This window comes from Rhinolophus hipposideros, assembly GCF_964194185.1.
Source record: "Rhinolophus hipposideros genome assembly, chromosome: 15".
Classification (NCBI taxonomy): Eukaryota; Metazoa; Chordata; class Mammalia; order Chiroptera; family Rhinolophidae; genus Rhinolophus; species Rhinolophus hipposideros.
Window position 1 is genome coordinate 35,255,166 of NC_138061.1, and position 144,179 is coordinate 35,399,344.

The window sequence follows — 144,179 nt, forward strand, 5'->3', positions numbered from 1 at the left end:
ATACCCAGAAGAGGGAATGCTGGGTCATATGGTAATTCCATTCTTAATATTTTGAAGAACTTCCATACTGTTATCCATAATGGCTGTGCCAATTTACATTCCCACCAGCAGTGTATGATGGTTCCTATGTAATTTATTATTTCAGGTCTTATGTTTAGGGCTTTGATCAATTTTGAGTTAATTTTTGGTATATTATGATGTAACAGTCTAGTTTCATTCTCTTGCATGTGGCTTTCCAATTTTTTCAGCACCGTTTATTGAAGAGGCTTTCTTTTCTCCATTGTATGTTTTTGGCTCCTTTGTCAAAAATTATCTGTCCATGTATATGTGGGTTTATTTCTCGGTTCTCAGTTCTATTCCATTGGTCTGTGTGTCTGTTTTTCTGCCAGTATCATGCTGTTTTGATTATTGTCATTTCACAGTATAAATTGAAGTCAGGGAGTGTGATACCTCCAGTCCTATTCTTTTTTTCTCAGGATTGCTTTGGGTATGTGGGGTCTTTTTGATTACATACAAATATGATGATTTTTTTCTATTTCTTTAAAAAATGTCATTGCAATTTTGATGGGAATTGCATTAAATCTATATATTGCTTTGGATAATATCACCATTTTAATTATGTTGATTCTTCCAATCCATGAACACAGGATATCTTTCCATTGCCTTCTTCAATTTCTTTTAATAATGTTTCATAGTTTTCAGTGTATAGGTCCTTCACATCCTTTGCTAAGTTTATGACTAGGTATTTTATTCTTTTGCGTAGTTCCAATTGCCAAATAAATTTTTTTTCTACATTTCTTTTTCTGAAATTTTATTGTTAGTATATAGGAATGCAATGGATTTTTGTACATTGATTTTGTATTCTACTACTTTACTGTATTTGTTTATTGTTTCTATTAGTTTTTTGGTGGACTCTTTAGGGTTTTCTATATAAAGAATAACGTCATATGCAAGATATGACAGTTTGACTTGTTCTTCCCAATTTGGATGCCTTTTATTTTTATTTTTTTCTTGACTGATTGTTCTGGCTAAGATTTCCGACACTGTGTTGAATAACAGTGGTAAGAGGGGAGCATTCCTGACTTGTTTCTGATCATAGAGGAAAGATTTCAGTTTTTCACCAATAAGTATGATATTAACTGAAGGTATGTCATGTATGGCCTTTACTATGTTGAGCTACTTTCATTCTATACCCATTTTATGAGGTGTTTTAATCATAAATGGGTATTGTATCTTGTCAAATGCCTTTTCTGCATCTACTGATGTGATCATATGATTTTTATCCTTTATTTTATTTATGTGGTGTATCACATTATACAAGAATACTATGAAGGACTATATGTCACCGAATTCAATAATCTAGAAATAATGGACAGGATCTTAGAATATATAAACCTTTCTAAACAGAATCACAAAGAATTGGAAAATAGACCAATCAACAGTAAGGAAATTGAAAAAATCATACAAAACCTCCCCAAAATCAAAAGTCCAGGAACAGATGTCTTCACTAGTGAATTTTACCAAACATTCAAAGATGATTTAATGCCTGTCCTCCTCAAACTCTTCTGAAAAATTGAAAAAGAGGCAATACTTCTTACCTCATTTTATGAGGCCAACATTCCTCTGATGCCAAAATCTGATAAGGATAACACAAAAAAATAAAACTACACACCAATATCTCTGATGTATACAGATGCAAAAATCCTAAATAAAACACTACCAAATTGAATACAACAATGCATTAAAAAGATTATACATCATGATCAAGTCAGGTTCATTCCAGGGGCACAAGAATGGTTCAACATACGCAAACTATTATTTTCAAAATGTCTTTGTACCTATATGCTTTTATTCTAACAAACATAAGTTAGTAAAGAGGTATTGCAACCCAAACTCTATATTTTTTCCCTATAGAGTAGTCAAAACACAATGTGACAAATACTCATAGTTTCACTGTAAGAAGGGCAGTGGGGAGGTTCCTTGAAAAATTAAGAATAGAGTTACTATATGACCCAGTAATCCTGCTCCTGGTTATATACCCCAAATATTTGAAAACATGTATCCATAAAGATATATGTGTTCAATGACTTGGAAACAACCAAACTGTCCTTTGGTAGATAAGTAGGTAAAGAAGATGTGGTATATATAACAATGGAATACTACTTGGCCATAAGAAAAGATGAAATAGTGCCATTTGAAACAACATGGATGGATTTTGAGATTATTATGCTAGGCAAAATAAGTCAGACAGAGAAGCTCAGAACAATATGACTTCACTGATATGTGGGATGTAAAAAAAGCAACCAAGGAACAAGACAAACAGATAAAGAAACAAAAGCTCATAGACACAGACAATAGTTTAGTGGTGATCATAGGGTATGAGATGAGGGAGTGGTAGAAGAGGGTAAGCAGGGTCAAATATATGGTGATTGAAGGAAAACTGACTCTGGGTGGTAGACACACAATGTGATAACACAGGTGATATGTTATAGAATTGTATACTTGAAACCTATGTAATTTTACTAGCTATTGTCACTCCAATAAATTTTAGTTAACAAATGAAGAAATAGTAATATGCAGAATGCACTAGTTACATTCATTATTAAAGATATTTTAAAGGCCATGGTTATTATCGTGTACAAAATGTACCTTGCAAAATGACCCTGGGATAAGTTGCTTATCTCTTATCACATAATTGATCGTGATAGTTTCTTATATCAGATATTATACTTATTTCACCCTGATAACTAGATATTCAGAGTTAAACGTTATGCTTACAGTACTTATATTAGCCTAGATATGTGTGTCTGGTTTATTTAAGAACATTTTAAATTATAATTTTTATGTTAACAGTCTTACTTTATATGTCTTTGTTAAAAAAAAAAAATTCCCCCAATTCTTCCTGAAAGCAGAAGTATATAATAATATAGGAGAATTAATTCTTAGAGTGGTCAAAGTGGTGCTGTATAGAAAATTGCAAACATCTTGCAAAGGTTTACATGGTGCATACTGACACGTGCGATAACTTCTTGCCAAAGGACTGGATTGTATTAGAAAACCATGTGTTTTCAACCATCTTTCTTACTCCAACCAAGAAAATGAATTAATTTGTGACCAATCAAAGGAGCTGAAATAAATAGTGATACTCAGTTCTTACTTTTACATTGGTCTCAAGACTGATGCTTATAGTATGAGACTTTACTTATCTGACCTTCCAAATGAGTCTTGTGTAATGAGCATAAGAATCAGTTGTTCTATGAAGAAATACACTAAAAACCGGTAAAATCCTTAGCATACTGAATAGATTCTCACCCTTATTAACTCTACTGCATTAAACTCTAAAAGAGAAAAGTAGATAATCATTAAGTATAGAAGTATTTGAATATATCTACCTAGTTATTATGAATTTTGGATTCATAGATTCATGAAATATTTTAGCAATAGCCTTGTCTGATAGATGCTTAGAAGAATGAGGTGGATTTCTTCAAGTTCATGAACTTGAGGGCACTCCTGAGGCTAGGAATTTGAATTTATAGTACAATGACCTGGTATACCATAATAGGTAAGAGTGCTGGCTCCAGGGCAAATTATGTAATACATCTTAGCTTCAGTTTCCTCATCTGTAAAATGGAAACATACCTGCATAATGGAGCAATACAGAGATAATGTATGAGAAGTGCTTCACATAACTGGCACATAGTAAACACAAAATGATTTCTGATAAATTTTTAATATTTTCTCCTAAAATCAGAAATTTGGAGTACTCTTCATTAGCTACAGTCAGATATGTGTCAGTCCTTTGGGTGTAGGTTCTTTCTACTGGGTCAGTATCTTGAAGACAGTGAGGATAAGTGCGTCTATATTATTTACAAACTATTTTGACAATAAGGGAAGATAAAATACCTTGATTTCTCAGGAACATTCAATGTGGATCAACCAAAATAAGAATAAAATCCACCCAAATATTTTGACACAAAAATTATTACTCCTGTTCTAGATATCATTTTACCAGGCAGATATGATGTTGCTGGGTTTCAGTTTCTTTAACTATAAAACAGAGAATTTGACTGTTCAGGCCACGGTCCCTTGTAGTTCTCAGATTAAGATGTTCTTATTGGATGATTGATTGGATAAGAATAATTTTTCCCAGGAATCTCATTGCACATCTTTCAGTATTTTCCCCATCTCCTCTTTCAAATCAATAGCAATAATACATTTTACAACTGAATATTGGATTGAGACAGATTTTTCAATTCATTCATTTGTGGTAGAATTTGAACCTTAGCAATAATTTGGGGTAAGACAGTCACCTCACTGCATGTACAAGAAGTATCAGTGGACCCATGAAGCTGAGAGAACTGTGATATTCAGAATTCTTAATAATTGCCTGACTGCTAGTGTGACAGAGACCTTCCTTTGGCTAATGATTTCTTGTCCTTCCCACTTCTTTTCCTGTTTCTCCTTTGCCCATCCTCTCACTCTAGTCAGATGGTCCACACTTCCAGGGCCCTGTTCCTCCCATGCTATAATTACATATAATTATAATGAGTTGCTTTTTACTGAGGATGGATTACATCAGAGGTACTGCTAACCATTCTACATACCTTACAATGCAGTGTCATGTTTTATGGGTTAAATGGTCATGTGTCCCAGTTTGTCACAAACAGTACTATTTATCCCTATTGTCCTAGTATCATTGATGATTATGTCCGCTTTTATTCTTTTATTCTCAAAAGGGACTTCGTTAGAACAACAAATTATATGGTCATTGTATGTATCTATCATGTGAGTTTCCTAGGGCTGTTGTAACAAATTATCACAGACTTGGTAATTTAAAACAACAGAAATTTAGTCTCTCACAGTTCTAGAAGCTAGAAGTATGAAATCAAGGTGGCAGCTGGATTATGCACTCTCTGAAGATTATAGGCCATAAGGCTTTCCTGCCTTTTTTAGCTTTTAGGGTGTCTGGCATTCCTGATTGGAGCATAACTCCAATCTTCACATTGACCTTCTTCTCTGTGTCTCTGTAGTTCTGTGTCTCTCCTCTTCTGTCTCTTATAAGCACACTTGTCATTGGATTTAAGGCTTACCCTAATCCAAAATGATCTTATTAGAGATCTTACTGTACTTACACTGCAAAGACCTTTATTACAAGTTAGGTCACATTCTGACATTTTGGGTGGACATATCTTTTGGGGACTACAGTTCAACCCACGATATATATCATATATATGTATTTGTACATGTATATGTATACACATATATACATATATACATATATACATATATGTACATGTACATATACATATACATATACATGGTGCCAAATTTTTTTATATATATTTTAAGAAAGAAAAAAACTATTGAAATTGTAATATTCAATATATACTGATAACAAAAGATGAATACAGGTCACGTTTGATTTCTGCAGTTACAAGAGGTGCTCAAAGTGATTACCATTCAGCGTCCAGACACTTCTGATTACGGCTTGAGCAACATTGACCAAAGTATCCACTTGTATACCTTTTTTTCACAACCCTGGTATATATAACATAGGTGTAATATGAATAATGTAGATAATAGTAATTGGACACAATTAATAGATAATAAAATACACTTTTAATAACCAATGCAGTAACTTTAAAAGTGTTATATTTTTTATTTATACCTTGAGTCTTTATTCTTTTTTTTATTTTATTGGGGTGACAATTTTTAGTGAAATTACATAGATTTCAGGTGTACAATTCTGTGTTACATCATCTATAAATCCCATTGTGTGTTCATCACCCAGAGTCAGTTCTCCTTCCATCACCATATATTTGATCCCCCTCACCCTCATCTCTCATCCCCCACCCCCCTTACCCTCTGTAAAATTATTTTATATATTTAAAAAATAATATACATTCATGATTTTAGAAAAATAGAAATGATACTAAAGATGTAAAGAGAAAAGTAATTCCTCTAGGTTCCTCAGTTTGTCTTGAGAATCACTATGATTCATAGGCATGCTAGAAATATTTCTATACATATATAAGTATATACATATGATGATAAATACGTATGTCCTTTTAGTTTTACATAGGTGAGGTCAAACTTCACATCGTATTCTATAATCTTTTTCATTTAATAGTAAAATGGCCTGTTGTATAGATTTCCCTGATTCTTCATAACTGTTGCCTAACATGGCTTTATGTGGATGTTAAAAACTAATCTGGATGATTTTTATAAACAATGCTTCAAACAATATATTTATACATGTACCTATGAAAATGATGTTTTAGCTTGAGGATGAATTTCTTGAAGTAGAAATTCGTTGTCAAAAGTCATGCTCATTTTGAATGTTGAAAGACATTGTCAAGTAAGGGATATGATACTTTTTGAAGCAGGGAAATCAATTTTTGAATGTTTGTAATTGTCATAATTTCATTCTTACATAGAACCGAAATCAGTCTTACTATAAATTCCGACTACTGGTCCTTTTTTCTGACTTTTGGAAGAACATAAAATAGATTTGTGTTCTTTTCTCTCCTATCAATATAACATACATTCAAACATTTTTTTTAAAAGCCCCCATCTAAATACTTTCTTCGGCATGTAAAACCTTTTCAGTTATTTCAACTATTCATCTTTGAAATAGTTTCCAGGACCTTTATCTTCTTGTTTAACATCCTCTTACTCATCTTAGTTTATCGGTATCTTTATTTTAAGTGTTGTGTTCTCCAAGTATAGTCTTGTGGAAAACACAAAGAGATCCCACTTAGGACATGTGTGGTTCAAGGAACAGCCATCATATATCTCTAGTTCATCTATCAGTGGGTAACAAGACATTATTTAATTTGTTAAAATTGTTGTTTTTTGAATTGGAATGAATTGAAGCTAAATCCCACCATGGCCCATGATTTACTATGATATGAAACTGAGATTATTTTAGACCAGGGGTGTCCAAACTTTTTTCAACGTTTTTTACCAAGGGCCATATGCAGTGAAATACACAAACAGCCGGGCCGCTCACTCGAGGTGAAGTACGTATTGCCTCAGCTGGTTTATTTAAGTAAACTAAATATATTTTTGGAATTTGCTGCGGGCCAATAAAAAATGGATTGTGGGCCACAGTGGGCCCGTGGGCCGCAGTTTGGACACCCCTGTTTTAGACAGAAATTTGTAATGAGCATACGCTACATTTTAATATTTCTTTTTTTAAAAGACATCACAGACCATTTAGCCATTGATTCTCATACTTTTTCCATGAATTAATATCGTTCTCACTCCTCCATAGTTTCTATAATTCATCTGTTCCTCTGTTTAGAAAATTAGAACTCTCTCCTCCAATTTTCCCTATTGTATCTCAAGGATTTCTCCAAGATGACCAAGTCTGGCTCCAAGATCATAACATCCAGTCTTTCAGTACCCTGAGATGTACTAATCCGGATCTCAACTCTGAATATTTTGGAGTGACTTAGCAACTTCCTACTAATTTCTATACTAATTTGGCCTTCAATTCCCTCTGAATTGTATTTTCTAGATCCTTTTGGATATGAAGATGCTTTTCTTGAGGAGTGGAATAGTGTTTTCAATTTTATTTTCCTTCTCTCTCTTTTGTTTACTGTTATATACCATCTTCTAGAGAGGTGTTCACTGATATGATTACAGGTTTTATCTCAATTAAAAAAAAATTTGCTTTTATAAAATCAAAGGCTTTATAGAATCACAGTGTTGTTTTCATCAAGAGAGTTAACACATTTTTCACATGAAACATCTGAATAAAATTGGAAATATCTGTGATAAAATCCTACATTTCTGATTATTCAGATGCATCAATAGGACATTGTGGTTCCCACAGTGTCAGCATTGTTGGGTGTTTCAAGATTTGCCTTCCATTTAATCTGTTATTTTTTTTAGGAAAAAAATAGTGGAGACAAAGTTTGGGTATTTATGCAACAGGGCTCATTCTCCGCATGTCCCAAAATAGTAAAATTATAGTAGCACAAGGAATATTCCTCTATTTTTATTTCTTTGATTGTAAATAATTAGTGCTCCTAGAAATATAAAGGGACAAGAAATTCATGATTTAAGAAGATACAACGACTGAACTAAAACCACAGGAAACTCAGAGTCAGTGGTATGTTATAGGTGTTGCGGGACTTTTTACATCTGTTGTGTGACCTTGTAAATCCCTTGGCAGAACTTCAAACTTTACCACCAAAGTCTGCTCACTTCAGAGAAGAGTGAAAATAACCAGATTCTGTGGTATCTGAAAGAGTTAGCTAGACCTACCCCACTATAAGCATTAACATCTGATATCTAGAATTCAACATCTAGTGTTTCGATTTTAATTTATATAGTATAGTACTTCTGTTGTTTTAATATTTTTTAAAAAGTCTACTTAAGTCCTTGAGTTTTCCTTTCAAAGCTCCTGGTAACACTCATACTCCAGGAAGATGTTTCATATTTTTGAAACAGATTTGTTGACATATAGCTGGCAAACGATTATCTACACATATTGAAAGTGTAGAATTTGACATTTTGACTTTTACATTTGCAAAGCCATCACGTAATGAAGATAATGAGCCTATCTATCACTCTAAAGTTTCCTTGTGTTCCTTTGTAATTCCTCCTTCCTACCCCTTTTTGTACCTCTCCCTGTGAGCAACCACTGATCTGCTTTCTGTCACTACAGATTACTTAATATTTCTAGAGTTTTACATAAGTAGAATCATCAATACGTGCTCTTTTTTGCCTGTTTTTAATTTTACATAATTATTTTGAGATTCATCCATGTTATAGCATCTATAGTTTATTCCTTTTTGTTGCTGAGTATTATTCTGTTACATGGATATACCACATAATAGAATGATAGACATACTAATGATAGAGATTTAGGTTGTAGTTTCAAGAGATTACAGATAAAGCTTCTATAAACACTCATATACAAGTCTTTGTATAAACATGTGTTCTGTATTTATACTGTGGCTCTGTAGCAACCAGGGTACACATACCCTTGATGAGTAGCATAGTCTTCAGACACTCATGATTTGCACATGGTTTATGTTCAGTCAATGTTTTTTAGAATGGATAAATAAATGAACAAGGACTTTGGAAAACAATAGGAATGTGCATCGTGTAATGAAAAGGACTCGATCAAATTAGGAAAGCTCAACTCAAACTTTTATCTCCCCTTATAGCATTAAGTAAGTTACTTAATCTCATACACCTTGACGCCCTTACCTATAGAAAGGAGACGATGTGTATATGATCCTTTTGCCACAATACTGAAGTCTCCATATCTCTGAAAATCAAAAGATTTTTTACACTCATTTGGTGATAAAACTTGACCAGACTTGTTCTGATTTATTGGCAAAATCAAACATGAACTAATGAGAAACTATTTGCATTTTATTTATCCCACTAAGTTTAAGTAATACAACGTCGCTGCAAAAATATTAATAAATTTGATTATGGGTTGCTGCTCCATATCCCACTAGTGTGTTACATAATGTACATTTTACATATTGTATTATCCTGCTAAACATCTCCAAATTTTTATTTCTGAAACATCTGTTTCCTTAATATGAATTGTAAGCTCTCTATCTACCTATATGATAATTAGATTTGGTTATAATTAACAGAAGACACACAAAAAATGGCTTACACAAAAAGTTTATTCCTCTCTCACGTGAAAGCCCAGAGAGAAGGGTCCCAAGCTTTTATGATGGCTGAATGATGACAGGAGCCCAGGTTTCTTCTACCTGGAGACTGTCTTGGTATATTTTTGATACTAAAGTCGTGTCATAGGTGAGATGGCTGTTTGAGTACAGGACATTACATTTGCTTTTAGCCAGCATGAAAAAGGAAGGGGGGAGAAAGGCTAGATCACATCTTTGAAGGACACTTCCCAGAAATTGTACATATAAACAGTCTTAGTCATAGGTATGAATGTATCTGGCTCAAGGACATGGAGGAAATGTGATCTTTATTTTAGACTGCTGTTAAGTCCAGTGAAAAATGGAATGTCTTGTTACTATAGAAAATGAGGACAGATATTGAGAAAAATGGCAGTCTTTGCCTCTGCCATCCTGTTTCATTGGATAGTTGCAGTAATGAAGCAAAATAATAGACATGAAAACCACTTGAATCCAAAGCTGTACATAACTTTTGGTTTGATAACAATAAGGATCTTTAATAGGGCATTTAATAAACATTCTTACAAAATTTTAATGTATCCTTTTGGTGGTTTCTCAGCATATCATTAGGATTATATTGTAAATGGTAGGTGAATGTCAATTTCTACTATTATGTCAAAGCTTTCTTAATTAATTTTTGTCTACCAGGCCATCTATTTTTTTTTTTAAAGACACTTGAACATTTGGCAGGTTTCCAGAAAACCATAACGCAAACTTGAAACAGCTTTAGCTTCAAACATGATTTTGTTCACTGCTCCCTACCTCCGTTTTCTGGATCTTTTCTTAGGACTGTGAACCTCATAACAACTCTGTGGCTAATAAATCTTAGTCTCACCAACCTGTGCAAATGCTAATATTATTTTCTAAATATTCTTTATATTTTAATAGGATGACTCTTTAATACTTGCTATTATGATTTAAAACAATAAACAAACAACCGAAAAGCAAGACAATTAAATCTAGAGAAGAATAAAAGAGAAAGGATTAAATTCAGTTTTATTTAGGTCTTCTTTGGGAGGAGTGCGTATTTCTACAAGTGTAATTGTTATAAATAGGTAAATGGTCCAGGCACAATTCACATTTCTCCCCATGCAACCAAGGACTAGAATTCTGCATCTCCGTCTGTAACTGGTTAAGTGAGTTCAATTTAAGGGGCGAGGATAAAGATCTCTAACTTTGTTGGGTTCAAGCCACATTTGTTTCAGCTCTATCTTGCCACCAGTAAACATAATATTATGTATTACTCTCCATTGATTGCTGTACCTGTTTATAAACCAGCTTAAAATTTGAAGAGGGAATGGGATGATTTAAGCCCCCAAGTCTGCATCAATACTCTTGGATAATTATTTAATAAAGAAAGGACAGCTGGTTGAGTGAATGAATGAGCTGGCATTCTTCCCAGTGATAGGGAAGTTAAACTGTAGATGTGTGATTAGTGTTTATATGTTCCCCAAAATAATGTTTGCGATATGTATAGGAAAAATAAGGTCATTCTATTCCAGTGAGGAAAGAGTCAGAACTTGGCTTTGAGCATATATGGGAGAATTGAAGACTGGGTGCTGATGTGTCTGTTTGAAGAGAAGGTGGGGTGATGTCTGGTGCCTTAGGAGAAGCTCTATCACTCAATGAGAAGGAGGACTCCCAGGATCTCGACGTCTCTATGTATAGCCTCAGCCACACACTTATCAACCCTCTAGGCTCCACAGTAAATCTGAATCTTGTTTTATAATAATGTTGGTAAATGCTTATTTTTGTTTTAAAGAAAAAAATAAGGAGATAAATACAAGCTGGTGTTGATTCCATACCATAAACATGCTGTTAGTACAGCCTAAACTGGGACCAATTCTGGACTGGTACTTAGGAAGTGTAGTCAACCATGAGATTTTGTCCAAAGGCTATCAATGATCATATATTTCTGTTTTCAGCACAATGTACTCCCTTTATGTCAGTCACTCTTTTCTACTTGGTGCTCTATCACTCAGGATAAAATGAGCATTTTCTTAATGGATTTGAGGAATTAAGTGTTGATGGCTCCACAATGTCCACACCGATGCTCTAGTGAAAAAAAGAAGAAAGCCTCTGGGTTGGTGCCTTTATTTTATTCTATGTATTATTAGTTTCCATCCAATGAAAGCAAAATATAACATTTCATTTTTCCTTTTGGTTTTCATCACAAACAGACACATTCAGAACTTTTACCAAGGCCAGTCCTTGAGAGTATTGTGCTACAGCTGTTTTTTATTCTTGCTCCTAGGTGGCCCTGCTGAAATACAATTTTTCTCTTTAGATGCATAGATATTTGGTTGGAAAGTGTAAGTAAATTGAGGGGCTTCTAGTTTGCTTGAGTAAATCTGTATTAATTTAAAATGTTAGAAATGTGCAACTCCATTAGAACAAAGAAAATAGACTCAATGTATTTTTAAGCTAAATTTTCTTACTTTTAGAGACTTTAGAGATAATCTAATGGAAGTTCTTATCTTTCAAGAAAACTAGGGTGCAGAGATGTTAAACAATATTCCTAATATAATAAAGCTGATTATCCAGTATCAGAAATATGATTATAACCCAGCTCTCCCTAAATCCAATTCTAGATTCTTTTTTTTTTTCATGCCAATTTGTCCCCTTCTTAAAAAAAAAAAAAAAATACTGTGATTACATCATGGAAGTCAACTGGCTGATGCACATAAGAAAGTCTATTATGATAAATGTCAGCCCACATTGTGTTGTTGGAGATAAAGGGATGTCTCTCAGATTGTAACTCTTCTGGGGCCCAGGAAGTTTCCCCTCTCCCTTTCTCCCTCTCTCATTATGAATACCCCACCTATCCAGTGGGCTCCCAGCTTCTCCAGTCAAGCCTCCTTTTCTCCACAAAGGAGATGGTCATAAAGATGTTAATAAAATGAATGTAGTCAAAGTTGCAGAATGCTTGTGAATCTTACTTTTATCAGCAACAACAATAAACTTTGTCTTGCAAAGGGACTCAAGGACCTACCTCATTTTCTCTGATCTCAGAACTGATACAAGCTTAAGTTGCTTGTGGAAACCTATGTCCTTTCTTCCAAAGATAATAAGTAACAGACCTTCTGAGTGTCTGTTGAAAAGAGGAGAAAAGCTGCTGTCTGCCTTTGTATTCCCTGGGGAGCAAGAGCTATTGTGAGGAAGCAGACAGGCCTGGTGCTGCAGCCTGGTTCACAATGGCACATGTTAGTGACAAGAGACATAACATCGGGGCTGTGGCTCCTGCATGGCTACAACTATTGATACAAGTTGTGTAGACTTGTAGTTACTACTACTTCAATCAGGACACGGCATTCCAAATGGTAATCAGTACCATACAAATGTTTCCAGTGTGTACTCCTCAGACTAATTAAAATGTAAAAGCAGTGGAAGTACACATATGAAAGCAAGTTGTCTTTCTATGGAATAAATTATCTTCTTTTTAAGGTTAGTTAGCACTTGACTGGAGTCAACAGAAGGAAAAGCAATATCTGTTTTATTACTGATGGGAGGCAAGAATTTTAACATCTGCAGATAAATTTAATGGGGACTATCTTTCCTTTGGAGGAGTATACTATACATATGCAGTGCTTTTCAATCTAGCATGTGTAAATTCTGTGTGTGTGTGTGTGTGTGTGTGTGTGTGTGTGTGTATGTGTATGTGTGTGTGGTGTGAGTTTGCCCATGTACAACACAAAAACCTAGTGAAATTAGAGTTTTAGAATTAGAGGGGAACTTAAATATATCAACTCAACTATTCTGTTTTATAGTTATAGAAATTGAGACCCATGAGAGAGTAAAGATTTGTCTGTTAGCGACAGAATAAGAATAAAAATTCAAATTCTCTTCATTTTTCATTTTGGTGTGTTGGTCTAGATAGCAAATTACCAAAAAATTTATAGAACAGGAATTTAAAATGCAAAGATAAGGGAAGAAAATATTAGTATCTGTAAAACAGCTTGAATTATTCTCTGAATTGTTAAGGTTTATTGGATTTTAATGCAATATTAATTTGAAGTGTATTTTATGGTATTTAAAATTATGATGTTTTAAAGATTTTTCTCGATTGATGACAGTTTTAATCAACTAGAACACTTCATTTACTGAATGTCTTAGTTAAGAGAACTCTGAAATTTAATCCCATTTTAACTCTATACAGTTACATTAAACTGCACAATTTATGTCATATTCTGGTTAATTTAATTATTTTTATTCTTCATCTAAGGAAGAAAAAAAGTCTTTTCTTTTTTTTTTGCTATCAAACAAGTCATTCTAGATTTCTGAATGGATAAAATTTCTTATCTCTCCCTTTTACTGGTATGGACATAGAGAGTATTTTTTTTCCATTAGCAGGGATGTTTTTACATAAAGTTTCTAGCAAATTCTATTTTATAAGACTTCATATCACCAGCAAAGAATGAAAATCAAACTGGATTAAAATCAACTGAATATAAGGAAGGAATTTCTTGCTAGATGCTAATATAAAAGTGCAGGGTCACAGGTAAAAATCAGGTTTTGGTAAAAGGGAGAGACATCGTATCACTTTTCAAGTGTATTTAAAAGTTTATTATATAGGCAATGAGAAATGGTAAGAGAAAATAGAGTTCAGTTTCCAGTTCTCATACTTTAACATGATAATTGGGTATATGCTTAAAAGTAGATTCCTGGGCTCTATCACAGAGATTCTGAGTTAAGGCACAAAAAGGTTCAGTTTTACCAAGGAGGTACAGGATACTGATACAGGTAATCTTGGGTCACATGAAGAAACTCTAAGTTTAGTTATAGTATGAGGAATTTAAGGTTAAATAGAAGAAAAAAGTACAGTCTGATGAGTACTATAATGAATTTCCATGTGAAAAAGTGAGTTTATTAGAGCAATATTTTACAATAATCATAAACTAGTTCTCATAAAAAGGCTCTCCTACAGATCCTAGAATAATTGTGTACTATAATCAAAAAAAAAAAAAAAGAATAACAACATTCATGGTGTATGTGTATGTGTGAAATATGCTGTAGTAAGAAAGTCTCTCTAAATCTGTTTAAGCCAGTTTTCTAAATTTACTTTGTCACAGAATCCATTTTTATTTAAGCAAACATTCTTGCTTATATCTCATTTAGTCTAGTCTCAGAAAAAACTCTTTAGAGACATTTTGGTTGGAAAAAATTTAAACAGTTTGGTTGATTATTCAAGCACCTCCATTATCAAATGCCCACAATGACTACTCTGAAGTTCCTTTAACTGTGAAGTGGGATGTTCAGATTTTTGGGGCTTTATCCAAGGACACTGTGGTTTTTGTTGTTCCTCTGGTCGAGTATTGCTCGAAAGAGTCTCCTCCATTACTCGGAAGCCCTATTTATATTTGCTTATTTTATCTCCTCTATGATTAGAAGTCCTCTTAAGCTACAGCGGCGGGTGTTGAGTTATTCAATTAAACTATTTTATGCCTCTTTATATATTTAATCACAATCACTTAGTCACCAATTTTGGCAGTGACAAAGTGATAGTAGATAGAACAAAGGGTTGACTGAATAATTTCAAAAGAAATTTGAAATCTGTCCTTTCCTTACGTTGTGTGCTCAAATTCCAACCCTGGAATGAGCAAATCATCTTCTGTGTCTATATCTCCTTACAAGCATCCAAGTTCTGCTGGAGAAGGTCAAAGAAGTAGAAATGAGTTCCAACATGAATTTATGATGACCAACCTCAAAGAGACCTTCACCATGTGACCAGTCAGTTCTACTTTGTGTCTCTCCACACTCACAAATGACAATTGTAGAATTCTCTCCTTTTATCTTCTCTCTTTTTCTCTCACCCAAATCTGAACCCAACCTTATGATCTACTTTATGAGAAAATAGAAGCATGAATTAGAAACTTCACAAAGGACAGAACTATTCCTAGATCTGGCCCCATACTACAAATTTTCCTTTTTTATTATAAGAGCTTCTCCTCTTCCTCCATAGGCTAATCTTTCCACCTGTGCTATGGATTGCTTCATCTCCCAGATCCTAAGGAATCTCACAGCTGTGTGTTTTTCTCTCACTAAATATTTGTTGAGTATCTACTATGAACAAGATAGTATTCTAGGTTCTAGGAATAAATCTGTGAACATATTAGATAAAGACCACTGCCTTTTGTAAAGTTATGTTCTAGTGAAATATTTCCACTCTTTTTTCTCATTAAGAAAAGCAAAAACAAACAAAAATCTCTCACCAGCTATGACCCTATCTCATTTCTCCATGTCATGGCTATACCTCTTAAAAGAGCTGCTGATACTTGCTATTTTGTTTACTCAGTCTTTATTCACTCCTTCTGCACTCAAATCTCACATCTGCCTCCATTATTTCACCCAAATAGCTTATTTAAGACAATAATGAGCCCCAATGTTGCTGTATTCCAGTAAACCTTTTTCAGTCTTCATTTTCCTTCTCAATAGCATTTTACTCTGTCAACTACTTCTTGAAAAACTCATTTTCCATTGATTTCTACGATACCATTCACTCTGTTTTTTTGTTTTTCTAGGCACTTATTTTATCTCTGTTTTTCAAGCTCATCCACTTCTACCCAGTCATTATATTAGAATTTTTCATGGTTCATTGTAAGCTTTTTCCTTTCTCATATCACTCTATAATCTTTTCTGGAGAATCTCATTCAAGTCATTAGTTTGAAATACCGTTTATATGCCAGTGACTCACAAATTTATATCTTTAATTTTCACTGAGCTCCATATATATGATATCTTGAATGCCTCAAAAGCACCTCAAACTGAACATGTCTAAATTCATGATTCATTTTACTTCTTAATTTAGTTTTTCCTCCAATGTTTTCTATTTACTACAAGTCAGGATCCTAGAATCACCCATTACACATTCCTCTTCCTCACCTCTATTATTTTACCTCTTAAATATTTGTAGAATCCATCCATTTTGCTCCATTTTCACCACCACCCTGGTAAAGATATAATTTTTCACCTAGAAGTTTATATTGATAGTAGCTTCCTAAATAATGAATGTCAAGTACAATTATATATATATATATATATATATATATATATATATATATATATATATATATATATATATATACACACACACACATATATGAAGCGGAGTACAGCATTAGGAATAGAGACAGTGGAAATGTAATGCCTGTGTGCGATGTCAGAGGGGTAGTGGATGGAGGAGGGGGCTTGTCACTGTGTGAGGGATATAAATGATAAATGTCTATTACATTGTTTTGTGCACTGGAAACTAATAAAAAATGTTTTAAAAAAAGACAGCTATTAAAATAAAAAAGAATGCTCCTTTGAAAGGAAAAGCTGATCATATCACCTTATTGAAAACCATCAAGTTCATATACACTAGAGAAGAATGTATAATCTGGTGTCCTGGGGTGAAAAGCTCTGTAAATGTTGATTATGTCCCTTTATTCCAATGTGTAATTTAAGGCTAATATTTGTTTATGAATTTTCTGTTGGAATTATCTATCCATAGCTGTCAATGGAGATTTTAGGGCCTCTACTATAGTATCTTTCTGTCAGTTTCTTCCTTTAGTTCTCTTAGTAGTTGCTTTATATATTTTGCTGCTCCCTTATTGGGTACATATATACTGATAAGTGCTATGTCTTCTTGGTATATTGTCCCCTTTATCATTTTATTTATTTATTTATTTTTATTTATTTTTTATTTTTTTATTAGTTTCAGGTGCACAAGACGAGGCAATACTTAGACGTTCATCATTTATATCCCTCACACTGTGGACCCCCTCCCCCAACCCCCAACCACTATCCCTCCGACATCGCACCGAGCCATCACATTATATATATAAAATTACAGTTGGCATTCACCACTGTTCAGTTTTAGGTGTACAGTACATTGATCAAGCATCTACATCTTCCCTGAGGTGGTCTCCCAAATGGGACACGTGTCCATCAGATATCCTACAAAATTTTTACAACATTATTGATTATATTCCCCAAATTATTTTTCAAAAACCTTGAGGACATTTTGTGGTTACCGACTGTTTTCTAATCCCCTCACCTTTCCTCTTATCCCCACCCCCCCCCGCCCATGTAATAACCCTCAGTTTTTTCTCTTTGTCCCCAAAACTGTTTCTGATTAGTTCATTCACTTATTCTTTTCTTTAGGTTCCACATATAAGTGAGATCATATGGTACTTGTCTTTCTCTTTTTGACTTATTTCGCTTAACATAATGTTCTCTAGATCCATCCATGTTGCTGCAAATGGTAAGATTTTTTTTCTTTATGGCTGTGTAATACTCCATTGTATAAATGTACCACAGTTTCTTAATCCAGTCATTTATCGATGAGCATTTTGGTTGTTTCCATGTCTTGGCTATTGTGTATAGTGCTGCAATAAACATAGGAGTGCATACAGATTTTTGAATTGGAGTTTTGGATTTCTCTGGATAGATGCCTAGGAGTGGAATTACTGGATCATAGGGTAGTTCCATTTTCAGATTTCTGAGATACCTCCATACTGTTTTCCACAGAGGCTGCACCAATCTGCAATCTCACCAAAAGTGCACAAGCGTTCCCTTTTCTCCACATCCTTGCCAACACTTGTTGTTTGTTGATTTATTGATGATAGCCATTTTGATTGGGGTGAGGTGGTATCTCATTGTGGTTTTTATTTGCATTTCTCTGATGGTTACTGAGGTTGAGCATTTCTTCATATGTATGTTTGCCATCTGTATGTCCTTTTTAGAAAAATGTCTCTTCATGTCCTCTGCCCATTTTTTAATTGGGTTTTTTTTTGATTTTTGGAGTTGAGTTGAGTGAGATTTTTATATATTTGTGATATTAATCCTTTATCAGATATATTATTGACAAATATCCTTTCCCAATCAGTAGGATCCCTTTTTGTTTTATTGATGGTTTCCTTTGCTGTGAAAAAACTTTTTAGTTTGATGTAATCCCATGTGTTTATTTTTTCTCTTACTTCCCTCACACAAGGGGATATATCAGTAAAAATCTTACTCCGGGTAATGTCTGTGAAGTTTCTTCCTATATTTTTTTCTAGATATTTTATGGTTTCAGATCTTACATTTAAGTCTTTAAGCCATTTTGAATTTATTTTTGTATATGGTGTAAGGAGGTGGTCCAGCTTCATTTTCTTGCATGTGTCTATCCAGGTTTCCCAGCACCATTTATTGAACAGACTATCTTTACCCCATTGTACATTCTTGCTTCCATTGTTGTAGATTAAATGGGCATATAGGCATGGATTTACTTCTGGACTCTCTATTCTGTTCCATTGATCTATGTGTCTATTTTTATGCCAGTACCATGCTGTTTTGATTACTGTAGCCTTGTAGTATAATTTGAAGTCAGGTATCGTTATACCTCCCACTTTGTTCTTATTTCTCAAGATTGCTGAGGCTATCCAGGGTCTTTTATGGTCCCATATAAATTTTAGGATTATATGTTCTATGTCTGTGAAAAATGCCATAGGTAGTTTGATAGGAATTGCGTTGAATATGTATATTGCTTTAGGCAGTATGGACATTTTAACTATATTAATTCTTCCTATCCATGAACATGGAATGTGTTTCCATCTATTTATGTCTTCTTTCATTTCTTTCTTCAGTGTCTTATAATTTTCTGAGTACAGATCTTTTACTTCTTTGGTTAAATTTATTCCCAGGTATTTTATAGTCTTTGGAGCAATTGTAAATTGAATTGCTCTTTATCATTTTAAAATGTCTGTCTTTATCTCTTGTCAGTTGCTTTCATTGTTTTTACAATAAGAGTAAAACTAAACTCTCTACTTGGCCTGCAAGGCTGCCTTCCCAGCAGTCGCTCATTCCATTTTCCCTTGTTCTCACTCCTCCAACTGCACTGCCTCTTTCTGCCCCTTATCAACTTTTGCTTCTCTTTGCCACTGGGCCTTTGTGCATGCTATTTTCTCAAGTAGAATTATTTATTTATTTATTTATTTATTTATTTATTTATTTATTTATTTTACTACATATTGGAGAAATTATACATTTTCCTGTACTAAATAGCTATCTTTATAATAGTAAAAATAGCTTGCTGTATTCCAATATGATATGTGAAATGTCTATAAATATAGGACATACATTTATATATTTAATAATTATGTGAATGAATTGGTGATTGATAGGGTTTTGCAAATGTGTGAGGTTAACCAGGGACAGAAACATTGAGCTGTAATTTGTAGCTGCAATTTCATTACTCTGGCTTTGGGGATAGGAACAGCATGCACAAAGCATCTTCATACGTCTTACTATCTTTAGAGTTGAACACATATTCCAAGTAATTATAAAGCAAGTCAGTAAAAATGTCACATTCATAGCATAGGCACCAGCTGCTATAGATGTTTGAATTAAAACAGAATCCCTGATACGTGACAAAGATCTAGTAAAAATAGTAGAATTGAATTTAATATTTATGATTTTCTATGAAAAAAATATGCATACATATATGGAGGGTGCCAAAAATGTATACACATTTTAAGAAAGGAAACTGTATTAAAATTATAATAATATATACTGATAACAAAAGATGAATACACATCACGTTTGACTTCTGCAATTACATGAGGTGCTCAAAGTGATTACTGTTAGCCTCCAGACACTTGTGATTGCAACGAAGTACTGCTTGAGCAACGTTAACCAAAGTGTCCACTTGCATACATTTTTTTGGCACCCCTAGTATGTGTATGTGTATATATCTATCTATCATCTATCCATCTATCTATCTATCTATCTATCTATCTATCTATCTATCTATCTATCTATCATCTATCTATCTATCTATCTATCTATCTATCTATCTATCTATCTATATCTATATCAGAGAAACATTATAAACACTCTGTGGAAAATTTTCAGGCAAAAACAAACAGATAGGTTCAATTCTATTAGATAAAAGTAACCCGTGTTAACCTTTGTGTATATTTCTTTACCAAAAAGGGTTAATGGAGAATATTTTTTTTTATTACTTGAAAGCACAGTGTGAAATATTTTTCATGTCAATAGAAGTTAGTCTGTAACATAGACTTTTTGGTTATATATATAAATAAAATGATCATATAATGATAAAATTATGGGCACTGTTCTATTATAAATTACTGTGATGAGGTAAATAGTCAAAAATTTAGTGGTACATAGCAGGGGATGAAGGTGGGGATATTCAAAATGTTTAGCTAGGTGTGAGCTGAGTTGTGAAATTAGATAACTAAATTTGGGAGACATTGCAAAGGTAAATGAAATATCCTGTGGAAGAGTAAAAGCCATGCAAGATTCTTTTGCACATTGAATTAAATATAGTGTGAATATGTTGTGCTAACAGAAGCCTAAAGTTAAAGAAGGCAATACAGAAATAGAGTAATTAAGAACAGTAGCTATAGATTCAGATTCTAAGTATATAACTCCTAACTTTGCCACTTAGTATCTGCTAATCCAGGGCAAGTCATTTCATCTCTCTGAGCCTCAGTTGGGAATAATGGGGATGATCAAACCTAGCTAATAAAGTTGCCGTAAAGATTGAAATGATGCATTTGAAGTGCTTACTATGGTGCTCAGGACACAGCCCATGTCTAGAAAATATTACCTATTGTTACCATCATTTTGAGACCCTTGGAAAAAATGTTTAAAATTTTTGAAATACAAATACTAAAATAGTAGTAAACATGGGTCTATACAAACTCCCCAAACATGATGACTTTTGTATGTTTGAACACTTAAGATGATTAATTTGCTTTCCTTATTAACCATGGTTCCTTTTCTTCAAAGGTTGTTAAAGTCATTTCTGTTATGTTGCACATCTGCACACTCAAGGGCTTGAATTTTCAGTTAGCTCCCAGTCCACCCTCCACAAATAACTAATGAAAACAAAAACACAGCCCTTGGCTAACAATCACTTCTTTCTTTCAAAGACAAACAAATTAAGAGATTTTGTCAAACAACAGTACTCTCTCTTTTTAAAAATTATCCATGTATTTTATTCAGACATTTTCTAATGAGAAAGATGTATATATGTTTTGAATATTATATATATATATATCTATATATACATATAATAAACACACACACATATACACACACGTATCATGGAGATATAATGGACATATAATATGGCATTAGTTTTAGGTGTACAATATAACAATTTGATATACGTTGGAGGTGTGATCAAAAATTACGGTGAATGTTTACATTAAAAAATATTATAGTAAAAGACACATCACCATTAATCCCCTTCAAAATACTCCCCCTCACTTTGAACACACTTATCCCATCATTCTTGCCACTTTCTGAAGCAGTTCTGGAAGTCCTTTTTTGTAAATGTCTTTAGTTGTGCTTCTGTGGTTGTCTCCATATCCTGAATTGATTCAAAATCTTTACCTTTCATGGTTATTTTGACTTTGGGGAAGAGCCAGAAGTTGCACGGTGCCAAATCCGGTGAATAAGATGGATGAGGACACACTGTAATGTTTTTATTTGACAGAAATTGCCATACCAGAAGTGATGTGTGATACGGAGCCTTTCTGTTGTGATCACAAAATACACTGAATTCTGCTGCTGAGTGCCAGCCAATGAAAAGGCAGGGATCTTCAATATGGAAGCAGGGATATTTAACCTCAGTAACAGTGTGTGACAAGTTTCAGCTTGTTCAGTGCAGTCAGTCAGGTATGAGCTATGGTTGAGAGAAGGTGTGTTTTGAAGTGTGCCCTAAATCATCCTTCATCATGACAATGCTCCGTGTCACACATCGCTTCTGGTATGGCAATTTCTGTCAAATAAAAACATTACTCTTTGTCCTCATCCACCGTAATCCCCAGATCTGGCACCTTGTGGCTTCTGGTTCTTCCCCAAAGTCAAAATGATTCAGGACATTGAGGCAGCCACAACAGTGCAACTAAAGACACTCACAAAAAAGGACTTCCAGAACTGCTTCAAAGAGTGGCAAGAATGATGGGGTAATTGTGTTTGAAGGGAAGACAATTTTGAGGGGAATTAATGGCAATGCATCTTTTACTGTAATACATTTTTTTTGTTTAAACATTCATCATATTGTTTGATCACACCTCATATATTTTGTAAAATGATTACCACCTAAGTTTTAACATCCATCACTACACATAATTACACTTTTTTTTCAATGAAGGCTTTTAAGATCTGCTCTTCTAGCAACTTTCAAAAACATAAAACATCATTGTTAATGCTAGTCACCATGCTGTACATACCTGCTCAGGGCTTTTTTATCTTATAAGTGGAAGTGAGGAGCTTTTGTGCTGAAAGGTACAAAAGGCAATGTTCTTAAACAGAAATCTACCTTTAGAAAAATATGAACTTTAATAAAAGTACACTTTTACTTTTCTAGGGTTACTACCATAAAGGATAAATCTACATGAAAAGCAGAAAAGAAATTATAAGTCCTTCCACGTTAAAAGCATAGGCAACCTAATGAAAGCTACACATTCACTCACCCATATGCTCAATTGCTTAATAAAAAATCTCTATAAGAATTTAGGCTTCAGAAGAGTCCCAAGCTATAAGTCATGATATGTGACAGAATAGGTCTACTTCCTACCTAATACACAATTCTGCTAAGGAATATTCACAATGTAATTGGAAGTAGAAGCAGGATGTTTTAGTGTAAAAAGCACTTGCTATTGCTACCCGTAATATCTTGGATGGTTCTTTGCTTCTCTGAACTTTAATTTTCTTATCTATAGAAAGAAAATAATATGTCAATTTTGAGAATATTTTTTGAGTATTAAATGAGTAATGTATATGGAACACCCTCGAGTACTTTCCTTAATATACCACATTTTCATCCATTTCAGCTTAATCCCATTATCAAAGCTAATCCTAGAAGTAATATTTATAGCAGTTATTTGACTGCCTTGCCCCTTTTGGGGCACTTGGCTTAAGCTGACCCAGTGAGACAAATGTGTAATTGGAACACAGACACTCTAAATGTTTAGTCTGGAACTCTTGAACGGGAAGATCAGAGATTATTTAGAGTGGGGTTAGACCATATTCAAGTAAAGGAAGTTGGCCTGTGGAAGGAAAATAATGAATCAGTTGTAGAGAGAGAAGCTGAGATGAGAAAAACCATGCAGCTCTTGACAGATGGCGAGAGGGAACAGGATCTTCAACTTCTAGTTCGTTTTCCAACTGCTAGTGAAACCCTTCTGAACCTTTTGTCCTTGTGGGGTATGATTCATGTTTTCATCCATGCATTACTGTATCATCAACACCCAGGAAAGAGTAATAAATAAGACACATATGGTTTTTGTAGAACTTACAAAAACAATACCTATGTTTGATTTTAATAACATTTTTTTTCTACCAAGGACAGCTTATTTGTATTTGGCTTCTTTCAGCCACAATGATTAAAAACCTGGGCAAAGTTATAAATTGGGGGTGATATCTGTCTTATTCTCATAGAGATTCATACTGAGGATTCTATTATCTAGTGTCCAAATGTGGGCTACTCAATGTTTCCCTGCAATGACACATCTCTAGGAAGTCTTTCTGGATCTTTCAAGATATTGTCATTCCCTCTGTCCTTGGTGGCCCCATACATTTTAACAGTTTCCCTCCCACTCCCCACGCCCCTTCATGATACACTTGCTGGGGTTTAAGTCAAGATAGAATATGTGTATAAATACATTACAGTAGTCTTCCCTTATCCATGGGGGGTATGTTCCAATGCCACCAGTGGATGCCCCAAATGTGTAATATTGAAAATATATATGTGTGTGTGTGTGTGTGTGTGTGTGCGCGCGCGCGTGTGTGTGTTTTCCTTTACATACATACATACATACATACATACCTTTTCATTTAAGAACATTATGGCTTCCCTTTGGCATACACAGTGTCAGGATCACAACTCTTGTGCTTTGGGGACATTATTAAGTAAAATAAGGGTGACTTGAATACAAGTACTGCAATACCACAACAGTCAAACTGATAACTGAGACAGCTACTGTAACTAATGAGTAGGGATGGTATACAGAGTGGAGAGGCTGGACACAGGGATGGTTCACGGCCTGGCTGGGAAGGAACTGGACTGCATACAATTGCATCATGCCACTCAGACAGGGTGTAATTTAAAACTTGTGAATTGTTTATTTCTGGAATTTTCCATTTAACATTTTTGGATTATTGTTGGTCATGGATAAATGAAACCATGGAAAGCAAAACTGCGGATAAGGGGTGACTACAGTACTGATTTAGTCAGTCCTATAAGCTGCTACATATATTTCCTCTGAGTCTAAGAGGGAAAGAAAAGAGTAAAATAGAGGCATTAGGATCTGAAATTTGCTGTCTAATATTGTAGTCACTTGCCACATGTGGCTGTTTGAATTTAAATTAATTAAAAATAAATACTATTAAAATGATTTAGTTCTTCCGTTGCACTAGCCACATTTCATGGGCTCAGTATCACACAGGGCTACCATATAGAACAATGTAGATTATAGAACATTTTTATCATTGCAAAATGTTCTCAGACACAGCTGATATAGAGAAAATATAATAAATATCTTTCTTTTACACTTCTGTTCTGATTCATTTGAGGAATGTTACGACATAGAAACTAGAGTGTCAAACTATCACTATTATTACAGATAAAAGCGAGATTGGACAGCACACATGGATCTGTGGCCAGGTGTGCTTATCCACCCAGACTTATCCATACAAATATGGGAGAGCTGGACTGAGGCAGCTTTCACTGTGTTGTGGAGTGAGCCTGTCCTGGAGGAATGGTGGAGATCTGGTGAAAGGTATCTCCAATGAGGAAGAAAAGTCAACTTGTTTGTTCTACCCAAATTCAGTGGGATAGTTCATTGCACCTCCCGTGGAGCAGAATGAGCCAAGTAACAGAGCCAGGACATTGCAGTCACCGATCCCCTTTTCTGTGGAAGAAACAAGTATAAGGAAATAATTTCCCTAAAATAGAAAATAACATAATATTCCCAAAGTTTCATTATCTATTATGAATTGTAAGGTCTCTGTCTCTAGAACTAGACTCCCCCAACCATGTGTCTTGAGATAATGATCCCTTAAATTTGGTGCATGAGGAAGCCAGAACTCCTAGCTGATTTTTACCTGCTTCTAAGGTGCTTCATGAAGGGCTTCAAATCCCTCACAATCTATTCAATTTTGCAAAAAAAAAAAAAAAAAAAAAGGTAGATCATGAAAATGGGTGCCACAATGAGATAAGTCACTAAAATGGCCCCCAACTTTCCAACTTCTTCCACTGAATCTGACAGCCCTTGTACTCTTTCTCTTTATGGGTCCCTTTTTTTTTTTAACTTTATAGTACCTATGTCTTGTGCATATAGGTTCTACTTCAAAGTAAAATTGGTTTCTGAGAATTGTCATCTTGTATTAGGAGACTATTTATAGTTGACATGTTTTGGTTTTATTTTCACCACTGAGCCAACAGGAGAGTTGCATTCTTTCTTTTTTGGTCCCACACAATGGCTCACAGGAGATGTTGCCACTTATGTCTTCTTCCACAAACATTTTCCTCTCCTTCTACACAATCACCTCCTTCTAAAAATCTGTGGTCTGAATGACTTACGTTGTAAATTTAATTCAGAAGCATTCACTGCTTTATCATACTATGTGGCCTTTTAAAATTTATCATTTCATCTTTCTGTTTTTATTGCAAAACTGCAAACTTCTTAATGGCAGCTGCATTCTCTTATTAGTATGTCTCTAGAGTTCTAACAAGAATAGATGCACATTAATTAAGTAAAATTAAATAGATTGGGTGGCTTTAGAACATTTAAGATACTATGGCAGTGATATATTTTGGGTTTAGTAAGGACCTTAATATGCCTCCCTTGTTAAAAATTACCACTGGACAATTAATTAAATTCTGCTTTCTTCATCTACTAGATCTATCATCCTGGATCACTTACTTAAGCTCTCATTTTCTTCACACTAAAATAGGGGAAATGCCTATTTACCTCATACAGTTGTTAAGTTTAATTGAGCATATCATGTAGAGATTGGTGCAAAGCACATTGGAAGTGCTGAAAACAAAAACGGGGCAATACCATTGTATCTCTTTGAACAATTTAAATATGTTTAATTTAAAGTGATTTTAAGATTTCCCCATTATCTCTAATTCCTCAGGTATGAATTCTTCCTCTTGTTGGGTTTATGGATTTTCTTATTTGGTGATAGACTTTTTCGTATGTTTTGTAACTTTTGCCTTTAGCTCATCTTCTATGAAAGTTATCTCAGCATACCTTGAGATATGAGTCCTAGCATACCTTGAACTGTGGAAGCTCTCCTAAAAGATGGGTTTCTTAGTTGCGTCTGTGCTAATCTTTCAGCTCAGGGTTTCTGTACCTTAATACTCACCCTTATTCAGTACAGGCTAAGGATTCTGATTTTATTCCTTCGTGGGGTTGGTGATAGAGATGAATCTGTGTCTGATTATAGATCCATGCAGGGTAAGTACTTCTTATATCCCCCTAGACTAGCAAGGTATAAAATTTCTAGTTCTTGTTCACAGATTAGGATGTGTTCTTATTTTCTTATTTCTTTTATACCCTTACCAATTTTGTAATCTTAAGTAGGTTAATTTATCTTTCTCTAATCTGATTTCTTCAAAATGAGGCATAGTTATAGTATGGACCTCATAGGGTTGTGTGAGAATTAAATAATTTGATGAATGTGAAGGTGCTTAGAACAGTATCTATAATACAGCACATATTATGTAATTGTTACCTATTATTTGTTATGTGAGCATTGAACTACAGTTCCAATCATGCTGAGAACATATATGCCGCTGGACCGCTTAAATTAACGATTATTTCTATGTTTTCTACCTCTCTTCTCATAAATTGAAATTTCCTGTTTACTTTTTGCTCTTAACTTTATGTATGTATTTTACATTTTAAAGAACATTTAATAAGTTTCAGTATATGGAGAGTGTGAGTGCATGTTGAGGTAGGTCAAGTAGGTAGGTAGAATTCCTATGTCAACATAGTCTGTCATCTTGGAAAAAAAGCTTTATATGCCTATTATTATTGCAGATACCTGTTTTCTTTATTCTTACTATTGGTTTTGTGTCATCTCTAAAGCAGCAAAGGATGTGGTGTCAATTAGGATTCTTTAGACTGTAAATCACACACGCTTTCCAAATAAAAATGCCTTAATCAAAAAGGGAATTTGTTAGTTCATGTAAATCCAAATGTAGAGTATAAATTCAGCTTGATTGGGACTCAAAGGATATACCAAGATCCAGATTTTCTCAGGCTCTAGGGTCTATCTGCTTCTGTGTATTGGTTTGGTGACAGCGCACACTTTTGTATATGATGACAAGATGGTGGAAATAGCCTTAGCCTACATAAATGCAGTGGCAGAATTCTCATCATGTTTCATTGACCTTATTGGGTGAGGTGCTCATCACTCAGGAAACTACTGTGAGCTATATGAAGGTAATCAGAATGAAATAGAGAAAAATCAATAAAATTATAAACTTTTTCTTTGAAAAGATGAATAAAATGTACAAGATGAGATAAAAAAATACAGTGAATGTTTAAATTAAAAATATGTATATATATGTATATGTATATATACATATGTATATGTATATGTACTATATACATATATACAGTACAGTGTATATATATATACATATACATATATATAGTACAGTGAAAAACACATTGTCATTAATCCCACTCAAAATACTCCCCCTTGTTTCAAAGACACTTATCCCATCCTTCTTGCCACTTTCTGAAGCAATTCTGGAAGTTCTCTTTTGTGAGTGTCTTTAGTTGCTCTGTTGTGGCTGCCTCAATGATCTGAATCCATTAAAAATGTTTACCTGTCATGGTCATTTTGACTTTGGGAAAGAGTCAGAAGTGGTATAGTGGCAGATCCTGTGAATAAGGTGGATGAGGACACACCATAATGTTTTTTGTTTTGTTTTGCTTTATTTATTTTTTTCTTTTTTTTATTAGTTTCAGGTGCACAAGACAAAGTATACTTAGACGTTTATCATTTATATCCCTCACACTGTGGACCCCCTCCCTCCATCCACTATCTCTCTGACATGGCACCAAGCCATCACATTTCCACTGTCTCCACTCCCAATGCTGTACTCCGCCTCTTATAAGTATATACATACATATATATATATAAATATAAATATATATATACATACAATTACACTTGGCATTCATTATTGTTCAGCTTCAGGTGTACATTGCAGTGATGAGGCATCTACATCTTCCCTGAGGTGGTCTCCCAAATGGGACACGTGTCCATCAGATAATCTTTACAACATTATTGATTATGTTCCCCAAATTAATTTTCAAAACCCCGTGGCCATCTTGTGGTTACCGACTATTTTCTAATCCTCTCACCTTCTCCCTTATCCCCACCCTCCCGCCCATCTAACAACCTTCAGATTTTCCTCTTTGTCTCCAAAACTGTTTTTGATTGGTTCATTCACTTATTCTCTTCTTTAGATTCCACATAAAAGTGAGATCATATGGTACTTGTCTTTCTCTGTATGACTTATTTCACTTAACATAATGTTCTCAAGGTCCATCAATGTTGTTGCAAATGGTAATATTTCTTTCTTCTTTATGGCTGCGTAATACTCCATTGTATAAATGTACCACAGTTTCTTTTTTTTTTTATTTTTTTTTAATTTATTTATTTATTTATTAGTTTCAGGTGTACAAAACAAGGTAATACTTAGACGTTCATCATTTATATCCCTCATACTGTGAACCCCCCTCCCCCCATCCACTATCCCTTCGACCTCACACTGAACCATCACATTATATATATAAAATTATCCAAAACTCCAATTCAAAAATCTGTATGCACTCCTATGTTTACCACAGTTTCTTAATCCAGTCATCTACCGATGGGCATTTAGGTTGTTTTCATGTCTTGGCTATTGTGTATAGTGCTGCAATAAACATAGGAGTGCATACAGATTTTTGAATTGGAGTTTTGGGTTTCTCCAGATAGATATCTAGGAGTGGAATTACTGGATCATAAGGTAGTTCCATTTTCAGATTTTTGAGATACCTCCATACTGTTTTCCATAGAGGCTGCACCAATCTGCAATCCCACCAGCAGTGCACAAGGGTTCCCTTTTCTCCACATCCGTGCCAGCACTTGTTGTTTATTGATTTATTCATGATAGCCATTTTGACCGGGGTGAGGTGGTATCTCATTGTGGTTTTTATTTGCATTTCTCTGATGGTTAGTGAGGTCGAGCATTTCTTCATATGTCTGTTTGCCATCTGTATGTCCTTTTAGAAAAATGTCTGTTTATGTCCTCTGCCCATTTTTTAATTGGGTTGTTTGATTTTTTGGAGTTGAGTTGAGTGAGTTTTTTATAGATTTGTGATATTAACCCCTTATCAGATATATCATTGGCAAATATCTTTTCCCATTCAGTAGGATCCCTTTTTGTTTTATTGATGGTTTCCTTTGCTGTGAAAAAACTTTTTAGTTTGATGTAATCCCGCATATTTATTTTTTCTCTTACTTCCCTTGCGCGAGGGGATATATCAGTAAAACTCTTACTCCTGGTAATGTCTGGTTGAAGAAACTTTGTAATGTTTTCATTTAACAGAAATTGCCATACCAGAAGCGATGTGTGACACGGAGCATTTTGTGACCATAAAATATGGAGAATGCTGATGTTGGGTGCCACCTAACGGAAAGGTTCAATATGGGAAGCAGAGCCTTGAATCTTAGTAACAATGTGTGACAAGTTTCAACTTGTCCAGGGCAGTCAGTTGGATGTGAGCTATGGTTAAGAGAAAGTGTGTTTTAAAGTATGCTGTAAATCATCCTCCATCATGACAATTATACACACACAGACACACACAGACACACACACACACACACACACACACAGAGGATGCCAAAAAAAAGTATACACATTTTAAGAAAGGAAAAAGAAAAACTGCATTAATTTTAATACTCAATATATACCAATAACAAAAGATGACTACAAGTCACGTTTGACTTCTGCAGTTACAAGAGGTGCTCACAGTGATGACCATCAGTATCCAGACATTTCTGATTACAGCAAACTAATGCTTCATCATAGATAACATTGCTTAAAATGTGTATACATTTTTTTGACACCCAAGTATGTATGTATATACATACATACTTGGATGTGTGTATATATACACACACACACACACATATATATATACACACATATGTGTGTGTATATATATTATACATATGACAATTTCTAAGTTTAGTTTTAGATCATTTGACAGATGTGTAATGCTTACATCTTCCCCTTCTCATTTCATGGATTATCTTTCATCAGTATATATTTCTTAAAAGAAAATTTGTATCATGTTCACTAATATCTACCCTTATTATTTATTTATTTTTCAGAGGTGTATTAATGGGCTAGTGTTATTCTCCAGAAGGTTTGTAGTAACAAAGGAAGGATACAGCGTGGAATATCATTAGGCATTATTGTTCTAAAGCTGTAAAAGATTCATTTTCCAAACCTTATTACAGGAAAATTATATGAGCTATTTTTTTTTCTGTCCCTGAATACCACCATCCTGCTTAAGCCATCTTTCCCATTTCCTTTTCTTTCAGGTTCTCCCATTCTTTCCAACAGCTGCCAACAGTTCATGGGAACATTCTTACTGTTTTCTCTTCCAAAGCAAGCCAACTATTTTTCTCTCATCTTGCTCCTTTATAACTTACCTATATCATGGGGAGGATCAAATATATACCATTATATATATATATATATATATATATATATATATATATATATATATATATATATATATATATGTTTCTTAAAAAAAAAAAAAAAACAGAACAAGAGACAAACTGCCTTCACCTAATACAATTAGCTCAAATTTTGCCTTCCTTTCAGAACAATTTCCCCTACTCTCTACACTGTCATTGTTATTAACTGAATCCTACGAATGTACTCAATATTTAATTACCCTATGAGATAGGTGCTGTAATTATCCCCATCGTACTGATGAGAAAATCAAGTAATTTTTAAAAAAATTTCCAATAATTTTTAAGTAATTTTCCTAGGATCATGTAGCTAGTTCGGTACAATGTTTACTTATGATAGAATCTGTATTCTTGACCACTAATTTCTAGGTTCAACCATGAGATTACGGATGAGGGGGAAGCAAACTGCATTTTGTTTATTTGTTTCTCTATTATTTTACAGAGTATTTGAGACATAGCTGTTCTGTAAATATTTCTTGTTCAGTTATGAAAATTTCTTAGCATTTATAAACATATTTATGATTAAAAACAAATGATAAACGTGAAGAAATAATTCTACATCAATAAAACCGTATGCTATAGTTAGATGATCAGAAGTTAAACACATGTTACACAGACCTGTGAAATCTATTTATAGTTTCTCATTTTCCAAATAATTTTACAGACAGAGTGACTTTGGGAAAAGATCTTTCAAATTGAAATGGTCCACTTAGCTTTAGTTTACATTACAGAAAATGAATCAAGTAAAATCTGCAAATGGCTGTTTTTATTGAGTAATTAGAAAAAAACTGTTTTTTTAAGTTCGAAAAATTGAAAAAAAACTCTAGCTAAAACTGTTTTTAAAAATTCCAAACTTTGCTCATTTAGCAGTGAGATATGTTTCTACACCTCGTTTTGTCACGTAGAATGCTTCAGCATTACCTCCTGACAACCAATATGTCACAATATTTTTGACCAAGATTCCAACTTCCATTATAACATTGTCCGTAGTGTCTTTGTTTTATTCTTTTCAAAACCTCAGATATATTTTTTTTCGGGGAGGAGCATTATTACATTGTGATTTTTAAAGATGAACTCCGGAGATTAACTGTCTACTTTGATAAAATGGTCCAAAATATTCTCTCTCAAATGGCAAAACCTGAGTTGAGATCTGAACTATGAGAAGGACCTTCATCTTACAAAGTGCTAGGAGAACATTCCAAATAAAGATATTAGCTAGTACAAAAGACCCTGAGGTGGGAAAGACCTTGGTAAGGAACGGGTAAGGCTCAATAGTGGTTAAGGAGATAAGAGTTCATTTTGAAGAGGTAGCTAGGAGCTAAATCATGCAAGAACTTGTAAGCCATGGTACCTTATTTCTAATTTCTATTTATTTTTAGAATTTTGATAAGCAGCTCGGGTTTTAGTAGAGGAATGACATGATATACTAGTATTCTATTCTTTAAAAATCAAACAAAGAAATATAAATATGGTAGCAGAGAATGGATTTTTCAAGGGGCAAGAATGGTGACTGAGAGACCAGTTGAGGGTCACTGTCCAGGCCACTGGTGGTGATGGTATGGATTACTGCAGAGCAGGGGGTTGGAGAAAATGAATGAATTTAAGAAAACATTTACAAGAACTGACAGTGTTAGTTACTGGATTGGATATGGTAGTGAGGAAAAAGATTTGGACTTGGGAAACTGGGTACATGACGTTTAGTACTTAGACGGGGAAAGATGCAGGAGGAGCCATGTGCTTTTTTAGGTGTTTGAGTAACCGTACAATTTAGCTTTTCAAAAAAGAACAGGCAAGAAGCTTTATTTTTGCCTCCATTCTTCTTCTAAATAGCTCTTTGACTTTGGCAAAACAAATTATTTGATTCTCAGTGTTCCTATCTGTAAATTATAATATGCTGCCAGAGTGATTTTCACAAAATCTAAATCAATTCCACTATTTTGCTTAAAAATCTTTAAAACTTTCCTTTGCTTCCACAATTAATGTGTCACTTCTTAATATGTCTTATAAAACTCTGCATGTTCTGGATCTTTCATGCATTTCTAGCTTCATCTCCTACCATGCCCCCTCTCACCCTCTCTGCCTCAGCTGTCATGGCTTCACCCTGGGGTCCCTTGTTCCCACTTATCTCCTCTCCACCAGGACATTTGCACATACCTTTTCTTTATTGGAAAGCTGAATTTCCCCTCCTTGACTAGTGAACTTTCACCCACATTCAGAAGTGGATTAAATTATCACTTCCTCAGAGAAATGTTTTTGCCTTGACTAGATCAAATGGGCTTTTATATGCTCTCATATCTCTATGCATTTTTCTATGCCAGCATTTGTCATCAAGCTTTACATTTGTTTGTGTGATTATTTTATTAACTGTTTCCTCCATGAGGACAGGAGCTCTGCCTATTCTCACTCAGTATTTTATCTCATGCACTTAGGCAGGTGTCTACTATGTTATAATGTTATTGAATGAATGAATTGTTTAATGGAAAGAATAAATGGATGGGCTAGGTCACATTATTGTTAATGTTCTTCTGAGCACTTAAAACTCAGTTCAAAGCATCAAAGTGATTCTTTTAAATGCACGTGATTTTTGTCACCTTGTTTTTTTTCATACTTGATTCCTCTGACCATGAATGCTCTCTGCTGGTAGAAGTTCCTTCTCATCTCTAGCTCAAATCTCACTTATCTTAAGAAGTCATCTCCACCACCAGCAGCTCTTACTGTCTTTTAAAGGGATTCTAAACTATATGATTCTTATGGATTAAATTGTGTCTTTCCCAAAAAACTATATGTTGAAGTGCTAACCCCAGTATCTATCACTGTGACCTTAATTGAAAATAGGTTCTTGCAGATTTAATCAAGTTGAGGCCAATAGTTGATTTGAATCCAATATGATTGTTGTCTTTATAAAATGAGGGGAATTTGGATACAGTTACAGACATGTGAAGACAGAGACAGAGAATGGAGTAATGCAATCACTCCAAGGAATGCCCAGGCCATCACCATAAGTTAGGAGAGAGGAATGGAACGGATTCTACTCAGAACCCTCAAAGGAACCAACCCTTCCAACACCTTGATTTTGGACTTCTAACCTCCAAAACTGTGTAACCATGAATTTGCACGTTGTTTTATGATAATTCGTGGTGCATTGTGATGGCATCCTAGGAAACAGATATAATCATCATGAATTGCTTTTGTTCTCTACTTACATATCTTCTCTCTCCAATTAAAGTTTCTATTCATTCAGTGTCATTCGTATGCAGTGCAGATAACTATACAATATTGGCATAAGTAGTTGCTCTACATTTGATGCTGAGTTAAATGAATGAGGTTTATATTTTCCTAAGGTTAAAAGTCTGTATTTTGGTTAATTCCTCTTCTTTAAACTGCAAGATATATTTTTTTATTTAAATAGAATCATTGAAATTCTGTTTATTTTGAAGTCCAGCATGGATTTGAGGTATTTAAAGAGTAAATTAATAAAATGACCCAAGAAGTTAGCTAAACATCAATACCTTTACTCTCGTAAGACATTTAAAGAGGTCTTATTTTAATACAAAAGAATTGGTCTGAAAAAAAAAAAGAATTGGTCTGATGTAACAATTATGTGAATTTTTAGTGACAGTTGGAATCTGTTGAATTTTGGGTCTGGTGTTCCAAAATTATCTCTTAAATGTTTTATTTAGAATGGAAAAGAGTGCATTTGTATTATTTCCTGTTCTACTTTTGCTCTTTTGTCATCTTAAGAAATATTTTGAAAAGTCAAAAAAGACAATAATTCATATTTGAAATTAATTATTGTTAATATTTTAATATACTTTCTTCAAGTTTCTTTAAACAAGTAAAAATCTTACAGATAATATTTTTCCCTCACCCTGAAACTAAGAAAATTTTCTATCATCATAGTATCTTAATACCTATCACATTTTACTTACACCATTCCCCTATTGATAACATTTAGGTTATTTCCAATATTTTGCTGTTAATAACAATGTGGTATAAATGCTCTCCCTAGGTCACAAGCTAAGAAATAGAATTTCTGGTTCATAGGGAATGTACATTTTCAGTCATACTAGATTCTAACAAATTGTTCTTCACATTGTTCCATCAACCTACACTCCCACCAACATGGGCCTTTCTTTTCATATATTCTCCTCTAAACTTGGTGTTAATCAGACATACTAACTCCAACTGGTATTATGAATGCTTAAAATGATATCTCATTGTGGATGTGTATTGTTCATGTTTTTAGTATATTTTGGGAATTAATCTTATGTATTTTTTGTTTTTTGTAAATAGGCCCCTCATCAGTAGCTTACCTTTTACCCTTATTATTTTTGTCTTTAGTTTCAGGTGTACAAAACAATGCAATAATTAGACATTTCACCCCTCATAAATTGATAACCCCTATCCCCCAATCTATTGACCCTGTGACATCATATGTATCTATTACAATTCCATTGACTCTATTCCCTATGCTGTACTCCATCTCCTATGCCTATATCTATTAAATTATAGTTGACATACAATATTATTCAACTTCAGCTTCAGGTGTACAGCGCAGTGGTCAAGCATCTACACCATTCATGAAGTGGTCTCCCTAATAAGACATGTACCCATCTGACACCCAGCAAAATTTTTACAACATTATTGATTATGTTCCCCAAACTCTCTGTCATATCCCCGTGGCAATATTGTAGTTACCAGTTTATGCTGTCTGATCCCTTCCCCTTCTTCCTCATCCCCACCCCCCTCTACCCTTTATTTTGATATGTGTCTTTTATTTTAAATTAAATCAACATGTATTTACTTTTTCTTAATGGTTTATGATTTTTTGCATCTTGTTTCAGACATTTTTATCTAGAGACCCTAAAGTTATTCTTTGTGTGTTTTTGTAATTTCGTATAGTTACATTCATTGCAGAAAGGGTTGCCGCATACATAGGATTTATTTTTTTCCCCTTACTATTAGTCCTTTTCTTTCTTTAGCTTTCTCTCAAAATTTTGCCTAACATCTAAATCTTATGAAGACACTTAGTTTGTTCCTGCCAAAAACAGATAAATATTTTTTGTTTTTTTATTTTTCTACTTGGAAACAGTAGGAGAAATTTCTTAATAATGTTGCAAGTCTGTTTGTCCGAATACATTTTGTAATTTCTTTTAAAAATCTGGGAGTTGTACTATTTTGTCATTTTATTTTATTTTATTTTATTTTATTTTATTTTATTTTATTTTATTTTATTTTATTTTATTTTATTTTATTTTATTTCAGTTTAGTTTTAGAATTTTAGTGGCTCAATAAGATGCTGTAAACAACTGGATTCCTCACCTTCTACCCTCTGCTCTGCTGTATCTTCTGTCTGGTAGCATATCCCTACCCCTTCATAGCTACGAGTACTGCTTCTGTCTTGAAATCAGAATACCTATCTCTGGTTGATTTGCCTTAAGTTTTCAAGGCTGCAGTTATAGTATGGATAGTTATTTGATGGAGTCGTGTGTCAGAATGGCCATTACCAGGAGCTTGGTGGGTTCAAGACCATTAAGAAGAAAAAGGTATTAGGTGCTGTCCACCTACTGTGACGAGGGACTCCACAGATTTCAGGAGTTGCACATTTTCCATGTCATTCTGATGCACTAAAACAGTTCATATTTATGCAATAGCCATCCTTCTTTTAAATATTTTATATACCTGTCTCCATTTTGTATATTGTGTTTTTCTCATCAAAGGCATTTGAAATACTTTTATAGTAGTTATAAATATGAGTCCTGATCTCTAGGTACACAATTTGTTTTTCTATATCACAATCTAATTTTGATATCAAAACTTCATTCTGCCGAAGAGTGAGGGGGTTGTTCCAGGGGATTTTGTGTTACTGAGGTATTGTGGCACATCTGACCCTTGAGTCATCTAAGCAGGAATCCTCCGAGACCTACCTATCCCTACTTAGTCCTTAGTCATTTAGACACACAGATGCCTCTTGAGATGACCCTTGTTTCTGTCCTCAAGGCTCCTTCATGCCTTACCATTTCTTTCCTACCTCAGAGCCAGACTTAAGGTATGGGCGTCATCCTGCAGTTTCTACTCCACGATGTTGCAATGGAAACTCTACAGGTCTGTTCTTAACTCTGTCGGCCTGGATCCATTTCACAGATGTTCTTTACTCTCACTGGTGGTTTGCTGCCTCTCCAAGCCCACTCTGAGCATTGTTCTCTGGAATCAGGGCATAGAGTCCTTCTCTTCAAACTGTGATTTATTATTATTATTTTTTTATTACTTTCTTACTATCTCTTCTACCCTCCACCCAGGGGATTATTTTTCTAGCTTTAATGGGAGTTGGCATGATACACCCCCTTTTTTTCCCTTTGCTTTTCCTGTTCATTTTATTCTAAATCCTTAAAACATCTCCACAGGTATTTAAGCTTTGGGGGCACTAATAGACTGACAGGCTCTTTCTGCTTTGTGTCCTGTCATATCCCTTTGCAGAAGTGATGAACGCAGAGTCAAATATTTGCCTGCCTGAAGCACCTTATAGGTAAAAATGCCTGGAAAATTTTTTGGAAAGGAAAATAGCAGTCAACGTCTTTAAAACATCATCCTGCCATGATTGCACTTTATAATTTTTGTCTTAACGGCTTTGATTTCTGTACTTTTAAATTAGCATTATTATTTAGTGTATTTATGATTGCCTCTGATGATTCGATTTAGTAGGAGTAATACTAAAAGTTCTCATTTCATTTCAGTCAGTCCAAGTTCTCGCTGGCTACTGGCTGCTGGCTGCCCGACCTGTACCTATTAAAATCCACATTTATTAATGCCCATGGTGCGTGGTTTGCTTTGAGCCTTTCTAATCACACTGTCCTTCCTGTCTTAGTTTTCTTTTTTTAAATCAGACTTTAAAACATGTCTCCATCTCCTACCATCAATCATTAGTTAAGCCTTGATTTGTTAAACCCTCAGTCTAAAGTATTATGTTAGTAAAATGATTAGACTTCAAGTCCATGTCTCTTATCATTAACTAGAGTATTTGCATCTGATCCCCACAGTGATTCAAGTGAAGAATTGTTTTGCATGAGCTGTCACGGAGAAGGAGGTCATTATGACAAAAGACTCTTGCCTAATTTATATAGTGAAGCATGCCCACTAATTCTGGCGTCAGAGCTCTGACCAGTTACCGATTGATTTCTATCAGTGTTGTGTGAGATGATAAATTTTAATCAGAGCTTTTTTGGTCTCTATTAGTCTGGCTTTCTTTTTTATAATGGATTTCTCTCATTCATGCTTTCCCTCGTCTGCATTTTTATGACTGTGATGTGCTTTGATTTACTTCATTCAAAGTACGATGCTCTGGCTTCAATTACTCCATTTAACTTTAAATAGACATTGCTACAAGTCGTACTGATACAAAGAACATCTGGTGTCAATAAATTGCAGCAGGAGGTGCCATGTGGGAAGGAACCCAAGAACTAAACATGTCTCTGGGCACATCTATCAGGACGAGCATACATGTCGTGGCAGTCTGCCACTTATCTTCTTAAATGCTCTCCGCGTGGAGCCAGATCTGGTAGTTCCAGTCAGCATGGCATCATGTTGATTTTCATTGCAGAATTGCTTGACTCACTGACCTAAAGCTCCAGACACAAAACATTTTGTTCGGTTGATAAACATCTTTGAGGATGACTTTTGCTAAACAGGAACATCACAGAGAGCAAGAGGACACTTTCTTCTATGCCTTGTACAGAGTGTTTAATGAAGAATGTTGTAAAGAAGTCAGAATAAAGAATTCTGTCCTTTACACCCCCTTTATGCCTCAAAACCTCACTCCCACCAACATGCTCCAGAATGCAAAGTGCTGATGTTTCCAGAGGGAAGTAGATTTACTTAGTTTGTGCTATTTCTGGGTCAGTTCCAAGTACAAATTTTAACCATTTACCGAAGACTACCAAATCCAGATCACAGAATGTACAATGATTAAATTAAGAAAAATCTTTGCCTCCTTTTAAGCCTTGAAAAATAAACTCTCTTTAATTACAAAAGTAAATATAATACAGAAATCATTTACCAAATGTGTAATTTACATTTCAGTTGTAGTCTGTATACAAGATCTCTGAATCAAAGTTATGCACTGATGATCTGATTCTTTTGAAGAAGGTGTTCCTAATCATAAGTTTTGTTTAAATGATCTTAATTGAAATAATGGATTAAAACTGGGATGCAGACTTCTGTTTTTCACAGTGCCTAAGTATTTTGAATCTCAGGTTCTCAGGCATGAGAACCATGAAACCAGCTGAAACAGACTCTCCTTGTCCACACTGCTTGTTTCTACCTGGCTTCACACGCTAGCTTCCTTTGCCAGAGAAGCAGGTAACCAGGAGCCACAGATATCACATCCTCTCAGTTTAATGAACTCTGTCCTAAGACAGTGTTGCTCTCCCCCAAGGTCCACATAGCAATCTCATAGAAGGACCCTAATTGGCCCTGTTTTGTGATGTGCTCATCCCTGGATTCATCACAGCTACCAGGGGAAAGAGGAAATGATAGCCCACAAACTGATTTTACAGTGGAGGAGAGTAGGTTTTGCTCCCAGAAAGAGGGAGATAAGAAAGCTTAAACAAAAAACAAAAACAAATAAACAATAGTTACCACCACCCATGACACTTAGCCAATCAATTCAGGATAGGGATTTGGATAATGAGTCTAAGAAAAGCATACATTTCAGACTGGAGATATTTACTTTGTCTACCCAGAGCTGAAATGTCTTCATAAGACGGGATACATGTCCTGCCATGAGGTGGGAGGAAACAGACTTTTCTGCATTTTGGAAGAATTTGATAGCAGTCAGACAGAATGTTCTCTGATATGCAAATTTCGGGAAAGGGTTACACCAGGTCAACACTTCTCCAAGTGTTTCCTCATAGGATGGCAAAAGATAAGTGAGTAAAGGGGTGAAGATTAGTTTGCACAAAGTTAGAAAGCTTTCTTTATTGAAAATGTTCACAGATCCTCTAATATTACCAGAATACTTTTGAGAATTTCAGAGGGATGATGTGGCATGCAGAATTTACAAAACATATTTAGCCAAAAAACTCTTTTCATTTTTATTTACTAGGGAAAATAAAAGATTAGATGATTTGTTAATACTTTGCTCACCCTTATATTCTCTAGATTTTAGGATTTTAAGAGCAATACCGTGTTTCCCTGAAAATAAGTCCTAGCTGGACTATCAGCTCTAATGCATCTTTTGGAGCAAAAATTAATATAAGACTTGGTTTTACATTATGTTAAATAAGACCCAGTCTTATTTTACTATATTAATTTTTGCTCCTAAAGACGCATTAGAACTGATTGTCAGGCAGGTCTTATTTTGGGGGAACCATGGTATAAAATTGGGATTCCAATTCCACAGATTCTGTTAATACACTGAATGTCTATGGGGTCACAAAGTCAAGAAGCTTTCTAAACCCTGTCTTGATCTTCTTTTCCTGTGATCACCACTTGATTCTGTAAGGAGGGTCATTGGAATCATGTCACCTGTGTCACCTCAATATGAAATACCCAGCCTGATAAAATACAAAGAAAACAATGTCATGAAAAGCATTGCATCAACTGCTATATAGCAAAACTTTACTTAATAAGTCATTAAATTTCAGGTTCTAAATATAGTGTGTAGAACATCTATGTAGCTTTTCAGGAGCAAATATTTAAATTATCCATACTACGTATTATTTGACATTGAAGCTGAAGGAAACAGGAAATAGGTATTTATCCCCACTTCATTTTGCATTCCCTGATTCTGTATCACCTCTACCTCATGCTAAAACTTTCTAGAATCCTCTGCATTGATTCAGAAAAATTTGTACACAGACAAGGTTGAAGAAAAGAATGCTCAAGAGAGATAACAAACCCACCTTTTCATACCAACATCTCTGTACAGAAACCAGCCATTTGACTGTCTTTGGCTCATGAATATCACCTTAAATCATAAAACAATGCCTGAGCTGAGTGTTTTTGCCAGCTATTTTCAACCTATTTTAGTTCACCTAGTTCTGTGATTTTTTTGAAGCAATTATGTTCATAATAGTTTTGTTGGTTTGCGATTTATTTTACCTTTTGCTCTCTTCATAGAACAAGTTTAGTAAATGAAATCGGAGAATATTTCATAGATGGCATATTTGGTGGAGAAGGTTGAGGGAGTACAATATATTCCCCTTTCAAAAACTGATGTCAAATGCAGTGGAGGTTTTAATAGCCTAGGAAAGGCACAGAGTCTCCCTATAAAAAATTTTGTCTCCTCACAGACAAGATTCATAAACATAACACTAAGTTTTATCTACGTAGGGAAAAAAATTTAACTAGCTTTTCTAGAATTAATATGTTTTCAGTTTTTAGTTGCGTCAACCTTATTAAAGTGCTAATGCCAGTAAATACATGTCACTGAATGCTAGTTAATTTCTGAGATCACTAATGCGTTTTCAGGAATCTATGCATACTTTCACATCTACCACTCATGTTTTCAAAGCTTGTGTTTGAACAGTATAGTTCATTTAGAAGTTTTACATGAAACAAGCATATGGTTTATAGTATAAAGATCTAGAACCAACCTGTTGTTGCCATTTTTCACCTGTCTCTTCTTGGGCTAGTAATTTCACTTCCCTGAATCTCATGTTCCTCATTTGTAAACTGAGGTGATAATAACATTGATTCCACCCACTCACAAAGATGTTAGGAGGATCGAATGAGAAAATGTTTGTGATAGTTTATATATTTTGAAATCTGTCACAAAGTTTTGGGGATGGATACTAGGCCTGCCGTGATGAATTAAAGATTCCTAAGCATATATATGGACTTTGCAGATAAGCTGTACAGTATATTAGGATAACTGTAGGAGGGCATCTAATACAATTTTAAAGAGCAGAGGAGACTTCTGGGAGGTGGTGACACCTCCTGTATGAGTTAAAGGATAACCAGGGAAAATAAAGAGGCAACATTTTGCAGATGAAGGATACACAAAAATCCGAGGAAGGTAGAGAATAAGGCATATTTGGGGAATAAAAATGAATTCAGTTTACTAGGAGCATTAAATTTGAGGAATTGGCCCAGAGAAGGGTGAGATGTGGAGTAGGAGAGGTAAACGGTGGTGGGATGATTTTAAAGCATAAGTAGGAATTTAGACTCTAACCTGAGAGAAATGTAGAGTACAAATAAACCTTATTTTAAAAGTTTAACTAGAGAATGATGTAAGTCATTTTAGGAATGTTGGTTATTGTTGGATTTTTGTTAACTATTTTAGCAACAGTATTGAGATAGCAACTCTACCTAGGTTAATCTGCAAACATTTTAGAGAACATTTTGAGATGGTGTCTTAAGAACACAGTTTAACAATCTACATAGCATCTGCCACATTAAATGTGTTCTTTCTTATTTCAGTGTTGAACACACCTTTTTAATAGACTTCATCTGCCATTAAACTAATGTCAAGCATAAAATAATTTGGGCATACAGAAGAAATACAGACATTTCTAGAATTCCAGTTGAACTACATTTGGTGATTTCTTTAACATTTTCCATAGATTAATTCAATTGGTATTAACGAGTTTATAAAGCATCATGTTTAGTTTGGGTTGCAATCCAACCAATGCTCTGTCAAAACACAGAAATCATTTTCTAGGAAATGATTCTGTCCAACTGATTGCTCTTAAACTTCACAACTTAACTGATTCAAAGTGAATCCTTTACTGCGTTTTCATTTTATTATGTGTCTTAGCCTGCATGGAATTATAGCATCATCCTGAGGAACTTGTTTATCTTGCTGCTGGAATCCTCATCATTTATTGATGATCTTCGTTAGATTAAAGGAGCTGTCTTTATTAACTTGAGGAAAGGGGCTGTCCCTATTAACATTGCTCCTTGGACACATATGGAAACAGTTCTCCAGCAGATTGCCCAATTGCTCTTTCTTCCTTGCTTTTGCAGTATCAGCTGTTTAAGTTACATTACAGTCATGATGTAGCGATATAAAGGTAGGGCCAGAACATGATTTTATAAAGTAGACCTCCTCATTAAGTCCTCCTTTTTAGATAGAGATCTTCATTTATTACTAACTCATGTTCCCTATTATCTTCAAACAATTCATTGAAACCTGCATAAAGTAAAATGGAGATATTTTCTTCCAAAATATGTGGGTATTTAAATTTTTGACTATAGGGAAAATTTTGTTAATGAGATTTCTGAACAAAGCACCTTATCAAAATAAAAAGATGAGGGAAATAAGAAAATGTTTGTATGTTAATGAAATGATCCAGGAAGGGGTGGAAAGGAATGAGAGACAGAGAGAGAGAAGGGGATGGGGATTAATGATGGAGGAGAGAGAGGAGAAGGGGATGTAGTGATATCTTCAAGAAAGGAGATGGTGTCTAGCGCACATGTAGAAGGACTGGCTTTAGATGAGTATGGGCAGTTATTCTATCCAGGAGTAAGAGATGAGAAGATATAGTATATGTCTACTGATGCTGAAAATAGGTAGTTGTGGATGTGGGAACATGTGGAAGTTGTCTTCTGAATGCTTCTATTTTATGAGGAAAATAAGTCAGAGCTAAGATTGAGACTGGGAGAGAAGGTGTTACAGTTTTGAGGAGAACAAGGCTTTAAGTAGTTATCAAGGAATCTGAGAGTGAATGGAGTAGGGAAATGAAGTATTGTACCAGGTGTCATTTAAAGCTCAGATATATCCAAAGGAAACAAAATCACTATTTCAAGTAGATGTCTGCTCCCCCATTTTGATTGCAGCATAGCAATATTTACAGTAGCCAAGACACGGAAACAACCTTAGTGTTCATCAACAAATAAATAAAGAGAATGTGATATATAAAATGGAGTGAACTTGAGGGCATTATGCTAAGTAAAATAAGTCAGATAGAGAAAGACAAATACTATATTATCTCCTATATGTGGAATCTAAAAAAAACAGATCTCATAGATACAGAGAACAGATTGTTGGTTGCCAGAGGCAGTGGTTGAGAGGTGGGGGAAACGAGTGAAGGTAGTCAAGAGGTACAAACGTCCAGTTATAAGATGAGTCCTGGAGCTGCAATGTAGAGCCTGGTGACTAAAATCAATATTGTATCATAAAATTGAAAGTTGTTAAGAGAGTAGATCTCATCACAAGAAAAAACTGTTGTAACTATGTGAAGTGATGTATTTTAATTAAACATATTGCGGTAGTAATTTTGCAATATGTACATATACCAAAAATTATCATGTACAACTAAAACTAATACAATATTACATGTCAATTATATCTCAATAAAACTAGGAAAAACAAGCTCACCTTGGATTTGTAGTCATTGAAATTCAAATGTTCAGCATGTTTGTGTTTTTTCCAGCCATATTCAGTTGAATGGGTACTGGGCAGAGAAGCTGGGTAATTGAAATTAACTATAGATGGGGTTTTGTCAAATGAGTACAAATCTTCAAGATATGGAGAATGAAACTGAGATGTATTCAAAGAAGAGATGATAATGATTGATCATGAAATTTATGGACAGCTATTAATATAAACAGATTGTAGGTACCAGTGTAGTAGAAGGATCTTTGGAGTTAGGAAACAAGAGAGAGTAAGATGGAAAGGTGGATATGATGGTTATAGAGTAAAACACTTAAAACTGAGATTCTGGAGAGTTTGCAGTGATTGGTAAAAAACAGGTTAGGGAATATGACCATAAAGGATTTGTGGGAAAAGTGGTTATGAAGGAATTGAGAGATGACATTTTCAGTCAAATCAACAAACTACATTATATAAAAATAAATCACCAAAAGTTAAATGGGAATAATGTCTGGAGAGACAAAGAGCAAAGAGCTAAGATCTTTATGGAATGAATATTTCCCAGAAGTCAATAAGATCATTTGAGGTGTTAATAAAAGAACAAGTTCCATACGCCACTTTCATGCATCTGTGGGTGCCTTAAGAAAAGCCAATTGTAATTTATTTAATTTTTCTTTTTTGGGGGGGGAATTATTGTGAGCTGCTGCAATGTAGGCTGAAGAAACAAAAATGTGTACAATGCTATGTTTTTGAACAGTTATTTGTTAAGATACTTTTCTGGGAAGCTGAAAGTAATTCTCAAAAACACTGAAAAATTGTTATAAATATACTCATATTTTATTCCAAAAAATTAAAATTAGGAATTATTTAGTCAAATACACTTTTCAAAATGTCTGCTGCATAGTTTTTTGTTTGTTTGTTTTTGTTTTTAAGTGTTCCTGATTGTCGTTTATGTACTTAAGTAAAATATGGCAAAATGAAACATAATGGATTTAATATTTTTACAAATATTTGAAAAACTCACGTTCTTATTTATTTCATTCACATTTGACCTATGGTAAATTCAATTCAAAATTGAAATTCAATATGCCACCCAGACATTTGAGATTTATATTAACTTCTGTTTTCTGGTTCAGATAATTCTGTGCTCTTGATTTATTAATTGAACACTTTTCTCACTGTGGTGTTTTATTAACTGATATGTACACATAAGCTCTGTATTCTATATTATGTCTTAAATTTGCCACATTTACTAAACAGACAGCTAAAAAAAACACATGTTCTCTTCAACTGGTAATCAGTTGATTATTAAATAATCCATAGCACTTTTTAAAAGTCTTCCGAAAAATCTTGGTGAATTGGATTATTAGCTTTATATATGTGTTAATTGAACATTAAAATTTTTATGAAAAAGAAAATAAATCCAGCATGTTGTTGCATGCTAACATAAAACAAATATGAAACCAGTCTTTTCAAAAACCAAGTTTACTCTAAAGATGAAAATTTACTCATTGTGAAATTCTGGAAGAAGCTGCAGAGTGGGGTGTTTAAGAACCTAGTTCTGGAATCAGGCATTGTGACATCAAGTTCTGACTTTGCTGCTTGTTAAACTTACCTTGGGTTTATGGCTTAAATTCTCCAAGCCTAAATTTCCTCCACTGTAGAATAGCAGTAATAAAATAAGGAAACATATAGGGGTTTTAGTTAAAATTAAATAGCCTATATAAAGCACTTAGCACAAATTCCAGGCACAAAGTCATGGTATTTTACTCTATACTCTACCTACTTTAAGAGTTCTCTTAAGCCATATCCCATACCTAGAACATTCCATATTCTGCTTATCACACCGCTCTTCAACTCAAAAGGATCTTCTAGAAAGATTAAATTAACCTATTAGAAATGGAGTGATTTCTCTAGAGTATGTAGAAAGTACAGTCGTCTCTCAGTATCCATGATAGATTGGTTCCAAGACCTCCTCAGACTCCAAAATCCGTGGATGCTCAAGTCCCTTATACAAAATTGAGTAAAATTTGTTTATAACCTGTACACATCCTCCCATACACTTTAAATCATGTCTAGATTACTTATAATCCCTAATACGCTGTAAGTGTTATGTAAATAGTTGTTATGCTGTATTGTTTAGGAAATAAATGTCTGTACATGTTCAGTATTGATGCAACCATCTTAAGCCTAACTTTATAGTAGCACACATCAGCAATGGTATAACTTTTCTTTTTTTTTAGATATTTTCAATGCAGCTGGTTGAATCTGACGATGCAGAACCCATGGATGTAAAGCGCCTACTGTATACATTTCTTTCCATTTAATCCTAATTGTGTTTTCCTTTTCTTTTTTATAAATTGTTAGATTACTAAATTACTGCTATTGACTGAATGTTTGTGTCTTTTCCAACTTCATATATTGTATCCCTAATCCCCAGTGTGATGATATTTGTAGGTGAGGCCTTTGGGAGGTAATTAGCTTTAAATGAGGTCATGAGGTTGAGTCTCCATAATAGGATTAGTGTCCTTATAAGAAGAGGAGACTGGATCGCTCTCTCCCCTCCCTCCCCCCGTTTCTGTCTCCCTCTCTCCCTTTCTCCCCACCTCTCTCTCCCTCTCTCTTTCTCTCTCTCTCCATGCACACACCAAGGAAAAGCCATATGAAGACTTAACCAGGAAGGGGACCTTCTCCAAGAACCTGATCATGCTGGCTTCCTGATCTCAGATTTTTAGCTTTCAGAGAAGTAAACGCTTGTTGTTTAAGCCACTCAGTTAATCTATAGAAGTTCACTACAGCAGCCCTAACTGACTAAGATAGTCCTTCAGTGGTATTTTACACACACAGTGATTTTGTCAGTAGGACAATATTTTGATGGGCATGGCAATGCTAGAAATTGACTGGGCTCTCAGTGTCCTTAGTTAAAGATGTATGAATTCCTAGAAAGGTATTCATGCTTAAGACTGAGGCCACGTGTGCTACAAATTTTGATTGCTAGGGTGTTTACAATGAACAATTATTATCAATTTGACATTAAAATAGTGGACAGTATGTTTGTAGTCATCAAAAAAATAGTAATTTATAAAGCTTTGGTAACAAACATAGCCTAGAACTCTATTACCAGTAAAAGCTGCCTTTTGCTAGAATATTATTACCTTTTTAAAAATCTCTTAAAAGAACAGAGAGTTACCAATGTTACAGCCAAATTTGACTAGTTAATAACTATTTAATGACATATGTTGCCATTTAACAACACCTGTATCCAATATGAAACAGTATGGTTGGTAGAAAGAACAGTGACCCAGGAGTGAGACCCAGAGGCCTACTTTACTCCGCGTTGTCTGTAATGGGCCATAGCCCTGCCACTCTAGTTTCCAGAGTCTGTTTATTCATCTGCCAGATGAAGGGCTTGGAGCCTCAGATTCCTTCCTGTCTCAGCGTTTTGTGATTCTCTTTTATTAATTGTAGACTTTAAAGGTTCTGTGTCATTTGTTTTTCTCCTGTTGCCTGCTCTTCAGATGACTGAGGTATAGGAACATTTCATGTGTTTTGAGGACTGAATTGTTTAACCTTGTGTAGCCTTTGAGTATCTGGATCAAATTTGCAGTCAAATAATATTCAGTTTCTCCCTCCCTCAGCCTTCTTCATTTCCCACCTCTTTCCATGATTTTTCAGTCTGTCCTAGTTTTATGAGATTGTTAAAAAAAAAAAAAAAAAAAAAGCACTTTGGAAGATTTGGAGAAAATGATGAGGTCGTTGGTTGCTGGGTAACTGTTCTTTAACAGTGATTCAATGCTTAATAAGATTGTTTTATCTGGTTCCAGGGTCTTCCCAGAATTTCACTGTTGCTGATTTTGTGTTCTTTTAAGGGGGGAGGAAAAAAGAAAAAGAAAGAAAACAGTAAACTTAGAAGCTTTTTTCCTATGATGTTTCCCAAATTTATACTTTTCATTTTAAATTGGTGATTTTTATCAAAGAATATTTCAGCCTGATCAGGTCCTGTCTTTTGTTCTCTTCATAGAAAGAGATTTTTTAAAGAAACATTTAAAATAATATGTATACCACTTCTCTCAAAGCAGTTCCAAAGACCAAATGTTAAAAATAACACTCTACATGGTCTATCTAACTAGGTTTCAAAGCTCAGAAGCAACCGTTTAACACAGCTCCCTAGTCCTAAATTCTTTATTTATGGATTACTACTTAGGTGATTACAATTTATTGTCAATCGTATTTTCAAGTGGGATCATGGGTGCTACATTTTCTGAGTGAGGTGTACTTTATAGTAAACATTATAGTAAATGTAATCCTTGGGTCACAATGTCTTCACATTGGACATTCTGTGACAATTGCTCAGTTTTATTCTCTCTTTAAATTTGCTTTAGAGAAGGTTAAAGACATACTGAATTTTCCCATCTGGTAGGAAAATATCTTTTGCTGCCATTAGGAATGCCTGAAAAATTGTCTATAGCCTTAGATCAAATAACCAGGAAATGTCTTGATATTAATTGATCTGTATAAAATGAAATATGATATTATATAACCATCTAGAGAATCAGACTTTATCTGTTTTAAATGAAATTTCCTGGATTATATCAGTGAATACTTATTTGTCCTGTCTATTGAGTTTTCTATAATTTCGGTGGTTCTAGTTATCTCTGCTTTCTTGCTCATTGAAGATTAAGACTGCTCTACTAACAGGATTGAGAGCAAGCCCAGGGCACTGAAATTTAACTATGCTCCCTAATCTTTCTATCCTCTGAAGGGATCCCCTTTGGAGGAACAATCTATTCCCCAGTCATTCTCAACTCCATTTTAAGGATCAGAGGCCACCCTGGTCTCCCATCAATTACTCTTACCTTCCAACAATCATAACTTTGAATCCACCAGGACAAATCTCATTAAGCTTTTTATCCTTGTATATGATGCCAAAAAATTTATGGACTCCAAGATCATATGTCTTTTTGATTCATATAAGGGTCTACATATATCCATTTCTACCCCACTTTTCAACGGTTTCCTTCTCTTGAGACACTTCCATTTTGCTTCTTTCAAATTCATAGTCCATCTCAGCAAAATCTCTTCAGTCCTCAAACTCTTTTCTGAACATTTGTTTCACATTAATGCTTTCACACAAACCTGACGATCACTTGATGATTCTTCCTCCCCTGCAGTTGCTCATAACCCTTGAACCACAAATTTGCTTAAATCACTCTTTTGGGATATGTGTTACAAGTGAATCTAATGCAATTCCTAACTTATTGTGGGTGGAACTCACTCCTCCCTTGGCATTAACAGACACCTTTAAAGATTTATATTTTTGTTGTTCCTTTGCTTGGCTCATATTTCCTGTTTATGGCTTTGTGGGTTTTATTCCCTCTGGGCTAATATCAGGCATTGCAAACACTCTGAAGTCATACCCCCATAAATGGGCAGGAACCCCACCCCCTAATGCCACTGGCTCCATCAAAAACAGAACCCCATATGTTTTTCCAGTCTTGGGAAAGACAATCAATGGCCAATCAATGTTCCAGTAATTTTGCTTGCTTTCTATTTCATAGTCACGTATGTCCATGTCCTCTTCAACAGGAACATGATGGACCCATTATTAGCTTAGGTCAGGGCACAACTCAAATGCATGAGTAGGTTGCCAGGTACTGTAGAAGATGGATGAAGTCTGGTCGAGAAACTATATGGCTTGTCCAAAGCAGATAGGCCCAGGTAACTCTAACTGATGCTTGGTTTGAATGTGTACTCTTTGATGTCAGAACTCTGATTTTGAAATCCCCTGTCTTTTAAATATTCACTCAAATTGTTTAAAACACATATGGAATATACAAGGTTTGTTTGTAGCAGTCTTTTACACTTGGCTTTCAAAGTAGATGTATCTTGGACTTTCTCCTAAATCTTCTCTTCTTATTCCATAGACTTGTACCCAGTATCATGCACAGCCAAGGCTTCAAACACTGTTCTCATACTCACCTCTTTGATCACACTTTATACCCTGAGGCAACTAACTTGTCATTCCTGTTTGGTTCTTTTACAAGCACTTACATGTAATATGTTTAAGCTTGAACTCAAGACCTTTTTCCCCAAAGTGGAATCTTCCAGTAGAATCTTCATGCACTCAGTTGCTCATGAGGGAAAGGAGACAAACCCTATTACCCCACCAGGAAGAGAGGAAAGGACAAAGACATTTGTGTGAAAGGAGGATTCTCTATGTGTGACCTAGAAATCAAACAAATAAATAAACAAACAACAGCAAAAACAAAACAAAACAAAAAAAGAATCAAAATCTGCCCACAAAGGAAGAATGTAAGGAGACTTAGCTGTTTTGACTCTACTTCTTGGTGAAGGACAGGGGGCGGGGAAAAGTCTCCTTTGAAAATTACCAGCTGGAAGCTGTCCCTTATATAAATTTGAGACCAGAATACATACTACCAATGTGGTCCCCAAAACACTTCATATTCCATTGGTTTTCAGGAGACCAGGGTTGGTAGTGTTTTCCAGCAGAAGGAGATGAAAATCTTCTCTAAAGGAACACATCTTCATTTCAACCTACAAAGGATTCATGCAAATAAAGTTACAGAAATTATGAGCTCACATATTTAAATGACCAAACTCCTAAAGAAGCAAGTTAACATGAATGATGACATACATAACAGCATAAACAAACCTGGAAAGACTGAATATATTGGATATAAATTTTAAAATAAGTCTATGTAATAAGTAAAAAATGAAAGTGGGAATAAAAGTGTAGACATAACAAACATATAACAATGTAACAGAAATATTTATTTAAAAAGCTAAATATAATTTCTAGAAATAAAAATATTGAAATTAGAATTTAATAAAAGAGAAAAATAGTAAACTTAAAGATTCATCTGAAAAACAACTTCCTTATGAAACACAGACAGATAAAGAATATGACAGAGCTCTTAAGAAGTATGTAGGATAGAGTGAGAAAGTCTAATTCCAGTTTAATTAAAATTTCAGAAGGAGAACATATAAACAGTAGAGATAGAAAAAAATCAGAGATATTCAAACAAAGCTGATATAAATATATATCAGAAAAGATAGATTTGAAAATTAAAAGCATTACCATGAAATAGAGTTAATACATACTGATAAAAAGTTCCATTCACCAAAAAAATGTAATAATTCTAAGCATAGATTGAGCATACTTAAAATATATGACAATAGAAGTGCAAGAAGAAATTAAGAAGCCTGTTGTTATACTGGGATATATTTATACACCATCAGTAATTAATACCTCAAAAAGATAAAATCAAGAATTCTGATGGTATGAATGACAAAATTATGTAAAAGATTAATCTAATGATACTATATAGAAAACTATAGTCAATAATTGAGTAATGCACAGGGGACTTTTTTTTCCAACACAGAGTGAATATTTTTTAAAATATCATTTGAAATGGAACCTTGGAATGACAAATAGAAAAAAACAAGTAAAAAGTGTCAGAAGGTGTTTTCCATCTATGTAAATGACAAAGGATTAACTAGTTTTTATACATTAACAAGAAAAAGATAACGCAATAGAAGGTGGGCAAAGACTATGAGTGTGTGTAAGTGACAAGAGATAAAAACCAATGGCCAATAAAGTGTGAAAAGATATTCAATATTACTGGTATTTAGGAAAATACAAATCAAAAAAAGGAGGGACTATTTCATATCCATTGTATGGAAAAACATTAGTCCATCTGGTAAATGAAAGGTGTTGGAGAGCATGTGTAGAAGAAGAAACTGTTACATACCAGTGGTGGAATGGTAAATTGGTACATACCCTATGGGGAACAATGTGACAATAACTAATAAATTTAAAATATGTATGCTCTCTGAGTCAAGAATTCTACTCCTAAGGGTTCACCCTGGAAAAATTCTTACACATGAGACATGTACAAAGATAACATAATTGAAGGATTATTTGTTTGTCATTGCAAAAAAGAGAGAACATTTAATTGTCACTCAGTAGGGAAATGGATTAATCATGGTTTACTCATATAATAAAACACTATTCAGCAGTTAAAATGAATAAGCTTGATACACATGCATAATCTTAAAAAAGTAATGTTAATAAAAAAGTAAGTTACAGAAAGTCATGCAGAATGTGATATGACTTCATGTAAAATATATATTAAACAATAGTATATATTGTTTATGAATACATATGTAGCAAATGTACAAAAACATACATGGAAATAATATGTACCTTCCTTTGGGGAGAAAGTGAGGAGAAAAAGGTTTCAGACAGGACTTCAGCTGTTTATGTTGTTTTCTTCTTTTCTTACTCTTTTAGAAAGGTAAGAGCTAAAGTAAACATGGCAAAATGTTAACGTCTGTTTTAGTGATTAATTCTTAAGATATCTGTTTTTTTTCTGTCTTTTAAAGTATGTTGCATAATGTAAAATTTTAAAAATGAAAGGAGATAAACCTTTTTTATAACTTGGAAAGTTGACATTTTTTTGGAAATAAAACAAGGGCAGAGTTGTTGAACAAGGCAATCGTTTTAAAAATGAGGATAGGAAAAACATTAGATTTAGTAATAACTTTCAAAAGAGCAGCTTCATTAAATTGTTGACTGAAAATCTAAGTAGCCAGAGGCTCTCTGGAAAGTTGAAAGAAAGCAAAAAGTAGATGGCATAACATAAAGCATCAAATACCCAAGAAAATAAGTGTTAGAATGAAAGATAATTGAGTATCAATATGATATTAATAGGAGAAAGAATAGACAACTAGATGACATAAAATGGGCTTTGGAAGAGAATGACAGTTATCTTTAAGAAATCTTTAATATTACTGATAGATGTACTCATGTATGCAGTTAGTAAACAATAGACATATTGTCTTCATGAAGCAGTTTTAAAGAACATTTAGTTTCTATTTCTTGTATTAAGGATGGCATCTAAAATATTCATCTAATCATACACAAATGCATTGAATTATTAATTGAAATGTACTTCCTCTGTAGCCTGAAGGAAAGGACTAAATTAGTATCATGTGTGAAAGACTGTGGGTACACTATGGCTAAACTCAATGCTCATGTCTTGAGAACATAAAATAAAACAAAAACAAAACAACAACAACAACAAACCACTTAGAGTCTCTGAGTACTTAAAAAATTATACAAATCTAAAATAAAAGTGTCCGTGAAACAATAACTACCTGTATTTAAACTTATGCATGCATTTAAAAAATAATACTATAGAGAGGGGTGACTTTAGGGGCAGATTTATTAATATTTAATATACAACAATAATTGAAAAATGAGATCCAAACTATTTAGTTGCTGATTATATCCACGTGACCTACACTTCCGACTTTGTGAGGTAGAGACTAGAGTTTTGACACAGCTATTTTTGTCTGTATAGGACATGTGAGTATGTTGGAGCCAGTTAGTGGCAGTTGTGGTACCTGTAATTGCCATTGCAAACGTAGAATTAGGCAGTGCACTGTAATCATCAGTTCCCAGGAAGCAGAAGTTTTGAGGGAAAGTTAAACGTTGCATTGCACAAAATTCTTAAATGCATGCCATAACAACATCTCTTTCAAATCTCAGGATCCTATTTCTTTAAGTTAATCCCAATCAAATCAAATAAAAAAAACCTCTTTCAAGAGATAGTTCAAGTAACAGTATACTTTTGATGGGTCATAAGATATTTTAACACATTTACTTGTTAATTATAATAATTCTGGTCCTCTTGCTGGAGAGATTTCTTTAATATAATTTCTTTGAAATCAGTATTCATTTCCCAATTGTAACCTTTATTAATACTCCACTCTCAGTTCCATTCTGACTTCTCTTGCCTTTCACTTCCTAACCTCAGCGTTCACCATTTCAATGTATCAGGAATATGTTCTATTTAGGATTTTCCAGCATTGAGGAGCATGGAATTACCAGGGTATTTATTAGGAATGTGGAGTCCAGGGGCCACTTCTAAAAGATTTTGATTTAGAATATACTTTAGGGTACAATGTAGGTGTTCCACAACCACATTCAGACCTCTTTTCATTCTTCTAACACACTGTATCAGTTTCCAATACTGGTAATTACTATTATCTATTTTCTCTTCTCCCTCAGTTGAGCCCCAGTATAAAAGAGCAAGGCTTTATTGAATGCTTCCATCACAAATTTGCATGGTTAATCATACGTGTTCTATAGTCAGACAGACATATGATGACTCTGTTACATTCTGCAGTCTTTAGGTTTTCTATATATAGCATCATGTCATCTGCAAAAAAGTAACAATTTAACTTCTTCATTCCCAATTGGTGCTTTTAATTAAAATCGATGCTTTTAATTTCTTTCTTTTGCCTGATTGCTCTGGCTAGGACTTCCAATATTATGTTGAAAAGCAGAGGTGATAAGAGACAGCCCTGTCGTGTTCAGAATGTAGACCAAAGGCTTCAGTTTTTCACCGTTAATTACGATATCAGCTGAGGGTTTGTCGTATGTGGCCTTTATTATATTAAGGTATTTTCCTTCTACACCCATTTAATTTAGTGTTTTAATCATAAATGGATGTTGTATCTCATCAAATGCTTTTTCTGCATCTATTGATATCATCATATGATTTTTGTCCTTTATTTTGTTTATGTGATGTATCATATTGATCGATTTGTGTATGTTGAACCATTGTTGTGCCCCTGGGATGAACCTCATTTGGTTGCGATGTATAATCTTTTTAATGCATTGTTGCATTCAATTTGCTAGAATTTTGTTTAGGATTTTTTGCATCTGTATTCATGAGAGATATCGGTTTGTAATTTTCTTTTTTGTGTTATTTTTACCAAGTTTTGGTATCAGGGTAATGGCCTCATAAAATGAGTTAGGGAGTATTGTCTCTTCTTCAATTTTTTGGAAGAGTTTGAGTAGGACAGGTATTAGATCCTCTTTGAAAGTTTGGTAGAATTCACTAGTGAAGCCATCTGGTCCTGGACTTTTGAGACTGATTCAATTTTTCTTACTGTTGATTGGTCTATTTAGATTTTCCAGTTCTTCGTGATTCAGCCTAGGAAAGCTATATGTTTCTAAGAACATGTCCATTTCTTCTAGGTTATTGAATGTGGTGGCATATAGTCCTTCATAGTATTTTTGGATGATCCTTTGTATTTCTGTGGCATCTGTAGTAACTTCCCCTATTTTATTTCTGATTTTGTTTACTTGTATCTTTTCTCTTTTTATCTTAATGAGTCTAGCCAAGGGTTTGACAATTTTATTAATCTTTTCAAAGAACCAGCTCTTTGTTGCATTAATTTTTTCTATTGTCTTTTTGTTCTCTATTTCATTTAGCTCTGCTCCTTTTTTTATTATTTCCTTTCTTCTGCTGACTTTGGGTTTCATTTGTTCTTTTTCTAGTTCCTTAAGGTGCAACATGAGGTTATTAACTGGGATTTTTCTTCTTTCTTGAGATAGGCCTGTAATGATATAAATTTCCCTCTTAAAACTGCTTTTGCTGCATCCCCAAAATTTTGGTAGGATATATTTTCATTGTCATTTGTTTCTATGTATCTTTTGATATCGTTTCTTATTTCTTTGAAACAATCGTTATTTAAAAGTATGTTGTTTAATCTCCACATATTTGTGTTTATTCCTGCTTTCTTTTTGCAGTTGATATCCAATTTCAAAGCCTTGTGATCAGAGAATATGTTTGGTATGATGTCAATCGTGTTAAATTTGCTGAGGCTAGTTTTATGTCCCAATATGTGGTCTATCCTTGAGAATGTTCCATGTACACTCGAAAAGAATGTATAGTCTGACATTTTAGGATGAAGTGCTCTATATATGTCAATTATGTCCATTTCATCTAATGTGTCATTTAAGGCAGATATTTATTTATTTTCTGTTTGGATGATCTATCCATAGCTGTCAACCATATATTTAGGTCCCCTACTATAATTGTGTTTTGGTCAATTTCTCCCTTTAGTTCTGTTACTAGTTGCTTGGTGTATTTTGGTGCTTCCTGATTGGGGGCATAAATATTGATGACTATTATATCTTCTTGTTTTATAGTCCCCTTTATCATTGTGAAATGTCTATCTTTGTTTCCTGTTACCTTTTTTATCCAGAAGTCTGTTTCATCTGATATCAGTGTAACTACCCCCGCTTTCTCTGAATACCATCTGCTTGGAGTGTCAATTTCTACCCTTTCACTTTGAGTCTATATTTGTCCTTGTAGCTGAGATGTGTCTCTTGGAGACAGCATATGGTTGCGTTTAGTTTTTTTGATCCAATCTGCTACTCTGTGCCTTTTTATTGGTGAGGTCAGTCCACTTCCATTTAGGGTGATTTTTGATATATGAGGATTTTCTATCATTCTATTTTGGTTTTTGGTAGGACAGAGTCTCCATTGTTTCTTTGCCTTTTTGTTGCTGTCTATTATTTCAGTGTGGTGATATTCTATGACTTTTTCATCTGTTTTTTTCTTTTTTTATGTTATATACTTCAGTTCTGGAATTTTTTTTTTTTGAGTGGTTACCATTTTTATGTAAAAGAAAGTTTCATATTTAGAGTATTCCATTTTCTCCAGCATGCTTCCTTTCTCCATTCACTTTTCCTAGTTCAAACCTTTACTCTCTCCTCTTTTATGTTTTTATTGTCACAAATTATCCCTATTTATGTTCTGAATTGATTTCTACACTGCAGTAGCAAGTTGTCTTCTTCTTCTCTCTTTCTCTCTCTCTCTCTTTTTTTGTTTGTATTTTTTTCTTCTTTGTCCTGTATGTTATGGCTAAGTGTATAGTGTCCTATTGGGTATAGAGATTTCCATTTCCTGCTTTTGTCTGTCTGTTCGTAATGCTGCTCCTGGTTTGTATTCTTTTGCTTTTTGTTCAGGAGAATAGCTTCCTTCAGTATTTCTTGTAGTGAATGTCATATGTTAGAAAATTCCCTCAGCTTCTGTATGTGTGGAAGGTCTTTATCCTCCTTCATATCTAAAGGATATCTTTGCTGGATATATTATTCTTGGCTCATAATTTCCCTCTTTCAATAGTTTGAATATTTGATTCCACTCCATCCTGGCTTGTGGAGTTTCTGCTAAAAAATCTGATGATATTCTAATGGGCTTTTCTTTGTAGGTTACCATCTTCTTTCCCTGGCTGCCTTGAGGATTCTTTCTTTGTTGTTAATTTTTGATAGCTTCAATACAATGTGCCTTGGAGAAGGCCTGTTGAGATTGAGGTAATTTGAGGTAATTAGATGTTTTATTTGCTTCTTGGATTCAAAGATCCAAATCTTTCCACAAGTTTGGGAAGTTCTCATCAACTACTGGAATATACTCTCTGTTCCCTTTTCCCCTTCTCTCCTTCTGGTATGTCCATTCTTATATTGTTCTTTCTGATGGAGTCAGAAAGTTCTTGTAGAGTTCTTTCATTTCTTTTAACTCTCAGGTCTTTCTCTTCTTCCATCTGTGTCATTTCCAGATTTCTATCTTCGATGTCACTCATTCCTCCATCTGGTCAATTCTACTATCTAAACTGGCTATTTCATTATTTATTTTATTGAGTTTTTACTCTCCAGAAATTCTATTTGGTTCTTCATTAAAATTTCAATCTCTTTGGTAAAATGTTCGTTTGTTCTTTGATTGTGTTTCTGAGTTCATTAAACTGCCTGTCTGTGTTTTCTTGCATCTCGTAGAGTTGTTTAAGAACTGCAGTCTTGAATCTCTGTCATTTAAGTCACATATTTGCATGTCTTTAAGTTAATTTTCTGGAGTGGGTTCTGCAACAGGTTAATAGCAAGAGGTCTTTCTTTTGCTTTCCAGTAGGTGTTGGTAGAATGCTTTATTTTCTCTCCGACTGCAGCCTTTTATTCTCTCTCACGCTGTAGAGTTATGCTTTCTCTGCGCTGTTCCAGCTTCTAACAAAATGGAGGGGGGTTTCCCTGGATGGTGGTCTTCTCTGTTAACATGTCACCTGGGTCTCAGGGCACTGCCTCCATGGAGGGATATGGAGAGCTTCTGAAGTTCCAAAATCTTCCTGCAACAATTTCAGGGCCTGTGTGTTTCAGCGTCTCTGTTTACTTTTGCAGATATATGCCCAGGTAGGTGGAGTCACTGATGGGGTGGATTCTGAGAGGTGGCTCTGAGCAATGGCGGTGACCAGTAGCATAGCCAGTCTTGCACCCAAGGCTCCTCCCCTTCATCAGAACTAGTTGGGCCACGAGTCCGTGGTTGTGGACCACAGATCTCAGAAATGCAAATAATCAGTTATTTTCATCTGACACTACTACCCTTCCCCTTCTAGCACTGGGCAGGTAGGGGTGGGGCGAGCTCTGGGAAAGTAGGGAAGGGTCAGCCAGGCTCCCTGCCTATGCTTCCCATTTTCTGCTTGGCAGTGAGGGCTTAAATTAACTTTTTCACCCTTCTTCCCCAGTCTTTACTCCAAGGTCTCTGTCATGAGCATTGGGTACAACCGTGTTATATGCTAATCCTCAGCCAGGAGTGTGGGCCATAAGGGGAGTGCTAGCAGTCTGAATTCTTCCCTCTCCTGCAGCTAGGCTGTGATAGCTCCGGGATGCAGTGAGCTTGGAGTTCTGAGTTAGGTCTGCATCCTGCACCTCTTTGGCCCCTCATCTCCGCACTTCCCCTTTCCCTCCTCCCCCTGTTCACCCAGTTTGCCCACCTTTAGATGATTTTAATTGTGCATCTCTTTATCTTGCCTGTCTGCTTTGCAGGGAGTCCTTTGTGGAATTATAGCTGTTCAATTTATGGTAAATTCCAGGGGAGATTTCAAGAAGTTCACCTCATGCCACCATTTCTATGATGTAATTCACTGGTTTATCTTAGAGTTCTCACTTGGTATCGTATGTTCTATAGGTTTGAACAAATGTATAAAGATATATATCCATTATTATAACATCATACAGATTATTTTCACTGCCCTCAAAGTCTGTTATTCTCTACCTATTCATCTTCTTATCCCCATTGTGCCCCCACCCCCGCCCCTGGTAACCATTGATCTTTTTATTGTCTCCATAGTTTTAACTTTTACAGACTATCATATAGTTGGAATCAAATAGTATGCATTGTAGCCTTTCAGATTGGTTTCTTTCACTTAGTAATACGCATTTAAGGTTCCTTTATGTCTTTTCATGGCTTGATAGCTCATTTTCTTTTAACAATGAATAATATTCCATTGGCAGGTTGTACCACAATTTATCCATTCACCTGCTGGAGGACGTCTTGGTTGATTCTAAGTTTTGGCAATTATGAATAAAGGTGTTATAACTTCCTTGTGCAGGTTTTGGGGTGGACACAAGTTTTCAACTTCTTTGGGTAAATATCAAGGAGTGGAATTCCTGAATAATGTGGTAAGAATATAGTTTTGTAAGAAACCACCAAATTGTCTTCCAAAGAAGCTGTACCATTCTGCATTTCCACCTGCAATGTATGAGAGATCCTGTTACTTCACATGCTTACCAACATTTGGTGTTCTCAGTTTTCTAGATTTTGACCATTCTTATAGGTATGTTTTACCTTATTGTTTTAATTTACTTTTACCTGAAAACGTATGGTGTGAAGGATGTTTTCCTATGGTTATCAATCATCTGTATATTTTCTTTAGTGAGGTGTCTGTTACTAACTTCAGCCAATTTTTCGATCAGGTTGATTGTTCTCTTGTGTTTTTAGAGTTCTTTGTATATTTTGGTCAACAGTCCTTTATCAGATAATCTTTTGCAAGTATTTTCTCCCTGTCCATAACTTGTCACCTCATTCTCTTCACATTGTCTTTCACACAGCAGATGTTTTTAAATTTAGTGAAATCCAACTTGTTTATTATTTCCTTCATGAAGCATGTCTTTGGTGTTGTACCTAACAAGGCACCACTATACCCAAGGTAGTCTAGATTTTGTCCTCTGTTACCTTCTAGAAGTTTTATAGCTTAGCATTTCACATTTAGAGCTATGATCCATTTTGAGTTAATTTTTTGTGAAGGGTATAAAGTCAGTGTCTAGATACACTTTTTTTTTTTTTTTATATGTGGATGTCCAGTCCCAGCACCTTTATTTGAAAAGAACTATCTTTGCTCCACTGTATTAACTGTGCTCCTTTGTCAAAGATCAGCTCACTATATTTATGGGGGTCTATTTGTGAGCTCTGTATTCTGTTCCATTGACCTATTTGTTCATTTGCCAGTTGCTCACTGTCTGGATTACTGTAGCTTTATAGTAAGTCTTGAAGTTAAGTAGTATCAGCCCTCCAACTGTGTTCTTTTCCTTCAATATTGTGTTAGCTATTCTGAATCTTTTGCCTTTCCATATAACCTTAGAATCAGCTTGTTGATATTCATAAAATAACTTTCTGGGATTTTGATTGGGATTGCATGGAATCGATAGATCAAGTTTCGAAAAAGTAACATCTTGACAATATTGTTTTCCTATCTTTGAATATAGAATACTTATCTATTTATTTAGTCCTTTGATTTTGTTCACCAGAATTTTAGTTTTTCTCATATAGATCTTGTGCACATTTTGTTAGATTTATACCTAAGTATTTTATTAACACAAAATGGTATTTTTAACCAAGCAAACTAGCTCACTTCAAGTAGTATCCTTGATCTATAAAAACAATAAGAACTTGTTATCATAGAATATTGCACAAAATCAGTCTTTCTATTGAGTAGCTGAAAGAAATATCCTTTGATGGTAAATGCTAGGCTATCAACAGGTAAATATTTCCTGAAGAATGCTTTGTTACTCTTAAAAATTGACAATGTATTTTTCAACTTGGAATGAGTCCAAAAATACATTTTTTTATTTTATTTTTTTTACTTTTCTGCTTTATTTTGTTTCTTGTTTCCTCATATTTTTATACCATCTATTTCCTCCAAGGTAATTCTGCCCCCTGCAGGAAATTAGTAGATGATGATAATTTCCCTCTATGAATTCAATTTACTAAAATATTCTAAAAGACACTTGCCCTCAGGTCAATGTGCTTCTCATAAAACAATATTTTGTTTGTTATCATAGAAATTAACATTTATCTCATATCTCATGATAAGGAATTTATGTAATTTCTCCTTTTAGGTTTATAAGCTTGTACTTTTTTTTCTCCCAGCTAATTAGTACAGTGCTCTACACGTTTTAGTGCTTAAATATATTTTTTAAAATAATAACATTTCTTGCTTTTACTTTTGTTTCCATTTCCAAACATCTCTATTTTGTAGAGAGGGTTTAAGTTAATTTATTAAATAGGTGTCCTGTATCTATATTCGTATAGAAAAATATAGCACAAATATTTTTCCCTTTTCAATCCCACATTCTTTTATTCTCTTGCAATTTGGAGCAATGGATTCATTCTACATGTATAAATTTCATTGCAAATTCACAAAAGCACTTAAAAAAATGTGGCAGAATCTATTTTACTTTGGCCCCTTCTCTGACAGCACTATTTCATTCAAAGATTTCATAGAATCTATGTATACAGTTCTTTCATTTGGACACTGGTCTCTGTCTGCTCTTCCCTTCCATAGCAGAAATGAAAAACAGCTGGTTGCCAGCTTCCTTGCATTACTTACCAGTTTGACAGAGCAGAGCTTCAGACACCGTTTGTTGTTTTTCATGGTACAGGGAAGGTGATTAAAACAAGATAAACATGCCAGAAGAAGAAAGAAAGAAAATACCTCAGAATAATTTGGGTGTGGAAAAAAATATCCCCTTTGAACTTCCTAAAAAAAGACTCAGGGGACTGTGTATAATAGGGAGAGGTATATGTGGCTAATATTAAAAAGAAGTTCATCTTCTATGGGAGGAAATATAAGGAGAATACATGTCTCTGAGGAGTTATCAAAGAATATGGAGTTTCATCTTTATGCATAATTACAGTAAGTTGTTTTTCACATTCATTATGTTCCAAATAATTTTTTTGTTTTGTTTTGTCATGGCTTACATGATGTTTTTAAAATTATTATTACTTTTTAGCTAATATATGCTTAATTAGAAAATTCTCTTCCTCTTGCTACTGTTTTTCACACTTAAATTTAAAGATGTTATTCTTTATACACAATAAGTCATAAGGTGATTTAATAATAGACAGCTCCAGAATCTTTTTAAAAGAAGCTTTTAATTTTATATTACTTTTAGATTTAAGTAAATATTCAAAGATAATACAGAATCCCTGTATACTCCTTACTCAGTTTTACCATTGTTAATATCTTATGTTACAATGGTACATTTGTCAAACTAAGAAACTGACATATTATAAACTAAATTCCAGACATTATTTAAATTTCATCAGTTATTCCACTAATATCCTCTTTCTGGATCCAATGCTCACTACTATATTGCATTTATTTATGATATCTCTCCCTAGTCCCTTCTGATCTGTGACAGCTCCTCAGTCTTTCCTTGGTTTTCATGACCATAATGATCTTGAGGAAAACTGGCCAAATATCCTGTAGAATGTCCCTCATTCAAAGTTTATCTGATGATTTGTCACAATTAGGCTGGGGTTATAGGTTTTATGGAAGGATATCACAGGTGAAGTGCCCTTCTCATCACATCATATCAAGAGTAGATGATATCCACATGTCATCACTGAGGATGTTAACCTTCATCACTTGATTAAGCCAGTAGCCAGTATTTGCCAGATTTCCCTACCATTCTTCCCTTTCCATGCTCTATTCTTTGGAAGCAAGTCAGTAAGTCTAGTCTACCCTCAAGGGGAGTGGAAGAAGATTAAACTGTAAATCCTGAAGGGGTCAAGAGTCTTTTGCTCATTGTTCTATAACTTTGTATTGGTCAAGGGTCAATAAAGTAAACTCTATCAGATCAAGCTTAATTGACAAATTGGGCAGTTCAATTCTATTCATATTCACATGTTTCAAAAATATTTGCATCGACTTTCCTAAAACTGTTGAAAATAAATTTCTTAACACGGTCTAAAGTCAGTTCCATAGTGGAATGGTAAAGGATTCCAGGGCAGACTCACATGGCAAGCCCACGTCATTGTCCAAAGAAATGAGTCATTTATCAGATGATGAAAGGTAGAAGGAATGTCCCCAACTATTCATGTTTTCCCACATTGTTCCACACAGATTTGAAGTCCAGATATGACCCATGTCACCCTCTAGCAATAAAGACCTACATATATTTCCATATGAGCTAATTCCAACAGGTAGTGCAGGACACCTCATAAACAAGGGATTACCTTCATATTCTAGTGTCATCAAACCTTTGTGGCCGTAAATCTGCTTCTGCCAAATTCACTAAATATAAAGAAGAAGAAAAAAATAAGCTATTTTGATTTTTGTTTCTGATTTTTTTTCAAAAACAGGGGTCATCCATAATTTAAGATAATGGCCCTAGATTGAATTGTCCTGTTAACCAGTAGACCTGTCTCAAGTCCCAACTCTTTATCTAACACGGTGCCAAGGATTGAGAAATTTTTTCCACTATGAGTAACCTTCAGATGATTTTGTTTCTTCTAAGTAGGTATTGTGAGCCGATGAATACCTTGATAAATAAGATATAACTAACCCATCAGATGCTTCTTTCTCATTGTCCTGTTAATAAAGTGAGACAAATGGTGTGTCTTCATTAGATCATATGATATATATCGTGTGTGTGTGTGTGTGTGTGTGTGTATATATATATATATATATAGAGAGAGAGAGAGAGAGAGAGAGAGAGAGAGCCTGATTTGTAACTTCATTTAATCTACCAATACTTAGTTTTCTTTTTTTTTAACTACTTCTCATTTAGATAAACTGAAAGTATTTGAAATATTTTAGAAGTCACTTTAAATCCTTTAGGAAATAAGTTGAAGTGAAAATATAGAAATAAAATTAAAATGTTGGGAGATACTCAGGAGAAGTTTAACTACTCATATAGAGTTTGCAGTGTACTTAGAAAACTGATATTTATAACCCAACATACTTAGGCACGTAAGCTTTTGGCTTAATGGTTCCTTTTTGCTAAAAGTGTGATAGCAGCAGAGTGTAGGAGAGTAGTTATCAACTGATAACTTAGAACAAAAGTGCCAAGCTGAGAGGATTTTTCTGTTTTCTTTTTTATTTTTTTTAATGAATGTCTTCAATATGACACTGCCCTTTCAGGCCATTTAGAGCTAGAGCACAAATAAGAAAAATGTAAATCTAAATGATTATGTAGTAGAGAGGGACCCTTAACATAATCTGATTTATCACTTGGTTATAATGATCACTTTGTTCCGCTCCCCACTCTGGAATAATGACAGACTATTACTATCAGGCCATGACAAGTTTCATTCTTTTGAACTGTCTAGCTTTGTCACTTTCCTTTGTTAATACTCACTTATTGAGTCAGAGAAGCTGCAGACACTGCAAATGGAATCATTCCTCATATGTCTCTAGGGATATGGTTTTCTGAGCTACAAATCTACCAGAGGTATGAGAAAGAGAAGAAACCAAAAAGAAAAAAAAAAAAAAAAAAGAAAGAAAGAAAAATCATTGCTGCTAATTCAATTGTGGGTTTACTTGGATCAAAGACTAACTACTATACATACCAAGTTCAAGACTTTACTCTTAGGATGCTGGAGGCCCTCTCCTCATGATTTATATTAAGGCCTATATAAGGTACACATGTGGCCTCTATGGCTATATATTTAAAATACTCTTTTTTATCACTGGCATACTGAGGAATAGCATACAAGGAGGTCCTATTCTGATGATGATGTTTTGGTACTAGAAGGTTGGAGGAAGTAAGGAAATTGAGTAGAAAAAAGAAGAAAGATTCATATATTGAACACCGCGTAGGACTAAATCTTAAAGAAGCAAATAAAAATTCTAGCAAATGAAGCTGTCCCATTTGAACATATAGTGAAATAATTAAAATGTCAGAGAACTTGGTTCCCAGGGCCATATGACAGAGGGAAAACATATTTTTAAAAACACATTAGTAGGCATGAGGATCATTTTTTAAATAATTATTTTCAATCACTGCATTAGACAATGCATTTCATTGGAGAAAAGTAAGTGAAAACATTAATAGTTAATGGATGTCATTTTCTCAACTCTGCTGTTGAATAAATAATTACTATAATTTTAGTGTAAAAACATATGTTCAAGAAAAGGAATTTTTCTGTACTTTTTATAACTTTATTTTCATTTGAAGCCTATGTTCCATTAGTGGTGGAATCTTAATCACAATGATTCTAAATAATCTTGTTATAATCCATTTCTTCCATAGATCAAAGCCATATCTTTCCTCCTCCATCTCCTTCTTGTGTTTCCTCTAGCTATTTCCCTTATGGTTGGTGTATAGCTCTTTATATTCTTTTTCCTTGTGGTTAGAAATGAAAAAAAAAAAGTGAAAATCACATCAGTTAAATTTTCTCCTTAGCAACTGGTGTACTTTGGATGAGAATAGATATAGACCAGGTGATTTTTGTGTGTGATTTTTCTGGTGTTTTCCATTCAAATAATTTCCTTTGTATTCCTCTGCAGAGTTTATCAAGATCATCTATATGAGTTATTGGAGTTAAGCATTTGGTTTTTGCCTTTTGGAATTTGCAGAAAAGGTACCACCTTTATAAACACTATTGGAAAATAGTCTGGAATCCCCTTTCAGCCAGATAAGTAGAAATCAGATACATGACTTTAAATATTAATAGCAAGGTCACGTCTGTAGGTACATACTGTTTTGACTTCCTAGAATCTTCTTCTGAAAACCACCACTCCCCATCCACATGTGTTATTCTTTCTTTGTTCCAAGAATTGGTAACTGACTCAAATTGAGCCAACTCTAGTCTTCTCTCTAGTGACAACTAATTGGACCAGGAATAAGCAACTAATCCAAGATGAACCTTTTTATTCTTTGGAAATGTGGAATCAGGACCAAGATAATAGGTGTATCTGAGAGGAAGGTATACATTTGGGTGTTGGTAGTAATTTTGCTCGACTGTGCAGACTGAGAAGGCAGAAAACACTGCTCAGCAATAAAAGAGAACCAGCAGAAACACAGAACAAATATCTTAATAGTAATTGAGCCTTTGGTTGTAGTTGTTCCTGAGGCTCAGTTTAAATCTGCATTTTGTGTCCCTAAGAAACACTAGTATCCTTTCCCTGTCAGCTTAAGTTTATGGTTTTTGCAACCAAACAAGTCCTAACAAATACTCACCGATGTCTTTTATGCAGGGATGATTTAGATAGACTCTATTAATCATACTGCAGAGAGAGCAGATGACTTAGTGTTTCCCACTAGATATGTGCAGTCATTTCTCTATCCATGTGGTTTCATTTAGAAATTGAGGCAAAAGAAGAAAACCACGTGTTTGCAACTTCAAAACAACAAATGGAAAATTCATTCTCAGAGGCTTTCTAATAATCAGAGAGATACAAAAAAGTGATATAAGTCTATACTCATTGAATTTAATTTTAGAGTTTGACCAATAAATACATTAAAACATAACATTATTTTGTCAATTTAACTATGAAAAATCTGTTGAAGGCTGGAGAAAAAAGTAACTCTATGCCTTTTTATAGATTTTCTAGTACGTAGTTAAGGCCGTAATAAAAGGAGAAAGCACGTGTTTGTCTAAACATATGGCTTATTCTATTTAATTCATTTCTATTTTTCAGAAACACAAACTCCAGCTTGCTAAAAAAGAAAAAAAAAAAGGTAACAAAACCGTAAAGCTGTGCAAACTGTTGGATAACATAACAAACAAACTAGTTAAGAAGAGTGGTTCAAATCCTAGCTTTGCTGTGTGACTTAAGTTAATGCATCAATTTCTCGGTTCTCTTCTCTGTAAAATGAGGATAACAGTATGTGAAAGTCTTTGAGGGCCATGGCACAAAAGTCCAGAGTTCCATCATAAATGAGTTAACATATATAAATCATGTAGAATAGTGCCTTTCCCTTAATATATACATAGTAAGGGCTCAGTTAATGTTAGTTGTTATTTTCTTGACAGAAATGCTAGAAAATGTTGTAGTTTTCATATAGAGCTTTGGTAATTTTTGCCATTGGATTACAGTTAGCCCTTAAACAAATGGATCTTTCGCAATATTCTATTTATCCTAGTTCTCTTAAAGTATTTAAAAACAAAACCAGAAATAAATACAATTTAAGATGAAAGATAAGAAGGTATTCTCTATGTAATGTTTAGGAAGATAAAGGGCTCCATAAAATCTCACAGTGACAGAGTGTTAAAATTCCAGCTTATTTGGGCGTCTGCCCCTATGTAAGAAGTCTTTGCCTATACTCTCTTTCTGGTAGCATGCCAATATGTGGTTGTTAGCCATTGATGACCCAGCAATATGAAGAGAGCCATTTAGTAGAGGTGAGATATCCTGATGGAATTCTTTGAGACCTTGGATCCCAGCCATATTTGAGGAAATGTATCCTTGGACTTTTGTGACATGGCCTTCAAAGACTTTAAAATATACTTTTCCCTTATTTTTTTACTTATGTTATTTTTAGTATGGTATTTATCACCTCCAACTAAAAGGGTTCCTGTGTTCCTTTTGGTGGCTAAAGGAGAGAGTCCACATTCTGCTTTCATGAGAATGGATTCATTTTCATCCACTCTCCCTATCAATAGAAAAAAGCTACGAGGCGTTTAGATGTGTTTTTACCAAGTCCAATTATTTAATTTATGGATTAGAAAATCAGATTAACCAGAAAAGACTGAAAAAAAATACATCAAGAAACAGATTTTAGTGCAAACATTTTTAATACATTGATGTCAATTCTAAATTTACTGTAGTCAAAGATAGAACCATCTTAAAAAAGATATGCTTTCCAATAATAATTTCCGAATTTATACAGCAGATCACATAGATATTAATTTTCTACCTTGAACTAAGATTATAAAGTATTATCGAGGTCAAGTGAGAAAGTATTCTGAAATTTCATTCAAAAGTACATAAGAGTTTAGCTGTGGGCCTAAAAAAATTATTGAAGATGAGATATGGGAATATGCAAATAAAAATTTTGAATTGAGCAAGAGGAATGAGAAAGGATAGAGCACGGCTCAGCTCTGCACCCCATCCCCATCTGCACATCTCCCTTTACAATAAGTAATCTTCCTTTAATTGTATGTGTTGGGCAAGGAATGGGCAGGAGGGTGGGTTTGGGGAATAAAAGCTCTTTAGAATGTCACTTAAGACTTTCCCCCATGGGATAGTTAAAAAGTTTCCCTCTGCCAGAGGTTTTAATATCCACTCCCACACTAGAAACATTTTATATCTACATTCATCCATCCTCTAAAAATTACTGGTCTTAACACAATCCTCATCATTTGAATATTGAGGCAGACTGCTTTAACCTCCTCCAAAAAAACTCACAGTGAGATTGAGACAGAGATGAAACTAAAACTCCTTTATCCCTATCATTCCACTTCCTCTACAGCTACTTGCTTCATTCTTGCTTTCCAAGCTTTGTTGTTTCTCAAGCTTTCTTGCATGCTCATATATCCAGAGAATATGGGGAAATTTGTAATTATCACTTCTAGGCAGTCCAATGTGGCAGGAGCCATACATGGTATGTGAGGTCTTTATTATCCCAAACTATATTTTAAACTCATGTTAAGTCCCACCATTTCCATTGACTTTTTCCAATTCTCCAAGTTTATGAAAATCTCTTCATTTCTCGGAATGACTACAGGGTTTGATTGTAAATAATCTCATGGTAGTCTCTATTGTGTATAAGACTTTCCAACATAAATACAGGGTCCTCAAAGAGAAGTATAGGGCTGCTTTCTACTTAAATCATTTTTACACAACACCTCAAATTGTTCTGGGTTACATATATATGTGTGGAAGGAGTTGCCAATAGTCTTGTGTATGTCAATTAATGGTGTTTTTTCCATTTAATAATCACAATTTCTGCATGTTTTTATTAAGCTTTGCATAACAGCACAAACGAATGTACTATGTAGAGTTTCAGACCAGGCTATACTCTCCTGAGCAGTTACATACCTGATATAGCTAATTAGCTATATATATATATATATATATATATATATATATATATATATATACACACACACACACACACACATACATACATATATATATGCATATATGTGTGTGTGTGTGTGTATATATATATATATATATATATATATATATATATACAGTATTTAACAAAATTTTGTGGCACAATGATTAAATTTAGATGAGTGGGTAGTTGCTAAATTACTCACGTAAATAACCTGGTTCTGAATCCTGTGGAGAGGAAAAAGGGTTAGGTGATTGAGGTGGAGAAGGGAGGTGAGAAGTTTATATAGGAATTACTTCACAAGTGAAAGTAAATTAATCTTTTTGAAAAAAGGAAAAGAAAAGCAAAAGGATAAAATAAAAGGGAAATTACTGGTGTGTGCAAAAATATGTATGTATTATTTTCCTGTGTGTCAGTGTACAAGCACATGAGAGAAATGTGAGGAAATCTGTTTCTTTTTACAGTTGACTCTTCTGTGTGTAGTGGGATTTTCTGGCTACATCTGAGCTAAATATTATGGCAAATAGCAGAACACAGTAGTTATTGCACATGATTGTCTGTGAACTGGGTGGGCAGGAATTTTTCATTTTATAAATCATTTCAGCTTGCAGCTCTAATTCCGTAGCACTAAGACACTAAAAAAAGCTCAAGAAAGAAAAACATGCTTTACATTTTTTTCTTCTTATTCTGCCCTTCCCAGTTTTGATAGATCTTTAGTGTTAATGATTAGGTTTTTTTTTTTTTAATATGTTCAAAATATTTTTATTGCTCTGCTTTTGAAGCAAATTATGTTTCCCTATTTTATTTTCTTCCTTGCCAAAGAAATTTACTACCAAAGCAATAGAGTATACTGCTTCCTTCCTTCATTTCTTCTTATTTATAGCACAGTCTATATCAATGAAATAATGCTATATTATTTCCTTGTTGATTGCTTAATGTTCTTAGTTCAAAATTCCAGCCAAGGTCCTGAAGTGGTTTTGCCCTTATTTAAGATTTCCTGCTAAAGACGTTCTATTACAGCTTTGCAAATAAGTACCTCCCTGGCCTGAGGTCACTGTAAAGGTAATTTAGTAATTTAAATAAACACCCTCTGCCAATCTGTTTCCTCTCTTCTAGGAGACTGGGGAAGTAGTTTCCTTCATATTTCAGGTTTCTCCCCATTTCCCTTCAATGATCCTTCAGCCTTCAACCAAGAGGTTACTTTAGGTAAATCATACATAATATGTCTCCAGGGCAAACATGAAATGCACTTGGAAGAGAAAATAAAACAAGTTAAAAAAAAAAAAACAAAACAGAAAAAAACCTTGCTTAACAGCTAGTGTCAGCGAGTATAGTTTTGTAATTTGCTTACTGCTGCGGTAAGAAATTTAAATTAGTTCTTGAGACCATATAGTTATCATGATTAATCAAAATCTAGAGCTATGGTCCCTTGTCTAGATCCAGGAACTCCATCCAACCACAATTCGACCTTCTATGCCTGCTCTTCACATAGTTTTTTGTTTTTTACTTTTCACCCTTCACTTCCTCCTCTATGTTTATCCTACCTTGTCACCTAGCTTTGTAATAAGTCCCTCACGTTTGTTACCCATCTCATATTTAGAATTAATTTAGAAACTGGTATTCAAATGTCAAATGAAGAGACAGCATCCTTTATACTTAAAACTTCTAATTTGCCATTGTAATAACTAAGACGAACTGGTTCCCAGATGAGTTCTGTTAACATGTACACACACAACTCCTTATGTTAAGTGAAATTTTATTGATTTTAGTCAATAGGTTTCTGACTGGATTTTCATAAAGATTTTGAGTACTGTTTGCTCTTAATTTTGTCTGAAACCGTGCAAATCACACTAGACAATTAACCACGGTGATTTGATTTCAATAAAGTTTTAAAACTTATATGAAAACAAATTCATTATTACTATATTGGCTGAGTTTAGTGCGGTTCTTTTATATGTAATGATTTTTTTTAAGGTGTGAAAATTAAAGCAATATAGACATAGTCCCTAGTCCAGAACTAAGGGATACAGAAATATTGTTTCAAGTATGGAATTAAATTTCTGACATACTTCATTTTCCTCAGTGTACATAGTTTATGTAAACATGAACTTACATAATTAAAAATAAAAATTCCTATTTATTATAACTCAAGAGAAAATTAAATAAGTCAGATAGTGCTGTGTTCATTTGCACTGCAGTTACTTCTCAGAAAGTTAATTTGATAAATTACACCAAAATAGAAGTGAATGAATGTCCCAGTTTAGGTTAGTCACAAGGAGAACCCTTTCCTAGGATTTTTGAACATAAATAATAGAAAGTATCTCTCAGCCTTTCTGGTGGCAAGGCTATGACATGTTTATTAGATCTTCCAGTTGCTTAGCAAAAGCCTAGAGTCAGAAAGATTTGGATATTCTCTGTGGATTATTTCTTGTACCAGCTAACTGCCCCCTACTACCACACTACTGGTTTTCTTGTGGTTTGCTTCTATGTAACAATGTATTCCCCCTTTCCTAATCTAGTTTGATCTGGATTTTTGTCACTTCCAAGAAAAGGGTCCTAATAAAGCAACCATAATATGTATTTTTGTTGACTTTGTAAAAAAGAAATATATATATATATATATATATGGATATATATACACATATATGTGTATTTACATATACATATATATGTATATATACATATACACACATACACACCACATGCATATAGTTATTGTTTTTACATATTTTTTCTTTTATTGAATTAGGTGCTGGGTATGCCTCGTATGTGGTCACATGAGTAGGAAACAACTAAAGAAAACTATGAGTTGTAAAAAGAATGTAAAGATTTTTTTCACATATAATAAAACTTGTGGAGAACATCTTTTTATATTCATCTTTTCTTTCCTAAGCAGTTTTCCTCTTTTGTAATTAGATGTTTCTGACCCTCTTCATACCAAGGCAAAGCACAGACACTCTATTTACTATGGCCTGAAGACAGCTCTTTCACAAAAAGAGCTAAGAAGGGTAGAATAAACCAGAATTGGAAAAATTTTAAAGAAAAAAGAAGAGGTGGAGGAGAAAGGTAGAAACGAAGTGATGAGAGGAGGCAGGTAGTAGACATATATACTGTAAACTATTTTTTCTTCTGAATTGCTGCAAGGTATAATCAGTCCTCTGCTGCTCATTTTGGGTTTCCTTTGCTACCTTCCCCAGCTCTGGCCAATTTATACGTGTATGTATTTGTGTTCAGTGTATCAGTGTATATCCAGAGGGTTAGTTAGGGAGAGAGATGAAATATGATAGGAAATTGAGCTACCAACTGTACCAATTTAAAAGCCAGAGAAAATGCTCTGCAGTTATTTTGAGTTAACAGTGTTTTATGAAGTTTCTCAATGCCTGGTAACTTGGACATTCTCTTTACTGAGGCCATCAGAGAACGGAGGCAGGGATTTCCTCCATGTTCTTAGGTGATTTTTAGCCCAGTGATTTTGATCTTCTCCAGTCTCTGGCTCAGCTTAATGGAATAACAATGAAAGAAAATAACATCTTGAAATATTTAGCTTTAATAATATTAGACTGCAAGTTTCTGAGATTTATAGCCATGCGATTCCTCCTAGTAAAGAGTGGATGTAGTAGTAGCAGTTGTAATAGTGGTCATAGCTATCACTGTGAATAATAATAGTAGCTAACATTTAATGAGTACTTATTATGTGCCAAGCAGTGTGCAAATAGCTTTGGATAATTTATTTCATTTAACTCCATGAGATTAGGTGTGTCTTTTTCTTATTTCACACATGAGAAAACAGACACGGAGGTTTCATAGTCATGGTAGATATACTTACAATGGTAGTAGAAGTTATTGTAGCTAAGATTTATTTAGTATTTTCTGTGTAGTGAGAGCAGGTTAAGTATTATTTAATCCTTACAAAAATACCAAGAGTTAGGGAACACCATTTTATCTACTTCTGCATGCTATGGATTATAAACTGCATTATTTACTTATGTATGTGTTATTTTGTAAAAGCAAGAACACTGCATTAAATTCATTCATCAATTATAAAACTCACTGAAGATTTAGAAATATTCAAATGTAAAATTAAATGTGTGTCTTTAAGGCAAGGAATAAGGTACTATTATTGCCATCTTGCAAATAGAGAAACTAAGCTTTAGTGACAATAAAAACATGCCCAAATTCATACACACTGCACTAAGTAGCAAAACTGGGATATAAACCCAGGTCTGCCTGAAATGGAATCTTCATACATCTAGATTGATCTGGAGTCATCAGAGAGAATATCTCCTATTTATGTTGGCTCTTTCCAGTGCAAATCCTCAGGCAAAAAGATTTTAGATAAAAGGTCAGAGGTTCTGACTCCTTGATTCCATGTATCAGTAACCTTGTGAATCAAATGTATATCCAAAATTAAAATGAACAGTGGATTGCAGTCTGCCTCTGTGGGCCAATCACTGCAGAATCTTTAAACACAAATTCTCTCAGTAGCAAGATTACCTGAATAATTGACCTGGTTCTCTAACTCCCCTTGCCTTGAAAAGTCAGCCATTAACTGGATGCCTTGGCTCTTTGCCTAATCGGGAAATGATGGTTCTAAGACATAATATCCATATTGTGACAGTTATCTTTGTAAATATGTAATTCCACAAACAAAAGCAGCTTGAGAAGTTAAATAATAACGTTTGTGTATAGTTTTAGTCATGCCTTACCACTTTGTTATATGATCCAATTCCCTGGCTAACATTTTCTCAAGCAGTTATTTCCTGTGCATTTCCTGAGGTTTCCACAACCAGCCATTTTTAAAGAGAATGATAGTTAAAATAATAGAGCTTTTAAGGAATCTGAAGTTTACTTATTAGGATTGTGGCCAATGGGTGTATTTCCTGCTATCTGAGAATATAAAAGGTGGAATTCCTCCCTAATTATTGCAGAAACAAACATCCTTAATTTTTTTCCTCTTTTTTTCTTTTTCTCTAGCAGATTGACAAGAGACTCAGTGGAACATAGTGCCCCAGTAACAACTAGATGCCTTTGTGCTTTAAGAGAAACAAAACAGGAAACCAACCAAGAAAACCAATCTTGATTTCCTCGTACAAACTGAAAGACAGTCAGGGGAAACATGTTTAGATAGAAGTGATGCAATCAAAGGTTTACTATATCATAACAAAGAGGTCTGCATATGATCAAACTTCTGAACATTCTCTTACAAAAGATATTTGGAACCAGCATTATTTATTTTCCTGTAGATGTTGAATGGAAAAGCGTAGAACTTTAGAAGAGAGCTGGTTCATAATGAAGAACAGTTTGGAGCACACAAAAGATAAAACAGTTCTACATTTCAAACTAACAGAGCTTAAGTTTTGTGCCTGAAAGGGCAATGAGATTTTATCAAAATGAACATGAAAACATTTACAATGTCCTTATGTCTTTGGGGATGTTTAAGACAGCAACCTCTCCTTTCTCAGCAACTCCAATCTTATGTTACTTATGAAAAAAAAATGTCATCTTTCTTAATAGAAAGTAGATTCAATTCACTCAAGTTTACTATCATTATGCTGCCCTGATCTGTTTCCTGATCTATGTCCCCCTTTAGAATCTCTTGATGATTACTTCTGTCTCCCCTGAGCCAGGTCCAGAGGACTTGGATGGTCTATCCGTAAGCTTGCAGCAGGGACTTTCTACTGCTGCTGAGACAGGGCTTGGCTATGCAGAAAGAATTCTCAAGTTTAGATGCTAGTGAAAGGGAGGTCATAAAGAATGTCAGCAACATCATCAGTCTTATGAAGTGTAAAAGCTTGTGCTTTAAGCACTTTAGGTGGAATCCTACTGATACAAAAATCACACCTGGTATAGTGGAGACTGTTTTCTAGATACCCAGCACTGTGATCGTTTCTTTTGGTGACTATAGATCCCAATTAACCCATGAGGAACTACCATAATTCCTCTCTCAGTACAGGTGGTTTGAGTAAGCCTTAAACACCGGCTGAAAATCTGGGGGTGGAATACATGATCCTGGCCTATACCAATCTGTTTTTATTTATGTGTATCTTTCCAGTGATTGGCACAGTGCCATACACTTATTAGGACATTAATGTTGTTCTTTTGAATTAAAGTAGAGAGAAAGATACATATTCTGTTCTAATAACACTCTAGTAAAGAAAAAACGAATATAAAGGAAAGGGGACATTAGCTTATTAAAAAGAGGTAGAAGAAATATAATTATAAGTTACTTTTATTTGTGTAGTCATGAGCCCTTTTCCCAAGTCCCAGAGTACAAAAGAAAGTGAACAAGAGTAGAAAAATCCAGGTCTCGTGTGTAATTATGGTTTAGAGTAGTAAGAGATTTATAAATTATAGTTATTTCTATTTGAATGTGTCTCATATAGTTATAAATCTTGCAAAAGTTATAAAGTGTCTTTTCAAAGCCAGATATTTTGCAGAAATAAATAACTCATGCTACTTAAAAATAAAGATCATAATTAATTTTATTTTTAAATTATTTACTCCCTCTACTGGTGACTTTTTGAAGTGATACAAGTTCAATAAAAGAAATATGTGACTTAAAAGAAATATGTTGAATATGTGACTTCCAAACGTACATCAAACTCTGACAATATAATTAATATTTTGTTTATTAAAATTATATTTTATGAAATAGAATACTGTTACCTCACTTCTTTGTCCCCATTGTTATAGAAATTTTTAAAAGTAAATTATTTTTAATTTGGTAAATTCTTTTTAATTCTTTTTAATTTGGAAAATATATTTATGGTTGTTATAAAGGGCATTTCTTCTAGAATATAGTTAGCTAAACATTGCTTGTTTAATTTCAAAATTAACATTTGTCTTCTTTACATGTGTGTGTATAAAAATTCTTGAAAGCTTAGATTGAGTCAGGTAAACACTTCTAATTCTGTATGATGGGTTTCAGATTCAAAAGATAGTAAAATAAGGGGTCAAGTAAATGACATAGGCTCATAAAAATGTTTAGAAATAGTGATGAGAACTTAAAAGGATATACCAAGGAAGAGAAGCTTAAACAGATAGGTATTTAAAAGGGGACATAAATAGTATCTGGCAATATGCCTGAGATTGAAATATTAGGACTTACCCAAAACAACGTTATTTCCTCAACTGAACTGACTTTTCAGTGGTGGTGGTACGGCACCCAAGAATGTTTTATTGTTTTATCCTCTGTGTGGTACGTATATGTGTAGGGGTGTGTGTGTGTGTGTGTGTGTGTGTGTGTGTGTGTGTGTATGTGTGTGTGTGTGTGTGTGTGTGTGTGTGTGTTGATGGGAGAAAGAACAAGGATAAATGTTGCATTCTTATTTGGTTTTCTTCTTCAATGGTTGTGGGTGCTGAGCACTGTGACATATATATGACTCATAAAGACTTCTGGTGGAATGAAGTAGGATGCAAATATTAATCACTTTGTGGGCAAATTGATGCCCCAGAAACTTTACAAAAGGTTTAATTCCTGTGGCTTCCTGTGTCCACAATATAGGAATGATGTGTTTCTTTGTTTTGTGCTGAATATTCCTCAGCCTTATCATGAAGTCATTCTGTGACTGTAACCATGCTTCCAGCTAACGCACAAAGACACTGGTTTTATAATTTTCCTTTTATTGTGGCACATTTCAACCTAAAACTTGGGGACAATATTATAAGTGGGTAATGTATTCTTTACTTTTATAACTTTGTTAATATTCTTAATACAGATTACAGAGATATGTTTAATTCATACTTGTAGACTTTCCTTTCAGCAGTGACAGGTTAGCCTGTATGTAACAGACTGATTCTCCTGTTGAGAACTAGAATTCTGGACAAAATATTAACAAAAATCATCAGACAATTACCAAAGCAATGTGGATTTGAGAGGACAATGATATAGATAGGAGAGCTAAAACAATACATTATTTTCTTCTTTTCCATGTTGCTAACATTAATAATAGAAAGGCACAGAAAGGGTTCTAGTTTAGCACCCATGTGCTGACTGACTGAATGATGGGAATCTTTGTGGAAATTGTGACTTTCACCTGTTTTTTTTTCTTTCTTTTTTTCTTAGAAAATCACAACTCTATTGTTATTTTCAACTGTGATATCTTTTGGCGATTTTAGATTTTAGACCTAAGCAGAGATTAGACTTCTTCGAAGTGAATCATGATAATTATTACAACCCAATAACAAAGTAGGAAATGCACATAGTAGTTACTATGCATAATACATGATTCTTAAAAGCTTAGATTTGAGTCACGTAGACATGAATTTGAATCCTGGCTGGCCATCCACTTTCTAGCCATTTTATTTTTGGCAAGTTGACTAATTATGTAGGTTTTATGATGTTTAAATGATCTGATGTATCTAAAATGCACACAGTAATGCTCAGTTACTCTTTATCAATTATTGTTATAGAACAATATGGACTTCATTAGTAAGTTAAAGTTGAAAAAAAAAAAAACCATGATCTACAATATTTCACTAGATAAATTAGTAAAGACTTGTTTATAAATGATGATGTTTGCAGTGGTGTGATAAGATAGGTAGCCATGCATATGAGACACGTGGTTCTTCTAAAATGCAATATACCAAGGAAAATACTCTGTTCTTTGGTCTAGTCTACTAATTAGACTTATAATCAATTCTTTAAAAAAACAAACAAACAAACAAAAAACCCTAAAACCAAAGTCAGCCAAAAATTTATAAAAAAGAATGTTCACAACATGATTCACATAGGAAAACTGGAAACAGACTAAATGTCTAACAAGAAAAGAATGTTCGGTAAACTATTGGTATTACAGTAAGATGAGATAGTATGCAGACATTACAACAACATTTGTGAAGATACTTTTCAAGTGGTAGTAAGAAGTTTATTAGATTGTACTCTCTACCCATGTGGCCTGGGTGGGTTTGAGCACGTACCCGCCGAATGTAAGTCTGTCAGAGCTAAATGTTCCCTTATCTTAGTAATAGGTTTGAGGTTTTATACCCGATTTAAGCAGGTGCAATTAGAGTCTACTTGAGCACTTTTGGTAGAAACGTTGCAACAAAAATTTTCTTTCATAAGAGCTTTGGGAAAGAAACTTTCTTTTTGGATACTGTTGTAAAAGGGTATAAAGTCTGGAGTCCATACTGATGAATGTGGTGCCATACATGAGGGGAGGTAGCAGGAGGATAAACCCAAACAAAGAAAACAAATCTGAGAGAAGCATAGGTAAATGGAATGAGAACCCAGATGAATCTCTGGTTTGTGCTTGAATCCACTTCTTCCTCTGGTATTTTCAGTTCTATAGCCAATAATTTCCTGGGTTTGTTTCAGCCAATTTATTTTGGGTTCGCTGACCCTTGAAACATGATAAATTCTGAATGATATACGTATGCTATAATACTAAATGGGGGAAAAGGATGAATCAAAATTGCAACAGGCAATGTGTTCTCAATTATGGAAAATGCATATTCACAGACAACACTGGAAAATATGTAAAATATCTCTAGTTGATGAGCAAGTATTTATTCTTTTATATTTCTATGCATTTTTCAAGCTTTCATTATAGGCATACATTACTTTCATTATCAGCAATGTATTTTTGTTTGTTTTTTTTCAAATCGCGTCTTGGGAGGCAAGTTGGGCAAGTCACTTTGAATAACTCCATTTTCTTATTTTTGTAGCGTTAATATGTATACATAGATAAGTAAATAATTCACCACTGGTCACAAATTTTTAAAATGATTATTCTGAGAGCTATCTCCTTTTATTCTAGTTATCTGTCATATAGATTAAGTGTTCCTTTCATCAGATGGAGCATTTTATTTGATTAAAATGTGAAGGGTATATCTATTTACATGGTACAAGTGACAGAAATGCCCCTTTTAAATTGTGCCCCCAGCCATCATTGGGCCATCAGCCCACACATTCCAGCCAGCCAAGTTCTGCAAGTCTTTATTGTAAGCCCCATTCCTGGTCCGGGATAAAAGTTAATATTTGGAGTGGCTTTTCATTATGTATATTCAAAGGTGGTATTATAACTTACTATTAAACATTAGGATATCCTTTAAGCCTTTTTCACATAGAGAAACTAAACCTAAAATTCTAAAAGCAAAAACAAAACCAAAAACCCACCCCTTTTTACATGGTTAAAATTTCAAAAAATAGCAATCATATTTTATTGTTAAATTCTTATTTACCTGTGTATGATAGGGACAGTTTTCATGTCTACATATTTCCCTTTGACTTTAAGAGATTTCATTTAAAGAATTTTCTGTTTAAAAATAGCATTAAAGAAAGATGGTTGGTTGATGAGAAAAGCATATTACCAAAGGGCAGGAAAGAAAACCTAAACTTAGCTGCATAAGTAGTATAGCCCCTGAGACTGCAGTGAGTGTGTGAAGAGTGATTTAAGTCCCCTTTCTCGGTGTGAGATAACAAGATGGAAAATGTGAATGGACTGGCAATATACTGCTCAGGCACACATCGAAGGGGGTCCTACTCCCTCTAAAGTCTAGGTCAAGCTCCCAAACACGGAAACCACAGAGAGTTAATGATAATTGAGATCATATGTTTCTTATCAAAGCTTCCTCAAGAAAAGCAGCTTAAGGCAAAATTCATAAATATGTGTCTTAACCACAGTCTACCAATCCCCTTCCGCATTGGAGCCTTCAGCTAATTTGTTGACTTAATTATCCAAGGCACAGGAAGGTTACACAGAGTGATAATCTGATTTTCTCTGATTGCTGATCACTGCAGAAAGTGGCCCATAGGATGCAAAATAAAGCTAGAACTTTAGGCTATGTAAAATGGAGAGGTGAAGCAATTATCCAGATAATTCAGGCAAAGTTGACTGTTTACAGTAATCAAATTATCTGGATAAGTACTCAACCTACACTCTGTCTACCAGAACAGTGGCTTTAATCATATCATTTAGTATGATTAAATGGGTTATTCCTTATATCTAAATTTAGTGTGAACTATTTATGTTTGATAGTTAAATTCATAAGGAAATGCCTATTATAAGATCTTATAAAAACATCACCCCAAATGTTAGGGATAGCAAATAACATTTTATCTGAATAAAGAATGAGCGCTTGTCTTCAAAAAATTAGAAAACATGAGACCACAGAAAGAAAATAATGTGGAAACATATAGATTTACTGTGTATGAATCTCATATGAAGGCTTGTATAAAAAAAGTGAGGTAAGGAAAGTTGAGACTATTATGGTAAATTGGAGGTTATGCCATATAGTGTCCATTGGAAATCTATATTCTGATAATCTGTCAAGAGGTACCCAAAACCAAACAAACAAAAAATCCACTCCCCCAAAAAAAAACCTTTAAATAGAAGAAAAAGAATGTTAACTCTTTTTTCTTGCTTATTTTAGAAATTTTAGAAAACACAGAAAATTATAAAGAAGAAAAGCCAAAATCATAATCCAGAGAGTATCACTCTTAATGTTACTGTGTATGTTTTTCCATACTTTGTAATGATACTCTGTAATGGTGTTATTTGAGGCTCTGGATCACGCTTGGCAGGTTTTTTCTCAATTATGTAAGTCAACAAAAAATGGATTATACTGTACATACTATTTTGGAGCATTCCTTTCTCATTAGATAATATTTTGGGTGTCTTCCTATGTCCATAAATATGTAGATACAGCATCATTTTTAATTCTCTTACATGAATACAACATTAATCCAAACTTTTTTTGGACACTAGGTTGTTTCCAATTTTCTTATAAACAACTTAGTGTTGGATATCCTTATAAATGTGTGCATCTTCACATACTTACTTGATTATCTCACCTAATTTAAATTTATAGAGATAAAACTGCTCGGTCAATGGAAATGCGCATTTTTATGGCCTTTGGTATATATTTGTCAACTGAATACCATATATTTTTATGGCTTTTCAAAGACAAAAGCTGGGTATAAAAGTACAAAGTACCTGGTTAAATAAAACATGTTATACCTAAACGACATTTTTACTTAAAATTCTTTTTGGTTTTGCAATTTCATGTTAAAAAGTTAAATTTTTGCTATTTTTCTTTGCATTTTTTGGAAAATGAGTACTATTTCACAACTTATTTTCCATTTCTATTTTTTTCTTCCATTAATTACCTTTTCATATATTTTATCTTTTCCTTTTGGGGTATTTTTCTTTTTTTATTTATAAAATCTCATTATAGTAAAAATGCCAAAACTCTAAAACTATTTTGCAAATATTTTTCTGAGGTTTTCATTAGCCTTATAATATTTTCATTGTATTTTTTCAATACAGAAGCTACCCAAATTCATATAATCAAATTTTTGAAGTTTTTCTTTATTGTATCTCTCTTTAATCTCTGCTTAGACAGTTTCTCATTTACAGAATCAATTATATATGTATATATATGTAACTATAAATATAGTTACATATACATACATACATATATATGTGTATATATATATATATATATATATATATATATATATAACTATATATTACTATAATTCAGCCCATTTACTATTATTTTGAAATTTAAATATTTAATTCATTTGGACGAAAGATTTATAATCAATAAAATAAAACTATTTAGGGTATTTTGATTATATCAGTTATGATTTTCTTATCCTGATTCTTCAAAAGTTGATGATTTGACACATATAAGATACACACTCCAAGGCACACAGGTCTACCTGAAGTGACATTGAAACTACTTTGAGGATATTAGAGAGTGCGTAGCTCAAAGAATGAACTTCAGATCACCCAGAATAAAATAAGACCATAAAAGAGTTCAGAGAACAGACACCAAGTTGTGTGCAAAGAAATGAAAATCAAACTAGCATTTTTTGATTTAATATATGTTAGAAGACAACGGAACAAAGTGTCCTAAATTCTGAGATAAAATAATTTTTTTCTTTTTTGAGATAAAATAATTTTAACCTATTTTTTATTTGTTTTTACCGACAAACACATTCAAGTGAGAGCACAGAATAAAGACGTTTGGCATAAAGTGGAATGCAATAATTACATTTTATGAACATTTTCTTAGGATGTTATATGAAATGTTTCAGTAAAATGAGAGAGCAAAAAATGGAATTCATTTAATTCAACTGGTAAAAGTCTCAACCCTAAAAAAACAGTGATGGTAAGATCCAGTATAAAAACTGAGCAGCACGAAGAGAGCAACCAGTTCACAGGAGCAGAAGTAGGGAGGGTTTTGGAGGAAAGATCTATTAAGGGAAACATAGATACATAAAAGTACTAATAGAATAAATGGTAGGCTAGAGAGTGGAAAGGCAATAACAATAAAGGCAAATACAGCAAGAAATTAAATAAAGGATATTAGAAACTTAAAAACAAGTAATTATTGTTTTGACCAAAAAACAAACTCAAACATAGTTTTAAGTAATTGATGAGGTATAAGAAATAAAATTTCATTTGACACTAATGCTAGGAACACCCTCCTTTGATTTGCTCAACAGTTGTGGCAATGGACCTATTAATATAAAAATGTAATTCTAGCACACTACTTGACCCAATTTATATTATTTACATGGTAATAATAATGCAAATCCTACAACTGATCTCCAACTTTTAGAGTCAACTTTTAGGAAAGACGTGTATCAAGGCTGTATGGAGTTGTGGGGCAGAATGAAATTGTTCACAATTTTGATAATGTAGTTGACAGAAAAACGGGAAATCAAGAGAGGAAAGGGGAAGAAAAGGATGGAGGCAATAATATCTTCACTTTACAAAGTAGAAATAAAAAGATACTGTGAAAAATTAAAAATATGAATCAGAGAGGGGGGAAGAAAAAAAGAGTAAAGCGGGTCACATCTATGGTGTTGGAAGGAGACTTGATTTCAGATGGTGAGCACACAGTGCAATACATAGATTATGTGTTATAGAATTTTGCACTTGAAACCTATAAAATTTTATTAATCAATGTCACCCCAATAAATTTAATATTTTTAAATCAAAGACATAAGTATTAAAGGTATAAAAGTAACCAATAAAATAAAATAGCATAAAATAAATATTAAACACAGGTATGAGTTAGTAAAAGGGGAATGGGATATAGTAGGTAAGTAAAATCTTCATCTTGCATGTCCGAGAATTAATAGGTATTGTGTAAGTTAAATAAATAGGGAGTAGAAATCCAAATATACATAACTATGGAAGTAACAACCACACGATTAAAAAAAGAAAAGAAAAACAGATTGCAGGCTATGGGCAACGAGAGTGCTGTTGTTTTTTATTATAAACTTTTCTGTAGTATTTGATTTATCAAGTACCTGTAGTACTTGATAAAAACTCAAACCTAAAATTAAAGAGGGTGTTTTTGGAGGGCCTGAGAAACTTGCATATTCTGAGAAAGTTGTTTTATTCATAAAAAATGTCATTAAAAACCATGCAAACAATTTTTCTAACTGAAAGATACAAACTGACTGTGTAGATTAAGGGCTAACGGGACTAAATTAAGGAGTTTGACAGAGGAATGGCAGTGCTATCTCATCTACAGCAGATAATTCCTCCGAATTTTAACTGAGAAAATGGATGCTTAGAATTAAGACTGTTTCTCAGCTTCCCTTGCAGTTAGAAATGGTCAAATGTTCATGTAACTAAGTCGCAGATAACCATATGTGAATGGGAATGATATGTGCAATATTCAAATTGGGTCTTTAGAGTGAAAGCATGTGCTTATCACTTCCCCTTTCCTCCCTTCCAGCTGCCAGAAACATGGACTCATAGTCATGTTTCTCATAGAGGAAATGAAAGGTAAAGTGTCTTGCTCTAGGTTATCAGCAATGAATAGCAGAGCTGAAAGACACAGGTATTCTGAAAACAAAATCTCCACTAAGTATATAAGTCTGAATACTCTATTGAATTCTCAACTCCCACAATAATTTAGCATTCTAAAACATTAATTTGTCAAACATTAATTAGCTTTTGGATGAATTAGGGCATTTAGTAAAAATATTTGTTTATTACTGGATAGTGGTTTATAGACTGAGGCATTCAGTATTTAGAAACTATTTATTTTATGATAAGATCTTTTAAAAAAATACTCTTTAAAAGCAAATTATAATTCCAGGGTTTCTGAGGTCAAAAATTTGTACTTTGATCTTAATTAGAATTATTTTAAAACTAACACACACACCAAGCCAATCTTGAAAGAAGAACAAACTTGGAGGATTTATACCTCTCAATTTCAAAACTTACTATAAAGCTACAGTAATCAAGACTTCGTGGCACTGACAAAAGTATAGACGTATAGATCAGTGGAATAGAATTGAAAGAAATAAACACATATGTGTTCAATTAATTTTTGAAAAGAATGCTATGACCATTCAGTGGGGAAAGAGAAGTCTTCAACAAGTGGTGCTAGGATAATTAGGTATCCTCATGCAAAATAATTAAGTTGGAGTCTTACCTAACACCACAGTGAAAAAATAAAAATAAATAACTGAAAATGTAATAAAGACCTAAATGTAAGAATTAAAGCTAAAATCTCTTAGAAGAAAATATAGGAATAAATCTTTGGAATCTAGGATTACACAATATTTCTAAGATGAGACACCAAAAGCACAAGCAATTAAAGAAAACATAGATAAACTGGCTAACACTCTCAAGAAAGTGAAAAGACAACCCAGAGAATGGGAGAAAATCTTTGCAAATTACATATTTGATTATGGTTTAGTATCTAGAATATATAAATAACAAAATACAAATAGCCCGATTAAAAATGAGCAAAAGACTTTAATAGACATTTTTTCAAAGAAGATAATACAAATGACCAACAAGCACATGAAAAGATACTCGATGTAATTAGTCATTAGGGAAATGTAGATCAAAACCATGAGATACCACTTTACATATACTAGGTTGACTATAATCAAAATGATAGACAATCACAAGTGTTGGTTATTGATGTGGAAAAATTGGAATCCTCATAGATTACTGGTGGCAGTGTAAAATGGTGCAGCCACTTTGAAAACAATCTAGCAGCTCCTCAGAAAGTAAAACAGAAAGTTACCACATGACCCACCAATCTCACTCCTAGGTATATGAGTAAACCCAAAAGAATAAAAAACACATCCACACAAATGTTCAGCCATAAAAAGAATTAAGTACTGCTATGTGCTATGATATGGATAAATCTTGGAAACATGATAAGTGAAAGAAGCTAATCACAAAAGGCCACATATTATATGATTCAATTTCTATGAAATACTCAGATTAGGCAAATTCATAGAGCATAATAGAATATATAGAGCATAAAGTAGAAAAGAGATTATGAGATTTTGGTGGGGGAGGGGGTGAATGAGGAGTGACTGCCAATGGGTATGGAGTTTCATGTTTGGGAGATGAAAACGTTGTGCAATTAGATAGTGGTAATGGGTATACAGTTTTGTTTATATATTAAAAACCACTGAATTGTGTACTTTTAAAAGGTGAGTTTTGTGAAATATGAATTATATATTAAAAAACACACTAAGTACACACATATTAGGAAAGAATTGGCATCTGTTACTTTGGTGATCATTTTATTCTTCCAACATTTGAAGAAATAATTATAAGAGATTCTGGTAAATTGAAGATGTACACTTAATTTTATCCAACTTAATCTCATGTTACTTTTTTTCAGTGACTTTTTCCTATTACCATACACTTTACCCTTTCTCTCCAAACTATAGCGTTTTTTTTTTTTCTTTCTAAACTTGAATGTAATTTGAGAATAAAAGTTTCACATAGATTTAACTGCCAGTGGTGTAGACCTGCTGGCACCATAAACAAAAGGGAAAGATTCTGACACTCAGGGAAGATGCTCTTATTTCCCCAGTCCGCAAAAAGCCAAAAGCAAGCCCTATTATTGGAGCCAGTCAGACCAGATTCACCTTGTGATTAATCACCCAAGTAGAGGCACAACTTCAGCCTGGATGGCCCCTAGTGTGTGGGGTCAGAGAGGTTTTCCAAAGCTTGTTAAGGCCTTCAGGCTTGTAATTTTTCTCTTCCACAATAAACTTTCTTCTAACATGCAGGAAAAAAAAAAAAAAGAAGAAGAAGAAGTAGTTCCGGTGATGCTTCTCTTTAGAAGCAAGGTGGTTGCTAAAATACCAGTCCAGGGAAATGGCAAGAGGACTTGATTTTATTCTTCAAGGACACACCATTTTTCAAATTCCTCAAATGAGATAATGAAGGATAACTTTACATTTTATTCTTTTGATCTTTACTCCTTTGCAATTCTTCCCTCTGTCTTACTCTCTCTTTCTGTACACAGAGGAGAGAGAGAGAGAGAGAGAGAGAGAGAGAGAGAGAGAGAGAGAGAGAGAGAGAGAGAGAGAATAGAGGAGGGGAGGGGAGTGGAGGGGAGGGGAGGGGAGGAGAGGAGGGGAGAGGAGAGGAGAGGAGATGAGAGGAGGGGAGAGGAGAGGAGAGCAGAGCAGAGCAGAGCAGAGCAGAGCAGAGCAGAGGAGAGGAGTAATGTGGTATTGCAAGGTCATGGTTTAAAAATATCTTGCCTTTTCCCAAGATCTTTAAAAATATCTGTGATCAACTAAGCAACCAATTACTGTACATCCCAAATGCATGTTTTCACAGCTATTTTAGGGGCAAGATTCAGTCACTACACATCCTGTCCACTCAAAACAACAGACAGCCATAGAGGGAAGCTAATGAGTAGGTAGCCAAATGACAATGTCTCCTTACTTTTGACTTTGCTTCCAAGGCCCAACTGGCTGCCTGGCCGTCTCCACTCTGGCGTCAAACAGTCCCCTGCAGTATGCAGACAATTTAAATTATTACAAGGCAATGTTACAAGTATGAACCCTGGCACAAAATAAAGTAATTACATTCAATTAGCAGTCCCCAAAGTGATGGCCCGATACTGAGGGCTTTAGATGTTGCCTTTTGTTGACTTACAGAAGCCAGGTAATGAGTGAAACTTCAAAGTGTAAGGGACTAAATTGCTGCTTAATTAGTGGAAACTAGATCAGAAAACATGGCAAAAGAGAAAAAGAAAACATACCATTTTGTTTTGTTGTAGGAATTCAGATAATATGCTCCATTTTCCAAATAACAACAACTGAATACCCAAATACAGAAATATTCTAAGGAAAAACCCACTGGAATGATGTTACTTTTAGAGATTATTTTTTGGGGGGAGGCTTCGTTTAAAGTCCTATTTCTACCCCTAGTGATTTAGCTTCTCTTTTAAACATTAAACAACTTTTCCTTGCTTAAATATGAAAACATAAATTTAAATACAATTGTATTAGATTAAATAAATACTTCCTAAATCCCACTATTATTCTTTTGTAAAGCACACCTAGTAAGTTTGCTACCCTGAAGAACAATCCTAGACTCAAACACAGCCAGAAAAAAATCTGAAAAATGAAGACACATAGGGGAAACTGGCCCTGCTCATAACTAAAACATCATGTTTTTTTAAATATATGTAGGTGTTTTTTTTTTTTTCTATTTGTAATTTACTACATGAAACAAAGTGACATTTCCTCTGTAGAGTAAAGATGGTTAATCAATAAATTGTCTGAGGAAAATGGTTAAATCTGTATTTTACTCATTATATTTCAGGTGGATCAGAGATACAAACAGGAAAACTAAAACTAGCAACTGGAAGAAAATATGGCTTTAAAGAAAAAAAAAAAAAAAGCTAAGAATGCGCCATTCTAAAACTGACACCAAATCCAGACCATAAAGTACATGAATTTTATCTATTGTAATATTAAACATTACCTATTAAAATTTATAATTATCTATAATAAGAATAGTAAAAATTTAAAAAGATAAAAGACAAACTAGGAAAACATTTACTATGTATGTATCACTATTGCATACAGAGGGCTAATTTCTTTAATACATAAAGAACAACGATAAATTAATTTTAAATGACCAAAGCCTCAACAGAAAAAAATGAGCAAAGTCTTTCAAGCTCATTTATATTCAGACAAATAAAGTAAAAATTAGATACCATTTTTATCAGATTTGCAAATACAAAAAGTTTAAAACATTTTGTAGGTGAGAGCATAGGGACACAAACAATTCACACACAGTGGAACTGGTTCAATGGCTATAGAAGGCGATTTTGCAATACTATTGGAATGTAAAATTCATATATACCTTTTGACTTTTAGAAATTTTCTTACATGTACATAAGACATGTGCAAAGATATTCATTGTAGTATTCTTTATAATAACAAAAGAAAAACCATGTAGATGTCTAACAACAGAAGAATGATTAAATAGAGTATATACAGCTGGGTAAAACAAACCAGACGCTCTATACTTGTATGTACTGAATTGGAACTATATGATATAATGTTAAGTAAGAAAAAGCATGATGCTTTTAGTGGTATAGTAGGCTATCATTTGCAAAATAGCAGTAATAGGCACAAACATACATATTCTTGTCTACCTCTGGAAAAATATCCAGTAAAAATGATGGTCTTGGGAAAGAGGGAAGGGTAGGAGAGAAATCTTCCACTATTTACATTTTTAGTATTATATCAAGTATATGTATTTCACATTTACACAAATACATTAATTATATGTATAAGGCAACATTTAGTATTTATTATACTCAAATAATCTCAGCATAAAATGCTCCTTTCCAATGCCTTGGGCCAGTTTTAATTGCATTGTATTATATGTGGAATCTAAAACAAAAACAAAGCAAAGACAAAAAAAAACATTTCTTTAATTTTTCAAAATGTATTTATTAATTAAAAATAATGCTGAATGAGTCTCAATCATCAGAATAAAATCTAGTTAAACTTAATCTTCAACCATGACTAACATCTTTTCATTAGCAGTGGATGAAGAAAATAAGAGTTAATTTTATTATTATATTGCCCCAAATAATCCTTATTCTAGGCATTTTAATATAATTTTAATAAAAACTACTATTCCTTAATTTCTTCATAGTGATGGTAACATGTATTATAGATTTAAAGTGAATTTTGTCTGAGTTTAAGTTTGCATATGCAGAAAATATTGTCTAGATTTTTTTCCATGAAGACAAAATAAAGAGTACAGTTTACTTCTAAAATTTTATAATAATTTTAGTGGAATGTTGCTTATTTAAAAATTAACAAAAATATTTTCTTTTTTTATTACATTAAATTAATTTTTCCAACTCACACTCTCCCTCTTTCTAGTCTAGTTTTTAGAATAAAGTTTGGCATATATGTCAGAAAATTTGGAAGGAAAGATAACTAAGAACTATTAAATGTTTTTTCCCCCCATTATTGAGGATGGAAATTAAATTTTGTCTAATGGCCCTCATCATCAGTTGAGATAATATTTTTTCTCCCATATTAGTACATTGCACACAATTTAGTTATTCTTGCTTTCCACATTTGAATCACACTTCATACCTTAAATACACTGCTAAACTATTTGTTAATGTTTTTAAGATGTTTATTAAAATATAGCTAACATAGAATATTAGTTTCAGGTGTACATTATGGTTATTCAACATTTATATACATAAAGAAGTGATCACCATGATAAGTCCAGAAACCATCTGACACCATATTATGCTATCACAATATTATTGATTATATTCCCTATGCTATACATTACATCCCCATGACTTATTTGTTTTATACCCAGAAATTTGAACCTCTTATACCTCTTCACCTTTTCCCTCCTCCTTTTAAAAATATTTTAATTACAGTTGAAATTCAATGTTATTTTATATTTCAGGTGTACAGCATAGTGGTCAAGCATGTATATAATTTAAGAAGTGATCCCCCTGACTACTCTGATACCCACTTGGTGTTATACATAGTTATTACTGTGTTATTGACTATATTCCTTGTGCTGTACTTTACATCCCTGTGACTGTTTTGTAACTACCAATTTGTAGTTCTTAATCCCTTCACCTTTCCGCCAGATAATCCAGGATAATCTCCCTGTTGTAAAATAATCTGATTTAGTTCCATCCACAATGTTAACTCCCCTTTGCCACATAAGGTAACATATACACTGGTACCAGGAATTAGGATGTGGACATTTTGGGGAAGGACATTATTCTGCCTACCACAGATGTCTATTTGACAACCAAATGGAGGTACAGTAAAATAATATATACCTTTCAATTTCTTCCGAAAGACAAATGTAAAGAAGCAAGATAAGAATTAAGTAGCAATATTTTTTTGCTACTCTATAAAAATGCAGAATTACCAAGTCAGTTCTCTACATAAATTTTAATTCTAAAACATTTAAAACTAAAACAATTGGTTTAATTATTATATCCTTATACATCTTTATAAGTTATGATATTTCAAATGGTACAAATTTATTGCTCATCAGATTTTGTATTAATTTTTGTTCACTCAGTTAATATTTCTAAAATGGTACTTTTGAGAAAGAAATTACTTAGATACCCCAAAATGAAGCCCTTGATTCTTTACAGTCACAACATTGAAAGCAGTATTATGCGTTTTTTTTTCTAAACTATATAATCAAGTATACAAACCAATCATGAAAAGGACACAAGAAAATGGTTTTACCCATTAAATAAAATACCAACTGTTAATATTTTGATTATATTCTTCGTCATTAGTGTACGTATGTATATAAATACATGGGTATTTATTCACAAAATACATACAGATTTATGTGCATTAACTGTATGCATAATATACTGTATGTACAGTTGCTTGCTTCATATATTGTAAGCATGATTTTATGTCTCTAATATTCTCTATGTCATCATGTTTAATGTTATTATAGTATTCCTTTGAGTCATAACTTATTTACTTTTCATTACTGGATATTTGTATTTTCAATTTTACTTTAAGTATAAATGATGTGAACAAACTTGTATTGACATCATTGCATATATGCAGTGATTGATTCTTGGGATAAATCCCTGAAAGAAAAATCACTGGGACAAAGGATACTCATATTTTTTAAGACCTCCCATATGAAATGCGACTAATTTTAGCCTTGGAAACCAGTATCTCAGTCAATTTAACTAAATGTTAGTTTAAAGCATACACTTAATTTGTGATTATCAACTTCTCATGTAGAAAATTTGAGTAAGGACATAAAAGTCTTTGAATTTCACATTGTGAAAATTATTAGTTTACCAGGACTAATAATTATTAGTATTTCATGGAAAGGTTCAGTGAGCCTCTTTGCTCTATTGTCAACAAATGTGAAACACTATTATCAAACTTACATTGAGAAGAAATATTGCCACTTTTCCTCTGCTTCCTTTATGAGTAACACAAAGATTAAAATATAGTAAACAGTAATAAAAAAATGGTAATCATTGAATAAATGCATACTGTTCTTTCAGGGAGTATGCTAAGTGATTATGTTTACTAGCTTATGTAATCTTCACAATAAAGCTACGAGTTAGGTAGTATTATTACTCCCATTTCACAGCTGTAAAAGCAAAGGCTTAGAAAGGTAACATCTCAGTCCACCCAGTTACTAATAAGTAGTGGAGAAATGGAGATAGGATTCAAAATCAAGTCCATCTGATACTCGAGTCTGATCTCTTAAATTCTATGTTTCCTTGATATTCTCCCCCAGATAGTGGTGGTGGCGGCAGTGGTAGTAATCTTCATTCATTTGTTCAAAATATTATTTAGTGCCTATTATGTGCCATGCTCTCTGCTAGTTATTTGGAGACTATAATGAACATAACAACAGCCACTTTTTTTTTTTTTGTGGAGCTTGCAGTTTTTTAGAGAAGGCAATTCAGCTGGTAGTTACACTAGAGTGTACTGAGTGTTGTTCTGGGAGAATTACAGGGTGACTGTAGCTGCGTTCTCTGCACCCCAGTAATTTATACGTATGTTTATTGGCTTTATTACATTGAAAAATACATATTTGTGTATGGGCTGATTTCCCTCTTTAGACTATGAACTCTTTGATAGATGACGTCTTATTTATTTTGTTACCCTAACATAGTTCCAAGCACATAGTAGGTGCCTAGTAAAGGTTTTTGAATGGTTGATTGATTATAACTAGACTCTAACTAGGTAAGAAATTTTTTTTAGTCCCTCTTCTGTTACTCTCAAAGATACGTTATTTTAAAGTGATGCGGGGGCAAACTGAGAGACGCCTGGATTTTTCCCAGGAAGAACCTTCAGAGGCTCAGAGCCCTGAAATGTTTAAGAAAGTCCTACCCACTTACTCCCATACGCAAATCAAAGTCAACATTAAACCATAAAATGTAAAACTTGTATGTATGTATGTATGTATGCTAAAATTAAAATATCTTCTTTCTGTATTTTCAGATAAAAACATTTTTAAAAAGTGAACTTTCCTCATCTTGTTGATGCCCTTGTTTTGTTGATGGTCTAGAACTTTGCTTCCTTTGTGTAGTGGGTAAGCGCCAGCTCTTCCCCTCTAGAGAAGGGAAGACAAAGTAATTATTTTCTGGACTTGTTTTTCTGCATGATCTAGGTTGGCAAGTAGGTGTCATCAGGAAAACAACTCTGGACTTCCCACTAATCTAGACCTGTTCTAAATTTCTTGAACGTAATTCTACTTTAATTTGAGAAATAAACAGTGTGGTCTTATTTACACCCTGAATGGTATGAAATAATCCATGTTTATTACAGCAAAAACATAAGGGAGAAAGTGCCAAGACGCATATGAGAGATTTACGTAAATTATTAATGGACGTTCAGGAACAGAGGAAATTAGGAACCTGGATGGATTTTTTTTTTTTTTGAGTTTTTGTATAGATTTTAAGAGTGATGGAAGTGCAGGAATAACAGATGTAGAGAACAGTTTTTAACTCTAGGGCTGAGAGAGAGAACTCAAGGAAAGAATTAACGTGGAAGTGTTCTCACCAACCCCAAAGGCTGGGTCCAGACTTCTCTGAAGAGAATGTGGCTGTGCCCACTGGATGGTGAAGTTTGTTGAGTGCTGCAGACAGGAGCTATAAAGAAGAAAACCACACACAGGGGATACAAGAGAGACTTGCAGAGAAGCTGCCAACTGGGATACTGGCGAGACTCACTGGGAAGATAGGCATGTCTGTACTAGCTACTGAGCCTCCTCACACCAATGGCAGGGGAGCTGCATGCACTCCCCTGAGCAAGAATGCTGCTAGTGGGCAAGGAAGCCAACCACTGGCAGCTGATCTGTTGCAGTAAGAGCTACAACACCAGACCAAGGAAGAAAACCCCTCTTGCAATGTTCCCCTACCCCCAGGGCACTGTACAAGCTGGCAAAGGAGACACATGTGACTGGGCAAAGAAAGAAGGATTTGGCGTTAATAGACAACAAATTGATGACTGGCACATGGCTATGTATGTGTATACAGGGGGTACCAAAAAATGTATACGCATTTTAAGAAAGGAAAACACTGTATTAAAATTGTAATGTGCAATATATACCAAAACCAAAAGATGAATACAAGTCATGGGCATACATAATTTTGGCCCCCTGGTATATTTCAAAATGATTGAAGAATTGCCTTATGTTCTGCTTATCCTCAGGCTATGAGTATCATAATAAAAGTTATCTGAGGTGAGCTGGAAATCTGTTTTCCAATCATCTCAATAAGGTGCAGGCTATGGATATGTAGCTCCTTTTATCCACTCTGTAGCACATTTCCAGAATTTCTTCATAGGGCTGAGAGAGTTGTATCTTACTGGTTTTAGGCAGTGGAGTGGGAACTTGACTTACTTCAGTTTTAGTAATTATACTCTGTTTCCTAGACTATAAACCTTATAAATTGAATCTACCAACCTGAATTATCTGTGGTATACTTATCCTGAGTTCCTCATGGTTTTGGCTAATGATACCTAGGAAATCTTTTTTTTAAAATTGGATTGGATCCAAATGAAGATCCAAGCAATGAAAACTACAGTCTTTGGAGTCAGACAGATCTGAGTCTGAATCCCAGATCTTTAACTGAAGTTTTGTGTGATCCCGAGTGCATTATTTTTTTAATCTATGAAATGAGGACTATAACGCCTATCTAGTCTAGTTGCTGCGAGGATTAAATAAGACTTCCTATGTAAAGTGAAGTCTGGCACATAATAAGTCCTCAACAAATGGTAGCTACCATTAATAGAGGGCATTTCGAATTTCATTGATTCTTTAAACAGAATGAAAAGATGACAGTGTTTTTGGTACAATCTCCACGCTGTGCTTCCCTAAAATAGGATTTCAGAAACTGAAAGAGCAAAACCAAGAATCTCAAAAAGAGAATTGAATTCTTGATAAATGAATAGTGAAACTAGGAAGATCGTTCTACAAAGGTAAGACAAAGGTGATACAAACAGGGAATTTTAAAAAGGAATAATCAGATCCAGTTTTCATTTCATCATACTGTTATAGGTCAAATCTGTTTTATTGTCTCATTTATGTGACAGATGGTGTGACAACTTATTGAGCTGATAAATTGTTTTCAGTTATTTAATCACAGTGCAATCATCTTACTGTATTTCTACTCTCTTAATTTGAAACAGATTCAACCCTTTTGTCCAGATGGTTTCCTGTATGTGCAGTGCCAGTCAGCAGGCTAGGCTGTGCCCTTCAGATTGTTTGTCCAAACGAGACTCTTGGAGACAACAGCATGCTTATGTCACAAGCCACATCTGTCAAGGCAGGATTTGTGTTTTTCCTCAGGTTAATAATATCTGATGGAGGCACCAGTTCTCTTTTCCTTAAAAGCAAGGATACCAGTTTAGGAAGAGGTGCCTCAAAGATCAAAACCAGGTTTGTGTCAGTGACATGCGGGTTTGTGAATTGGGAATGGCAGTGTCAAATCTCTCCTAAAGCAAGGAAATAGCCCTTGGCTAATAGAAAGGGAACATGGTATATTGCTGGCCCCAATTAGAGATGCAAGTTTTGCAAAGTTGCCATGTTCACTGGCAGTTTCTTTTATGAAGTACTGTACGGAATGTTAGAAAAATAAACTAGGAAAGAGCAGGCAAGCTGGGAATTACAAGTAGATATGCAAGTTCAAAGATGAAAAGGCAAGAGTTGCCTTCTTTCAGCTTTCACTTTGGAGACATTTTTTTTTTTTTTTTGCTATGTATAGGCTGGATATTTTTAATTTTTAATTGGGATAACAAGTAAACAGGAGCTAAGAGCTGAAATTCTAACATAGTAATTTGATATAATAATAGCTATGCTTATGTGGAGACATTAATAATTATTAGATAGAGGCTTTAATAATAACAATATTACCTAACATTTATTAGTACTTATTATATGCTAGAAAGTCATATATATTAATCCATTTAATCCTCATTAAAAACCATGCTTGAACTTTTCACTAATTAGTCATTAATATATTGAACAAACATTTATTTCACATCTACTCTATTTCTGAAGCAGCCCCATTTCTTTCTCATAACACGAAGAGGTAGATAAAATGATCACCTCGTAGACCCTCAGAGAAGTTAAGTAATTTACCAAGGCCTTGAAGTTAGTAGGTGATAGAACTCATTTTCAAATCCATGTTTGGCTCATACTCTCCTTTATTTTTGGCTACCTCTCCACCTATGTCCCTGACACTTTGTTTCAGCCACTTATTAAGAGCCCCTTGGGAAAGTCCCTAATCTCTCTTAGGCTCAGTCTCCTCATGTGTGTCGTCGTCATCATCATCATCATCATCATCATCATCATCATCATCAAATGTGCTACATGGGGTTGTTGTGAAGTTAAATGAGATATTGCATTAAATTTCTTAGACTACTGACTGACATTAAGTGCCTTTTGGTTGAATCATGCCAAAGCGTTTTTCTTTTTATGTTAGTAACCTCAATCTATTGACCTAATATAATAACTTAATTATTCTTTGTCATAGGTATTTAAATACTACATAATTCAATTGTAAATATTTTAAGGCGATGTTCCCCATTTCTCTAGTGTTGCCTTTTTCAAATATCTCAACACCTGGCAAAAACTTACAGAGAAATGTAAAGGAAATGTACACTTAAAAAAGAACAAAAACATAAAACAAACAAAAACACAAGAAAACCATACAGGCCCTTAAGAAGGGTTCTTGGTGAAAAAGGCCTTTCTTATAAGGGGTCCTTCCCTCTGAGAAGGGATCATCCCTTGTTTGATCTATTGATTGAACTTCTTTTAAATTAAAGGAAGTAATTGATGTGAAAGCACTTTGTCATCTGTAAACTTCCTGTTCATGGAAAGCATGATTTGTGGGAAATCTGCACAGCTAGGAACTTGACCAAAACTGGATAGATGTAGCTCCTGAAAAAGGCTATGCGCTGGCACCGTGTATCCAGGGTGATCCACGTTGGTGACAGGACCATCCCAAAGGCCTAGATGAGTGCAGAGTCACTAGAGGGCGGAAGTTGGTCCTGAGGACACTACAAACGAGGCCATAGGACTTACTGCTCAGTAGAAAGATGGCAGGGTAGCAAAGGGAGGACAAAATAAGTCCCCTTGCTCCACTGCAATGTTTATGTCCAACATAAAGGTTAAAATTAAGTTTTTCAGTTCAGTCAGAAACATTTATTTAAACAGGATAAAAGGCAATTGTTCCAAAATTTTCTTTCTTCCAATCCCCATTTCTTCCCTCTAATCAAAAGAATTTCTGTTTCCCCCCCAGCCTCCACCCCTAGAAACAGGCAACCACTGATGTGTCTTCTGTCACTATGGATTACGTTAGCTATTCACGAGTTTCATATAAGTGGAAAAATAAAATGATAGTCTTTCATTGTCTGGTTGCTTTCACGCCACACAATGTTTTGCAGGTAGAGCCAGGTTGTTGTTTTACATCAGTAGTGCATCCTTTTTCCTTGCTGAATAGTATTCTATTGTGTATATATATCACACTTTGTTTATAGATTTACCTATTGAAGTACATTTGGATTGTCTCCATTTTGAACTATTAAGAGTAAAGGTCCTATGACTATTTCAATACAGTGTTTGTATGGACATATTTATATTTCTCAATTCCTAAGAATGATTGATATCATTGGTTTGTTTGGTGAATATATTAATTATTAAGAAACTGAAATTGTTTTGCAGTATGGTTATATCATTTTAAATTCCCTCAGTAATATGAGAGCTCCAGATACTCCACATCTTTACCAATACCTAATATTTAATTTTAGTAACTCTGTGATTGCATAGTGGTATCTCACTGGCATTGTCATTTGCATTTCTCTAAAGATGCTGAAAATATTTTCACGGGTATACTGGGCATTCCTATGATTCCTTTTGTGAAATATTATGTCATTTTCCCCAATTTTTTTGTCATATTATTATTAAGTTGTAAGATATATAACTTAATAGTTAAGAATAGTTAAGAATCAATGCTCCATATAAGCTTTCCTTCCAACTCCAAATTGTTGGATTATGTAAAAAATGCTTGTCCAGTTTGGGTCCCTGACTGTTTCTCTTCTGTTGCCTGCCATCCAGGTAGGTTTCATAAAAGGAAAAGTTGAAATTAATGACTAAACTGAAAAATGTTCCTAATAGGAAGTTGTGCTTCCATGACAAAACGTATGGAGAATTTAATCTCTACTAAAGAACTTCTGTTGTGCTTATGAATGGAAACATTTTCAAATCAAATAGCTAAATATAGGAAAAGCCCTAAAAATTATGGCTTTTGATCTGTTTGTTAGCTTTTCTCCTAAAGAACAATCTTTCTCTACCTGTGGTATTAGCAAACATTTTCCTAAGAGCTGAGGGATGGAAGGACAGATAACCTAAAGGAATGCTCTTGGGGAGACCTAAATATTCCCTATGTTAGAGTCATTTCCTTTGTGACTGAGAAAATTCAAAATGGAGAATTTGTTGTAATTGTAGATCCTCATCATGGCTGTGCTTATGGAAAAATCTATTTGGTATAGTAAAACTAGAATTATATAATCTTTCTGATAATTTTTTTCCCTGTCACTTGAACATATTTTACCTACAGTCTGATGAAATCAGCCACAATTTTTTTTTTTTAAAGTTTGTTGGGGTGACAATTGTTAGTAGAATTACATAGATTTCAGGTGTACAGTTCTGTATTACATCATCTATAAATCCCATTGTATGTTCACCACCCAGAGTCAGTTCTCCTTCCATCACCACATACCTGATTCCCCTTACCCTCATCTCCCACTTCCCTCCCTCCTTACCCTCTGGTAACCCCTAAACTATTTTCTGTGTCTATGAGTTTTTGTTGAATGAATTTATTTATTCATTCAAGAAATATATATTATTCTGATGTATTTGCTTGGTGCCTTGGAGGGTACTATAATCTTCTAAAGAAAGGTACAAAATTAGGTGTCTTGTATTAAAGACTATCAGGTTATTCAAGAGAAGCATGCCTTTTTCTAATTTTAAGAGCCAGAGAAAGTCTTCATGGATTCTTATAAAAGAAGTCTAGTTAATTTTGACAGTAATGTTTACTGTCGTGTGTTGGCAAATGATGACAGTGCCTCCATGAAGCAGTTGTAATAATGTGCACGAGTACAGAAGGAACCTAGAAAAAGGACTCTTGAGTCAGCCTGAAGGAGTCAGAGACGTCGTTAGGGCTAGTTAGTTAGCATTTAGGTCATTTTTGAAAAATGATGAATTCCCTAGCAGAACTTCCTGATATTCAAGCAAAGAGAAAATATAAATACAAATGTGTATATGCCAATAGAGAGAAAGGAATGTTCAGAGGTTGTAAGTAGTTCAGGGTTGCATTTGTATAAAATTTCAAGCAACAGCTAAAGATGTGTGGGTAAGCAGGAAGTCCTATCATAAAGTGCTTTGAGTAGCATGAAAAACAAATAAAACTTGATTTGCTACAAATTGAGAGTGATTGAAGAGTGACAATCAGATTTGTAAGTTAGAAAGAAGGGGGGGAAAGATGTTGGAAAATTTAGGGAAAGATTACAGGCTGGAAGGAAGAAAAAGGAACTAATGTAATAGCCAGGGTCAGCAGTGATTAGATAGAACTTGACCTATAGCAATTTTAACAGGACAAAAAAGATAAGAATAAACCTGGGAAATATTTAGGAGCTCGAATATTCAAGCACTGATTTGATTGAGAAGTATCAACTCATACTGATGTAAACGTGGAACAGTTTTATCTTTCCAAAACTGCTTCTAATTATACTCTTTTTTTCTTCTGGGAAGCAGACTGTTTTTATAATATCTCAGTGTAATTTCATAATATTTTCATCACATAGGTTCTTAAAAAAGCTTTTTCTCATACTCAAAATTCTCTTCCTTCTTCAGGACAGACCATAATTGTGGGATGGGGCTTTTGGTTGGTTCTCTTCATTTCTCTCCCTTCCACTTTTCCTCCTGTCATATCCCTGAAGCCTTATCTATCAATTGCAGAATGTGGGAGAAGGGTGACATTGGCTTACTTGAGCAACACAAGTTGGTACTGGCAGGCATATTTCCTCTTTCTCTTGGCCCCTACTTCTTAGTAAAGCAATCTGTGAGATAGACTTGCAAGTATTGGTTCTCTTTTGTGGGTATATTTGTTTGTATCTGGAGGATGTTACAAGGCTATCTTGCATCTTCTGACATGGGAGAACTGTCAATCAGCCAGTTCCTACCTTCCTCAGGATTCCCGCCCCCCACCCCAGATTTCCAGCAGATTTATTCACCGCGTAGTCTTTTCCTGCTGAGGATACCTGAACCACTGAATGCTCGTGGTCCTCATGGGGGAATGGTGGTGAAGCCAGAAATAAGACTTAAGCCTCAGTCTCTCATTTAAACAAAGGAAACGTGGATTCACGAATCCTTGCATGAGTTTTGCTTACCGGTGCTCCCTGTCTCTGTCGCCCTGTTTTCTCTTGACTCTTTCTTCACACCCCAATAGCATAGGGCCCTCTATCAGTCTGATTACTCAAAAACTTTCAGGCAACTTCACCAGTCCGCAACTCAGTGTGATGTGGAAAGGGAAGATTTTGACACCTAATTGTGCATGAAAGGGACAGAAAAGTTGAATGTTCCCTTTTATAGGGAGAAGTGAGAAGTGGCTGGGAGATTTACCCTTCTCCAAACTCTGCCTGTCCATAATAGTTGACACCCCCTTTTTTGCTCTTAGTTCCTTCTTATGCCTCTGGTTAAATGAAAACAATCAAAGTAGTTTTTCCCATACCTGGGGGAAAACTAAGTGTCTCACCCAACAAAAATAGATAAAGTCCACACTATAAGGTCTTCTTCTATTGATGACTTCCAGGCACAGGAAAATATTTCATTCCATTTTGTTATATAAGTATTGGGATTTTGAATGTGGATGGTAGAGCCACTTAAAATATTTCCAAAATGTTTGCCCTGGAGACTGAAGAAGTGGTGGCTTTACCTACCAGGATGAATGACACAAAAAGATGAGGATGATTAAAATGTCTTCCATTTTAAGCATGTTTAGTTTAAGGTACTTTTGGGAGAACCAGGTAGAGATGTTTAGAGGCTAGTTGGATCCATACATCTGTATCTTCAAAGAGAGAAATGTGGGCTTTAAGTATAGATTTAAGAGTCATCGGCTCACAGATGAAGCTATGGATATTGATTTTTAAACTACAACATTTTCCTCAGTAAAACAAAAACTCCATTTCTTTCCCAAAATTTGAAAAAATTCACAAAATTGTAAAACTTCATAAAGGAGATACTTCAGATGTCATTTATTTGTTCCTGCTGATTTTTTTTTTAAGTAGAGAGTACCTATTATAATACTATAGTTAAATATTAATATGGGCTTTTAGTTCTCTGGAGATACTCTGAACAACACAACTGTTGTGTACTATGTGAAAAAATACTTTATATAGAAGCATGTGTGTGGTAGTAAAGATTCTATAATGTTTGTTACTTTGTGATCAAAGGAGAGATTTTACCCTCTGATCCTAGTATCATTCTTTATGATTTGGGAACTTGGCAATTAAGACCATAGATCATTTTCCTTATATCCATCACTTTGATAAATCTTAAGCAGCTACATGAGTTCTTTAAAGGAAATAATAAATCTAATAAATATACCTTAGTAACCATTTCAGACTATATTTATGTCCTGAAATCTAAAGCTTTCATTAGGCTTTCTCAAGAGTTCTTGTAGAGAGAGCAGCACTTCAAATGATATTTTCCAAATTTTATGAGATTTCCTATTGGGAAAGAGTCACAGATATTTTTCTTTTCTTTTACTGAATGAGATCAAATTACACCAGCTCTTAGAAATAGAATGATACATTCTTATTGGATTTAAAAATTTCCTATTATATGTTTAAAACTACCTAGGTAATTAACAAGGTTGTTATAAGTAGCCTGCCCAAGTTAAATTGAATCAAAATTTCCCCAATTTTGTTATTTTCTCAAGTTGTAAGAAACCATTTCTCACCTTCTTAAAACAATCCGTTCACTAATACAAGTTAATTTCCTGGACCACTTTAAGAGAAGATGTTTTGGGTTTGAATTTATAATTTTTAATATTTGATGCATTAAGTGTAGGAACTTTATATAATGTTGGGTTTTAAAAAGTGAATGACTATTATCACTTACTATCAAAAGTGAATGAACTTTATATAATGCTTGGGTTTTAAAAAGTGAATGATCAGATCAGCTGGTTATATATAAATTGTTGAACAATCTACAGGTTTTAAAAAAGACTAAATCGAGCTGATGGTTCCCAGTGTAATTGTTAGCTATGTAGCTGTTTGACTGCCAAACCGCCACTTTAGTTACAACATAATTGAGTGTGTGGTACTATGTAGATACAGGCTATATTTATAAAAATGGCCTGTAACCAAATATCAGTGCCAAAGGAAGAGATCACCATAGCTATCAAGGAATTAAAAAAAAAACCTGATGAATAGGACAAGGGACATTATTTAAAAGCACAAATCCCAGAACATTATAGGAATGATTATGGTGAGAATGACTGTAAAGTATATCAAAATGTTCAAGTTTGTTGAGTACCATGCTTTTGGCTTTTTATCAAAGCATATAAAGAATTCAACCTTTATAACCTATGTCCTTGTTACTTAATATCTCACTGTAGTGCTAGGTTTCAACAAGAAGTTGCATTTCCCCTCTATTATTAAAAACAATATATATACGGATATATATGTATATATATCCGTATATATACATATAAATGCATATATATACATATGTATATATACATTATATATGAATGCATATATATACATATGTATATATAATATATATACATATACATATGTATATATATGTGTATATATACATATACATATATATATATATGTATATATATAAATAAAAAATGCTCCTAAGACATGTCAGCAACATACTATCTGAGCATTAGGTAAGCATGTATAGGTAGCCTTTAACATGTATCCCTACTGATAGGTTTTCTACTACATTAAAAATAGCAGGCCATGTTTCTTTAAATATTTTATTTCCTTTTTTAATGCTAAAACTTTTATTTTAGCTTTTCTAGTTGATAGGCTTTCTTCCAATTTTCATCTGACCCTGCCCTTCAAAACAATGCAGCCAACAGTTATCAGAAGCCTTTAGTTGAAATAAAGAAATCTAGTTTTTCAAAATATATCCAACTTCTTCTTTCTTTTGACATTATCTATCTCTTCCCCTATGTAATGTTCTCTTCCAGGAAGTTATTATCTGATAAACAATAGCTCTATATATTTACAGTCTAATTATAATTCTTATTTATTACTACTGACACAATATATGTCGATTTTTGTGGATAAACATAAAAAATTTTAAAAAATCAATTACATAAACTTAAAAACAAATTTTCAAGAAAGAAAGATACTGTGACACACTTTTCTGTGTGTGTTTGTGAATGTGTAATATACAGATATTTTATTATCATTTGTTAGCTAGCCATCATGAATCAAATGGAGAAAATATAACAAACATCAGAAAGCCTTTAATCAATTATAAAAACACAATGTCATTTATAGATGATGTACATTGGAAACCTATATAATTTTACTACCAATGCCACTCCAATAAATGTAATTTAAAATTTTTAAAATATATTAACACACATACACACACACATAAAACATAAAACAATAATAACAACAACAACAACAAAAATCCTATTCACCTTTGAAGGTTCTGACATTTTGCTATGCGTTGAAAATAAAAATGCTAGAGTCACATTGTCCAACACAGCAACTACCACTTGGAATGTGGCTAGTGCAAATAGAGTTATTGTGAGTATAAAATACACTCTGGGATCAAAGATTTAGTGTGGAAACAAAAGAAGGTGAAACGTTAAATTTTTGGTGTTGATTACATGTTGAAATGCTAACATTTTGGACATATTGGGTTAAATAAAAATAATTATCAAATTAATTACACCTGTTCTTATTTTTTTAATATAGCTACAAGAAAATTCAAAATGACATATATGGCTCATATTACTTTTGCATTGGATCACCTTCTGTTAGAGAATTATTGTTTGCATACAAAATGAGCTAATTTAAGACACTTTGATATAGAAAATGATTGGAAAGAATTAGTATATTCTGAATTATAAAACGTTTGTGGGAGGGCGGTACTCTGACAGAATACTAGTGTTTTTATAAATGTAGTAGATATTGTGTTGATATGTAAAACAAAGGGCTTAGTATTCCTATATTCCTGTTACATCGTCCATCTAATTAAACTAGAATCTGAGATTACTATACTGATCTCAGAGACGCAATGACCCTGTAGAATCCAGAGAACGGGAGGAAATACTCACTTCTGAGTTTTAAAAGTTTAAAACTTGGGGCATAGATAAAGGATTTGCTAGGATACCCTAAGAAAGCTGAGTGGGTTTTTCTTATCTCCAAAATTAGATAAAGTTTTCCCCAACTGAGAGAGGGTGGGGAAGAAGAGAGAGAAGATGATGCAAGAAAGTTTAGACACATCATATTCCTGAGAAAGGGTGTATGCCTTCAATTTCATATAAGCTACCACGTGGAAATGGTGAAGGGGAAATAAAAGAATTCACATACAGGGGACAGGAGTCTTATGCAAGGGAGCAAGATCCCAGAATTCTGACTTGAACCCAGCATGGTACGGAGGCTATAGGATAGATTGATTAGGTGGCTTATTTGAGAACCTGGCCTTATTTAGCCCCCTATATTTCCAGAGGCCCCAAGAAGTCATGAAAGAGAGCACCTGTGTGTTTCCCATTCCCTCATTTATGTAGGTTTCATGGGAAACTCAATTATATAGGTTTCATGGGAAACTCAAGAGGAGCAGGGAGTAACTGAGAGTTGGACAAGGGAAGGCCGGTGGCCAAGGGTGAGAGATATAAAGTAGCAATCAGTGTGGATGGAGAACCAGGGGCAGGCTGAGAGGATGTGTATCTCAGCTGGAGGAACCAAGGCTGGATTCTCTTCTTCTGACTCTAAGAGCTGATTGCTATTGTAAGCATTCCTAGAATAAACGTGAAATTTAGGGAGAAAAAGAAGTGAAATTCTGAAATAGAAATTAGGTTGTATGAGAAACATAAAAAAGGGTTATACTTCCTGTATAGTACCTGTATTTAATCGCACGGATTTCATATCTCCTGTATGATCAATGAGGTTGCAAAGATAATGAACCAGTTTAAAATTCTGGATTTGGGAAAGTTTTTATTTATTTTATAAGCATATATATTACCAGAAGAAAATAAAGTGTTAAATATCACTTTGGTTTGTCTCCAGGGGCCAATCCATTATCTAAAATCCAATTCTAGCATGGCTTTTAGTAGTCTCTCTCTTGTCTCCCTCTCTCGCTCTGTCTCTCTCATCACTACTTCTCCATTTCTACCTGTGTCTGCTTTCTTTGAGCATTTTCAGTGTCCAATGATGTTTTTTTTTTAATTTTATATTCTCAACTTTTTTATGAAGTTTTTCGAATAAACAGAAAAGTTGGAATGTTAGTACAATGAACACTATTCATACCACATATATTTAACAATTGATATCCTGTATTTGTTTATATTTTTCCCTATAAACACATCATTTTGGAAAATAATTTTCAGACGATACTTTTAGTCTAAACTTCTTCAAAAAAGAGGACATTCTGTTATATAAGTATAATACTATGAACATATCTAAGATAATTAACCAAAGTTCCTTGCTATCATCTAATATTCACTTATGCCACAGACATGATTTCCCCACTTATGCCACGGACGTGTTTTCTAGCTCTTTTTTGTTTTTTAAAGAAGAATTCAATTTAGGTTCATACACTGTATGTATTGCTGCTTTTGTTTTTCTTCGTATCTCTTAGATATCTCTATACACTCATCTCTTTTTAAATGACCTGCAGAGTCCAGAAGAGTTTTCTCATGAAATGTTCCACATTCTGAATTTGTTTCTTTCCTCACTGTGTAGTTTAATATGTTCCCCTATCTCTTGAATTTCTTATAAATTGAAATTTAGGTCTATAGGCTTGATTGGATTCAGGGTATACATTTTTTGGCAAGAATACATTATCAATGACATTGTATATTTCACATTGCATCATATCAGTACTGACATAACATCAGGCTTTACCACCATTTAATCCTCTGGTTAAGGTGGTTATAACCAGATCTCTCCACTCTAAAGACACATTTTCCCCTTTGCAATAAGTCATCTATGGGGTTATTTTAGACTTTTTCTAACTCCATTTGTTGTCCTTTCACTGCTTTGATTCTTAACCAATTGCTCATCTCAAGGAAGTTATTTCTCCCTGAAGCTTCCTTTTTTCCTCTATCCATTAACTAAGAACGAACATGAGGTAGTTGTAAGGATTCAGCGAAATAAATCCGATTTAGTTTTGTAAATTGCACAGTGGCTTATAATTGTAAGTTATCTTATTCCTACAAAGAAGTAGTTTCAAAAGGTGCTTGGATCGGTGTACTGCTTCAGGAGAGGCAGTGGTGTTTTAGTACATGCTCAACAACCAGTTCTCCAAAGAGAAAAGCTCTGCTTTTTAAACTGCCAGTTTCTGCAGTGTTAATATGCACACCGTGGCCAATATCAAGGTACTAAGTTGATGTCAGACTGCGAAATTCCAGAAACTTTAACAATCAGCTCTTTAAAGCTTGCACAAACCAGTTCTGGTACACCACTGAGAGGATGACTGCACAGGTAGGGTTACCAAATTTAGCGAATCACAATACAGCCAATATTTGGGATATACCTGTACTAAACGGTTATTTGTTATATATCTGAATTCAGATTTAACCAGGTGTCCTGTATTTTACCTGTTGACCCTTCAGTATAGAAGGGTGTGTGTGTGTGTGTGTGTGTGTGTGTGTGTGTGTGTTTTGGGGTGTGAGTAAAGGGCCTGAAAAAACAGATTTCCATATTCACCCTCCTCCCCTACAACTTCAACCAGAGGCTCTGCATTTATTTGGATTATTTTTGTTGTTGTTTTGTTCATTTCCTTTGGTTTGGTCAGAGAAATGCTATGCCAGAATTTTCTTAATTTAGACTTTGTCTTCATACTAAATCTTCAGGACAAAAAAGTCTTCAGGACATGAAGAAGGAAAATTGAGAAATTTAACTAAGTAATAAAATGAATAATTTTTTAAAATTTTCAGTTATTTAAAGAGGCCTCCTACCTTGACTGACTCAATGTTAAGGTGAAGAAGTTCCTTTAAAAATTATACATGTGTAGAATAAGCTGGAGAACTAAGTGTGACTCTGGTTACCAGGATGTACTCTGGCCAGATATTTATATAAATCTTAATTTTAAAGATATTTGTCTTTAGAGTAGGAATGGGAAGAAAATGCACTTTTCTTGTCACTGTGTTGTAGTTTTATTGTGCTTATTCTCTGTAAGAAGAAACCATGCATTCGATTATATGACTGATTGAGGTATATGTTGATTGAGGTATATGCATGAATTTGCTAAAGCTGCCACAACAACGGACACATGGACTGCATGGTTTAAACAACAGAGATGTATTTCCTCACAATTCTGGAAGCTAGATATCCAAAATCAAAGTGTAGGTAGGTTTGGTTTCTTTTTTTTTTTTAGATTTTATTGGGGTAGAGGAACAGGGCTTTATTGGGGAACAGTGTGTACTTCCAGGACTTTTTTCCAAGTCAAGTCATTGTCCTTTCAATCTTAGTTGTGGAGGGTGCTGTTCAGCTTCCAGTTGTTGTCCTTTCAATCTTAGTTGTGGAGGGTGCTGTTCAGCTTCAAGCTGTTGTCCTTTCAATCTTAGTTGTGGAGGGCGCAGCTCAGCTCCAGGTCCAGTTGCCGTTGCCTGTTGCAGGGGGCGCAGCCCACCATCCCTTGCGGGAGTCGAACCGGCAACCTTGTGGTTGAGAGGATGTGTTCCAACCAACTTCTGAGGCCTCTGCCCTTGGCTTGTAGATGGCTGCCTTCTTATTGTGTCCTCAGCCTTTTCCCCATACACTCCCTTCTGATGTGTCTTTGCGTGTCCTACTGTCTTCTTATAAGGACATGCTGAATTAGGGCCCACCCTAATGGCCTCATTTCAACTTAATCACTTATTTAAAGATCCAATCTCCAAATGTAGTCCCATTCTGAGTACTGGGGTTTAGGACTTCAACACAAGGATATGGGGAGGAGGTGCAATTCAGTCCGTAACAGTATACTTCCCTATCATTATTCTAAGGACATTAGCATTGTAACATATATTTCTTATTCGTTCTCAACAGGAAAAGAATTGATAGTTTTACAATTCTAGTTCACACACAGAACCAAGGCCCTCCAATTGCTTCCTATCATGTTTAAGTACAAAATCTTTATTATGACCTACAGGGCTCTACTTATTCTGCTTTCCTCAACCTCTTCATCTCTCTGAATCTATCCCCACAAACTTTAATTTGATCGCTTTAGTGATCTAGGCCACAATAGCAGGCCACCCACCTAAGAGCTCATGAACTTACCCTCCTTCTGTACACAGTGCTCCTCCCTCTAGTTCTTCCCTTCCTTCAATTATTCTTCACTCAAATATTACCTTCTCATGAGAAGATCCCTGACCAGCTGTCTAATATATAGTCCCCCATCCTAACTTTTCTTGCTTTATTTTTCCTTTGTAGCATTTATCAATATATTTAATACTTTATTTACTCTTCTTATTTATTATCTGTCTCCCTGCAAACATACATGCTAGAATTTTATCTGCTTTATTGACCACTATACCCCTTCGATTTAGAATACTACATAGTAAATCACAAATGCTCAATAAGCACTGGAATGAAATCAATGAAAAATTCTGAGATTCACTTCAGATTTACTTCTTTTAAGTTCTCTTGTTGTTACTATGGGGAGAGGAACACAAGCAGTGTATTCCAGGCCTTAGAGACAGAGAGAATTAGGCAGGGATTGACTAAACTCCCCTCCGATGCTTGGTGTTGGTCAAAAGTCATCCATCTGAAACTAAGGCTACTCAGTGAAATTGAAATTAACTTCTAAAAGAGATGGTGAGATTGAATGGCTAAAATGGTTAGCAGAGTGATTAATATATTATAAATCTAAATTCAAGTCTCTGAGCTCAGAGACAGTGTTACAACTGATTAATCAGGTCTGCCCTAAAAAGGATGGGGGTAGGACTGTCATAATTGCTAGATGATGCCTGAATTAAAATAATCTGTCTTCATGGTTCTTATCATGCCATATCATTTTTCCCCCTTTCATTACATAGAGATTATATTTGAAACAAATCAAAGGAAATTACCACAACTTATGTAGCTTCTTTTGGTTTCAAAGCTAAAAAGTGAGTTTGAAAAACAATAAGATTCTTTAGTATCTTTTTTTTTTTGGGGGGGGCATTTATGTTCTGTTTCTTAATTTCATTGTCTATATTTGACCTGCCCTTTCAAAAGTTTTCTAGAAATTGTATGAGTTGGAAGGATCTTTAAATTATTTTGCCTATATTCTACATTCTTATGCGTGAGAGAGGTAAAACACAAATTGAGACTTGCCCAAAGATACATGTAGCTATGGGAAGACCAGGACCATATCTGAGATGAAGAAGATAATGAGCATTGTCTGCCACATGAGTTCTGGAACATAGGAGTTTTTTAATAAGGAAATTGAGTCTTGGCTGATGTGATACAAAATGGTCATGAGGTCACTTAACTGAAAAGTATCTTCTGCTTTTTGGCCCAGTTCTTTCCATTATACTACTCTGAGTCTTCCTTCTTTTTACTAATGAAGAATTACAACAATCCAGGACTTTAGTCTCCCACTGAGTAGGTGCCTTGTTGCTTAATGGTCTCCTGGTAGCAGAGAGTATAGACTAAATGGTGCTTTGTGAAGATTCCTCATGATTTAAATTGACTTGAGTTTGTGAGACCACATTTAAATTTATAACGTAACAAACTTCTACCATCTATTTTGAAAGAATGCAACTCACACATGATCCACCCTCTCCATTCACAATGCCTACAAAATAGTAATTCTTCTAAGGCTTTTATATTTCCTGAGACGAGTTTTCTTCCTCTCGCTTTTTCCTGAATGAGGAAGTGCTTATAATCTCACCTCTTAAATTACATTTTAAGGCCTCACAAACCATCGTCAAGGAAGGGACAGAGTCAGCACTAATTTCATAAACTATCTGTAAGGGAATTAATTGCAACCTGACTTATTTTTCTTTTAGAAAGAAGTTGTAAAGGAATCCCATAAATTTTGAAGGAGGAATAATAAATTCTGTCTCAAAAGGGGTGAGAACTGTAGTAAAATGTTAAAATAGCACAAATTAAAGTTGACTGGAATCTCCTGTAAAATCAAACCAAGCCAAAGGGTAAGAAATATCACTGTGAAGAAAAATCAGTGTCTTTCCAGCAATAAAACTAATTAAAATATTACATTTAAGTTTACACTGTGAAGGCATTCTGAGTCAAGGTACACAAAAGTTATGTATGTCAACCAATAGTAGTTTGGGTTGAATTTAACATGTTTCATCAAACGTATCTCTCAGAAAGGAAAAATATGTTGATTCCTTTTTTTCTGAATAAGTTGATACATCCTAGAAAAAAAAAAAAGTTAAATGAAGTTGTTACCTCAAAAGTAGGGTCACCTCACTTGAGACTGTATAATTATTTCCTGATACCTATAGTGTGAATGTATAAATAGTGTCATATAAATATGTAAATTGTCATTTCTCAACTTTCCACGTGAGGCTTCTCTTTATTATATTTTTCTTTCAATTTCTCAACATGTTATCTCTCCCTTATACATGATCACTGAGTAGTTAGGAATGCAAATGAACTTTGACTTTATTCAAGGAAAATTATAATTTTTATGTCTTCATTGCCAAGAATCATACCATGGTTATAGCAGACTCACTCAAATATATTTGTCAATTGAGAATCTTAAGAGAATTGAATCTGCAAAAATGATATTTATAGTGCATTCTTAAATAAAATGATTCATTTGATATTAGTCATTTGTCATTATTTAGGGAACTCTCTCCTCTGCATTTTATAAATAGTTAATAGTCAATTAAATCTTCATGAAACTTTAATAACCTGATATTCACTATAATATACATATCGGGCATTTTTTGGAGTCACCAACCTGAAGATGAGCTCCAACTCTGCCACTGATTTAGCATGTTACTTTAGCATGTTACTTTCTCTCTGTTTTAGTTTACCCATGGGGACAATAGTTATACTCATCCTTATAAAGATGTTAAAAACAAACAAACTATGTTTGTTAAGTTTTGAAGCATCTAGAGCAATAGTGGAAAAAATTTTAAAAATAGTACTCAGTGTTTATTGTGATAATGATTATGAAAATTATTTTTATTTACCAATAATTTGATTTAGATAAGTCAGTGATATCTTTGGACCTCAGCTATCTCATTTTTAAAAACATGGCAGTGGAGCTAACTTGTCATTACTGACATTTCCAGCTCTAAAAGCTAATAATTCTATGACTCTAAGCAAGGTGTATATGGCCTGAAAGATCTATTACATAAATTCTATTCAACTAGTTTCCCAGTGTTCCCCTCCACATTATTAAAAACAAGACATGCTAGAAGTGATCTGAAATAGTGGAAAGTGCACTGGAGAATTTAGAGAGAGATGCACTTGGTTTAGACTCAATCCTGACAGTAGGTAACTTTGCCATTTGGTCGAGGTATGTATATGTGGCCTATGATTCTCTATTGCAGGTGCACTGTGAGAAGTGAAGTGACAGCCTATCATTTTACGTCAAAGGAGAAGTGAACAGTATAATGATTTTATCAAATTTCACAGATGTTTTACAGGGTTTCAAGAATTACTGTATTCTATAAACTTTTATGTACTCTAATATATTGGGGGGCATGGTCAGCACATGAAATGTTACCAATCAGACTTAAGACACAAGATCTCCTGCAGATTCTAAACTTTACCACCTTCCTCCCAGAAAACCTTCTAATTTCCATCAAAAGGAGGAGAAAAAGAGGTGTGCCAGAGAATCTTCCAGCACTTGGTAGACAAAAATACAAGACACAAGTTACATAACCCTCAGCAAGTTCTTTAGCTAAATTTGTAACATTTGGTAACCTCTAATTTGCATGTGCTTTCTTTGGATTTTTAAGTCTATCCAACTCTGTCTGGGTTTGAAACATTATCTTTGGAGGTCAAATGATTTTTCTGAAATTTTGACAAGTTCCATCAATTCTCTCTGTTGGGATGGAGCTATCCTTTCAAATCTACCTTTCTTTTTCAAACAAAATGCCCCAGGGAAAATTGTAGGGATTTATGATGAGTAAGCTAAAGGTCTTCCTCTGTTTCATTTGACCCCAAATTTGAAAACACGAAGTGATGTGGTTAGCCATGAGTGTGGGTTGGCATCCATAAAAATATTTTATACCCGACAGCAGTCAGTCTCTGACTGTGGTGTGATAAAACCCTCAGTGAAATGTATTTTGGCAATGTTATTATTTTTGTATTGTTTGCGTGTATATTTCTTTATGGTACTCTGCTTTGTTGGTTGATTTTCTTTATGTGTCTGTGTCTTGTGGGCTAAAATAAACATGTGTTTTATTTCCTTTGAAACTGCCAAGAGTTGTGCACTAAGTAGGCACTTACTGCTAATTAGTTCATTAATAAAGAGTAAAATTATTTTGTAAAATCTCTGTTGGACAAGTCAATGAAAATAAATAAATAAATAACCAACCAAACAAAAATAACTGTTTCCCTTTGAATATAAAATAAAACTATATTCAGTTGTTTTTAGACATACAGAAAAAAAAAAAAAACCTTGTTGTTTCATTCCAGGTTAAGCCTGTGTTCTTGTACTAGTTATTTTATTTAGAACAATTGAAAACCTAGAGAAGAAAACCTTTACTTTCTGCCAATAAATTAGCCCATTACAACTTTTTTGTAGAATCATGTAATTACCTCAATCATTTACATATATATAAATATATACACGTATATATATATACACGTGTATATATACACATATATATATGCGTGTATATATATAATAGCTAAAAGTATTCCTAAAGATAGATATTATAAGACTAATTTTTCCTCATATGTGCATTGCTACTTTGAAATCTAAAAATACTTTGGATGTATTGTCAGTAATATTCATAATATCCTATCAAGTGTATTGTTAAATAAGATCTTATAGTATTTGGTGTGTATCCATCTTAATGGACCAATAAAAAAAAATGCAATTTATACAAAAGTATTGCTGGCTTGGGAGTGACAAAATAATATTTTATAAATATATTCCACATACAACTTTCAAAATTAACTCACATCATCTCATTAAGTCCTATCTATTTCTTTCCCCTTCCAAATTCTCTTTGGGGACTTTCCATTTATTTGTGAGATTGCAGTGCACTGCCAGTCTATTCCAGAATCCCCAGATAGTTCATCATACTCTACATAACCTTATTTCCATCTCTCTGAACAAAATCAACCTGTCCTGGGTCCCATATCCTTAGGGACCCATCCTGCTAAAGTAGTTATGAGTGACATGTCACACTCATAGATAACATTCATATTTACAGATTTCTGAAGTTAATGCTTTCATTTAGGAAGTGGGCATAAGCTTCAGAAACGTTTTAGTTCTGTTGGAAAAAAATTGAGCAGATAAGCAGTTTATTATGTTTAGAATCATATGCTATTATGTAGCTACTTGCCATTTACTATGTATTGATTCACTCTGGACAGAACTGACATAAATACAGAGTACAGGGTAGTATAGTTTTCCAGGACTACTTAGCTACTCTATGCAAATAATGAATGTCTAAATAACAGGAGACACACATCATGTGGATTTTGGACTTAGGCAGTGTTTATACACACGTTTCTGTGTTTTGGGGAGGAAAAGAATGACATATACATGGCTGGCACTTTAAAGAAACACCAGCCTGTCTAGCCAGTCATTTAATGAGGTATGCTGGCGAGTCAGTGGGGAGACTTCCAGATATGCATTGGTCTATCTTTATGTAAGCAGTGCACCAACTTTTGTCCAGGCAGTGCCCAAACAGCAAGAAGGTACTGGATGCTGTCTCCTTCACAGAATCTGATTTGTACACAGAATAAACAAGACATGTGCAGAGGTAAATAATTTAAATCTTTTTGAGATTTTGAGGGGCTAAGGATACTTAAAAAAAACCTGAACCTGAAAAGAGAGTGGAACATCAGAAACAAAGAAAGATCTGCAAAATAGCTCAGACTTAGATATTATAGATCGCCCATTGTATTTTAGATTCCACCACTGTGCTGATCCAAAAGTATCTGCGAATATTCAGCATCCTCTCTCTCTTTCATTGCCTTCCGTCTACCTCACCGCATCTCTTTTTCCTTTTCCCTTTATTTTTAATGCCAGTATTCCAAAATAGCTAGATGTTTTCTTAAAGTAGTTCTCATCTTAGCAGGCTGATTGTTGACATAAGTTAACTGTTGTCTATCCAGACAGAGAAAATCAAATCTGCAGGGATGATCTTGGATCCCAGGACTTGAATCTGGTTTAAATACATTAGGCTCTCCTTGGAAAGAAAAGGGACAGATTTGCCCTTTCTAAAGAGTTTCTAAATTTCTATTAAAGATTTTAAAACTACATTGGCAAACACACACAAATTCAACACCGTCCATCGTCCCCTTTATCCAGTCCCATATTGCGTTACTCATTACATCAACTTTTCATCCTTGTCAATTGGGTCTTTTGGTTTCTCCTGATAAATCATCTTCTAAATTTGTTCTCATTCTCTTTTGTCCTAGCCCTTACTTTCTTCAATTAAAGCCCAGCCGAAAGGCCATAAAAGCTTTCTTAACAATTACTGCTCTCAAAAAGCCATTCCATTTCGAAATCTCCATGCTCTTGTGGTCCAGCCCATGCAGTTCAGTGCTTGGTGATGGATAATTTTGTAATAATATGATAACAGTTCCTAATTGTGAGCTTTGTATATTGAAGGCAATATTTCCATACTAAACACTATTTGATACTCCCGGCAGCCCTCTGAGGCAGACTTTCTTTCGAAAAGATGGGGCAGAGACTGGGATCCTCCCCAGCAGTTAGGGATATGTCCATGATCTTGACCACTATGAAAATTCCCTATCCTCTATAACTATTATCTCTCCCATAGTACCCAGCATAAAGGTGTGTGTGTGTGTGTGTGTGTGTGTGTGTGTGTTAATAATAGTAACTGACTTAATGTCAAATTTAAATGTAATTCTACTTGAATATGCATATTCTCATAATATTTCACAATGACCTTGAAATCTGGAAGGAGATAGGAAAAAGCGACTCCAAGAAGTTTACTGAAATTCTCTACATCTTCACACTTACATGACATCTGAGAGTTCCTGAATAGCCAAATTGGTTAGTATTTGGATTTTCAGGCATTTCTACTTTAGCTTATATTGTAGATATAGTTTTTACATTAATTTTTAACTCCTAATGTCACCTGTGGCAAGATTCCAGAAGGGTGCAGGATGGGAGATAAAAACAGAAATAATGAGAAGATAATTACATGCTCAACCACACCAGAACAATTGCTCCAAGACCTGCTATAGTGAGAAGGATGCCATGAATCATGAAGTAGAAGACAGCTTCAGAGTTAAGTGGCTAACCACAGAAAACTGCATGTAAGCCAATTAGTTCTTGAGAGAGACACAGAATCCGCAAATGCACAGCATGCACTTTTTAACCACTTACCTGCGGAAGAGAGATAGTAATTGCAAAAATGACATCATGAAAGTAATGCTTACTATGCGGCCATATCAGGAGATGCTGGCAAAATGCTAACTCTGCCAAGAATAAAAAATAAAATAAAAATGTAGGTGATTTCATTCTCCAGATGAATATCCAATTTACTGACCAGCTTAAAAATAATCATCTTGCCCAATTTAAGTTCAGTGTTACTTTTAGTATTATGATAATATAAAAACAAAACAAAACAAAACAATATTTCTAACTTTCATCCTTTCCTCTCTTCCTCCTGACTCATTGACACCCCACCAATGCCAGGAGCACATATGTGTACAGCATGACAGTGGGCTGTATGTATAAGAAGGTATTTTGTGCATCTGTTCTATAGAAACATTTTTTAGGTGGGTGATCTAAAACTTGTGAAATGCAAGGTACCAAACCTTTGAATTTTTTTTATACATCTTATGCAGTATTCAGTTTATTAGAAAACTAATGAATAGCATAGTACTGATCACATTAATAAGAAAAATAACACACTATCATTATTAGCTGAGAAATTGCTGCCATAAAATCTTCCTGGCTTGACTCCATCTTTACAAACCCAATACCATTAAAAGGATGATTTGATTTCTCCTCCCCTTTTCTTTAAAAAAAATATTTTTAAATATTGTTGAATCACATTTTCTAAAGCTTTATGTTTTTGGCTTCATGGTTCGTTCACACTTGCAATAGGCAGTTATATGTCACTTAAAAGCATGATTCCAAAAGAAAATTGCAAACTGTTGGAAATCTATTGATACTAGTTAGATAGCTACACATTAAGAATGAGAAAGGGGAATTATTTTATGTAAAAGAAAAATGGATCTATGAATTAGCCAAAATACACAAAATATTGTAGTGGGCTTTCTTTATATGTGGTTTAAAACTCAACAAAGTTTGCCTTTAAGTATTTATCCATGATAGTGAGTTTTCTTCAGCTACTCACTCCATACATACCCCTGACACAGGAAGTAGGGGCTAAATATATATTCTAATTGGTGCATAAACTATATTTTTACATTGAACTCCACTTTGACATAGACAATGTAGTCATTTGATTTGCAAATAATTCTTCATGGGGGGGATCTTTAGATACAACTTAACACGAGAAAATGACAGGCATTTTTAAATTATATTTGTAGAGAAAGATCAAATTATATTTTAAGTCACTTAAGAAAGCTTTAAAATATGATTGTGTATTCTAAGTTTTGTGTTCTTTTTTTAAAATTATTTTGGAACCATACTACAGGAGAGGTTTTAAAGGCAATTAATTTCCTGAGGGAATAAGTACAAATAAATAGATTAAAAAAGCATTTCTAATATAAATACAGGAAATCACCACTTTATAAGTAGATTATTTTCATAAAGTTCATTTGTAAGTTAATAGTTTGAAAGTTGGTGCACAGAGATAGCAAAGTTGGAAACATTTGCTAAGTTTGGCACATTAGTAATAAAAAATGGCGAAAAAAGGACTTTCTTAAAGTAACATTTTAGTATTTATTTTTTAATTAATGAACTCCTTAGCTATTCCATGTAGAAGTGGCTAAATAAATATTTTAAAATTTATGCACTGTTAAAAGAACAATCTGAAAAATAATATCCACATGGTGATGATATTTGTGTGAAAAAGGTAAGTCAAAACAAAACCATCTATTTATTTATATGCATAGACATATATATATATATATATATATAGTGACAGAATAACATTTCAAAATATTAATTTCCAGTTTTCTCTATATTTATCTTTCTCAAACTTGAACCCCAAGGGCACTCTTAGCCCATCAGGAAGCAGCAGCAGAAATTCAAAGAAACTTCTGACCTAAGTCTAAGACAGAAAGATTTGGGTGTATAATCAAAGAGGCAGTTTTCCTGCTCACCAGTCTAGTTAAAATGGGCCCCGAGACAAAGGAACAGAAAGACTAGAGCCCTCAGTTGGGGAGGAGGAAAGCTCTCCATAGGACCACAGAGAAGAGTCTTAGGGCACTGCGCTGCACTTCTGCCACAGTCAACAACAGATCCCTGCCCTCCATTTCCTGGGGACATTTATTTGTAAGCCCGCAAGCACAGAGTCAGAGAACTAGACACCGTGTATAGGGATAACGAAAAAAGAAGTGTCCAGAATCAGGGATTTTCTAAAGATCTGAAGCAATCGCAAAATATATGGGGAAAGGCCTAAAAGGAAATACCCAAAGGATAATCTTTACATCTAGGGAAGTTCATAGAACTGGGGCAGGGGCAATGAAGGAGAATTTTTGCATCTCTTGTTTCTTTAACAAGAAAGTATTCATTTGGTATTTTGTGTAATTCAAATCATTTAAAATAATTGATTTGATTTTTTTAAAAAACATAAATTGGAATAAAATACTTAAAAATACTTTCCTGACAGCTGATTTTTTTTAAAGGAAGTTTAGAAAGTGTTCTGGACTGAATGTTTGTATCCCCCCAAAATTCATAATTTGAAATACTAAGTCTCAATATGAGACTTAGTGTAAAAGAGTGTGCGGTTTTGGAATGTGATTAGGTCACGAGGTTGGAGCCCTCATGCTTGAGATTAGTGTCCTTATAAATGAGACCCCAGAAAGCTCTATCATCCCTTCTGCTAATTGAGAACACAGCAAGAAGGCAGCACTCTGTGACCCAGGAAAGCAGACCCTCACTATACTGATAGTTTATCTTAGACTTCTCAAACTCCAGAGGTGTGAGAAATAAATTTCTGTTGTTTATAAGCCAAGAGTCCATGGTAGTTTGTGATAGCAGCCTGGACAGACTAAGACAGGAAACTAATGGCAGTTTTTACGGAGATTCTAAATGGCTCTTCTGAGTATTGCCAAGAGATGTATAAGCTGTATTACCCACATCTAATTTCAGGTGAAAATACGTTAATTTCCTTTCTCTTGATGTAGTCATGTCTCTAATCACTTACAAGAATAATGTATTCATCAGAAATGCTTTGGACTGATTTGAGAGAGATGGAAAAATAGCTAAAATTGGAAGGAAAAAGAGAAGTATGAAGTTAAAAAAGGATATGTGTATGTAACAATGCCCATTTAGTGGCATTTATTGAGCGTTTTCTTTATGCCAGTCACTAATTTTAGCATTTTATGTGAATTATATAATTTTTAAAAATAATTTTATGAGATAGGTGCCATTATTACTCCATTTTACAAATGAGGCAATTGAGGGACAAAAAAAAACAAATAACTTGTTCAAGGCCACAGAGCAGGCAAGGGGTGAAAAAACAAAAGTAGACCTAGAAAGCCTAACTCTAGAGCTGTACTTCTAGCCACCATATCATACTTCCTTTAGTGTATGTGATAAAAATTGGCATAGAAGATATTAATTGAGCTCGGATACAGAAAGAGAAGTGGAATGTATACAAGAAATGGTACAGTAGAGTATCAATTTTTTTGTAAGAGGGTTCCTTAAATTTCCACTAGGTGGCAGTGGCGGCTCAGGACACCTTTATTTTACTGAGCTGAAGGGTTAAACAATAGGCCTCAGGGTGATGGGAATGGTGAAACTGTACAACCTCATTGGAATGTATGAGGTGTTTATAAATCAAATGTGACTTAAAGGGACCTATCCAACTCTGACTTAAGACAGGTGTGGAATATCATCTATTAGCATCCTCATTAATTCCTTCTGTAAACCTCAAAGTTTGTCACAGCAATTAATAAAATCTTGACAAGGACACAATCCTATGCCAAGTAACATGTATATGTCAGGTGATAACAACAAAACAAAACAAAGAAAAATACCCTCCATCTTTCTTCTCTGGGGTTATTATCAGAAAGATGTAATTGAGGGACAATAAATAAATAAATAAGCAATTTGTTCAAGGCCACAGAGCCTGTGAGCAGTGAAGAAGAGATTAAAGTAAAATGGTAATTACTAGAAATAATTGTGGCATCTGGCTATAATCCGGTGATATTTAGGGAATTTAGGGTTAGTAAGCCGTGCCTTTGCCTTACCACTCTGACCGCATGAAGTTCCTGAGAAAGAAACACTCGCAAGAGGCAAACACAAATGATAAAGTTTCCTACCCCTATGTTGAGGGTTAACAAGCTGTTAATTACCCCCAATTCAGAACTTGCTGGAAAATTGAACATTCACAACTGATTTTGGCTCATGAACTAAGCTTCATTTAGGCCCCTATTTTTACTGGTTTCCAAAATGAAATAAATGATTTTATCTGAAAGTCTAAATTCCTACTAATCTATATGAGCAGATGAGAACTCAGGATAGTTGTCCTACATTAAAGGGTCAGTTCCTGGGTCACTTTTCCCTATGATGGTAGGAAAGGAGCAGAAAATGTAGAGCAAGGTCCAAGAAGGTGTCACACCCAAGTATAGGAACTCTTAGTAGAGAGTGATCCTGAGACTAGTTAATGTGGTCTGATCACTGTTGTGAATGCTGGTCCCATGAAAAGAACCACTCCAAACCTGGGAGATCAGTGAGAATTATGCCCTTCTCCCCTATCACACACACAAATAAAGATAACAATATGCATTTTGTCTTTTCGAGCCTGTGCAACTCAGTACAGGAGCCATTAGCCAGCAGCAGCTATTATCGAACATTTGAAAATGTGACTGAGGGACTGGTGAGACTGAAACTGAGCTTTAGATTTGATTTGATTTTAATTGATTCCTATTTAAATTTTAAAACTGAAGGAGTGTGAAATATTTTTCTGTTAAACACAGACTTGTTGTTTTGGTAGGACTCATTTTAACTTTAAACATGGTATTGCTTAAGATATAGTTGTATTGTAGTGAATATGTTGAGACCACGTCCTTTCTACTCAATCGAATAAATGTCAAATGGATTAAGTTTTGTAATGTGTTTATGTGAATTTTTTATTCAGGTAGCACAAGTTATAGGAACACTTGTGTAAATTGTAATGGGTAATGAAATTGAGATATTTTAGTAATAACATACTTAAATTATTTTTAGCATTAAAATAAGTATAGGCAAATTTTCCAATTTAAAATAAAGACGTGCATCTGATGCAGGGTCAGTTGAAAATGAAGAAGGCTAGTATTTTGATGGGCACAATAAAGAAAAAAAGAAACTAAAAAATGTCAAATTTCATAAAGAGGGGCAATTACATTTTGTTGTACGTATCAAAACAAAATTGCAGCTTGCTTGATGTGTAAAATATGTTTTTAAAAATAAAGAGAAACATTAGGAGATATTTTTAGCAAATGCATGGTAAACATGATAATTAAATGTCTAAAAAAAATAAATGATCTTTTTAACAGGAACTAACCTTGTAACCTTGATAAGCTACAAAATGGCTTGGGTTCTTGCACACACAAAAAATATCATTTTCAAATAGATGGTAAAAATTATTTTAATTATGGTAATTTTGTTAGATAATTATGAGGAAAATAACTGAAAAAACTATTTTATAAAAAGTGAAAGATCTTTAATTAAGCCATCAATTACCAGTAGAACACAACCTTTTCTAAAAATATTAAAGATCAATTGATTGACAATTTGAAAAATTGAAATCTTTTCTCTAGATTTAGATGAGTCTTCTGACTCATATAGGAGGTTAGTAATACCGTAGTTACAATTTGTCTCAAAAGACCTTCAAATTTACAAATGAATATTGTCAATTCATGACCTAGAAAATTAAGTTGTGGTGTAGATACTTTGGACTCTCATTTCTGTCAAAATGAATTTCAGATAGGAAAATACCAGTTTTTATCTCAACAGATTCCAGTTACAGTAGGTCAAAAGTTAGATATACTGGAATTTTAAAACAAGAGATGATGTTTTCCTTATTGTTTCATTCCACTGTATAATTCACATTGAAGATATTTGTGCTGTTTTCTGACAGTCTTAAAAGTGTCATGAATGCAAGTTGTTAAAATAATTCAAATTTAAAGGCCACAGAGATATTATATATATATATATATATATATATATATATATATATATATATATATATATATATATATATTCAAAAGCCATGAACAATTCTAGTTTATGGAAATGCTGAAAGAAAGAAAAGACAATGGATTTAGTAATCTAATGTTCTCTGCTAATGCTCATTAAATGAGTCATGGAAGAGTTTTACAAAGATTTATTGTATTGTTAACTCCAAGATTTTTTCTAAATAAAAGAGAAACAAAGATGAAAAATGGCAGTGTGATTTATGTTTTCTCACTTATATCACATTGTGTAAAAACAAGCTGAATTTGAAACTCCAAGAAAAAGAAGTATTTGTGACCTAGCTAGAAAGATATGATATAAAATGTAAGATATACAAATTGATGTTGAAATCAAACCTTTTCACATTACAAATCAATACTAATTATTTTACACATTTTTTTTCTAACAATCAATATACAGAACATAATTATAATCACAAATATTATGTAAACTGGCTGTAAAAAGTAGAAAAATTTGAGGAACACTGTTGATATTGATAAACTTTTAGAATTTACTTTTCAATTGACTAAATACCTTTTTTGAATCTGATGTTAATAATACTGAGTTGATACAAAAGTTAATGAATTTACTTAATTTGGATAAACAGTTTGAAACATACTCTTTTGTTTCAAAGGAAATCAGTTTTTCTAAAGAATGATGAACCAGTTTTGTCAATGTGGAAGTGAATATTAATAGAAAATTATTTTTTAGTTACTCATTTCAATTACTGGAAGACATTTAAGTATGTTTGAAAAAAACATAGGTATGTGAATCATCTTTTTCAACTGTAAGTTTTATGAAATCTAGGTACAGACCACATATTTCTAGTAAAATTTTAGCTACCATACAATATGTGCCATAGCCTATAAGTATAATATACATATCAGATTTCAAAACTTAGTATGAAAAAAAGTGAATCTCATCACATTAATATTTTATGATATTGATTACTTATTGAAACAATAATTTTTATGAATTTGGGTTACATAAAGTATAATAGTAAAATTAATTTCACCTGTTTCTTTCTGTCTCTTTTTTTTTTTTTTTTTGTAGTTACTATAAAATTTAGAATTACCCAGATGGCTGTCATTATGCTTCTATCGAGCATCGCTGATCTAGGTAGGCTATGTTCAGAATTACCTGGGGAGTTTCACTGAGGTCTGAAGAGTTTTGGTACCTTATTTTGATCTAACATACTTAAAATATTTGATTCCAAAGTACAATCTCAGAATGAAAGACAATGCGATATATATTCCCATTTCAGCGGAATAGTTTTGTGGTTTCTCCCATTCCTTTAGCATAATTTCCCTGACAAACATCTAGGCATACAGTATCCACATTAATTCTGTAACCCAGATCTCCCACCTCTATGACTGCACTCCCCTTTCACCCCCCAGTTTCCTTATGACCTTCTATTTAAACCCAACCCCCAAAACCTCCTTTTCCAGAAATCTTATCTTTTTTTTCCATCCAAGTCCCTAAAAAGCTACTACTGCCCTCTTTTCCTTCCCCTTCTCCATTGTACACACATCTGCTGATGCTAATTGGCTTCCTTTAGGGTCTCTTAGAGGAATCAGACATTCTAATCAGCACAGAGGTTATCATTCCGTCCATCTGGTTCGGAAAACTTTAAGAAGTTACTATCTACCTAATGAAAGACATGTCTCCTCACCTTTGTATAAACTTACAAAGAGGAAAGAAAACCCATGGGTTCATGCTTCCCTTGCCTCCAATTTGTGGCTTGGAAAAAAAAAATCAGAATTATTATGGAACATGAATCAAACTAAAGCAAATGGACATATTTATCAGGCAAGGACTGATTTAGAAAGTGTTTCTGAAGATTAGCATGCAGAGAGGGACAAAGTTTAATGTTAAATAACATGCTCTGCAAACTGAAATGTTATATAACAAATTAAGTTTGAAATAGTTTTAATTGGTGTGTACATGTGGAAACAATAGAAATCCACAAACAAGAAAATATATCTATGCAATTCTGAATGTACCTAGGCATTTTATGAATTATTTTATATTAGAATTCCAAGCAAGAAAATATTATACCTCTTTAGCAACAGCAAATTTACCCTAAAATTAGTTCCTCTCTTCTTTTTCTTTTCCACAGGCCTAGTAGAAATAAGAAACATTTTTGCAATGGTTTTCGTGTAAATGTATATGTTTATGTTATGCTATTTAGGGTGATCACTGTTTTCTGTTTTTTTTGTTTTTCTGTTTTGTTTTATCAGAAAATGTGTAAGTGTAACATTACCAGTGTTTTTTAAAAAAATAACAAAAAACAAACAAACAAAAAAAGCATCTTTAGCCTTTTCGCTAGGCTAATTACTTACTGCTGTAAGATATCTACTTCTCTGAATATTACCTCTCAATTTTCTTTTCTTCAAATAGGGATAGTAATAGTATCTACCTCAAGGGTCTACCTCAAGGGGTTGTTGTGATAATTTAAATGAGATAATATGTGTGGCACAGAGACATGCAAATACTGTTATTATCATTTTAATTATCATTATCTGATCACTTTCAGCATACTTTCAACCCATTTTATTATCATATAACAATATTTATTAAAATAGTTTCCTGCATATAGTGGAGTTACATCATACACATATGTACATTTACCTAGGCAACTTGAACTGTACATTATCTGGGGGAAGGGAAAGAGAGAGGAATGACAATTTTATTGATCCATTAGTCTCAGTGTATGCATATGTTCTAATGTCAGCATCACTAAACATGATTGCAGAGTTTGTACATACGTGTATATCTTTTTTATAGAATATGCCCCTGTTTCAGGAGTATAAAAACTGTTATTCAGCTGACTGAAAGATAATATTTTTTGACTTTTTTTTTAGGATAAAATATACTCTACAGGCAACTTGAGGCATTTTCAAAAGTAATTTTTATAAATGCAGTATTCCCCTTAAATGCTAATTAATTACAGAACCTAATTTTGACATCGCTTGGGATGTTACTAGGTCGGTTAAAATCTACTGCGTGGCAATTTCTCTTCATTAGATGTGATTCTCTGAGCTTAAAGTCATTAAGTTGCTTCCTCTCTTACACAAAAGGGAGAAAGAAGGCTGGGAGGGACTTGTAGATGCCAGTAGTACTGTGTAGCTTTGTACAGATTCAAAAAGCATTGGGGACTATTGAATAAGAAGTGTAACTGAAATTACATTTTTGAAGACACTAAACTGATTTTTTTTGTTTTAATTTCCCTCAAATTTTGTGGCCTCATAACTCTGATTCCAGAGAATCTATCGCCTATGTGGCTTTTAGTGAGTAAAATACAGAATAAAGTCAATGCTCAAGTTGGAATTTCAAATTCAAGTTGTGTTTTGTTTTCTTTTGGTTCAGAGCAAGATAATACCTACCAAGTCAGGTTTTTCCAAGACAAAAAGGTTTTCTAAATGCCAAAGTTTCCTTTTTAAGGAAACTTTTCCTTAGTATCAAGGGTGGGAATTGGAATTCAAGACATAGAGTTTTGCTCTCCTGTTCTTGAAGAAATATATAATAGAAGGTGCTTCCTTTCAGATAGAAAATGGAAATAGAAAGCTCTTTCATCTCTGAGATTAGGAAATGAAGGGCTTTAAAAACAAACAAACAAACAAAACAGAACAACAACAAAAAAAGTGATTTAGGTGAGAATGAGCTTGCTGCCCAACATCCCTTGGATGGGAGTTGGGGGGCAGAAATATGATAGAAACTCTGATATGGATTCTGAATTAAGTGAAGGGAAATCAAAGAACTCCCAAGCTTCTGCTCTACTTCCCTGTGCTTCATGCGACATGGTGCCAGAATACCGGCTCAGTACAACAGAGGGAAGGTCTAGCTGTGTAGCCTTGGGGCAGCAAGCTCCTGGTCTACAGCCTATACATGACATGGGAAAGGGTCAGATGTACCAGCATGACTACGTGAAGGAAGAAGTCGGTGACTGACAATTAGAAGAAAGCATAATGAAACAAAATTAGGCATAACTACCAACCGGTCACCATGGTTCAGGGTGAGGAAACCACTGCAATGTCTACAGCCCCAAGGAAATGCCACTAAGTCTCAGAAAATCAACACTGCCATAAGAAAATCAATCAATCACATCAAAGTTCTAAGCCTGACGAGCAAGAGGAGTTTCCTGAGCTCCACGGGAGCAGTCACTTTGTGTTGCCTAGCCCAAGAGTACGACCTTCAGCAGGATCGTCCACAGACACTTCAGTAAATGGGTGTATAGGGACAGACCAGTGCCAAGACCTGTCAGTTATTCCCCAATCAGTCAGCAGGAGTAGCAGAAGATGATATGTAGATCGAAGTCTACTTTTCCCTGTCTTCAGGCAATTGCATGTCCTTAAATTGTACCCACCTAAAAGCACAAAAGAGGTAAGAAATCCAAAATAATTGAATATTTTACGCTTATGAGACTGCATTAACCCAAGAGCCTTTTAAACCGCAAGAGACAAAGTTACCACTCATCAAGTTTAAGGGTTTTCCGTTTGTTTAGGGTTTTTTTTTTTTTTTTAATCAGAGAAGTAGAGGATTAAGGGCAAGTTGAGGTCAATCGTAAAACATAAATACTATTTTTGCACATGTAATTTGTAGTGTTTAAATTTTAACCTTGCTATAGGGGTATGTGAGTGCTGTTCAATCCTCCTCCATCCTACCTAATGTAAGCTCTTCACTTTCTATGCAGTGTAGAGGATAGCCTTCTCACTCTCTGCTGGTAGTAAGGATTAGAATATGTTAGGAATTCATGACATGAGTCAAACACAATCAAATGTTACTTGGAATGTAGAGTGAGCCATAGGAAATCTTTAAATATGAATCAGATCAAAACGTAAAAGAAAAGCTCATGTCACAGACAAACTGCCATTATTGGATGGCAGTCAATTGGCATGGTTATTTGTACTATCATCCTATAGGTATCTAATGAAAGAGGCAAACCCCATGGCTTGTTACAATAACCACTTGGCAGTTAGACATTCCCCCAAACAATGTGCCTGCTTGAGAAGATAATTGACACTGCCACACACTGTGATAATTTTTAACCCCAGAGTAGTCTTTTGGAATTTATTTTTAGTTATTTGATGACACGTTTCTCCTGATCTTTTTCTCCCCTACATTCACATCTGACCAACTCACAAAATTAGCGTTCACTAAATCATTTCATATTCTTCCCATTTAAAATATTTTCTACTAGTTTTGTTTTTTAGTCTCCACCCAGATTTGTCTTTCGTTTTAAGACGCTAAAGAGGCAAATAGTTTTTAACTGCCCTACAAATATTTACATCCTATACATCCTGTCATTACAGCAATTACACTTATCAGTTTTCCACCCCCTGCTAAAGTAACCACAACATTGTCATAAGGAAATCATGAAGGAAAAAAAAAAATGCTGCAGCATACTCATTCAACTCTGAGTATAGTTGAAGAAGAAATGCCATCCCTCACTAACTTGAACTGCAAAATTATTTTCCACCCTCAGGGGCAATTGGTCTTTTCCCACCACTGATGGGCCACCACTGTTGCAGGATTTAACTGTTACCTCGGAAATACCAAAAAGATTGTTCTATCGCAATGCTGTGCCCTGTAAATACTTGAGTTATGCCTGTAATTGCTCTAAAATGCATTGCCTGCTGTGCTTGCTTAAGTCCAAGAGCAGTTTGGAAGGTAAGACTGAAAGCTTTAATAGCCTTGATTACTGGCTATTACTTGGTTATGAAGTGACTGGGATAAGAAGCAAGAGTTGATATTTGTGTCTCATTTACCAAAGAAATGCTTCTGGATCGCTTTCATGGGATGATGTAATTCATTCTGATTCAGATATATATTTAGGGTATTAAGTTTCTTTTTCATAAAATGTATAGCAAACACAGAATTTCTTGCTCATAGACCTTTCTAATAATCTGAGTGTGGGGTAAATCTCTATAAATTTCATGCCTTGGCGGTTTCCTAGCCTTTTCCCTGGACTTTTGCTCTTGGGGTAGATTAGATTTAGAATCTGAAAATAGCACCACCAGTGCCAGGCTGGTTGAGGATTATTGTGTGGTTCTGCAGAAGCACACACGATGGACTTCAGGCCATTTCTAAAATGTAGTGAGGAAAAGGCAGACTCACATTCTGTTTGCATGGAACAACAGTGACATCCAGTGACGATACAGTTGATGTGAAGAGCTCGAAAGAGTATATCACATCATTTTGCGGTAAATGAACAAATAAGATGGCAAGGGAATGTGATTGAGTGTCTCCACTAACAGCTGCTAACAACAGTGACAAATGGTATTTGTATTAGAGACATCACTCATGCAGCACATCTAGCAGAAAGCAGTGTATGCAGGCCTATGTTTCATTTCCAGCTTCACCTCTGACAAATACCGACAGGACACTCTGGCCCTTGCCACCCTCTCAGTTTATCTCTCAGTATCCTCTCTACAGGTTTGCCTCCACACTCTCTTAGTTTATCTCTCAGCACTCACTAAGTTTATCTGTAAACTGGAGATGGTGGTGCCATTCCACTGTTTGATCATCAATGCCTCAGGCTCAACACTAATTATTCTGGAGTTATCTTTTCTCTAGGTATAAGATAAATCATTAGAGACACCGACAGAGATATGGAGAAGCCCAAACAGCTTGTAACTTTATTGGGATTATTTAGGAATTTATTGTAAACTGTCTTCTCTCTCCAGAGGAAGATTCACTCTTTAGTGCTTTCTATTATAACTAATAATCATTGAGAAAGCCATATGCCAGTCTGTGTATTTCTTCATACCATGTGGATGCTTACTATATTGCTGTGTTTTTGAAAACTTACTTTCTGATGCTATAATACAAAGTGTTGTTTCTTTGATTGACTTTAGTAATAAATATTCACTCAGATCACTATCCTCTAATCATCCTAGAATGTACTAAATATGTGTTACAGGCAGGCACAGTAGTAGGCCCTGCTTACACATTATATTTAATGTTTACATTATCTATATAAAGAAGGTTTTGCCTATGCTTTACAGATGAGGAAAATTAAGCTGGCGGGCAGGGGAGCGAGGCTCAATAATTTGTCCAAGCTCATAAAATTGATAAGTGGAAATTTCAGGATTTGAATCCAGACTTTCTCACACCACTGTGTCCTTTGTGCAAATGGAGAACACTCCCAAGCCACATGAGTAGCATTTTAAGGACCCATAAAGGCCATATAGCTGGACCTCCCTATTGGTAAGAGGCTGTGATAGTTAATTTTATGTGTCAACTTGATTAAACTATGAGATCTTCAGACAGCTGATTAAACATTATTTCTGGGTGTATCTGTGAAGGTGTTGTAGGAAGGGATCAGCATTTGATTTGGCAGATTTGAATAAAGCCGACTGTCCTCCCCAATGTGGATGGGCCTCATCTAATCAGTTGAGGACTTTAATAGAACAAAAAGACAGAGGAAGGTTGAATTCACTCTCTATCTGACTATGGAGGGTGGGACATCAATCCTTCCTGCCCTCAGTAATCCTGCTACTCAGGCCTTTGGACTTGAACTGGAACTATAACCCTGACTCTCCTGGGACTCCAGCTTGCAGATAGCAGATTATGGGATTCCTCAGTACATATCCATAATCATGTGAGCCAATACCTTATAATAAATCTATCATCTATCTGTCTATCTATCTATCTATCTATCTATCTATCTATCTATCTATCTATCTATCATCTATCTATGTATCGTCTATCTATTCATTCTAATCATCTATCCATTCCATTCCATTCCATTCCATTCCATTCCATTCCATTCCATTCCATTCCATTCCATTCCTTTCTATTCCTCCAGAGTACCCTAATACAGAGCCCTAGTTCTAGTTACAGATTTTTAAAAAATACTTTTATGTGTGTGACATATGAAGTACATGTAACCCAACTAAATTTTAATCTTCTTTATAGCAGTTATTATAGTGTTATTTTTGTCTTTGCCATAAGACTGAGTACAGTTTTGGATACATATCAGATCTTCCTTGTACATTCTTTTAAATAGAAAGAGAAACCCAAAATGACTCTACCCTTAAGTGTTTATTCTTCTTATTTTCTTTCAAGTGCTTTAAGACTGGTGGAATTATATTTTCTAAGAAAGCAAAGTCATGTAGTAACTTATACTTGGATTCTGTACAATTTGGGGTTCTGTGGAAGGCAGGGACCAGAGTCTTTCAGCTCTTTCATCATCTACAATACCAAGTACAATGAATTAGATGTAGTGAATGCCCAATAGGAGTTCAATCTGAAGACAGTGGGTTTTCTTCTGTATAATTTAGCTAGTAGGAAAGTACTATTATTTCCCAAAGGCAGAGAGTCTTTGTTTATAAAGTCTCTCCAGTTCCCATTTCTCAGATCAATGAGGCCTTATTTTCTGAAGAATCAACCAATCCCTGTCTGCTCAAGAAGAGAAACTTAAGCAGGAGAACACCTACTCTGCAGTCTAAAGGATGGATATTGGAAGGATTCAAAACATTCAGTGGAGAAAGAGAGACCTTTAATGGGATCTGATACAGAATTGAATATACTTATGAACACATAGTTTCAATATAACACAAAATAAGTCTATAGATGTTAGTACCGATACTGGCATGTAGTGCTGAATACAATTCTTATAGTAGTAAACAAGTAAGTGAATAAATGAGTGGATAAATGTTGAGTAGGGACTTTAACTTGAAAGATCTAGAAGGGTCTAGGGTGGAGTCCAGAAAAGGACACATCCAACTAATGGTTCCTGAACACTTTACTGTTGCACTTCCAATGTAGTATCCACCAGCCACACATGGCTATTTAAATTTAATTAATTAAAATTAAATAACATTAGAAATTCACTTTATCAGTCTCACTAGCCACATTTGAAATATGTAGTAGCACATGTATCTAGTTGCTACCATAAAGTACGGTGCAAATTTAGAACATTTCCATTGACACTGAAAGTTCTATTGGACAGTGTTCCTCTGGGCTATGAGAAAAGCAAAAGGATGTCTTTCATTTTTTTTTTTGTTTGTTTTGTTTTGTTTGTTTGTTTGTTTTTTTCATTATGGTATCCATCCGAGCTCACAAGTAGGAAAGCATGCAGGGTCCTAGGGCTTTAAGAGAATCCTGAAATAAATAATATACATATGGTTGGGAGCATCATGTGTTGTATTTCATGACAGCAAAACCAAAACAAAAGTTGCATGTAAGGAAAAGCTATAGGGTAGGAAAGGATCCTCAATGAACCCCTGTTTAGTCCAGTCTCTGGTTATTGGCATTAGGTTCCAGGGATTCTGAGTTTTGTCCCGTTGGTACTCCTAGGACTGGGAACAGATTTTTACATTATTTTTTTTTTTGTTCTTTTATTGCAAAAGTTCACTGGAACATACTTAGAAAATGAAAATAAATAAAAGTGTAAAAAATAAAATCAATTATTTTACTCCTAAAATAGCTATGTTTTAGATTATATTCTTTTCTTTTCCAATGCACTTTTACTTGATAGATGCAAAGATCATAAACCATTTTCTAAGTCATTGTCCTTAAACATTTTTCTGCAACATCTTATTAATGTGGTCATTTTATTACTTTTGGTGGATATATTATAAATTATTTAATTCATTTTTGATGTCATAATGTTTTTTCATGAACACCCATACAATAAATATCCATACACACACACACACACACACACACACACACACACACACACACACAAAGATTATATACCCCTTAAAATTATTATGAAGCTGTGAATTTTGGATCAACTTTTAAGTTAAATTTTAAGTCTTTTTGATATACATTGCCAACTTTGCCCTCTATATTTATATTTACACTTGGGTTTGCCCACTGAATTTTTACTAGAAGAATGCTCTTCTCACAAAACCATATATACAAGAGTTGTACTTGACTGTTACTCTTGGAGGTCAACTTGTGGTAGTTGATAAAGGTTCATTTCAGTAGTTCAGATGTTACATAGTGAATAAATCATCATGCCCAAGGAATCTATCTAACGTGGGGAAGAATCAGGTGATGCTTTTTAAATCAACAGCTGCATAAAGCTGTAAAAAGTTTACAAAAAAGTTTAGAGAAAAATGGTTACATTTTGCATTATTGTCATATATGTTTGTTTCAGAATAGCCTCAAAGTCAAATTGTGACAGGTGGTAGAGATAGAGAGTTCAAACTGCAATATATTTATAATTTGATGTTAATGTGTTGGAGGCAGAAAAGGGCCAGGGTGTTTTGGGAACAGAAGTTTCTTGCTGTCAACAACTCTGTTAATAGGGTAATATCCAAAATATATAAAGAATTCATATAACTCAACAACAAAAATCAATCCAATTAAAAATGGGCAAAGTATCTGAACAAACACTTCTCTCAAGAATACAAATGGCCAACAGATGTATGAAAAAAATGCTCACCTTCACTAGCTATAAGGCAAATACAAATCAAAACCACAATGAGATAATCTCTCACACCTGTTAGAATGGCTATTATCAACGAGACAAGTAATAACAAATGTTGGAGAGGTTGTGAAGAAAAAAGAACTATCATACACTGCTAATGGGAAAGTAAATTAGTATGGCCACTATGGAAAACAGTATGGAAGTTCCTCGAAAAATTAAGAATAGAATTACCATACTACCCAGCAATCCCTCTTCTGGATATCTACCCCCAAAATTTGAAAATATTTATCCATAAAGATATATGTACCTCTATTTTCACTGCAGCATTATTTACGGGGATCAAGACATGGAACCAACCAAAGTGTCCTTCAATAGATGATTTGATAAAAAATATGTGGTACATATGTACAGAAGAATGTTACTTGGCCAAAACAAAAGATGAAATACTGCCATTTGTGACAACATCTATGGATATTGAGGTCATCATGCTGAGAGATAAATAAAACAGAAAAAGTTGAGAACCATATGATTTCACTCATATGTGGGGTCCAAAACAGAAAGCAACGAATGAACCAGACGAACAAAGAAAGAAAACTCATAGACACAGACAACAGTTTAGAGGTTAACAGAGAGGGTAAGGGGAGAGGGAAAGTGTTAGAAGAGTGTAAAAGGGGTGAAATATATGGTGATAGGAGAATTGACTTGGTGGTGAACACACATTTCAATATAATGTATTATAGAATTGTACACCTGAAACCTATATAATTTTAGTAACCAATGTCACCCCAATACATTTAATAAAAACTAGAAAGAAAGAAAAAGAAAGAAAGAAAGAAAGAAAGAAAGAAAGAAAGAAAGAAAGAAAGAAAGAAAGAAAGAAAGAAAGAAAGAAAGAAAGAAAGAAAGAAAGAAAGAAAGAAAGAAAGAAAGAAAGAAAGAAAAAAGAAAAAGACTCTTCTCTATCATCAACCCAGTACAGAGGCAGGGTATGCTTTTTCTCCACAAGAGTATGTTTGTTAGTCATCATCTATGAGTGTGCGCCAACTTTACTACTCTTGAATTTCTTGGGCAAAATGGCATATACAGAGAAACCACAGTGTTACTGCTTTTGCTTAAAACCCCTATCTGACCATTTACGTGTCCAGTTAATTTCCTCGGTTTACTTTGTGTTTTACTAATATGACAATATACTTTTGTTATCCAAATAGTGGAATTGTTCAAACTTCCTTTACTTGGTCCTTGGCATAAATTTAATTCCAGTTTAACTCCTTCCTCAAAGACATAACTGACATGAGGATTTCCTATGTTCCCTTTTTGCAAGATTTTGCTCCAGTCTTCTTTTCTAGCACACATATTAAACATGTATCAAAGAGAATTTTGATTTAATAATGAAGGGAGCACAGACTCTGGAGCATTTATCTGGTTTCAAATCTTAACTCTGCTACTGGCTAGTTGTGTGACTTTGATTACTTAACTTCTCTGGCCTCTCTTATCTGTAAAATTAGGACAAAAATAGTATCTGCCTTGTAGGATTATTAGGATTATATAAATTAATATTTGGGAAGTGTTTACAATAGTGCCTGGTGCTTAATGAATATTATAAAGTGTTTGTTGAAGAAATAAAATAAAGACATCTTTTCTTAAGTCTTTCCTTTCACCTCTCAATGTTTTCAGAGCATTTTTTTGTGTTTTTCTGCCCACCCATTCAGATTTTATTGCTTTTGTTTATTTGTAATAGATTCCAAATGACCTTTGTAAGTCTGTAATTTTCCCCTCTTACATTGGATTAGACATTTAGGACTTTTTTCCAGGACTGTCCTTCATTGAGACTGAATAATACGTTGTAATGTTAATCATTGCTAACCGTATTTCTGCACTTTATTAGGAGCCAGACATGATACTAAGAAGTTTACCTAAAATCTCCTTTAATCCTCATAAAAAATCTTATAAAGTAAGTGCAGTTATTACCCTCACATTAAATAAGAGACTTAAGAGATTAAGCCATTTTCCCAAAGTCATGCAAGCAGTGGCAGAGCCAGGCTACGATGGGGAATTGTCTGAAGCTTTTTATCACCACCTGCCCTCTTTTACCTCTGTTTAATGCACAGACAGATCAAAAACTCAACTCACCTTTTGATTAGTCATCTTCCAAGGAGATTCTATTCATGCTGATGATGACAATATTTAAAAAAGCAAAAATAGAAGTAGCTGCTCTTTCCTGAGAGCCTACTATCTTCAGGTACTTGGTCTCATTTAGGCCTATTAAATTAATTGAAAAAACAAACCGTCATCAGGTACTTGGTCCCATTTAGGCCTATTAAATTAATTAGAAAAACAAGGAGGCCTACTTGTGCAAACAAAAATCTAAGCCTGTAAATGCCTCAAGGTTATGGAATAGAAGCATAAGGACAACCAGTCACAGGCAACTAGGCTTTAAGCTTTAACCAATCAAAAACATTCCTTTCTGGGCTTCCGCACTTTCTTTATATAAGTCCCTGGCTCCTGTCTGCCTAGCCCTCTTAATCACTTCCGGTTTGGCGCTGCCCAGTTTGCATCGATAAATGCTCAAACTCAACATTTTTAGTATGCCTCAGTTTATCTTTTAATAGGTATTGAAGTAATTTTTTAGCCCTAAAATGGCCTGAACTCCTGCTCAGGGTGCTACTTCAGCAAACAGAAACTTAGATAACTTTCCTATCAAGGTAAATGCTCCGCTTAACCAGAAACGCAGTGCAGCACGTCCTCAGATAACTTTGTTAGCTTCAAAATCATTTCATTATAACTGTTGATGAGGAAAAAAAAAAAAAGTCAGTTATAGCCAGATTCATTGTCCGTGTGGCCTTTGCTGGTTCACCCCATGTCTGCGCTGGTTTTCCCCAAGGATCGTGGTTTCCTCTCACATCCGAAAGGTATGCACCTGATGCGAATCAACGTGTCTACATTGTCCCATCTGAGTGAGTATGGGTGTGAGTGCACCCTGCTGTGGAAGGGCATCAAGGCTCCGGCCACCTGTGACCCTAACCTGTAATAAGTGGGTTGGGAAGTCATTTTCTTACTGTTTTTATTACTCTTTCTTAAATGTCTGTATAGTTCACATTTATTTCAATGTTTAATATTAGGAGTGCTTTGGGTGTTTAGTTAGAAGCTTGGTGATGTTTTTGTGACCAGAAATAAGCTGTAGAAACTTAACTCTTGTTTATATCAATTAGCCTGTGGTAAAACTGGTTTTGTTATACGACATTTCACTTAAAGTCAGAATTTCCAAAAAACTGTTAGGACGTTAAGTGAGGACTTACTGTGTATTCAGTCAGCCATTGTTCAAACCACCTCAGGGTTTTCTCACTCCAAATAAAATTGGCTGTGTGGCCTCAGACAATCAGACATTTTCTGTTTGTCTCTTCTATGTTCTTTATTTTTTATGTGATAAAAGCTTCTTGTCTATCACCTCATTTCGCAGTTCTTTGGACTCCTGAGAGTGAAGACTGCCTGCTTCATAAAGTGTTAAATAATGTTTTTATCGTCTAAATTATCTTCCTTAATCTTTTTTTAACAGTTTTTGGTGACAAGGAGTGTGATCCAAAGCTGACTACTAACACCCTGTGCGACAAGGAGAAAGATAGGTGAGGTCCTGGCTGGACCCCTTTGAATTCACTCTTCCTCTCATTATTCTCAAGGTGTGGGTGAGTCACGCTTGGATTTGAGCTGCACTCCTCCCTGTGCGCAGCTCTCAACTCTCTGATTCAAACAATTTTCAAACAATATATATATATATATATAAAACAATATATATAAATTGTTAAAGTTTCCAGAAGGGTTCTGAGGAACCCAGAAAGGTATTCTGGGTTTATTAAAATTCCCAGCAAGGTTCTGGATCCTAGAAAGTTTCCAGAGTTTATTAAAATTCTCAGAAAGGTTCCGGGATTCTGGAAAGTTGCGGGGTTTGTTAAAGTTTCTAGAAAGGTTCTTGGGTCCCAGAAAGTCTTTGGAATAATTATATTGGGAATTTGCAGTGGGTGGCAGTTGTCAGGGGACTCACAAAGATTCTGCTTAAACACTTGGGAAAGTAAAAGAAGAAACTTGAACTGTTTTAACCATATAAATCTAAGTAGGCTCAAGTCAGACTATTAAAAGCCACTAAGGAGTTCACTGCTATAATGAAATCTTCTTGTGAATGAAATAAAAGATCTGTTGCTAACGGGAATCTTAGAACTAAGATGGTGGATAGTGTCAATCTAAACTGTTCCATGACCAACTTGTCTTAAAACAAGACTGTAAGACTGATGTGACTTCTAGTCTTCCCCTTTATCCTCTTTACCTAAGTACTCAGAATCAGCCAATCTTCTATCTGAATTACCTTTCCACTCTGGAAAAACTGCAGGTCTCTAAGCAAAGGTCTGCCAAGTTAGTGCCTTACAACTGCAATATCTCTAAGCCAGAAATCTAAAATACCTGGGCTTCCCGCTTTGCACCCTCCTAGGGGTCCATCAATAAAACACTAGACCAGAAACAAGTGTCCCATTCACAATCAACTGGGACACTGAAGAAGATTGTCCACCAATTTGAATACCCCATATCTGCCCTAGAAGGAGGGCTTCTGTATGGGCCCCTCCAAGGTGACAAAGCTCCGAAGGATTCTGCAGTAAACTGGTACCATTATTCCCTTAAATAGCCAAGGAGAAAATGACATTAATGGAAAATCTTGCCAAATTCTGGTAGATATCGAGGCTACACTTTCTACCTATCTCGGTAGCCTGTGGAGGGGTTTCTGGGAAAACTGGCAGAAGCTGGCAAAAGGTTAGAATTCTTACCAGAGTTAGCTCTCTTGGGACTCTGTAGTCACTGATCAAGAGAGGAAGGCAACATTTCATGCTGTCTCTTCTTTCCTAAATCCAGACGCTTGTGAATTTGGTTTTGGGATACCTGTTGGTTGTCAATCCGTTGTTTACTGGCAACAGGTATTTTCTTCCTGTTTGTCTTTTGTGTCCTGAGAACTTAGTTTTGCTTTCTGCCTGCCTGAAGAGTGCAGGTTGTCCATTCTTGTGTGCGCAGGCAGCTCAACTCTCAGGTCGGGGACACAAAAATATGGCCAGACAGAAATGTGTGTTGCACTCCATGTGCAGCTAAGGTCCTACTGACTGTTGCCAATTCTCACAGGAATTTTTTAAATCTTTCTTTCTGTTGGCTATCTTTGAAAGTGACTCTCAATCTTGGGATGATAGTGTCTTTTGTACCTTTTGGGGGGAGGCCGCTTTTTTCCATGGAGGTCATTTACTAAGGAATGTTTACTGTTTGTCCCAGCTGAAGCCTAGCAAGATATTTGAAAGATTTTTTTTTTTTAAGTAGTTTTTTTAAGTACAGAAATTGGCCAAATTGGAAGATGATATTCAGAGCCTGGTAGGAACTTTTTTTTTTTTTTTTTTAATGCCGTTGCTTGTAAATTAAAATGAAATCATGTACCGAGAGGGAAAGAAAAATACTCCAAAGACAAAGAGCTCTAAATCTAGAACATAGGAATCTTTTAATTTCTATCTTAGTTGAAGATCTCTCTGATTCAAGAAACAAATTGAAGGGAATGTAGTTGGATCAATCCCTTGAGATCATTCAGGTTGTAATTCATTCTTTGAGGAATTAAAAACAGATCTGTCTGTCTTCAAGCCATGCCATGTTACTTCTCCTGGGCTTCCTCAATTCCGTACCATTTTGAATATATACATGCATACATACATACATAATGTTTCTATTGAATATATGTTAGTTTATATGTGTAGATTCGGAGGAATGTAGAGGATAATCTTCTCAGGTAAAATAGTATACCAATAGAATGGTAAGTCTTGCTAAAGAGTTACATATTGTTATTTTTCCACTTGTGAGTGGAAAATCAAGAACACAAAAAAGTTCAATGGCAGGAGTCCTATCTTTGCTCTTACAGTAGAAGGGTGAGGGAGGTGAAAGACTATAGATCTAATTTATTGTTTTCTTGAAGCATTAATATTCATCCTTTACTGCCAGGAATGCTTGTGAAGCTCTGTCACTCTAATTTAAAAATGCTTTTGAGGAGGGCTCCACACTGTCTGCTCTGAAATGGGACCTTGCTATTCTTATTTGTAAACTGTCAGCATGAGGCAGGAACTAACCATCAGTAAGATTTGCTATTACGAAAATATAAAGTGATTGGAAAACCCCAGACATCTCTAAGTTCAACTTCTTTTATTCCTTATAGTTCTCTTGTATCTTTTGAAAAGAACATAGCATCCACTGGGGCTTTTCATGTGTGTTTTGTTTTTTTTTTGACTTTTAATTCTCAGATGATTTATTCAAATGCTGCATTTGCAGAATCAGTTCATGAATATAGATTATGAGAATCAAATAGCATTACAAAAAGTTTTTCTCCCCTCACTCTTAAAAGTTTCCATGATATTCAAAATGAAAGCCCTCTAAATGTTTTCCCCATTTCAATATACTAGACAGCCAGAAGATAGAATCAATGTTACATTAAACAAGGATTGAATAAAAAGATCTGCCTTACTAATTATTTGGTATCTCCATTTCATGTGTGGTCTCCTCAGTATTTACAAATGCAGGATAACTTCCCAGTCATTTATGCTGCAGTCTCCCAAAAGTGCTCATTTGGAGACGCTGTGCCCACATTGTGGGAAGGAAACCCTGAGCAATAAGTTTTAAAAATGAAGGGAAAAAACAAAAACAAACAAACAAAAAAACTGGGCAGCTCAATCTTGGTATTATAGGGCATTACTGAAACTTGGATCCACCAAGGTTTATCCTGACTCATTTCAAATGACTATCAGGCCAGATATGTGTTGTTTGTGGCAACCACACATTTCAGGAAGTGTAGCCTTGGAATTGGCTCTATGCGTTCTGCTCACACCCCATTCTCTATCAGTCTTCCACAAAGTTTGTTCAATTGTAACATGTCTCATGTACAGAGAGGGAGAAACTGGGGAGCACAGAAAGATAGACATTTACGATTCTTTCCACACTGGAATAACATACCAGTTACCCCCTGACAAATGTTCAAGGTTTAATGGAATTCTAGTTGGCCATGAGAATCATTGTTTTCTAAAATAAAAGATGCACAATTAGCTGTTGTTCATGAAGAGTTTTTACAACTTTTTGTTTTTACAAGTTCTTACAAGTTTTACACAACTTTTTTAATTTTTTTTAAATCATCCTCCATTTCCTTTTCTGCCACAATATCATGCATATTCTTCTTGCAGATCAACTATCAAATTGGTCTAAAATTACTGGTTTCCCAGTGTGGCGTCTTAGAGAACAGGAATCCTGTCTTTTATCTAATTCAATACTTAATGGTCTCTCTGTTCCTAAATTTCCTCACCTGCAAAATGGGGAATTGGTAATAAGGGCATCTACCTCAGAGGAGTAGTGAGAATTAGGCAAACTGGTGGATGTCAAGTGCTTAAAATGATGTTTGGAGTATAGTAAAGTTTCTTCTGAGCAGAGTAAATAAACATTTGCCTGGAGCAAAGGAAGGAATGGCAGACCAAAAGGCACACACAGCATTTGCAAGATTCAGAAATTTAAAGTGTGGGATGTTTAAAGAGTTGTAGAATTAAAGGGAATTAGAGCATGGGTTCACATTTCCAGCCTGAGGCTGTGGCAACAATGGAAAGACTGACAGCTCATGGATGAGCCTTAGCCTGAGTCCACTACTATGAATTATTTTTCCCATGAAGTAACCACATAGAGCATTTGCTAACTTTTACTATAATCAATGCTCTTACTGGACTTAGTGATCTTTTTTAAAAATTTTAAACCATGGCAGATTTATATATACATATGTATGTATATATGTATATGTATACTATATATATTTGTGTGTGTATATATATTTGTGTATAGATATATATATGTATGTATATATAGTATATATACAAAAAATGTATACAAGTGAACACTTTAGTCAACGTTGCTCAAGCAGTAGTTCACCGTAATAACAAGTATCTGGACGCTGATGGTAACCACTTTGAGCACCTGTTGTCATTGCAGAAGTCAAACGTGACTTGTGTTCATCTTTTGTTATCGGTATATATTGAGTATTACAATTTTAATAGTTTTTTTCCCTTCTTAAAATATGTATACATTTTTTGGCACCGTGTGTGTGTGTGTGTGCAAGTGTGTGTAATTTTTAAAAAATTGTCCTCTACTCTAACTCTTAGTGCACTTATTCAGTTGTATGGTCTTTTATTGTTTTATATCCTTTAAAACTGTATTTATAATCTTTGGAATAAGGAGTGTACAAAAGGTAAAAGAGAGGAGTTGGGGGCAGTTCCAATCCAGGGAGACTGTATATCTTCCTGGTTAGTCCAGAAAGACACCTTTAACCCTTACAGACTCTTGTGGTTCCTTTGACCAAAAACTATGTCTCTAAATAAGACCAATAGTCCCTGTGTAGAAAGAGGTGAACCAACATTTATCCTAAAAAGAACAACTAGCCCATTTCTTAATGGAACCTCAGGAAACTCTTTGGAACAATTGCAATTTCTTGTTTCTCAGGCCCGCCTATGAGGAAACCTGTTAAATAAAACTTATGATCGCCAGTGCCATCAGACTCCCAGTTATGTAATAGCAGAAACTGTGACCAGGAAGCCCCTTCATATGTTTAATTTTAAAGCAGTGTGTCCCTGCCCCAAACAGCAGATTGTTTTCTCTGTTTGGGGGAAATGAGAAAGAATGACAAAATGAGGAAAATTTTTCACAAAGCTTTTTTTTTTTAATTTAAAGAATAATAATTTATTCTGAAATTATGATGTTTCCTTCTCTGTTGTTGAAATGTCATTCCTTTAATTAATTTATGGTGATAAAAGATGATAGTAATTAGAAATGTTAGTATGTACCAAAATAAGATGTTGATATCTTTATGATGCCCCTTGTCCTTTAAATATTTTACTGTTTACTAAATTGCGAAAGTCAGGGAACTCCTATTCTAGAGTGTAACCAAATGGTCCTAAACAGATTATGAGATTTCTTGCATGAAGATCTAATAAAGGGTGCTGAAGCAACTAATGTTTTTTCTAGGTGCTTGCTTCCACAAGAAGTCTAATTAAACTGAGCCATTGACAGTAATAGTCTTAGAATTTGCTGTACATTTCCAATACTTAAAGGAAAGACACAATCTTTTTCTTTTAAAAAATGACCTACGTGTCTCTGCTTTTACACTTTTGCTTCAAGTATTCACTAAGCTCCAAATGCCATCCTCCCATCTTTGTCTGCTGAAATCCACATGCCTTATAACGCCTAGCTCAAATGCCTCTCTTTCATGAAAAATACCCTGATTGCTTCCACATTCTTCTTCCAAAATCTTGGAATGTTTGATACCAACCTTCTTTGTGTTATATTTACTGCCTCCTTGTGAGGACATGCATATTACTCCTGGAAAGTGGTGGGTAGTTTTGTTGGTTTTCTATGGCTGCTGAAGTACCAAAAACTGGATAGATTAAGACAACATAAATTTATTGTGTCAGAAATCTTGAGGCTAGAAGTCTGAAATTATGTTGTCATTAGGGTCATGCTCTTTCTGATGACACTAAGGAAGGAACTATTTAATGACTCTCTGCTAGCTTCTGATAGTTTCAGAAATTGCTTGATTTGCAGAATTGTCATAATACTCCACCTTCACATAGCATTGTCCCTGTGTGTCTTCCCATAATCTTTCCTCTTCATGTTTCCCTGTGTCTAAATTCCCCATTGTTATAAAGACATGAGTCACATTGGATTTGGGTCCACCTAATGAACCTCATATTAACTTGATTACTTCTGTAAAGACCATGTTTCCAAATAAGCTCACATTCTGGGGTGCTGAGGTTTAGGACTTAAACATATCTTTTGGGGAGGACAGAGTTCAACCCATAACAGTAGTCCAGAATGATTAGTCTATGAGGATTTTGGGAAACACTGAGAGATGTGGTTGGAGAGATAGACTAGGAACAAATCATAAAGGCACTTTCTTCCAAGCTAAGAATTTAGATTTGATCTAATTTGAAGGGACTGGAAGATATTTAGGAGAGAAATTATATGATCATATTTAGGTTTTAGGGAATTCATTCTGTCATATCCTTGTATTCCTAGCCCAGGATTCAAAGTCCCAGAGGAGTTTAAAGTTTAAGTACTATCTCCTAGCTACTTAGGACAGTTAAAAGAAGGACATATCTCTTTTGCACCTGGAGGCAACTATTTTTCAAACAAGACTGCTCTCAGTTGTGGATTTGCCCAAAAGAAAGAGTGAGTTACATTTAGAAAGAGAGAGTGGATGCTAAACAAAAACAAAAATAATGACATTTTTAATACATAGTAAACACAACATGATTAAAATAAAGTTTCATACTAATTTGAATACAATTCAACCAACTTTATAAGACTATAGGTGACAACACAACACAATATGTTTTCCAACCATTTGCTGCTGCTAACAAAGTTCCTGCAAACCTTAGAAGTTATGGTAGAATAAGAAATATATTTTTCATCTCTGTCCCCAGTTTCTGACACAGACCTCCTAAAACCCGTGTAATTTCCTGAGTAATGGGAGTAATAGAACTGTCTTACACAGAGCTCCTAAATGCCTTGGAATTTCCTGGGTGATAGGAGCATCTTTTGTTCTAATTAACCTACTTTTGGGCTGCTGGATGGGGGCTGGTCACCACTGATGAGGGAAGAGGATCAGGAGATTGAGTTAGTAATGGATCATGCTTACATGATGAAATATTCATAAAAATTCCTGAGCTATGGGGTTCAGAGTGCTTGTGGGATGGTGAATGTATCACATGCTGAGAGGATGTCACACCCCAAAACCAAAACGGGAAAAAGCGTCCTGTTCTCAGGACGCTTCCAGACCTCACCCTATGTACATCTTTGTATTCATTTGTATCCTTTATAATACCCTTTGTAATAAATTGGTAAACATAACTAAAGTGCTTCCCTGAGTTCTGTGAACTATTATAGCAAATTGTTGAACCTGAGGAAGGAGTTGTGTGAACCCCAATTTATAGCTGGTCATTCGAAACTGTGGAAATTCCAGGACTTGTTATTGGCATCTAAAGTTGTGTGTGTGGGGGGGTGGGGGGACAGTCTTGTGCCCTTGCCCTGTGGGGTCCATGTTAACTCCAAATAACTAGTATCAATATTGAATTGAATTGCAGGGCACCCAGTGGTGTCTGGAAAGATGGAGAATTTGTTAGTGTGGGAAAAAGAAAAAAAAAAATTGTGGTGTCAGAAGTGTTATGAGTAGAGAAACAGTTTTCTTGTCCTTCAGAAATTTAGAACAATCACCATTTTAATATATGTCGTATTGATAATTTGGTGTCAGTGATTTGGGCAGGGCTCAGCTGGGTGATTCTTCTGTCCCATATGATATCAACTGAGTGGTATTCAGCTAGTAGTTAGACTGGCCTTGGGTATTCAAGATGGCTTCTCCACATTCTGGCAATTTGAGGGGATGACTAAAAGATTGGAATCATCTGGGACTATCAACTGGACCATGTACAAATGGTCTCTCTACTGTGGTGGTCTCAGAGTAGCCACATTCCTTATATGGCAGTTCAAGGCTCCCAGAGAAAGAGTTTCAAGAAGCCTGAGGAAGTCACAGAGCTCCTTGTTAACCTAGCCTCAGAAGCCCAGGTTGTAACATTCTACTAGTCAAACAAGTTACTAAAGCCATCCTGGATTAAAGGGGAAGAAAAGTAAACTCCTCTAAGTGAGAGTAGTGGTAAAGAATGCATAGCCATCTTTAATTGACCACAACAGAAGTTAATATTAGTGTAAATATTAATAAAAGTCCTCCAGACATTTTTGGAGATGCTGATAAAGTTTCTAATATAAACAAGTAAATATTTGGGTGCTAATTAAGTGCTAAATTGCATCATTATAGAATTGTACACTGACAATAAGTATATAAAGCTAGAACTTTGTGCTGGAAAATATTTACTCAGAGTTCAAGATTCTGACAATTTTGAATTGAGAGTACTTACTTAGTTAAGCCATCTATTTAATGTTTCTAAAACATCTTATTTTACTATATCACAATACAATAAAAACTACTCTAATAGTACAATATAAGAATCATCAAAAGAACAATGTT